The sequence below is a fragment of the Felis catus genome, chromosome B3 (genome assembly GCF_018350175.1).
Source record: "Felis catus isolate Fca126 chromosome B3, F.catus_Fca126_mat1.0, whole genome shotgun sequence".
NCBI lineage: Eukaryota > Metazoa > Chordata > Mammalia > Carnivora > Felidae > Felis > Felis catus.
In genome coordinates this window covers 31,538,844-31,666,615 of record NC_058373.1, presented here as the reverse complement: position 1 = coordinate 31,666,615, position 127,772 = coordinate 31,538,844, and the positions used below count along the sequence as shown (strand labels likewise).

The following is a 127,772-nucleotide window of genomic DNA, read 5'->3' as shown; positions in this document are numbered from 1 at the left end:
GCAAACCACAGGGTCTGGAAGGGCCTAACATTGCAGGCAGGGACCCCTCTGCTTTTCTGACATGTTATGTGGGAGATTTTCAGAAAGTCTGTCAGTCTGTTTTCAGGCTGAAGTCCACATTCCTTATGGCTGTTGCCCTACCCATCCTACCCATCTTTAGATATAACTCCTCAGAAATCCTGCCTAACTAGCCAGCTCTCTTTAGGCTCCTACCTCTCCTGTCTACTAAGGTATTTGTACCTGAACCACATATTTTAGTGTTTTATTAAGTTTTGTTCGCTACTATGTTGTAACTGCCTGCAGAAGACAGGGACCCTGTCTTCATTTTGTTTTCCTCACAGTGGAGCTGAATATACTAGGTGCTCAAGAATTTGTTTTGATTGATTTCATGATAATTTCCATAGAGAAATGAACAATGTCTTACCCACACTTTATCTTCAGCAGTGGACCAAGGCCTGGCACATAGTAGGTGATAACAAATAGATACTGAATGAGTAATTCAGGCCAAAGCTATTTACCAAATGTGGTTGTCTTGCTGTGGCTTGTTCCTCCCAGTAAAGGAGATCATCTGCTCTGAGTTCTGAATCATTACAATGTTCAGAAACACTGTAGTGATAAATTATTTAAAAAAAAATTTTTTTTAATGTTTATTCATTTTTGAGAGACAGAGACAGAGTGAGCAGGGGAGGGGCAGAGAAAGAGGGAGACATAGAATTGAAGGAGGCCCCAGGCTCTGAGCTGTCAGCACGGAGCCCGATGCAAGGCTCGAACTCACAAACTATGAGATAGTGACCTGAGCCGAAGTCAGACACTTAACCGACTGAGCCATCCAGGCACCCCTGTAATGATAAATTATTAAATGAACAAATGAAGGAAGGAATAACCTAGGACCAAACAGGTTCTTTGGGAGCCCGTTTAGCAGGTAGATGCTGTGCTCAGAAGTAAGGGTCAGATTCTAGATAAAATTAGAAGCCTGGACATGAGATAAAGATGGAAGACCAGACACGTAGTAAAAAGGAAAGTGTCCTGACCCAGTCCTTCAGCCAACCCATAGTTGAAGACATTAATACCCTCGCTAGTTTTCTCTGAGAAAGTAGTGGACGAGTGTTCGTTAAGCCTTCAGGAAATTATTTGGCCCAAACGTTAACTATTGGAAAACAAATTATGAGTATGCACCTTTGCGTTTTTTAAATTAATTAATTTTTTAAGAGAGAGAGGGAGAGAGAATCTTAAGCTCCACACCTAGCACAGAGCCTGATATGGGGATCATGACCTGAGCTGAAGTCAAGAGTTGGACACTTGACTGATTGAGCCATCCAGGCACCCCACATGTGCAATTTTTGTATTTATTTTGAGAGAGAAAGTGTGAGCCGGGGAGGGACAGAGAGAGAGAGAGAGAGAATCCCAAGCAGGCTCCATGCTTAACGTGGAGCCCCACATGGGGCTGCATTTTTAAAATAACTTTTCTGTTTGTAATATTCATATGGGGATTTCTGGCAAGATAACAAATGAAATCATCTGTAAATACTCCCACTACAAATCAATGTGTAAAATAGTACACTTACTAAAAATCACATAGCTGTGATCACAGGAGAAGTAGGAAATCCTCAGACACCAGAAATGAAGGGGCAACTGGAAACAAGGCAATGAACTTGAAAGCTGATGAGCAGCTCTCCAAAGAGAGTGGTGGTCCTGGGAACCTTGCTTGGAGAGTTTTAACACCGAAAGACTGAGCCCCTCAGAGATAGAAACTGACACCACGGCATGAAATTGAAACCTTTAAAAATTTTGCACCCTATGTCAAAGGGCAAACTAAAAAACAAAACAAAAAACCATGCATCAGCACTAAGAAAAGACAGGAAAAGTTCTCTCTGCTTGGCTCTGAGGGCAGGATAGTGAAAGACAAGCTGATGTGTGAAAGAATAGTCTTACCTTAGAATTTGAAACCCCAAGTCTATAATTTGTGCACGTTTGTGGTCAGCCTTTCCCAGAAACATCCAAAATGGGTGGTAGGGTCTGCATTTTAACCTACAGTAACAGTAGTATATGATGTCCAGTGAATATAAGATATATAGTATATAATGCCTCAGAAACTGAGGCACTATTAAGAGACTCAAGATTCTGGTGGCAAAGAGAAACTTTGTAGCTGGGTGGCTGACCTAAGTTGATGAGGCTGAGCTCTACTATTTAATGAGGAGGGGAAAGGTAAATAACATGTCATTTGAGTATCTACAACTAAAAAATTTTAATCTAGTTTATTCTTTTATAAAAAGTAGCAAAGTCCAGATCTATAGGAATAAAAAACATAAAGACTACAGAAATGGAGGCGCCTGGGTGGCTTAGTCGGTTGGGTGTCCAACTTTGGGCTCAGGTCATGATCTTGCAGGTCGTGAGTTGGAGCCCCGCATTGGGCTCTGTGCTGACAGCTTGGAGCCTGGAGCCTGCTTCAGATTCTGTGTCTCCCTCTCTCTGCCCCTCTCCCACTCATGCTCTCTCTCTCACTCTCTCTCTCTCTCTCTCTCAAAAGTAAGTAAACATTAAAAAAAAAATTTTTTAAAGACTACAGAAATGAAAATAAAATCAGGTTGCTCAAAGTGTTATCTTGATTAAGTATTACCTCAAGTTTTGTTAAGTCCACTTTATTTAGAAAGAATTTGTATACAATAAAACCTACCCTTAAAACAAATGGTCCTGGGGCTGTTGGTAAAGCAAATATAAATCCTCCTCGGAGCAACGCTACCAAAACCCATGCCATCCAACAAGAAAGAAGAAAGCTAAACTGAAGATTTCACACAAAGAATTAGCAGATATTCATGGAAATGAGCCATTGTAAGAAAGAGCAGAAGAACAAAAAGGAGTCACAACAACAAAAACTTCAGATATTAGGAAGTCAATCTTAGAAAGGGACATAAGAGGTGCTTGGGTGGCTCAGCTGGTTGACTGTTAGTTTTGGCTCAAGTCATGATCTCAGGGTCGTGGGATCAAACCCCACGTCAAGCTCTGCACTAAGCACAGAGTCTGCTTGGGATTTCTTTCTCTCTTCCTCCCTCCCTCTGCCCCCTTCCCTGCTTGCTCTCTATTTCAAAAAATAAAAAGGGAAATAAAATAAGCAAAATAACCCACAGCTACATGGTCAACTAACTTCCGACAAAGCAGGAAAGAATTTCCGATGGAAAAAAGACAGTCTCTTCAACAAATAGTGTTGGGAAAACTGGGCAGCAACATGCAGAAGAATGAAACTGGACCACTTTCTTACACCATACACAAAAATAAATTCAAAACGGATGAAAGACCTAAATGTGAGACCGGAAACCATCAAAATCCTGGAGGAGAACACAGGCAGCAACCTCTTGGACCTCAGCCGTAGCAACTTTTTGCTAGACTCATCATCAGAAGTAAACAAGCAAAAATGAACTGTTGAGACTTCAAGATAAAAAGCTTCTGCACAGCAAAGGAACCAACCAACAAAACTAAAGGTCAGCCTACAGAATGGGAGAAGATAATTGCAGATGACATATGAGATAAAAGGTTAGAATCCAAAATCTGTAAAGAACTTATCAAATTCAACACCCAAAAAACAAATAATCCATTTAAGAAATGGGCAGAGGACATAAAATAAGCAAGATAAAATTTATTAAAGACATTAAAGAAGATATCAAGGCTTTAAGAAAGAGTAAGACATGATGAAGAAAGAACAGACATATTTGAGAAGAACTTTGAGAAATAACTATTGTCACTGAAATTAATTCCTTGTCAAGAATGTGTATTGTGCAGGGTACCTCAGGGGCTCAGTCAGTTAAGCATTAGACTCATGATTTCAGCTCATAGTCTCAAGATTCATGAGCTCAAGCCCCAAGTTGGGCTCTGTGCTGACAGCACGGAGCCTCTGTGGGATTCTCTTCTTCCTCTCTCTCTCTGCCCCTCCTGTTCATTCTTGCTCTCTCTCAAAATAAATAAATACACTTTAAAAAAGAATGTGCATTGCGAATATCCTTCCATTCGGTGGCTTGCTTTTTTACACACTTAAGGGTGTTTTTAAGAACTTTTTAAAAGTCCAATTTATGGGGGCTCCTGGGTGGCTCAGTTGGTTAAGCATCTGACTCTAGGTTTCAGCTCAGGTAATGATCCCATTGTTTCATGAGTTCGAGCCCCACGTAAGGCTCTGTGCTGACAATGCAAAGCCTTCTTGGGATTCTCTCTCTCCCTCTCTGCCCTTCCCTGCTCACACTGTCTCTCCTCAAATATAAATAAATAAACTTAAAAAAAAATCTTTTTAAAAATCCAATTTATGGAATTTTATTTTGTTGGAGAGTGCTTTTTATGTCCCATTTAAGAAATCTTAGCCCTAATTTTGAAGCTATTTTCCTTTTATCTTCTGTAACTTTTATCTTTCATATTAAGTCTGTGATTAATTTCAAATTAGTTTTTAGGTGGGAAGTGAGATAGGAATCAAGGTTTTTATTTTACATATGAGTATCAATTGACCTAGCATTACTCTTTTTTTTTTTAATCCTGTCCCCACTGAATTTCAGTGGCAGCTTTGTCATAAATAAGGTGACTGTTTTGTATGGGTCAATTTCTGACTGTATTCCGTCTCACTGATGTGTTTTCCTCTCCCTGTGCCAATACCACATGACTTGATTTCTGCAGTTTCTGAATAGGTCTTGATATCTGGTAGCATACATCCTCGAGATTTGTATTTGCTTTGTCTTAAGATGGATCTATTATTAACTTGAATAGTTCCCTGTATGCTCAAGTTGTCTTTGAGAAGATGACTTTTTTTTTTTTTTTTTTTTTTTTTTTTTAGAGACTGAGCGAGAGGGAGGGGCAGAAGGAATGGGAAACAGAGAATCTTAAGTAGGCTTGGTGCCCAGCATGGAGCCCAATGCAGGACTTGATCTCCCACAACTGTGATGAGATCATGACCTGAGACCAAATCAAGAATCAGATGCTTAGGGGCGCCTGGGTGGCGCAGTCGGTTAAGCGTCCGACTTCAGCCAGGTCACGATCTCGCGGTCCGTGAGTTCGAGCCCCGCATCAGGCTGTGGGCTGATGGCTCGGAGCCTGGAGCCTGTTTCCGATTCTGTGTCTCCCTCTCTCTCTGCCCCTCCCCCGTTCATGCTCTGTCTCTCTCTGTCCCAAAAATAAAATAAAAAAACGTTGAAAAAAAATTAAAAAAAAAAAAAAAGAATCAGATGCTTAACTGACAGAGCCACCCAGGTGCCCCAACTTTTTCATTTTTACTTAAAAGTTTTTCTTAAGTAGGCTTCACACCCAGTGTGGAGCCCAGTGTGGGACTTGAACTCAGGATCATGAGTGAGATCAGGACCTGAGCTGAGATCAGGAGTTGGATGCCTAACTGACTGAGCCATCCAGTTGCTCATTTTTATTTTAAAACAATTTGAAGTTTACAATAAAGTTGCAAAAATAATACAAAATAACTTGCTTTCAACCTTCACCTAAAGCCCCAATTGTTAACATTTTACATTTACCTTTTCATTCTTTTTCATCCTCTCTAGATATATATTCTCCCACCTACATCCCAAGCCATTTGAAGGCAAGTTGCAGATATGATGCCCCATTACTCTTAAATGTTTCAGAGGGTATTTCCAGAAAACAAAGACATGCTTTCCTACATAGCCACAATACAACCCATCAGAATCAAGAAATTAATACAGTACTACCATCTACAATTAATCCACAGACGTAATTCAAATTTCAACTGCTCCAGGTAGATGGAGGTTGATCACCTCATTGCTGTTTTCATAAATTATGTGGGAAATGTTGACAGTGTGTCCTGTCAGTCATTAATCCAAACAGCCTTGGTTTATTTTAGTAGAGAATTGTATTTAGAATCCAAGTTTAGATGCTAGGTGTGTTTATTGCCACTGGGATGTCATTATTTCTAGTCCCTCTCAGGGGACATATATGAATATTTACACATGCAAACCTACTCGTCTATATTTCTATTTCATATATGTATATGTGTGTGTGTACTATATGTAAATAAAAATTATATGGGTTTTTTTTCATCACTTTTTAAAATTAATTATTTTTTAAATTTACATCCAAGTTAGTTAGCATATAGTACAATAATGATTTCAGGAGTGGTTTCCAGTGATTCATCCCCTATGAATAATAACCAGTGCTCATCCCTCTTACCCATTTAGCCCATCCCCCCTCCCACAACCCCTTCAGTGACCCTCTGTTCTCCATACTTACGAGTCTCTTCTGTTTTGTCCCCCTCCCTGTTTTTACATTATTTTTGTTTCCCTTCCCTTATGTTCATCTGTTGTGTCCCTTAAAGTCCTCATATGAGTGAAGTCATATGATGTTTGTCTTTCTCTAATTTCACTTAGCGTAATGCCCTCCAGTTCCATCCACATAGTTGCAAATAGCAAGATTTCATTCTTTTTGATTGCCGAGTAATACTCCATTGCATATATATATACCACATCTTCTTTATCCATTCATCCGTGGATGGACATTTGGGCTCTTTCCATACTTTGGCTACTGTTGATAGTGCTGCTATAAACATTGGGGTGCATGTGTCCCTTTCGAAACAGCACACCTGTATCCCTTGGATAAATACCTAGTAGTGCAATTGCTGGGTCATAGGGTAGTTCTATTTTTAATTTTTTGAAGAACTTCCATACTGTTTTCCAGAGTGGCTGTACCAGGTTGCATTCCCACCAGCAGTGCAAAAGATACCGTCTTTCTCCACATCCTTGCCAACATCTATTATTGCCTGAGTTATTAATTTTAGTCATTCTGACTGGTGTGAGGTGGTATCTCATTGTGGTTTCAATTTGTATTTCCCTGATGGTGAGTGATGCTGAGCATTTTTTCATGTGTCTGTTAGCCATCTGGATGTCTTCTTTGGAGAAGTGTCTATTCATGTCTTTTGCCCATTTCTTCACTGGATTATTTGTTTTTTGGGTGTTGAGTTTGATAAGTTCTTTATAGATTTTGGATACCAACCCTTTATCTGATGTTGTTTGCAAATATCTTCTCCCATTCCATCGAGTGCCTTTTAGTTTTGCTGATTGTTTCCTTCACTAGGCAGAAGATTTTTATTTTGATGAGGTCCCAGTAGTTCATTTTTGCTTGTCTCCCTTGCTTCCGGAGGCGTGTTGAGTAAGAAGTTGCTGTGGCCGAGGTCAAAGAGGTTTTTGCCTGCTTTCTCCTCGAGGATTTTGATGGCTTCCTGTCTTACATTTAGGTCTTTCATCCATTTTGAATTTTTTTGTGTGTATGGTGTAAGAAAGTGGTCCAAGTTCAATTTTCTGCATGTCGCTGTCCAGTTTTCCCAGCACCATTTGCTGAGGAGACTGTCTATTCCATTGGATATTCTTTCCTGCTTTGTCGAAGATTAGTTGGCCATACGTTTGTGGGTCCATTTCTGGGTTCTCTATTCTGTTCCATTGATCTGAGTGTCTGTTTTTGTGCCAGTACCTTGCTGTCTTGATGATTACAGCTTTGTAATACAGCTTGAAGTCCTGGATTATGATGCCTCCAGCTTTGGTTTTCTTTTTCAGGATTGCTTGGCTGTTTGGGGTCTTTACTGGTTCCATACAAATTTTAGGATTGTTTGTTCTAGCTCTGTGAAGAATGCTGGTGTTATTTTGATAGGGATTGCATTGAATATGTAGATTGCTTTGGGTAGTATCGACATTTTAACAATATTTGTTCTTCCACTCCAGGAACATGGAATATTTTCTTTTTTTGTGTGTCTTCTTCAATTTCTTTCATAAGCTTTCTATAGTTTTCAATGTATAGATTTTTCATCTCTTTGGTTAGGTTTATTCTTAGGCATTTTATGGGTTTTGGTGCAATTGTAAATGGGATAGATTTCTTGATTTCTCTTTCTGTTGTTTCATTATTGGTGTATAGGAATGCAACTGATTTCTGTGCATTGGTTTTATATCCTGCGACTTTGCTGAATTCATGAATCAGTTCTAGCAGTTTTTTGGTGGAATCTTTTGGGTTTTCCCAAAAGAGTATCATGTCATCTGCAAAGAGTGAAAGTTTGACCTCTTCTTGGCTGATCTGGATGTGTTTTACTACTTTGTATTGTCTGACTGCTGAGGCTAGGACTCCCAATACTATGTTGAATAACAGTGGCAAAAGTGGACATCCCTGTCTGTTCCTGACCTTAGGGGGAAAGCTGTCAGTTTTTCCCCATTGAGGATGATATTAGTGGTGGGTCTTTCATACATGGCTTTTATGATCTTCAAGTATGATCCTTCTATCCCTACTTTCTTGAGGGTTTTTATCAAGAAAGGGTGCTTTATTTTGTCAAATGCTTTCTCTGCATCTATTGAGAGGATCATGTGGTTCTTGTTCTTTCTTTTACTGATGTGATGTATCACATTGTTTTGCAGATAGTGAACCAGCCCTGCATCCCAGGTATAAATCCCACTTGGTTGTGGTGAAGAATTATTTTAATGTATTGTTGGACCCAGTTCGCTAGTATCTTGTTGAGGATTTTTACATCTATGTTCATCAGGGAAATTGGTCTGTAGTTCTCCTTTTTAGTGATCTTTGTCTGGTTTTAGAATCAAGGTAATGCTGGCTTCATAGAATGAGTTTGGAAGTTTTCCTTCCATTTCTGGTTTTTTTTTGTTTTTTTGTTGTTTTTTTTTTTTTTTTTTTTTTTGGAACAGCTTCAAAAGAATAGTTGTTAACTCTTCTTTAAGTGTTTGGTAAAATTCCCCTGGAAAGCCATCCAGCCCTGGACTCTGGTTTTTTTGGGAGATTTTTGATTACTAATTCGATTTCTTTACTAGTTATGGGTCTGTTCAAATTTTCTATTTCTTCTTGTTTCAGTTGTGGTAGTTTATGTTTCTAGGAATTTGTCCATTTCTTCCATATTGCCCATTTTATTGGCATATAATTACTCAATATTCTCTTATTATTGTTTGTATTTCTGCTGTGTTGATTGTGATCTCTTTCATTCTTGATTTTATTTATTTGGGTCCTTTCCTTTTTCCTTTTGATCAAACTGGCTAGGGGGTTATCAGTTTTCTTTAATTCTTTCAATGAACCAGCTCCTGGTTTCATTGATCTTTTCTACAGTTTTTGTTTGTTTGTTTTGGAATTTTTTGTTGTTTTTTTGTTTGGTTGGTTTTGATAGCATTGATTTCTGCTCTAATCTTTATTATTTCTTGTCTTCTGGTGGTTTGGGGTTTTATTTGCTGTTCTTTTTCCAGTTTAAGGTGTAAGGTTAGGTTGTGTATCTGAGACCTTTCTTCTTTAGGAAGGCCTGGATTGCTATAGACTTCCCTCTTATGATTGCTTTTGCTGTGTCCCTGAGGTTTTGGGCTGTGGTGTTATCATTTTCATTGGCTTCCAGGTACTTTTTAATTCCTCTTTAACTTCTTGGTTAGCCCATTCATTCTTTAGTAGGATGTTCTTTAGTCTCCAAGTATTTGTTATCTTTCCACATGTTTTTCTTGTGGTTGATTTCGAGTTTCATAGTGTTGTGGGTATGCACGGTATGATACCGATCTTTTTGTACTTGCTGTAGGCTGATTTATGTCCCAGTATGTGATCTATTCTGGAGAATGTTCCATGTGCACTCAAGAAGAATGTGTATTCTGGGGCGCCTGGGTGGCGCAGTCGGTTAAGCGTCCGACTTCAGCCAGGTCACGATCTCGCGGTCTGTGGGTTCGAGCCCTGCGTCGGGCTCTGGGCTGATGGTTCAGAGCCTGGAGCCTGTTTCCGATTCTGTGTCTCCCTCTCTCTCTGCCCCTCCCCCGTTCATGCTCTGTCTCTCTCTGTCCCAAAAATAAATAAAAAACGTTGAAAAAAAATTAAAAAAAAAACGAAGAATGTGTATTCTGCTGCTTTAGCATGTAATGTTCTGTATATATCTCTTAAGTCCATCATGTCCAGCGTGTCATTCAAAGCCATTGTTTCCTTGTTGATTTTCTGTTTAGATCTGTCCATTGCTGCAAGTGGGGTGTTGAAGTCTGCTATTTTATGGTATTATTATCAATGAGTTTCTATATGTTTGTGATTAATTGACTTATGTATTTGGGTGCTTTCAGGTTGGGAGCATAAATGTTTACAATTGTTAGATCTTTTTGGTGGATAGACCCCTTAATTATGATATAATGCCCTTCTTCATCTCTTGTTAAAGTCTTTATTTTAAAATCTAGACTGTCTGATATAAGTATGGCTACTCCAGCTTTCTTTTGGTGACCATTAGCATGATAGATGGTTCTGCATCCCCTTACTTTCAATCTGAAGGTACCCTTAGGTCTAAAGTGGGTCTCTTGTAAATAGCATATAGATGGATTTTGTTTTCTTATCCATTCTGTTACCTTGTGTCTTTTTTTTTTTTAATTTTTTTTTCAACGTTTATTTATTTTTGGGACAGAGAGAGACAGAGCATGAACGGGGGAGGGGCAGAGAGAGAGGGAGACACAGAATCGGAAACAGGCTCCAGGCTCTGAGCCATCAGCCCAGAGCCTGACGCGGGGCTCGAACTCACGGACCGCGAGATCGTGACCTGGCTGAAGTCGGACGCTCAACCGACTGCGCCACCCAGGCGCCCCTACCCTGTGTCTTTTGATTGGAGCATTTAGTCCATTGACGTTTAGAGTGAGTACTGAAAGATATGAATTTATTGCCATTATGTTTCCTGTAGAGTTGGAGTTTCTGGTGGTGTTCTCTGGTCCTTTCTAGTCTTTGTTGCTTTTGGTCTTTTGGTTTCAGTTTTGGGTTTTGTTGTTGTTGTTGTTGTTGTTGTTGTTTGTTTCATCTTTACTCCCCTCAGAGAGTCCCCCTTAAAATTTCTTGCAGGGCTGGTTTAGTGGTCACAAACTCCTTTAGTTTTTGTTTGTCTAGGAAACTTTTTATCTCTCCTATCTTGAATGACAGTCTTGCTGGATAAAGAATTCTTGGCTGCATGTTTTTCTGATTCAGTACATTGAATATATCCTGTCACTTCTTTCTGGCCTGCAAGTTTCTGTGGATAGATAGGTCTGCTGCAAGCCTGATCTGTCTTCCCTTGTAGGTTAAGGACTTTTTTCCCTTGTTGCTTTCGTGATTCTTTCCTTACCTGAGTATTTTGTGAATTTGACTGTGATAGGCCTTCTTGATGGTCAGTTTTTGTTGAATCTAATGGGAGTTCTCTGTGCTTCCTGAATTTTGATGTCTGTGTCTTTCCCCAGGTTAGGAAAGTTTTCCACTGTGATTTACTCACATAAACCTTCTACCCCTTTTTCTTCTCTTCATCTCCTGGGACCCTATGATTCTGATGTTTATTCCCTTTTAATGAGTCACTAAGTTTTCTAATTCTTATATCATGCTCTTTTGCCTTAGTCTCTCTCTTTTTTTTTCTGCCTTATTATTCTCCATATGTTTGTCCTCTATAGAGCTGATTCGCTGCTCTGCTTCATCTATCCTTGCCTCCATGTCATCCATTCGAGATTGCAGTTCAGTTATAGCATTTTTTATTTCATCCTGACCAGTTTTTACTTCTTTTATCTCCACAGAAAGGAATTCTAATCTGTTTTCAACCCCAGCTAGTATTATTATCGTGATTCTAAATTCTGGTTCAGACACCTTGCTTGTATCTATGTTGATTAAATCCCTGGCTGTCATTTCTTCCTGTTCTTTCTTTTGGGGTGAATTAATTTCGTTTCATCATTTTGAAGGAAGAAAAGGAACTAATAAAGTATAAAAACATTAAAAACTAAGAACAACACAGAAAAATCAAATAAAGGATGCTAAATCCTAGGTGAATTTTGGTCTGGTTGTTGAAAGAAACTTGATAGAATAGAGAAAAAAGGGAAAGAAAAGAAAAAAAAAAGAAAAATGTTTAAAAATTTGAAAAAATGAATACAATAGAATAAAATGAAATGATGAAAGTAGAATAGAATTTAAAAATTTTACAAAATGAAAAATATAGTAGAAAAAATTAAGGAAAAATCTTTTTTATAAAAACGAAAAATAAAAATAATTTTTTTCTCTTTCTGTACTCAAGAATAAGAAAAGAAAAAGGAAAAAAAATTGAATAGATGGACCAGTGAACAGAATGAAATACGATTGAAATTGCATCCAGTTTCCCCTAGAAGTCAAACTATTAAGCACTTTATAGTCCATAAGCTAAGCAGACAGAGAGATTTGTGGTATTCCTCAAGAGCGCCATTCGCCCAGTTGAGCGGGGCTTATTGTAACAGCTCTGTTCACCACTAGATGGCGCTGGTTAGCTTACTGGGGAGGATTGTTGTGGCATGTGTAGGTGTGTATGTGCATTTGCGGGAGGGGGTGAAAATGGCATCACCCAGCTACCCAGTCTCTAGTTTCAGAACTCTGTGTTCTCCCCAACCAGCAATCAAGCACTCTTCCTTTGTCTCCATCTTCTGTCCACTCCCTACTTTTACACTGTCCATGACCAAGCTGTCAGGCTGCCAGGCAGCACCTCCCTCCCAAATTTTACCTCAGATGGGTCTGTGTTTCCCAACTCCTCACTTCTGAGGGAATACAGCTTTGACCCGCTCAGACCCTCTGGGAGAGGGTCTCATGGAACAATGGCCAGGAGCCGGCCTGCCCCCAGGAACATTCGCCTGACCATGCTGCTGCCAATGTCCAGAGACTAAGGCCAGGTGCAGTCTGCCCCAGAAAAAGTTCACACAATCATGTAGCATCAGCGGTTCAGAGATTATGGTAAATCACAACACACATCTGGCACCAGGCTTCACGCTTAATGTCCTTGTTCCAGCACCAGCGAATGTGGTTGATCTCTGGGGTCCATTGGGACCTTTGCCTATGGCGAGGCCACACAACTTCTACCAAATGTCCTCTGAGCAGGGGAACCGCCTCTTCCTGTGTGGCCCCAGGACCCGCGGACCTCTCTCTGCTCCTTGGGATTCACCCTTCCCACAATAGCACTGCCAGGTATCAAGCTATGGAGTTTCAGACTCTGCGCTCCCCCTGTTTATACAGTCTTAAACGAATTTAAACCCCCTCCTTTCTCCTTTCTCCCTCTTTTGTTCAGTCCCTTGCGGCTGTTTCTACTCTTCCTCTTTCTCTCCAGCTGCTTTTGGGGGCGGTGCTTTTCCCGTACTCTCTCCTCATCTCCATCCTCTCTCCACAAGCAAAAATAGCTCCCTGTGCTCCGTGGCTTCTCTCTCCCCCAGTTCACCTCTCCACACCACATACCTGCCAAGTTCTGTGGGTCAAGTTGTGTAAATTGTTGTGTTAATCCTCCAATCAGTTTTCTAGGTGTGCAAGATGGTTTGGTGTTGATCTGGCTGCGTTTCAGGAATGAGAAATGCAAAAAAAAAAAAAAAAATCCATGCTGTTTTGCCGTCTTGGCCCCCTCCCCGAGAAAAGTGTTCAAATTATTACTTATTGTATAACAAACACACCCCAAAGTTAAAACTATTTTTTGTCTCACACACTCTTGTGAGCTGACTAGGCTCCGCTGGGCAATTTTAGCTGTGGTTGGATGGATCAAAAAACTTGATTGGCTGAATATTCAAAGTGGCTCATTCACATCACTGGGGGCTGATGCTAGCTGTAGGCTAGGAATTTAGTTGGGGCTGTCAACTGGAGCAACTACATGTGCCCTTTCCATGTGGCCTGAACTTACTATAATGGCTGGGCTCTAAGAGGGAGTGGTCCAAGTTGCTCAGGTAAAAGCTGTCTAAATTATATATGTTTTAACACCAATACTTCTGGAGCACCTGGGTGGCTCAGTAGGTTAAACATCCAGCTTTGGGTCAGGTCATGATCTCAAGGTTCATGAGCCTAAGGCCTGCATCAGGCTCTGGGCTGACAGCTCAGAGCCTGGAGCCTGCTTCAAATTCTGTGTCTCCCTCTCTGCCCCTCCCCTTTCCTCCCTCCCTCTTTCTCTCTCTCCCTCTCTCTCTCCCTCTCTCTCTCTCTGTCTCTCCCTCCCTCAAAATAAATAACATTAAAAAAACTTTTTAAAAATTGTTTTAATAAAAAAAGATTATCGACAGATTTCTCATCAGAAATTTTGGAGGGCAGAAGGCTGATATATTCAAAGTGCTAAAAGATGGGAATGCAAGCTGATGCAGCCACTCTGGAAAACAGTATGGAGGTTCCTCAAAAAACTAAAAATAGAACTACCCTATGACTTAACAATTGCACTACTAGGCATTTATCCAAGGGATACAGGTGTGCTGTTTCGAAGGGACACATGCACCCCAATGTTTATAGCAGCACTATCAACAGTAGCCAAAGTATGGAAAAAGCCCAAACGTCCATCCACAGATGAATGGATAAAGAAGATGTGGTATATATATACAATGGAGTATTACTCGGCAATCAAAAAGAATGAAATCTTGCCATTTGCAACTACGTGGATGGAACTGGAGGGTATTACGCTAAGTGAAATTAGTCAGTTAAAGACAAACATCATATGACTTCACTCATATGAGGACTTTAAGGGACACAACAGATGAACATAAGGGAAGGGAAACAAAAATAATGTAAAAACAGGGAGGGGGGCAAAACAGAAGAGACTCATAAATATGGAGAACAAACTGAGGGTTGCTGGAGGGCTTGTGGGAGGGGGGATGGGCTAAATGGGTAAGGGGCATTAAGGAATCTACTCCTGAAATCATTGTTGCACTATATGCTAACTAATTTGGATGTAAATAAAAAATAAAAATTAAAAATAAAACAAGTTAAAAATTTTTTAGAAAGATTTCCTATCTGGGAGCTTAAGTGCAAAAATAAAAATAAAAAAAACCAAAGTGCTAAAAGAAAAAAACACCATCAGTCAAGAATCTTATATCCACAATTGCTTCTCAGCCTTTTGGCTAAGATCAAGTGAAGAATCTTATATCCAGTAAAAACTATCCTTCAAAGGTGAGGGGAAACTTAAAACATTCCCAGATTTAAAAAAAAGCTGAAGGAGTTCATTACCACTAGACCTGCTGTTTAAGAAATGCTCAAGGGAGTCTTGCATGGTGGAATGAAGGGACACTAGACAGTAATATGAAGCTATATGAAAAAATAAAGATCTCAATAAAGGTTAATACGAAGGCAAATATAAAAGCCAATACTGTAGTAACAATGGTTTGTAAGTCTACTTTTTGTTTTATACCTGATTTAAGAGAGTAAATTTTATTTTATTCTATTCTATTTGAGAGAGAGAGAGAGAGAGAGAGGAAGTGCAAGCAGGGAGAGGGGCCAAGAGAGAGAATCCCAAGCAGGCTCCACACTCAGCCTAGAGCCCAACTTGGGGCTTGATCCCACAACCCCAGGATCTTGACCTGAGCTGAAATCAGAATCAGACCGATTGAGCCACCCAGGTGCCCCAAAAGTAATTTTTTTAACTATGACACTAAAAGATGTATTATAACTTTGGTTTGTAACTCTACTTGTTTTCTACATAATTTAAAATGCACTAGTCTTTAAAAGAACTGTTAATTTAGTTTTAGGGCACAGAATAGATAAAGATACATGTAACACCAATAAGAGGTAGGGATAGAGCTATAAAAGAGTAATGTTTTTTATGTTGTTGAAGTTAAGCTGGGTTAAATTCAAATTAGAAGTTTATAACTTTAGGATATTAAAGGTAATCCCTGTGGGGTTCACACACACACACACACACACACACACACACACACACACACAAGCTATAGAATATTTAAAAAAGAAATGAGAAAGAAATTTAAACATTCCATTGCAAAAAATCAACTACACTCAAAGGAGTAAAGCAATAGATAAAGGGGAAAAACAGGGCACCTGGGTGGCTCAGATGGTTGAGCATCTAACTTCAGCTCAGGTCATGATCTTGCAGTTTGGGAGTTTAAGCCCCATATCAGATTTGCTGCTGTCCGTGCAGAGCCCACTTCGGATCCTCTGTCCCCCCTCTTTCTGCCCCTCCCCGGCCTGCACTCTCTCTCTTCTCAAAAATAAATAAACATTTTTTTATATAAAGGGGAAAAAGTAGTAAAGCATACAGAAAACAAATAGTAAAATGACAGAAGTAAGCCCCTCTTAATCAGTAATTACTTTAAATGTAAATGGGTTCAATTCGCCAATCAAAAGACAGAGACTGGCAGAATGGATAAAAATACATGATCAAACTATATTCTGTCTACAAGAGATTCACTTGAGATCCAAAGACAAACTGGTTGAAAGTGAAAGAGAGCGGGGGTGGCTCTAATTAACATCAGACAAAATAGACTTTAAATCAAAAACAGGTATAAGAGACAGAGAGGGACATTACATAGTAATAAAACATTCAATACAGCAAGAAGATACAAAAGTTACAAACACTTAGCACCTAATGACAGTCCATCAAAATATATGAAGCAAAACCCAACAAATTCAAAGGGAGAAATAGCTCCATATTAGTAATTGGAGATTTCAATACCTGACTCACCACAATGGATAGAACAACAAACAGAAAATGAGTAAAGAAATAGAGGACTTAACACAATAAACCAACTAGAGCTAATAGACATACACAGAAAGCTCCACCCAACAGCAGCAGCATACATTTTTCTCAAGTGCACATGGGACATTTTCAGGATAGACCATATGTTAGGCCACAAATTAAGTTTCAATAAAGTTACAAAGATAGATACCATACAAAGCAGCATTTCTGATCACAACAGGATGAAGTTAGAAATTAATAACATAAAGAAAACTAGAAAATATACAAAATTATGGAAACTAAACACATTTTTTAAACAACCAATGGATCAAAGAAGAAATCACAAAGGAAATTAGAAAACACTCAGGAATGAATGAAAATTTAAAAACATACCAAAACTTAAGGGACACAGCAAAAGTAGTGCCAGCGGGGAAATTTATAGCTATGAATGCTTATGTTAAAAAACAAAGATCTCAGATCAGCAATCTACTTTGCAAATTAAGGGACTCGAAAAAGAAGAACAAACTAAATCCAAAGCTAACAGAAGGAAGGAAATAATAAAGATTAGAGCAGAGATAAATGAAATATAGAAAAGTCAATGAAACCAGAAGTTGGTTCTTTGAAAAATCAACAAAATTGACAAACCTTTAGCTAGATGGACTAAGAAAAAAAGAGAAGACAAATTACTCAAATCAGAAATGAGTGAGGAGGGGTGCCTGGTGGCTCAGTCAGTTAAGCATCGGATTTTGGCTCAGGTCATTATCTCACATTTGTGAGTTCAAGCCCTGCATTGGGCTCTTTGCTGTCAGCACAGAACCTGCTTTAAATCTTCTGTTTCCCTCTCACTCTGCCCTTCCCTACTTGCTCTCTCTCTTTCTGTCCCAAAATTAATAAACATTAAAAAAAAAAAAACATTTAGAGGAAGCATCTGACTTCAGCTCAGGTCATGATGTCATGGTTCATGGGTTCAAGCCCTGCTTCAGATTCTGCTTTGGATTCTGTGTATGTCTCTCTGCCCCTCCCCTGCTCACATTCTGTCTCTCTCTCCTCAAAAATAAATAAACATTAAAAAAATTTAAAACATTTAGAAATGAAAGTGGGCACATTATCACTGATTCTACAGAAATAAAAAACTGTAAGAGAGTACTGTAAGCCATGTATGCTAAAAATTGGGTAACATTGATGAAATGGACAAAATCGACCAAAACTAAATCATGAAGACATAGGATATCCGAAGAGACTTATAACTAGTAAGGGGATTGAATCAATAATCAAAAATCTCCCAATATCTGACAACTTATTGGTGCTGTGAAGTTTTCAATAGCACACTTTGCTTTAAAAACAAAAAAAAAACAAAAAACAAAAAACAAAAAACAAACAAAAAAAAACTACCAACAAAGAAAAGCCCTAAACTTAATGGCCTCAGTAGTGAATTCCACAAAACATTGAAAGAACTAATACTAATCCTCAAACTTTTCCAGAAAACTGAAGAGGAGGGAACACTTCCTAACTCAGTTTACAAGGGCAGCTTTATCCTGTTACCAAAACCAGACAAAGACACTACAAGAAAACTGTAGACCAATATGCTTTATGAGCACTGATGTGAAAATCCTCAACAAAATACTAGCAAACAATTCAGTAGTATATTAAAAGGATTATACACCATGACCAAGTGCGATTTATTCCTGGAACGCAAAGATAGTTCAACATACAAAAAAATTATTAATATAATTTATACCACATCAACAAAAGGAAGGGGGAGAAACACATTAGCATTTCAGTATAGAAGTTGAAATGACAATTGACAATATTTTACACTCTTTCAAGATAAAAACACTTAGCAAACTAGCAATAGAGGGAAACTACCTCAACAAAATAAAAGAGGCCTTTTGGGGGGGGTAGAGGTGATAGGCATTAAGGAAGGTACTTGTTGGAATGAGCACTGGGTGTTATATGTAAGTCATGAATCACTGGGTTCTACTCCTGAAGCCAAGACTACACTGTATGTTAACTAACTGGAGAATGAATGAATGAATGAATGAATGAATGAATGAATGAATGAATACCAGGCCTTTTAATTATGTCCCCCTCCACTCACATTGAAATGAGTTTGGATTTTCTGAGCCTACATCAGCTGGCTGGGGGGAGGCAGCCCAGAAAGCTGCTGGTTTGGAAAGGGAAGCAGAGAGGGACAGAATGAGGTGGAGATGAAAATTTTGTGTTCTCCCAGCAGAGCAATGATAGGGTGCTGAGTGCTGAGTGAGGATCATGGACCCTCTGTCCCTCTCGTCAAGCGAAAGCATCTTGCCCTTGCTTATAGGCCCAGAAGCCATGTCCCCTTAAGCCAGCCTGTCCTCTGAGAACCACAGCTTTCAGGGTCCAAATCACTTAGCTGGCCATTAGTGAGTTGCCTGGTACTAGACTTGTCTGTGCCCTGGGAGAGGTCCTCCTCTACTTCTAGGCCAAACCTTTCACGGGGTGGAGAGGAGTGGATCTGAGGCCAGAGAGGGGACAGGGCCTGCCACCACTCACAGAAGTCCAGTCTGTCTTGTACCCCTCCACCGGGGGTTCTCTTCGTGGAGTTGCAGGTGAGCGGGCGCTCAAGGTTCCCCGGAGACTGGCACCGCTCGCCCGTTTAGGGTGAAAAAGGCTGCGAGGGGCGTGGTGGGGTCAGGCGTTTGACTCTACCTCCTCGCGCGATGACCAGCCTGCGTGGGACACCGGTTTGTCCTGGCTGCTGTTGCTCCAAGTACCCGGGATAACACCACCTCTGCTCAGATGCGCATCGCCCAGACTCTGCTCCCTTGCCTCCCCGCCAGCGGTCTAGGTCCCGGCCTCTGCTGCGGCTGCTGCTGTTCAGGTCGGCCGACGCCGCTCAAGGCCACCCGAGGAGCGGCCCCCGCATCTCCGCTCTCTGGAAAGGTAGGTGGCCCCGCGCGGCTGGTGGGGCTCCGGATCAGACGCGGCGCGGGGCAGGTGTGGAGAGTGCGGCAGCGGAGGGAGTGCGCGCGCGGCTCTGCGGGTCCCGGGCTGTCCCCGCGGGGAGCGTGTGGGTCTAGCGGAGTGTGTGAGTGTGCGCGCTGGCACGCTGGAGCGGCTGTAAATGGCTCCAAGTCAGCCCCCCGCAGGGAACCGCAGGGTCGCCGGGGCGCAGGGGAGAGAGGGCCCCTCTCTCCACCGAGAGAGACGTTTTATTGCCCGTCTCGGTGCTTGAGCTGTCTTCACTGTTTCCTGTGCTCCTCACAGTGAGCCTGGAGGCTGAGTGTCATTTCTGGAACTTGTCATAAAGCCAGTAAGTGGGAAGGACAGGGTTCAAGCTTCTGTGGTTCTCTATAAACCTTGTGGCCATGGTGCACAGTGAGGAGAACAGGAGCAGGACCCGTGGACAGCTTGTCTTTTCCCTTCCATCTTCTCCAGCTAGAAGCCTTTCTTTCCCTCTGCTCTCCAGCTCAAGAGCTTTCACTGGCTCCAGCTGGCCTGTAAAGAGTCCGCGTGGGTTTGGGTGGTTTTTGAAAAACCCTGCACACCTCACCCTTGCCTGCCGGCCTCTCTGAATTTGTGTTTCATCCCCACTGCCTTCTCCTTCCCATGTGCGAGGCCCTACTCTGGAAGGAAGCCTTGAAATGTCAGTTTTAGAGTCCATACTGACTAGACTGCGATAGGTCCCTTCAGACCTAAAGGTGGACCCCTTGCCTTTAGCCACTGTTGGAATGGGTGGGAGAGAGTCTCCCAGTTTCAGCTGCTGTTCTGAAAATGGCCAGGGCTTTCCAGTGAATACCTCTTGACTATTTATACAAATTCCTATTCTCAGGTCTATTAGATGTTATTACCATGCAAGTCTTGTGATTACCAATAGTTTGTCCTCACCAACTTGTATTTTGGAGTTGATGGGAATACTGTTATCTCGTATATTATTCTTGTAATGATGCCATGAAAAAATACCACAGATTGAGTAGCTTAAACAATAGAAATTTATTTCTCCCAGTTCTCAAGCCTGGAAAGTCCAAGATCAAGGTCCAGCAGGGTTTGGTTTCTAGTGAGTACTCACTTTCTGGTTTATAGATGGCTTCTGTGTCCTCACCTGGCCTTTCATTGGTGTGTGTTCATCTCTCTCTCTTTTCCTCTTATAAGGCCACCCATCCTATTGTATTAGGGACTCCTGACTTCATTTAAAGTTATTTACCTCCTAAAAGCTCTATCTCCAGATAATGTCATATTGGAGTTTAGGATTTGATGTATAAATTTAGGGGGCAAACAGTTCATAGCATTTAGTATTGTTATAAATATTGTCTTTGGGGAAATTTTTAAAAAGTTGGGGGGAGGGGGCACCTGGATGGCTCAGCCGGTTGAGTATCCAACTTCAGCTCAGGTCACGATCTCATGGTTCATGGGTTCGAGCCCCACGTTGGACTCTGGGCTGACAGCTCAGAGCCTGGAGTCTGCTTCATATTCTGTGTCTCCCTCTCTCTCTGCCCCCCCCCCATTCATGGTCTGTCTCTCTCTGCCTCTCAAAAATAAACGTAATAAAAAAAACTTATAAATATTGTCTTTGGGTTTTGGGGTTTGACCCTAGTTACTCTGGTGTTTATTCTATTCTATTCTATTCTATTCTATTCTATTCTATTCTATTCTATTTCATTTCATTTCATTTCATTTATTTTTTGAGAGAGAACATGCATGCACATGCAAGGAGGGACGGATAGAAAGAGAGGGAGAGAGAGAATCTTAAGCGGGTTCCATACCCAGCTAAGAGCCCAATGCAGGGCTCAATCTCATGACCCTGGGATCATGACCTGAGCAGAAATCAAGAGTCAGATGCTCAACTGTCTGAGCCACCCAGGCAACCCAGTTGTTCTGTTTTTAATTGGGGATCTAGAGAGATTAAAAAGCCTGTCACCCATTATGCTAAGTGAAATAAGCCAGTCACAACAAGACAAATATATGATTTCACTTATATGATGTGCCTAGAGTAGTTAAAATCATAGAGACAGAGAGTATAAGGGTGCAAGCTAGTTAGTGTGTTTACAAAGTACTGGTTCCCATACCTAGGTAGAATTTATTTTGCATGGCTAGTCACTTTATAATAGTCAAAAGGTAAAGCAACCCAAGTGTCCATCAATAGGTGAATGGCTAAACAAAATGTGGTATGTACATATAATGGAATATTATTCAGCCTTAACAAGGAAGGAAATTCTGACATATACTACAACATGGATGAACCTTGAGGACACTATGCTATTGAAATAATCCAGTCACAAAAAGACTGTCTCATTCCCTTTACGTGAGGTACCTAAAATAGCCACATTCATGAAGACAGAAAGTACACTCTGGAAAACAGTGTGGAGGTTCCTCAAAAAATTAGAAATAGAGCTACCCTATGACCCAGCAATAGCACTGCTAGGAATTTACCCAAGGGATACAAGAGTGTTGATGCATAGGGGCATTTGTACCCCAATGTTCATAGCAGCGCTTTCAACAATAGCCAAATTATGCAAAGAGCCTAAATGTCTATCAACTGATGAATGGATAAAGAATATGTGGTTTATATATTCAGTGGAATACTACTTGGCAGTGAGAAAGAATGAAATCATGCCATTTGCAGCAATATGGATAGAACTGGAAGGTATTATGCTGAGTGAAATAAGTCAGTCAGAGAAGGACAGATATCATATGTTTTCACTCATATGTGGATCTTGAGAAACTGAACAGAAGACCATGGGGGAAAGGAAGGGGAAAAAATAGTTACAAACGGAGAGGGAGGGCGGCAAACCACAAGAGACTATTAAATACAGAAAACAAACTAAGGATAGATGAGGGGGTGTGGGAGAGGGAAAATGGGTGATGGGCATCGAGGAGGGCACTTGTTGGGATGAGCACTGGGTACGATATGTAAGGCAATTTGACAATAAATTATATTCATTAAAAAAATAAATACATAAATAAATAAAAATAAATAAATAAAAGACAGAAAGTAAAATGGTGGCTGCCAGGGCCTGGGGAGGGCAGGGAGAATGGAGAGTTATTGGTTTTTTTAATTTTTATTATTTTTTAATGTTTGTATTTCTTTTTGAGATGGAGAGACAGAGCATGAGTGGGGGAGGGGCAAAGAGAGGGAGAGACACAGAATCCAAGGCGGACTCCAGGCTCTGAATGTCAGCACAGAGCCCGACGCGGGGCTCAAACTCACAGAGTGTGAGATCATGACCTGAGCTGAAGTCGGACGCTTAACCGACTGAGCCACCCAGGCGCCCCAAGTTATTGTTTAATGTGTACAGAGTTTCAGTTTGGGAAGGTTACATTCTAGAGATGGAGGGTGGTGGTAGTTGCACAATAATATGAATGGACTTGATGTCACTGACTGCACCCTTAAAAAAAGTTAAAATGGTAAATTGCATGTTATATATATTTTACCACAATTTTAAAAAACAAAGAAGACCCCCATCACCACCACCCCACCCAAAACAGGAACGCATCAAAATTTGAACGATCCCACCCATCAGTCATTGGGTTGGAACTCCTCCACCCCTGCACTTGACAGGAGACTAGTCTATGAATTGAGATTATGAGCTCACTGAAATGACTATAAAATATAAAAACAAGTATTACCGGATATGTGGGGCTCTTTCTTCCTGTGGAGCCTGAAATAAATAAGACTATGGCTTAGTCTTAACGTTTATGGCTGAACGTTAATTTCACAAATGTTCAAGGGCCTGTTTTATGCAAGGCATTATGCCAGGAGCTGTGGTGAATGTGCAAATGAAGCATATTCAAGAAATGCATAGTCTGGAAAGGATATATCCATGTATAAATTTTTTCATGAGTAATTCAAATATGAGATAAAACATGACGCATTCCCCTTTCTGTGCCCTTAAAGTACCCTGTACTTCTCTCAATTATTGTTTGTGTTTCCCGGTATTGTCATTAACGTCAAGCTTTTTTTTTCTTGCACTGTGGGAGATCGTGTTCATGGCCCAATTCTCCACCCCTGTATCCATGCTCTTTACCATGCAACCGTGCAATTCCTGCCTACCATCAGTAGAGTGACCTGCCTGCCCTTTGATTCTAGTTTCCACCATTTGACTTGCTTTGGCCAGTGGCATGCTAGCAGCTCTGATGGAAGCAAAGGCTTTATGTGGACTTGAACATTGGGAGCTACCCTTTTTACACCTCTGCCATCACCATGAGAACATGCCTGGTCTGGCCTAAGGAGGATGATAAGCACATGTTGCAGAGAGCTGAATCTCCTGAACTGCCCTAGCAGAGACCTAACAGACAGCCTAGGTGGCTGTTAGATGAACCTCCAGATATGTGAGTGAGCCCAGCCAAGAAAAGTGTACAAATTATAGTTGTACAACTTGATGAATTTTCACTAAGTGAACACATCCATATAATCACCACCCAGATCAAAACCCAGAACATTAACAACCCCTTGGAAGCACCTTGCCTGCCCCTTTTTAGTCATTACTCACCTCTTCCCCCAAAGATAACCATTAGCTTGACTTCTAACACCGTAGATTAGTTTTCGCCTGCTCTTGAACTTCTTCTAAATGGAATCATACCATATATGGTCTTTTGTGTCTGGCTTCTTTCATTCAACCACATGTTAACAAGATTTTCTCCTGTTGTTGTGAATAGAAGTAGTTTCTTCATTTGCAGTGCTCAATCGTATAGATGGTATGAATGTAACACAATGTATTTATTAATTCTACTATTTGGGGTATTTCTTAGAACTATTAAGAATGGTACTGCAGTGAATGTTCTTATGCATGTCTTTGGATGAGCATATGTATGCATTTCTCTTGTACACATAGTTACGATAAGTATATATAGGATATATAGGATAAGTGAATATAGGATATAGGATAAGTGTATGTTCAGCTTCATACATGTTGCCAAACAGACTTTCCAAGTAGATGTACCAGTTTACATTCCCAGGAGAAATGTATGAGTCCCACTTTCTCTACTTTCTCGCAAACACTTGGTATTGTCAGTCTTTTTCATTTTAGTCATTCCAGTGGGTATGTAGTAGTAGCTCATTTTGGCCTTGTAAAAAAATTTTTAATATTTGTTTATTTTTGAGAGAGAGAGAGGGAGACAGAGTGTGAGCGGGGTAAGGGCAGAGAGAGAGGGAGACACAGAATCAGAAGCAGGCTTCAGGCTCTGAGCTGTCAAAACAGAGTCCAACACGGGGCTCAAACTCACGAACTGTGAAATCATGACTTGAGCTGAAGTCAGATGCTTAACTGACTGAGCCACCCAGGCGCCCCACATTTTGGCTTTAATTTACATATCCCTCACGACTCATGAACATGAATACATTTTCCTATGAATGCTTGAATATCCTCTTTTCTGAAGTGTCTGTTCATGTAAGATTTAAGTTTGTGCCTCATAGGCTTCTGCTATAGGGCAGCTAGGCAGGTCACGAAGCTCCCAGCAAGAGATCCTGAAGATAAAAAAGAATTTTGCATCAGCTCAAACCCAGCCTTATCAACATCAGGAATAATATGGTAGGATTCCAGCATAAGACACTGAATGCAATGAAGCTTCAAATAAATACCCTGAGCAGGTGAAGGGTTGGACACATGACACATGACAATGGCTGGTTGCTGATAGACTCACACATTTTCAGATATCTTGGAAACACCAGGACTTCAGGGTCTGATTCTCAGCCACACAGGCTCAGAAAGAAGCTTTTGCAGACACAGTGAGTAAAAAATTAATACAAAACTCAGAATGCTGATGTGTTAGTTCACACTGTGAGCCAGAATTGCCATGCATTCTAGTCTCTGATTACGGTTCTCTCTCCCTATAAGAAAATAATTTGGGAAGTCAAATACAATCAGAAGCCTGCATGGCGAGCTAGAATTAGAACTCCAGGATGAGAGATGGGGGCTGGTAATGACAAGAATGTGCTTCCAAGACTTTCACAGTAAAGAATGGATCTGCCATTGGAACTGGACAAGATATGACCTTGGGCCAGGCCTCCCTCTTCCCCACCAGTACTTGGATAAATGAATGCTGTCATTGTTCCTTCAGAGACTTGCTAAATTTTTTTGTCCCATGCAGCTCCTGGGATGATTCCACCCCAAATCTAGATTTGGAGCTTGCCACCTAGGCGGAGCAATCAGCACATTCCATCCTCTGAGCCCAGGGATGGGTTTAGCATGTTAGTTGCAAATGCCGAGATCCTGATACTCTCCATTTCCTAGTGGGCATGAATGAGAAAGCCTGTAGCCCTGGGAGCCATCTGAGGACCACAAGGGGAGTCAACCTCAGATTATTCTGAGATGGAAGAAGACAGACTGGAGATAGAGCAAACACAGACTCTGGACTTTTAGTTACTTGAGCCAAGATATTCCTTTTCTTGTACAAACAGTTTGCATTGGGCTGGCAGACTCAGTTGACTATCCAATATCTATTCTCCTCTTCTTCCTTACTTACAGAACCTCCAGTTTACTCATAGTTTAAAAATATCCATCTCCCCATATTCCCCTGGAGCTAAGGGTGGCAATGTGGCCAATAAGATGCAAGTGAAACTCACTGAGAATATTGATTCTGGAAAAGTGATTGATTTTCTGATTAAAAAAAAAAAGAGGGCAGACTCAACTGGCACATACATTCTGCCTTCCTCTACCCTTCTCTTCTTGCCTGCAGAGCAGATAAAATATCTAGAAGAATGACAGCCAACTTGTGATTACAAAGCCAAAAGATACTAAGGATAGCAAAAGAAGATAGAAGATGCCTGGGTGGCTCAGTCGGTCTGACTCTTGATTTCAGCTCAGGTCATGATCCCAGGGTCATGAGATTGAGCCCCACATTGAGCTCTGTGCTAAGTATGGAGCCTGCTTGGGATTCTCTCTCTCTCTCTCTCTCTCTCTCTCTCTCTCTGTCCCCCTACCTCTCTTCCCAATCTCTCTCTCTCTCAATCTCTGAAATTTAAAAAAAATAATGATAAAATAAAAAAAGAAGATAGAAGGATCCTGATTCCTTAAACAGTTGCACCAGCCCTGGACTACATATCCCAGACTCCTCATAACGTGAAAAAACTAAACCCCTTATTGGGTTAGCCACTATGTTAGTTTTCTGTGAAATGCAGTCAAATGCAATCACTTAGAGGATTCAGTCCATGAAACATGGACTCAATAGAGTGGTAGAGATGGGGCCTTGGGCTGTGAGGGTACAGATATTGCAGACTGGAATGCCCATGACCTCATTATGCAGTGGTGAAACATTGCTTTTCTATGGAAGATACCCCACATGCCAACCAAGTGTGTTGTGTTAGGGAAAAATAGAATGTTGGCACTTGCAGGTGACTTCATTCCACTTTCAACAAAGTCCTGAAAGAGACCAGTGTACTAGAGTTTTCCAGGCTGACGGAAAAAGGGAAGGAAATTCTTGTTTACAGAGCTCCTTCACTAAGGAAAAACACTCTGCCTAAGGCCTGCAAATCTTTGAAGGAGCCTCTCGGAATTTGGAGATTTTCAGGGCTGAACAACATTGTTCTTTCTGTTCTCTAAATAGGTAGGCTGCCAAGCAATAGTCTAGAAGATGAGACTGGTGTCCTGGATCTTTCCTAAGTACCTTCCTTTAAGAAAAACCATTCAACAGAGGAAATGAGGGCTGACACTTTGTTTTGTTGTTTTCAAAACAGTTGTTTTGTTTTGCTTTGTGTTCAGTTGTCTCAAATCAGTAAACATCAAGTTGAAGGCTAGAGGGATAGGGTAGAACACAGAGGCCAGATGGTTATAGAGGAGGAGTTTCATATTTAAAAACTGTGGCTATAATGAAGATAAAGAAGATGTGGTATGTATATACAGTGGAATATTACTCGGCTATCAAAAAGAATGAAATCTTGCCATTTGCAACAACATGGATGGAACTAGAGGGTATTATGCTAAGAAAAATTTGCCAGTCAGAGAAAGATAAATATGATTTCATTCATATGTGGAATTTAAGATACAAAACAGATGAACATAAGGGAAGGGAAGCAAAAATAATACAAAAACAGGGAGGGGGACAAAACATAAGAGACTCTTAAATACAAAGAACAAACTGAGGGCTGCTGGAGGAGTTTGGGGTGAGGGGGGATGGGATAAATGGGCAAGGGGCATTAAGGAGGACACTTGTTGAGATGAGTACTGGGTGTTATATGTAGGGGATGAATCACTGGAATCTACTCCTGAAAGCATTATTGCACTATATGCTAACTAACTTGGATGTAACTAGATAGATAGATAGATAGATAGATAGATAGATAGATAGATAGATAGATAGATAGATAAATGCCATGGCTATATAGGTGTTTTGGCTGTGGCTAATCTCACACATAGGACTGAATAAGAGATAAATAGACTGGAACCTTACAACATTTTTGAGGGGATCATATCACCAAAAATGAGACTCTAAGAATCTGGCTAGCAACACCTTATCATTTTTCAGCCCAGGCCCCTGAACACACATAATAGAACAGGCCTCCTCCCCAAAGTTCACTTCAGATATGACTGAGAGGATACTGAACGAGAAGTCCTCTGCAAAGAAGATGGAACTTGGACCATGGAGCACAATCAACGAGGGATATCTTCTCAGAGAGTTGGTTGGCTAAGGAAATTACTGTCAGGGAGGGAGTCCTGGCGACTCCTCTCTAGTAGCATCTGGCATTTGCTGTAGATGTACTTCCCATTCTTCCCTTTCCTGTGTGGGAGTTGTATTTCATTCCTTCTCCACTATTATATATGGAATATGTTGGGGAAAGATAACTTGCCTTTTAGTTTATTGGACTCTCAGGATTCACATCAGGGTTACATGGAGAAAACTATTGATTGACTTGCGATCTGGGCTTGTGAGATGGATGCAATGTCTGGATGAGACCTTGGCACTGTCCCCATTAGGGAGGGTGTATATTCTACCTATGGGAGGATGGATAGCCAACAGGGTGGACTGTAGTATTGACTGCTTTTTCCTATCCAATGACTCTTCTCCTTTTCTTCTTTACTAGCAGAACCTTGAATTTGTTCGGGAAAGCAACATGCCCCGCTAAAAACAACACCAAAGTTTTCTGACCACTGAGACATAAGGAGAATTCTGCCAAGGATATCTGGAAAAGCTTTGCTTTCTGGCTGCAGGTATCACTCTTTTTCTCCTTTTCTTTTCCCCTTTTCTTGCCTGGAACCAGATGGAAACTTGAATCTTCAGAGCATCGGAAACGGTAAATACGTCAATAAATGTCAAAGTCTCTTTATTCCTCTTGGTTTCTTTACATGCATGTGGCTACTTAAATATAATGTGGGAGTTTCCCTTTTCCACATTCTGGAACATTCTAAGTAGCTTGGAAGGTTTAGGAAATTCTCCTATGAACTGATTTGGGTCTTGTGTCTTTTGAAGAGTAATCCTTTCATTTATTTAAATTCTTTATGTTTACTAGGGTCAATTTGGGTGAATGATATTCTCCTAGGAAATCATCATTGGTTTTCAAGTGTGTTGGTCTAGACTTGGGAAAAGTAGTATCTTAAGATTTTTAATGTTTCTTCTGTTTCAATGGTTATTTCCTCCCTGTCATTTCTTATCTTCTATATGTATGCCTTTTCTTTTCTTTTTTTTCCTAATTAGGTTAGCTAATGCTTTGTCTATTTGATTGATTGGATTGATTAGGTTTTTTAAGGACCGGAGGTTGGATTTATTTATTCTTTTTACATATTTTTCTGTTTTCTAACTCATTAATCTCTGCTTATATCCTTAATAATCCCTTCATCCTGCTTTATTTCAGTTTACTTTTTCATTTTTAGCCTTTTTTAAACGTTTATTTATTTTTGAGAGGTGGGGAGGGAGGGAGGAGCAGAGAGAGAGGGAGACAGAGGAATCAAAGCACGCTCTGTGCTTAGGACAGAGCCCGATGTGGGGCTCCATGCAGGGCTTGATATAAGACTCCATGTGGGTCTTGAACTCACCAGTCATGAGATCGTGACCTGAGCCTAAGTCAGATGCTAAACTGACTGAGCCACCCAGGAGCCCCTTTAACTGATGTTCAATTTTGCTGATACAGGTATTTCATGTAATATATTTCCTTCTAACAACTATTTTTGCAGTATCTTATAGCTTCAGATAAACTATGTTTTCATTATTACTATTTCATAAAATTCTGCAATTTTGGCTTGTATTGCCTCATTGGCCCATGAGTGGCTTAATAGACAGTGCTTTAAATTGGCGGGTCTTTTTGCCTTTTAAAAATAATTGTTTTGGGGCGCCTGGGTGGCGCAGTCGGTTAAGCGTCCGACTTCAGCCAGGTCACGATCTCGCAGTCCGTGAGTTCGAGCCCCGCGTCGGGCTCTGGGCTGATGGCTTGGAGCCTGGAGCCTGTTTCCTATTCTGTGTCTCCCTCTCTCTCTGCCCCTCCCTCGTTCATGCTCTGTCTCTCTCTGTCCCAAAAATAAATAAAGTTGAAAAAAAATAAATAAATAAAAATAAAAAAATAAAAATAATTGTTTTTAGGCGCGCCTGGGTGGCTCAGTCTGTTAAGTGTCTGACTTCAGCTCAGGTCATGACCTTGCAGTTTGTGAGTTTGATCCCCACATCGGGCTCCGTGCTAACAGCTCAGAGCCTGGAGCCTGCTTTGGATTCTGTGTCTCCCTCTCTCTGCCCCTTCCCCATTTACATGCCAGCTCTCTCTCTCTCTCTCTCTCTCTCTCTCTCTCTCTCTCAAAAATAAATAAAATCAAAAAATTAAAGCATTCTTTAAAAATAATTATAAGTAGGCTTCACGCCTGGTGCAGAGTCCAACTCAGGGCTTGAACTCATGGCCCTGAGACCAAGACCTGAGCTGAGATCGAGAGCCAGCCGCTTGGCAGGGCACCTGGGTGGCTCAGTCAAGTTAAGCATCTGACTTCAGCTCAGGTCATGATCTCATGGTTCATGAGTTCAAGCCCCTAATCACGGCTCATGGGTTCGAGCCCCACATTGGGCTCTGTGCTGACAGGGAGGAGCCTGGAGCCTGCTTTGGATTCTGTGTCTCCTCTTCCTCCCCCTCCTCTGCTTAAGCCCTCTCTGTCTCTCTGTCTCTCTCTCAAAACTAAATAAACATTAAAAAAAAAAGACAGTTGGATGCTTAACTGACTGAGCCACCCAGGAGCCCACTTTTTGCTTTTAATTTGTTATTAATTTATAATTTTATTGATTTGTGATCAAAGAATGTTGCTCATGCTATTGCTAGTTTTAAAGTTACTGAAATTTTTTTGTGTGACCCAATGACTCATCCATTTAATGACTGTTCCTTTCAATCGCCCACTAGCCCGTGTTCTGATCCACCAGGTGTCAGACCTGTCCTCAGTATCTCCCCTCACAGGATGGAACCCTCTCCTAGTTGTTGGCATTGGCCTCCTCTAGGACCAGCTGGACTCTTCTCTTCCACATACCATTCCTGCCCCCCATACCTCATTGCTGATGTGAGCTCTGGAGCTGGCTTCTTGAGTTCCAGATGGTTATCTGCCCATTTACATGTAAATTGGAATTTGAGGTATTCTCTGTCTCCTAGAATGCTGTAGGTGAGAGCTGAGGTGATTTAATTTGCTTTCATTGTGGATTTGTGTGGTTTCCGGAGGACTGTGAAAGGGTTTAGGAATCTACCATTATTGTACAGGAGTCAGGGAGCTCTGTGCTTTCCTTTTATCATATTTACTCCGCTGTTTTTTCTTCAATCCTGCCTTCCACTGGCTTAAATATTCTCTTTTGCCCATCCTTCTTCCCTCAACATTGAAGTCACATTTCTTTTTCTTTTTCTTTTTTAAGATTTATTTGTTTTTGAGAGAGAGAGCGTGAGTGGGGGAGGGACAGAGAGAGAAGGGGACAGAAGATCTGAAGCAGGCTCCACACTGACAGCAACCGGCCGATGAGGGGCTCGAACTCACAAGCCATGAGATCATGACCTGAGCTGAAGTCGGACGCTCAACCAGTTGAGCCATCCAAGCTCCCCTTGAAATCACAGTTCTACTTCCATTCTCTTAATGGTAACCGTGAAAACGGTAGCATGCACATAGCAAAGTCTAATGTTAACATCACTGCCTTCCTTCCCAACAAGGTAAGGGACTTAGGACGTGTTGACTCCTGTCGTCTCCCTCTCATGTTGCTGTTCATTCACCAAACAATTTTGAGTTACCATGTGCCAGGTTGATAGAATAATGAACAAAAGTTTGGAGGGGGAAGAGGGTAGAATCCCTGTTTTAAAGGATTTACACCTTAGAGGGGGAGAGAAAGGAGATACAAATTTAAAATATGTAACATGTTACATAATAATAAGTACTAAGGAGCAAGAAAAAAATTAAGCAAGGTAGGGAATGTGAAATCTCCCCTGTGTGTGTGTGTGTGTGTGTGTGTGTGTGTGTGTGTGTGTGTCTAGCTAGCTATGCAGGTATCTTGGGGAAGAACATTCTAGCCAAAGAGAATATCAGGTGCAAAAGCCTTAAAGGACTTCTTGACAAGGAGGTCTGTGAAGCTGAGTGAAGTGAAAGGGGGAAGAATGGTAGGGTTTGAGGTCACAGAGCGAACAAGGAGACCAGAGTAGGACCTCACAAGGACTACAGTCTGGACGACAGTCCACATTGGGGATTTTGGCTTTTGTTCCAAGATGGGCAGAGGAATGACATGGTCTGACATATGTTGTAGCAGGACCACTCTGGTTATTGAGAACAGACTGCTGAGGCTGAGCCAGTTAGGAGGTTACTGCTCCACGTGAGAGAAGATGATGGCTAGCCCCAGATAGGACACTGGGAGGTGAGGAGAAGTGGTTGTACTCTATGTGTATTTTGAAAGGTGAGCTGACAGAATTTGATAACTGACCAGTGTTAAAAGCAAGGCAACAGGCCCAAAATGGAGTCGCTTATGCTAAGCCCCAAGTCACCAAACTGAGACTTAATTGTGGGTTTGGCCCCTCCCAGAAGTAGAATCTTAAGTCAATTGATCAGGAATCACCTGGTCGGCACTAGCAAGGTAATCTGCCTGCTAGACCCCTGTCATCCCCTAAAGGAAAGTGACCTTGTCACAGCACTCCACTTTTTGTTGGTTCCTTGTTCCCTTCTGCCTGTAACAGTTTTTCATTTTGTGCAGCAACTTAGAGCTCCTTTCTCCCTGCTAGATGGGATGCTGCCTGATTTATGAATCATTGAATAAAGCCAATAAGATCTATAAGATTTACTCAGTTGAATTTTTTTTATTTTTTTAACGTTTATTATATTATTGAGAGAGAGACACAGAGCATGAGTGCGGGAGGGGTAGAGAAAGAGGGAGACACAGAACCAGAAGCAGGCTCCAGGCTCTGAGCTGTCAGCACAGAGCCCAACACGGGGCTCGAACTCACAAACCGGAAGACCGTGACCTGAGCCGAAGTCAGACGCTTAATTGACTGAGCCACCCAGGTGCCCCTTGAATTTTCTTAATGGCAGTGAGGTGTGAGGGAAAGCAAGAGGACAAGGATGACACCCAAAACGTTGCCCTGAGCAACTGAAGGATACAGTTGTCATTAGCTTCCTATTGCCTGGCATTTAGTCACATGCTGTAGGAAGCTGAGTTCTAAGAATGCCCTCAATGCCCCGTGAAGTCCCTACCCTTTGAGTGCGGGTGTGATCTCATCCTGTGATCATATTTTGTTACATGGCAAAAGGAAGGCTCTCCAGGTGGGCCTACTCTAATCCCAGGCCCTTTAAAAGCCCAGCTTCCTCCTGCTGGTGGGCAGAAGAGGAAGTCAGAGATTCAAAGCCTGAGAAGGACTTGCTGTACTGATGCCGTTTTAGAAACGGAGAGGGCCACACGAGGAGGGGTCCAGGCACCCTGGAGGAACAGACAGCAGGAAATGGGACCTCAGATCCATGGCCACAAGGATCTGGCTTCTGCCAACAGCCTGAGTGAGTTCGGAAGAAGGTTCTTCCCCAGAGCCTCTGGACAAGAGCCCCGCCCAACTGACACCTTGATTTTGGCCTTGTGGGACCCTGAGCAGAAAACAGCCAAGCCCAGACTTCTGACCTACAGAACTCTGAGACAGTAAGTCTGGTATAAGCTGCTAAGTTTGTGGTAGCTTTTTACACTGCAAGAGAAAATGAATCCTCATGGCCACACACAACTCTTAGGGGGGCTGGAAGATGGTGTCCCCAGCTGGGCAATCACGTGCGTTGTTAAACTTGAGGGTGGGGGTGTGTGTCTATAATAAAAGAAAGAGAAGAATGAGCGCTAGGGGGATGATACGATGTTCTTGCAGGGACTATAAACCTGCAGGGCCCAGTACAGCAGACACTGACCACAGGTGGACATTGAGCACCTGAAATGTGGCCGGTCCAAACTGAGACGGGCCATACGTGTAGAATATCCACTAGATTTTGAAAAAAAAAAGGGGGGGGGGAATGTAAAATATCTCGTTAAGTATATTTTATATCAATTATATTTTGAAATGATAATATTTTTCATATATTTGATTACATAAAATACATTATTAAACTTAATTTCAACCTGTTTCTGTTTACTTTAAGAAAATTGGGGGGACAGGCACCTGAGTGGCTCAGTCGGTTAAGCATTGGACTCTTGGTTTCTGCTCAGGTCATGATCTCATAGTTTCATGAGTTCGAGCCCCGCATCAGGCTCTGCACTGATAGTGTGGAGCCTGCTTGGGATTCCCTCTCACTCTCTCTCTCTCTCTCTCTCTCTCTGCCCCTCCCCTACTCATGCTGTCTGTGTCTCTCTAAAAAAAAATTTTTTTTTAATTTGGTCACATGTGTAGCTGAAAATTTTAAATTATATCTGTGGCTCCCATTGTAGTTTTATTGGGCAGTAAACATCTCCTTCATTTTCGTCACATGCCCGTGAATTTAATTTTTTAAACATTGGGTTTTTTTCAACATTACAGATTTAAAAAGGCGATGTTCCCATAAGAAATAATGGCAAAGAGAGGAGTTCCTAGTCACATTCAGCAAACCTGTTTTCCCAGACTACACAAATACACTAGTTGATGCTTGTACATATATGTAGGAGGTGGGATTGATGAAGGTCACGATGTTCAGTGGCTGCCATCATGGAGACGGAAATATTGCTTATACCATCATGATTCATCCCTTAAGGCTGGGCACACACAGCCCCCAAATAAAATGTAAGTTCTAGCAGCAAAAGCGGAGGGGTGGTTGTTACGTAGGTAGGTAATCACAACCTACCATAATGGGAGGGAAAGGAAAGGACTGTCACGGCTTTGTCTCTTCAAGACACATGTTTACAGCCCCCTGGTGGACTATGGCGGCACTTCAGTCAGGCCAATCAGATTCCCCTACTTCTTAACCGCCTCCACCCTTGTCCAAACCATCACCTCAGGCAAGCATTATCCTAAGAGATTCCTAATGGGTCTCCCTCCTTCCCCTCCTGTCCACCAGAATGAGTTTTAAAAACCTCATCAGGTCATGTTACTCTTCTGCTCAGAACTCAGGAGCAACTTTCCTTCTAGTCAGAGTTAAAGCTAATGTCTTCACTTCCCCTCTTACCCATCCACCCCTCACTCCATGCTAGCTGTGCAGGCTGCCTGTGCTTCCTCTGTCAGTGTAACACATCGCGCGTGCACCTGTCCTGGCAGTTGCTATCAACATCACCGTATCACCTTATCACCCTAAATAAATAAATTGAAAAAAACAAAACATTAGTCCACCATTCTATCCCATTCTATATACCCCCCTTAGCTGGATTCTTTTTTTTTTTTTTTTTTTTTTTTTGGCCGTAGCGTGTAACAACAAGTGACCTATTGCGTATTTAGTTGTTATATTTATTATGCATTTGTTTATTACCTGTCTCCCCCACTGGAATGTACCCTTCAAAAAGGCAGGAAATTTGTCTGTTTTGTTCACGGTTGTATCCCTCCCCAGCATTTAGAATAAGGCTTAGCATGTAGTAGGTGCTCAAAAATATTTGTTAGATAAATCAATGAAACAAGATCTGAACAACGAATAAGCATTGTATGGCCTTCATTGTTTTATCCTAGGATATGTGACTTAATGTCACTTAATGTCACAAAAAAGTCAATTCCATATATTTATATATGACTTAATTATAAATGGCTATATTTATATATGACTTAATGTGACTTAATGTCACAAAAAAGTCAATTCCATATATTTATATAACATTAATAAAATTCCAGGGGCACCTCACTGGCTCAGTTAGAAGAGTATGTGAGTCTTGATCTTGGGGTCATGAGTTCGAACCCCATATTGGGTGTAGAAATTACTTAAATAAAAAACCTAAAAAATTTTTTAATAAAAATAAATTAATAAAATTCCAGTTAGAATCTCCACAGAGTTATTTTTTATTGGATTAAATTATCTTAAAATTCATTTGGAAAGAATAAATGACCTATGATAGCCAATAAATGTAGGAAGAAGTACACTAAGGGTAACTTGGCTTACCAGCTATTGGAAGACCCTGTAAAGCTACCATAAGAAAACCCATATTATATTGGCATAAGAATAGACAAATGAGCCAGTGTAACTGACTAGAAAATCCAGGAACAGATAATCTGTTTATAAGAACAAATTAAAGGCGAAATTCAGTGATAAAAGGATGACTATCTAATAAATGGTGTTGATGTTATCTACCAGGGAAAAAACTAGACCCCCATTTTATACATTTACAAAAACAAGTGCCCAGTAGATTAAATGCTGAAATGTAGTTGGTACTTAAGGAGCTCTAACATAAATACAGAATTGTGTTAATTTTGTCCTCATGCCAAACGAAGACATATGGCCGATTTCATCACAGTCAGAATTTATAGTGCATATTCTTAATCCCTTTGCTTTAATAAAAAAAAATCCTGTTTCATGACTGGGCTCAGGGTATCAAAGCCCAAGCAGAGTGAGGAGGGAGTCTGTGGTGGGGAGAGGTGGGTTGGTGATGGCCAAGGACAAAGACGGGGACATGGCAGTAGCCATCCAGTTGGACATGTCAGAGTCTAAGCCAGGTAAGGAGAGGGCCCATGGAGGGGCAGGACAGTGGTGACATGGAAGATACAAAGGGATTTATCAAACAAGTAAATATTTCAAGGATAATTGGGTAATGGGAACCACATTTCTCACTATCAAAAACAAAAGGTCAGGGATGTCTGTGTGGCTCAGTCAGTTAAGTGTCCGACTCTCAGTTTCGGCTCAGGCCATGATCTCACGGTTTTGTGAATTCGAGCCCCACATTGGGCTCTATGCTGACAGTGCAGAGCCTGCTTGGGATTCTCTCTCTCTTCCTCTCTCTCTGTACCTTCCCAACTCATGTGGTCTCTGTCTCTCTCAAAATAATAAATAAAACTTAAAAAAAAAAAAGGACAAACATAATAATGGAGAAACCAGAAAAAGCCTGTGGTGCTGGATGGGAATTGGAATGGTTTCCATTTCATATAGATAGGTTATAACAATGTATGTATCTTGTATGGATGTATATCTAAAACATAAATTCTCTTGATCTGTCCACTGAGAAAGACTGGGAACAACAACATCCTGAAGCAAGGAGTCTTCTTAGCACTGAGATCTTTGATTCTGAGTGCTAAGAAGCCTGGAAGAGACCATCTTAACCAAGTAAATCAAGGAATCAGAACTAACATCACAATTAATGCACCAAATTGAAATTGCATACCCCTGATAAAATGCAATGGGAGTATATTCCTGCCAAAGTGCACAACTTGAATCTAGACATGACAAAACATCAAACAAACTCAGATCAAGGGACAGTCTACAACATACCTGGCCTGTTACCATCAAAAATGGTCATACATGTCGAGGAAAGACTGAGAAAATGTTCCAGACTAAAGGAAACGAAAGAGAAGTGAAAACCAAAAGCAGGGTGTGATCCTGAGTTGGATTATTTTGCAAGGACATTTTGGGGGCCATTGGTGAAATGTGAATGTGCTCTGGGGTTAGATTGTAGTAACATATCGTCATCAGCATCCTGGCTGTGATGGTTGTGTTGTGCTTATTTAAGAGAATGTTGTTGTTTGTAGGAAATATGCACAGTAAGGTCCTTGTGTGGGTAAAAGGGCATGTTGCTGGCAACATGCTCTTAAATAGCTCAGGGCAAGAAGTGTTCTTTGCACTAGTCTTGCAATTCTTCAAGTTTGAAGTTATTTCAAGATAAAAAGAAGGGGAAAATCTTACTTTAACCACTGATCCAATAGAGGGGGGAAAGGCAACATAAAGCTGCACAGGTACAACTCAAGTTTACAATTTTAGGTGCCTGTGTGCATACTTCGCTACAAAATAATTGGCAACTTCTAGAAATAACGATTTGATGTATTTCTAGAAAGAAAGGAGTAATTGGCATGGAAAGCCAATCTATGGTTACCCATAGTAGTAGTCCTTATTACCCATTCTAGCATGATTCCAAATACCTGTGGCACACCACTGCTGCTATACTGATTCAATGAATTCTCTTTTTTTTTTTTTTTTTAAATTTTTTTTTTCAACGTTTTTTATTTATTTTTGGGACAGAGAGAGACAGAGCATGAATGGGGGAGGGGCAGAGAGAGAGGGAGACACAGAATCTGAAGCAGGCTCCAGGCTCTGAGCCATCAGCCCAGAGCCCGACGCGGGGCTCGAACTCACGGACCGCGAGATCGTGACCTGGCTGAAGTCGGACGCTTAACCGACTGCGCCACCCAGGCGCCCCTGATTCAATGAATTCTCTATGTCCTGGAGAATGGCACCTTAATCTTTGCAGAGTATTGCCTCTGCCTTCAGCAGACTGCCCCAACACTCTATTGGACAAGCGTCTCCTCGCATCAGGTACAGCACAGGACATGAGCATAAATACCATGGCCGTGGGCCTATTCCACAACACTTTTGCTGCAAAGTGGGCCCCCGACCTGATACAGTTCTGTGGGATTCTATGATAATGGATCAAATATTTCATAAGCCCTCAGTGAGTGGTGCTGGCCAAGACCTTGTGGGGAGGACAGGCAAACCCATACCTGGAATATGTCTGTTCCTGTGACAATGAACTGTTGACACTTCTGGGATGGGAGGGATCCACTGTGCTCTGGGCCTGCTTCAGGCAGCACTCAAAGCTGTCAGCTTCTCCCACTGTAGACTGGAGCAGTATCCCTAGGTGTACAATATGTTCACTCTGGAACCCACCAGGTGGTGTGCTTCTTTCTTTGTGGTAGATGTAAGATGGCAATAATTTGTCCTTTAAATTGGAAGGGAGTCATCATGCCCTGATGACTGGACTCATCAAAATTTTATGCATGTAGAAGGCCCTGAATTTCACAGAGCTCCCTCCGGAGAGTATGTATCTTACTAAGGCCTCCAGTGTATTGTCCACTCTTGTTCATCTGGCCCATGAATGTGATGCCATCGATGTGGTGTATCAATGTGGTACTCTGCAGTATGTCCAGATATCTGAACCTCTTCAGACTATATTATGACATAGCATAGGAGACATAACCTGGGGGGGAGCTTGAAGTGTATATTGTTGTCCGTTCAATGTAAATGCAAGTTTTGTCTGCCCTTTTTATCTGATTGGGATTTGCCAAATCAATGGTTGCATAGCACGCACCTGAGGCCAGAGCAATTGCTCTAGCTAATATGCCACATCAGGCACAGCAGCTGCAGTCAGGGCTACGGTACCTGGTTGAACTCATCGGAGTCTACAGTCACCATCCAGGGTTCTGGGTTCTGCAGGGGTGAGAATCATGAATTAAACAGAGACGTGATGGAAACCAGCATCCCTGCATCCTTTCTATCCTTAAGGATGGAACTAATCTCTGTTATCCTTATGCCCAGCACTCTTTTTTGTTGACCCCCAGGAACAAACCAACCCCTATTATATACTCAGGCACTGGGAAATGACCACTGAGTGCGTCCAAGAACCCAGTGGACCCACTGTAAGCCAAACCTAAGACAGGATTCTGCTTATTACCTGGCTCCATGTGCCTCCCCAGCTGTAACTGGGAGCAGGCAGCTGCTACTTCAGGTATTCAGTATCAATGTCAACACACACCCTGTCTTAAACAGACCTTGATATGTCAGGGTATTCTTCCTTTCACAGTGCAGTTGCCCAGGTAAATGGCCATAGATCTCTTTGGGAGAGGGCTGGGGGAATCATTAGCATATATTCTTGCTATAGTGTTGAGGGTCCTTCCTCCTACGGACCCAGCCACTTCTTCAGTCATGGTTTGAAAATTGCCTCAAGTCTGGACTCTGGGAAGGGATTGTGACTTTTGAGGGGAGCTAGTGCCTTCTGTCTTCCAGTCACCTACACAATTTTTTCTGCTGGTCAAGCTAAGTAGTACCCATGACAGTTACCCATCTATTTTGCCTCTAGGGATGCTTTGCTCTATTAACCATCTCCATAACTCCCTGCGGGCCAAGTCCCCCTCGCTGCCACTCCAGGTTTACCAGCCATTATGATAATTGTCATTCCCTCGCTTCTGGAAGTTAAGCACTGCCACTTGGCCTTTGTTGTTTCAGGGTCCAGTTGTCCCCATTGCTGTCAGTGAGTCAAATTCTGTAACAGTCTCTTCCATCGTCAGCCCTGGTCTTTGGAGGAGAGCCATGATTTAACCTTTTTAGAGATTCTGGTGGTCTCTCACCAGTAGATTTTTATGGTCTTGAAAAAGTGTGTCTTTTGGTTCTTTCCATGGATCATAATTGTCTGGTGGGCCTTCTGGTTATCCTTAGTCTATTCTGGCATACCCACTTCCCTGAGTGTTGTAATCACACTGCATCATCTTCCACAGCAATTCTGATTCTTAAGCTCTTTAGCATGGATCATCACTTTTTCCAGGCTTTTTCCACCCTGGTGGTGAGTTTGCACCATCTTCTGGTTCTTGCCAGGATATTGAATTGTGTAACTCAAGAGAGGGATCTCAAATTTATTCCTGGGTTGCAATATTTGCAAATCAATCAATGTGTTACATCGCATTAATAAAAAATGATAACAACCATATGATCATTTCAATAGATGCAGAGAAAGAATTTGACAAAGTACAACATCCATTCATGGTAAAAACTCTCAACAACGTAGGTTTAAAAGGAACATATCTCAACATGATAAAGGCCATATGTGAAAAGCCCACAGCTAATATCATCCTAAATGAGGAAAAAAACTGACAGCTTTTCCTCTACGGTTAGGAACAAGACAGAGATGTCCACTGTCACCAATTTTATTCAACATAGTCCTAGCCACAGCAATCAGACAATGACAAAAAAAAAAAGGCATCCAAATTGACAAGGAAGAAGTAAAACTTTTACTATTTGCAGATGACGTGATACTATGTACAGAAAACCCGAAAGACTCCACCGAAAAACTGCTAGAACTGATAAACGAATTCAGTAAAGTTGCAGGAGACAAAACCAACATACAGAAATCTGTTCCATCTTATACACCAATAATGAAGCAGTAAAAAGAGAAATTAAGGAATCAATCCCTTTTACAATTACACCAAAAGTAATAAGATACCTAGAAATAAACCCAAGAGGTATTAATAAACCTAAGAAAGACCTGTACTTTGAAAACTATAAAACACTGATGAAAGAAATTGAAGATGACACAAATAAAGGAAAGAGATTCCATGCTCATTGATTGGAAGAGCAAATATTGTTAAAATGTCTATACTACCCAGAGCAATCTACACATTTAATGCAATCCCTATCAAAATACCAACAGCCTTTTTCACAGAGCTAGAACAAACAATCCTAAAATTTGTATGGAACCACAAAAGACCCCAAATAGCCAAAGCAATCTTGAAAAAGAGAAGCAAAACTGGAGGCATCACAATTCCAGACTTCAGGTTATATTGCAAAGCCGTAGAACTCAAAACAGTATGGCTCTGGCACAACATAGACATAAAGATCAATGGAACAGATAGAAAACCCAGAAATGAACCCACAACTATATGGTCAATTAATCTTCAGTAAAGGAGGCAAGAATATCGAATGGGAAAGAGACAGTCTCTTCAACAAATGGTGTTGGGAGAACTGGACAGCAACATGCAAAAGAATGAACCTGGACCACTTTCTTACACCATTCACAAACATAAACTCCAAATGGATTAAAGACCTAAATGTGAGACCTGAAACCATAAAAATCCTAGAAGAGAACACAGGCAGTAACTTCTTTGATATTGGCCATAGCAACTTCTTTCTAGATATGGTTCCTGAAGCAAGGGAAACAAAAGCAAAAATAAACTATTGGGACTACATCAGAACAAAAAGTTCCTGCACAGTGAGGAAAACAATCAACAAAACTAAAAGGCAACCTATGGAATGAGAGAAGAGACTTGCAAATGACATATCTGATAAATGGTTCGTATCTGAAATATATAAAGAACTCATAAAACTCAACACCCAAAAAATGAATAATCTAATTAAAAATAGTCAGAAAACATGAATAGACGTTTTTCCAAAGAAGACATCCAGATGACCAACAGATACATGAAAAGATGCTCAATATCACTCATCATCGGAGAAACGCACATCAAAACTAAGAGTTATCACCTCACACCTGTCAGAATGGCTAGAATCAATAAAGAAACAACAGGTGTTGGCAAGAACGTGGAGAAAAAAGAACACTTTTGCACTGTTGGCAGGAATGCAAACTGGTGCAGCCACTGTAGGAGACAGTATGGAGTTCCTCAGAAAGTTAAAAACAGGGGCACCTGGGTGGCTCAGTTGGTTAAGCATCCAACTTCGTCTCAGGTCATGATTTCATAGTCCGTGAGTTTGAGCCCCACATCAGGCTCTGTGCTGATAGCTCGGAACCTGGAGCCTGCTTCAAATTCGTTTCCCTCTCTCTGACCTTCGCCTATTCATGCTCTGTCTCTGTCTGTCTCAAAAATAAATAAACATTAAAAACAATTTTTTTTAAGGAAGTTAAAAACAGGGGCACCTGGGTGGCTCAGTTGGTTAAGCATCTGACTCTGGATCTCAGCTCAGGTCTTGATTTCAAGGTTGTGCAAGCCCTGGGTTGGCCTCCATGCTGAGTGTGGAGCCTACTTAAAAAAAAAAAAAGAAAGAAAGTTAAAAATAGAACTACCCTATTATCCAGCAATTGCACTACTAGGTATTTATCCAAAGAATATAAAAATACTAATTCAAAGGAATACATGCATCCCGATGTTTATAGCAGCATTATCTACAATAGCCAAATTATGAAGACAGTCCAAGTATCCCTCTATTGATGAAGGGGATAAAAAAGATGTAGTATATACATATAGTAGTTATATATATATATATATATATATATATATATGTGTGTGTGTGTGTGTAGTATATATATAGTATATATATGTAGTATATATATACACACACACACACACACACACACACATACATACACAATGGAACATTACTCAGCCACAAAAAAGAAGGAAATCTTGCCATTTGCAATGACCTGGATGGAGCCAGAGAGTATAGTGCTAAGCGAAGTAAGCCAGTCAGAGAAAGACAGATACCATATGATTTCACTCGTATGTGGAATTTAAGAAAGAAATGAGCAAAGGGAAAAAGAGAGAGAGAAACCAAGAAACAGACTCTATAGAGACTATAGAGAAACTATAGAGAACTGAGGGTTACTGGAAGGGAGGTGGGTGGAGAGATAGTTTAAATGGGTGATGGGGATTAAAGAGTGCACTTGTGATGAGCACCAGGTGGTGTATGGAAGTGTTGAATCACTATATCGTACACCTGAAACTAATATTACACTGTATGTTACCTAACTGGAATTTAAATTAAAAATTTCCCCAAAAAATTAAGTAGTTGATCCAAAATTGGGTACATATGAAAACAAAGCGGGGTGGGGGGGAGAAAAAGAGAGAGAGAAATCCCAAGTCAATAAACCCTTCCTTTCCTGATTTTATGTTCCTTCCCCCTCCAACAAGCACCCTCAGAATCCCGTTCCACATATATCCCCTCTGGCTCCTCCAGTTCATACTGGCTAGGCCTTGCCGCTCCTATGGGCAGAGTCCCTTTCCTCTCTTATCAGGCCCAACACTGGAATGCTGGGTTATGCTGCAGCTAACCTGGTATAGGCCTAGTGGCTAGGAGGAGAAGTGGGCGTAGATCCTGAAGGGGTACCTGTTGCTTTATGAGGGAGAGCTGCCTGCACTGCCTCCCAGCGGAGAGGGAGTGCTGGCTCTCACTAGGGAAGGGTGGGCTACTTCTGCAGGCTCAGAAGATTCAGAGGAATTTGTGGAGTTAAAATCTTCAGAAGCATCCACCCAGATATCTCCATTCCATGTGTCAGAATCTCAGGTTTTTCCAACTAGGACCCTGACTTTAGCCTAAGAGATCTGCCTTATTTGGCGATTTAACTGCCTTTGAAATCAGTCACTCAAACTATTGAGTCCTGGGCTTAGTCCTCAACTTCCCTGCTCTTCCACTGCAGGAGATGTGGGCTTTGTTCTATGGGCCAAAAGGGCCCTTTGGGTTTCATACCCGACTTTTCCTGGCTAACTGTTCACTATCCTGCGGCACGTCCATGGCACTTAGCAATAGCCATCCAATTCCATCATCCTTACGGCTACTATTTCCTCCGTACATCTCAAGCATCTGCTACCTTGTGCCCTCTAGAGCATTCCATTCTATTCGTTCACTCTCCCAATTCACCACTGGGTGTGCTCCACCTACTTCCAGTAACGGGGTCCTCTTTGTAAGATGGGTGGTGACCCAGTTCCAAAACCCATCTTCTCTAAACCCACTTTCTCGTCCGCTTCTGATACCAACTGTCGGAAGGTCAGGTTCTCAAGAGTTGAGGCTGAGTTGGAGTTTGGGATGTAAAATGCTTGTTAGAGATCCACAGCTATGAAAGGAGGGGAACAAAAGCAGGATTGGGCTGAAGGAAGTCTGTGCTGTGGAGTCACCAAAGTGTCAGCTAAATAGCAGTTAACCCTGGAGTGAGAAGTCCCATCAGCGTCAAGTCTAAATGGCTAGACCTTTATACCCCTGCTGTGTTCAGTCACCAGATGCAGCCTGCACCAGGAAGGGCATGACCTTAGACAAGACAGCCCCCTGCAGGCTCTGAAGGAACGGACACTGGAAACTGTCCGCTAACCACTATCCTTGCAGCTGGGCAGCTGGCCCTTCCTTGAAACGGGATCTGGGCAATACATCGCCATGTATCCCACAGTAACATGAAAGTACATAGGTCCTGCGTGTACAGCTTGGTGAACTCACCCAGGTACAATCAGCCAGCTCAAGAAACAGAATTTGCCCGAACCCCAAAAAAGACATTTATCCCTCTTAGTGTTTCTCCCTCAAGGTAACTATCTTTCTTCCATCACCATAGACTCATTTACCCGTGAGGTTTTTTTTTTTAACTGTGGTCAAATACACATCACATAAAGTTTACCATTTCAACTACTTTTTAATGTTTATTTCTTTATTTGAAAGAGAGAGAGAGCGAGAGAGAACGCAAGCAGGGGAGGGGGAGAGAGAGAATCCCAAGCAGCTTTTGCACTGTCAGCCCAGAGCCCGACTGGGGGTTCAATCTCACAAGCTGCGAGACCATGACCTGAGCCAAAATCAAGAGTTGGTCACTTAACCAACCGAGCCACCCAGGCGTCCCTTAAATATTTTTAAGGGCACAATTCAGTAGTGTTAAATATATTCGCATTGCTGTGCAACCAATCTCCAGAACTCTTTTCTTCTTGCAAAACTGACCGTCTATCTATATGTGTATGTACCCATTAAACAACTTCCTGTTCTTTCCTTTTCTCACGCCCTGGCAGCCACCATTCTACTTTCTGTTTCTGTAATTTTGACCACTCTAGATACCTCATATAAATAGGATCATACAGTATTTGTCTATTTGTGCCTGGTTCGTTTTACTCAGCATAATGTCCTCAAGTTTCGATGTTTTAGCATATGTCAAATCTCCATCCTTTTAAAGGCTGAATGATATTCCGTTGTATGGGTATCCATTCATCCATCAACAGACACTTAGGTTACTTTCACCTTTTGACTACTGTGAATAATACTGCTATGAATGAGTGTACTCCTTTACCTGCTTTTGAACTTTATACAAGATCATGGGTATTCTTTTGTGGTAAGTTTCTTTCCTCCAATATTAATGTTTGTGAAATTCATCCATCTTATTGCATATAACAATATTCTTTCTCATTGATGTATATTATTCCATTATATGATCACACCCTAATTCGCTCATCGATTCACCCATTGATGGATATTGAGATGGTTCCCAGGCTTTAGGATTTATTTATGAATAGTACTACTATGCATATTCTTGCTCATGTCTTCTAGTAATACACATGTATGCATTTCTGAGGGTATATACCTAGGAGTTAAACTGCTGAGTCATAGGTTATATATGTTCAGTGTTAACTACATTCTGCCTCATAGTTGTCCAGTGGGCTGAACTAATCTCCCCTCTCAGGAGCACTGAATGAGAATTCCAGTTATTTCACATCCTTAGCAGCACTTGCTCTCATTGTAATTTTAGCCATTCTCATTAGTATAAAGTATAGCTCATTGTGGTTTTAATTTGTCTTTCCTGATGACTAATGAGGTTGAAACACTTTTCACGTTTATCAGTCAATTGCATATCCTCGTTTGTGAAGTGCTTGTTCATGTCTTTTACCCTTTTCTTAACTGAGTTGTCTTTTTTCTCACCGATTTTTAGCTTCGTAGGATTTGTATATATTTGCCAAAACGTGTTTAATTCTCCATTGCAGATGGCGCGGTCTTGTTCCAGAACCTCAGGGATCTCTCTGGAGCTTGTCACAAATTATGCACACCATCTTCTCCCATCTCCCACCACTCTGTGTGTGTGTTCTTGATAAGTGCCTATTGTTGGATATCGCAAATATATTCTCCCTCTTTGTGGCTTACCTTTTTGCTCTCTTCATGGTGTCTTTGATGAACAGTGGTTCTTCATCTTAATAAGTTTGAATTATCAATCTTTTTCCTTATGGTTAGTACTTTTTGTGTTCCACTTACCAGTTATTTTTTTAAGTTTATTTTTATTTATTTTGGAGAATGAGAGAGAGCAAGTGGGGGAGGGGCAAAGAGAGAGGAAGAGAGAGAATCCCAAGCAGGGTCAGCCATGTCAGTGCACAGCCTGATGTGGGGCTCCATCCCACCAACCGTGAGATCACGACCTGAGCCAAAATCAAGAGTCGGATGCTTGGGGCACCTGGGTAGCTCAGTTGGTTACGCATCAGCTCAGGTCGTAATCTCATGGTTCATGAGTTTGAGCCCCGCATTGAGCCCTGCTGACAGTATGGAGCCTGCTTGGGATTCTCTGTCTCCCTCTCTCTCTGCCCCTCCCTCGCTCGCTCACTCTCTCTCTCTCTCAAAACAAATAAATAAACATTAAAAAAAAAAGTCAGTGGCTTAGCCAACTGAACCACCCAGGCACCCCTAATTATTTTAAACTATGCGTAAGAATAAATATGTACCTATTGAAATAAGAATCTCCTTTTGTGGCCTGCCTAAGGTTATGTTGTGTGACACCAGTCGTCCTCAGCGGCCCACTGGATGAAACCCAGATTGGCTAGCATGAATCACATTATCCCAGCCCTGGCCAGGCTTCCCAGGCTCCTCTCAGTGCTCCTTTCTCTGCACTTCCCCCTTCAGCTATTTGCTAACCAACCACCCTGCACTTGTATCAGCAATTCTGGAAATGATGTGTCAGGAACTGTAGCAAACGCTCTTTCTCTTTCCCAACAGGACACTGACTTTTTATTTATTTATCGTATTTTTAAAGTAATCTCTACACCCAATGTGGGGCTCAAACTCACAACCCCGAGACCAAGAGTTTCATGCTCCACTGCCTGAGCCAGCCAGCAACCCCCCCCACCAATATGCTGATTTTGTTCAGGCATCCACCCTCCTCCAGGTGGCCCTGTGCATCAGGGGCCCTGAGCTACAGGAGGGGGCATCCCGATTGCATAATCCAATCATGGCTCTACATTCCCCCTGCTATGGACAATGGGACCCGATTCTGGTTAAGGAAATGTGCACAGCTCCTGGGAAAGTCATCTTTGCTCCTGTCAAAGAGAACAGGAAGAGGTGCCTTATTTCTTACTTTGGAAGTTATGGGGACTCAGAGCAAGTTCCACGGGCCTTTGATGATATTGGGCACCTGTGACCAGCATGTGCCTGAAGAACAAGCTTCTGCCAGTCTGCATTTCCTTCTGATTTAAGCCAGTTTGCATCAGGGTTTCAGTCCTTTCAACAGAAAGCACCCTGCAACATTGAGTGAATGTGGACATCCTTGGTGGATTGTGATGTGCAGGGCCAGCTTCACTGGTGTGTGACTAGCTGTCACACGAGGCCTCGTGCTTGGTAGTCCCCCTCCCCCCCCCAACCCCGCTTGGTTTACTGTTCTGTTGTTACTGTTCTGAAATTCTTAATAACTTATGATCAAGGGGTCCTGCATTTTCATTTTGTGCTAGGCCCCCCAAATCGTGTAGCTGGTCCTAGCGATGCCTTGCCTGTAAAACCCACCAGCTTCACTGTAAAATGAAGAGGTTGAACCCTCATCAGCTCATCCTTCTGGATACTCTCCAGCACTGTTAAGAATTCAGCTTTCCCCCAACCCATTTTGGTGAGTAATGACTTTTCAGCACCCCCAAAGTGTCCCGTACAGGCAAAATCCAAGCCCCCTGGCCTAGCACTCACCATCTGATTCGGTAAGTTGTTCATGTCTCTGTTTCTTTTTAAAAAAAATTTTTTTTAATGTTTATTTACTTTTTGAGAGTGAGAGAGACAGAGCACGAGTGGGGGAGGAGCGGAGAGAGAGGGAGACAGAGAATCCGAAGCAGGGTCCAGGCTCTGAGCTGTCAGCATAGAGCCTGACACAGGGCTCAAACTCAGGAGCCATAAGATCATGACCTGAGCCAAAGTCAGATGCTTAACCGACTGAGCCACCCAGGTGCCCCATGTGTCACTAGTTCATCCTCAACTTCCATTACTCTCCAATGGGAATCATCTACTTCAGTCAAAATGAAAACAACAGAGGGTGCCTGGCTGGCTCAGTCAGAGGATCGTGTGACTCTTGATCTCAGGTCGTGAGTTTGAGCCCCATGTTGGGTGTAGAGATTACTAAAAAATAAATAAATAAATAAATAAATAAATAAATAAATAAATAAAACTTTTAAAAAAAGGAAAACAACAACAATAATGAAAACAAGGCATGTGATAGTGGTTTACAGACTACATTAACACATATTGTAACATTTGGTCCTTGCAATAATTCTGTGAAACATAATTTTAAAATTACCCTGTACCTTCATTCTATTACAACTAGAATCTGCTGATCAGCTTATGTGTAGTGCAAAAGTCCTCAAATTTAATTAGTATAGTTAGTTACTAGTCACTTTTTTTTAACTTTAAAAAAAATTTTGGGCGCGCCTGTGTGGCTCAGTCGGTTAAGCGACCATCTTCAGCTAAGATCATGATCTCACGGTTCACCAGTTCGAGCCCCGTGTCGGGCTCTGCGCTGACAGCTCAGAACCTAGAGCTTCAGATTCTGTGTCTCCCTCTCTCTCTGCCCCTTCCTCTGCTCATGCTCTGTCTGTCTGTCTCTCTTTCTCTCGAAAATAAATAAAAAACATTTTAAAAATTTATTTTTGAGAGAGAGAGAGAGCACACACTCGAGTGGGAGAGAGGGAAAGAGGGAGAGAGAGACAGAAAGAGAGAAAGAAAGAGAGAATCCCAAGCAGGCTCCATCCCAGCACTGAGCCCACCACAGGGCTCAATCCCACGACTCTGGGATCATGACCTGAGCTGAAATATAGAGTCAGATGTTCACTGAGCCACCCAGACACCCCAGTTACTCATCACTTTTAATGACTTTTTATTTTGAGAGAATTTCAGACTTATAGAATGGTTTCGTGAAGACTACAAAGACCTACCATATACCTTTTATTCAGATTCCCAAAATATCAACATTTTATCACATTTGCTTTATCATTCTTCATATATATATATATATATATATATATATATATATATATACTCATACACATATATATTCATTTAGGGGTAAAAAGGCTATCTGTAGTTTACTCTCAAATGGTCAAATGGTTCAGGAAATAATTATATAATTACATATATTATTAGTTATATTTTTGTATGTTTAAAGCTATATATATATTATACATTAGTATGTTAATATATAAAAATGTATTCGTTTCATTATCTATATGTTTCCTGAACCATCTGAGAGTAAATCGCAGGCATGATGCCTTTTTACCCCTAAATACTTGAATATTTCCTGAAACAAGGTCATTCTTGGCATAACAATAGAGCAATCATAAAATTCAAAACCTAACATTGATACAATAATATCATCTAACCTACAGATCTTATTCAGATATTATCAGTTGTCTCAGTGATGTCCTTTAGAGCAAAGAGGGAACAAAGGATTTTTCTGGTTCAGGACGCGATCCAGGATTCCATGTTGTGTTTAATCGACAAATCTCTTCAGTTTCCCTCAATCTAGAATAACTCCTCCGTCTCTCTTTGCCTGCCGTTAGCTTGTCACTTGCAGAATACAGGCCAGATATTTTGGACAAAAATCATTCCATTAGGTTTTTTTCCTCGTGATTAAGTTCAGGCTATTCATTTTTGGCAGGAATACCACACACAAAAAAATGATGCTGTGTTCTTCTCAGTTAATCAGGAGGCATATGATGTCTATTTGTCCTATTACTGGTGGTGTTAATTACCTCTGATCCCTTGGTTAAGATGGTCAGGTTTCCCACCGTAAAGTTATTATCATTCCATTTGTAATTAATTAATAAGTATCATGTGAGGAGGTATTTTTATCCTTTGTCCTATCCCTCATAAAGCTTTCACCCATTAATTTTAGTATCCATTGATGCTAAAGTTTCTAATTCTATTTTTGTAGGATTTTATTTTTAAATGGTCACACCCCACACAGGGTTCAAACCCACAATCCCGAGATCGGGAGTCACATGCTGCACCAGCTAAGTCCCAGTCACCAACCAGGCGCCCCGAGTTCCTAATTCTTTTAACGGGAAAAGTATCCATGACCCAATGGTTCAAAAGCTCCAAATAGCATATGAACATCATGAACAGTACAGTGAAAAGTAAGTCTTCTGAGATCAGATTTCAAATTTAATATGTGGCGACAACATGATTTAGTTTATCCTGGTAAAAATTTTCTTAAAATGTCCCTCGTGGATTAAAAATACGTATTTATGCATCATTTTATTGCCTGTAAGTCGGTATATTATGAAATATTCTATATCTCCCTCTTCTTACCTAACAACATCTTTGAGATTTTTCTACATCAGAATCTATAGCTCACTCTTTTGACGAGTTAGGGAGTGCTCTTTTCTGTGAATGTACTTAAATATATTTGCAAGGTCCCTTTCTTCAATTTAAATTTCTGAAATAGTTACTGCATACATATCATTTGAAAGCAGTTCAAAGAGTATACGTGAAAAATTCTCCCTCCCACGGCTTCCCTGAGCCAACACATTTCCCACAAGAGGTAACCAGTATTTCCTGTTCCACATGTATGCTTCCAAAGATACGTCACACATAGGTTGTGTAAATGAAGCTCACGTAAGTCTCCGGTTTGTCTCAGATCCCAAAACAATAAGGTCACATTCAAAGTTAACCTGCAAATCCACCACCACAGGATTTACGGCGGAAGATTGTAGAAAACCAGTTTTTCACTCTCGGTCCCCCCCCCCCCCCCACCTCCACCCTATAAAAGATGTTGGAGAGAGTGAATCAAATAGCAGATTCAAGGTCTTTAGAGAAAGCTGTTGGGGTCCTGACTCACCGCCACACCCCTAACCTCATCATAAGGAACACGTGCCCATCACCTCACACTAATGGAAGGAGTTTTGCTGGAAGCACCCGGCAATATATCATATGTGTGTTCCTTCCAATCTGAGAGACACAGTGGCCAGTGTCTGAGTTATGCCTGGAGTATGTGAAAGGTGAAGGGCTGACTCAGGCATCCTGTGGGGTAGAGATGAGACTATGGTTGGGGGTGACCCAACAATGGGTCAAATGAACATGTTTTGTCTAGTGTAGATATGGTGGCTACATGCAAGGGGTCCAGAGATGCACTGTCTTGGATCCTGTTCAAAAAATGCTGCCCAGAGGGGCGCCCGGGTGGCTCAGTCGGTTGAGCGTCCGACTTCGGCTCAGGTCGTGATCTCGCGGTTCCTGAGTTCGAGCCCCGTGTTGGGCTCTGTGCTGACAGCTCGGAGCCTGGAGCCTGCTTCGGCTTCTGTGTCTCCCTCTCTGCTCCTCCCCCACTCATGCTCTGTCTCTCTCTGTCTCAGAAATAAATAAACATTTAAAACAAAAAACAACGCTGCCCAGAGAAGTGACTGGATCTCAGCGGGAGGAAGGTGGAGACACATCACCGGAGGCCCAGAGCCTTGAGAAATAATTAAACAAACACCTGTAAAAGCAATACACTCATCTCCATGAGAGAAACTGCAGAGGTGAGATCCCCATTGATGGAATGAGGGAGCTCTCAAGAACTACGGAATACAGTCCCTTCCCCAGAAAGAGCAACCTTAAGTGTCTGCGAACTCCAGAGAATGCCGATGCCACTCGAGACAACGCTAGTCAAAGACAAACTTGACTGTCTGGCCTATTACTTCCTCCACATGCTCCAACTTCAATAGACCTTATGGTTGTGCAAGTTCAAAGGGGTACGAACCGGGGGGCCGCAATCCAGCCTGCTTTCCGTGCTCCAAACCATACGCCCTGGCAGGGGGCGTGTCTTCGGGGAGGAAGAATTGCCTTTTTCTTCTTTACGCAGAGGCACGGTACTCTCCCCACAGGGTTGCACCCATCCACAAGGGGAACCACTTTCTGATCTGCACCGAGACCACACTTGAACCGGCAGCCACCCAGCTTGGAGGGCTCAGAGGCAATTGCTAGGGAGACGAAGAAGGGGATGGAAGCATTGACTGAGGAAGGACTGGTCACACAGTCCTTTTCCATGGGAGGCGACCCACCTCACAGAGGCCCAAGCTGGAAGGGAGGGAGAGGCCTCAGTTTTAAATCGTCTTTTAGAAAAATGTATTTATTTATTTTGAGAGAGAGAGAGAGCATGCACATGATGTGGGGAGGGACAGAGAGAGAGGAGAGAGAGAGAATCCCAAGCAGGCTCTGCACTGTCAGCACACGGAGCCCGATGCAGGGCTGGATCCCACCAACTGTGAGATCATGACCTGAGCCGAACCCAAGAGTCAGATGCTCAACTGAGTGAGCCACCCAGGCGCCCCCAAATCAGTTTTTGAGTGATGACTATCACAGGGAGCTTGGCATTTTTCTTGCTTAACTGATGCTGTTTGGGAGGACTTGTGACACGTAAGAGTGACCAGCAAAGTTGAGGGACCTGACCAAGAGTTTATCAAAAGGGACAGTAGAAAACTAGAACCCCAGGGAATAGATTAAAGGGCCGGTGGAAAAGTTGCACCCTGTAGTGGAGACCTCTAGCTCCTTACCAGTACACATTATCTCCTTCGGGCACAAAGCGAGGCGATACCTCCCAGGGTCCCTTGCAATCAGGTAGACTCTTTAGACGAAATTCTCTCCAATGGAATGTGGACAGGTGAGGGTTAATCTGATGGGCACCACCTCCAGCACTGGCTTAGCAACAACCCCTTCCGACTCCCTGCCATGAAACTCTTTTCTTTCCTCTTCTGCTAACTGGATACAGATGGTGACAAGGACACCAAGGGTGATGGACAGAAGGACCTTGGGTCTGTATAAAATACTTACTAATTACAAAGGGACAAAGAATGACTTCACAGTGGAGAGAACTGGCAGACAACCACCTTAGCCAAGTGGTCAAAGTTAACATCGCCATACTCTGTGTCTGCTGATATAATGCACTGAAAACCAACAACACCACCTCTGCGGTGTTCCTTCCAGAAATGCATATCCTCACATCTGATCAGGCAAACCCAAACTGAGGACAATGAACAAATCAATGGGCCTGTACTCTTCAAAAATGTCGAAGTCATCAAAGACAAAGACTGTAGATTAATTATTTAAAGGGAAATAAAGAGACTTGACGATTTTATTTTATTTTATTTTAATTTTTTTTCAACGTTTATTTATTTTGGGGACAGAGAGAGACAGAGCATGAACGGGCGAGGAGCAGAGAGAGAGGGAGACACAGAATCGGAAACAGGCTCCAGGCTCTGAGCCATCAGCCCAGAGCCCGACGCGGGGCTCGAACTCACGGACCGCGAGATCGTGACCTGGCTGAAGTCGGACGCTTAACCGACTGCGCCACCCAGGCGCCCCGAGACTTGACGATTTTAAATGCAATGTTTGACCCTGAACCAGAAAAACAAGTTTTTTGTTTTATTTGGTTATAAAGCCTATTTGGGGGATATTTAGAAAACTAGGAGTATGATCTGTAAGTTAGATAACAGTATGGCGTCAAAGTTAATTTCCAGATTTTGGGAATCATACAATGGTTATGTAGGAGAATGTACTTGTATTTATGAAACACACACCAAAATATTTAGGCATAAAGGGATGTTGTGTCTGCAAATTACTCTCAAATGGCTCATAGAATATAGTAATAATATGCATACAGAGAGGGAAAGACTGGTAAGGCAAATGTGGGGAAATGTTAACCTTTGCAGAGCCTGGGGCAGAGTATATGGAAACTCTTTGTACTAATTTTGCAGCTTTTTTATAAGTCTGAAATTATCACCAAATAGCTTTTTAAAGTTTTTTTAAGTTTATTTATTTTGAAAGAGAGAGGTTGGGGGAGAGAGGGGGGGTGGGAAGGGCAGAAAGAAAGGGCTCTGTCGGGGCAGAGCCCTACTTGGGGCTTGAACTCGCAAACCATGAGACCATGACCTGAGTCAGAATCAATCAAAAGTTGGACGCGTAACTGACTGGGCCACCCAGACACCAAATAACTTTAAATTATATAAACCTGAACACCTAGAATGGAAAATTATGGCCTCTAGGATAGAGAACAAAAGCATGGAAAGCGGGGCATGTCAGTGAGCGGTTCTCGGGTAGAGGCTTAGCACTTCATACAGTCATCAGCTTGCTGCAGGGTTCTTGTGTTCAGTAGCAACTTCTAAGGGTCATCTGCTTTCTGGCAGCTCTCTAGGAACTTGAGTTTAAAATTTCCAGTAAGTGCAATTTTCTGATTTTTACTGCTGTATAACAGATAATGTCATCTTAGCTGAGTAACATGAATCCAAAGATCAATCCTTTGGAGTTTGACTGCTGTGATAAGGCCCTCTTTTCAAGCAAGGTTTAAGTTTCTCGGATTTTTCCAAAACGCCCAATCACCTGGTCTAGTAAGGGCATTTAGAAGAGGGTCAGTGGCTGGCAAGGGCATGTGGCATGTGCCTGTTTACTGATCAGACTAAGTTGATTCGGTTAATCCTTTACAACATGCAGCCAGCTCTGCCTGTCAGAGGTTGGAATCCACTATAGGTAGAGAGATTCCTAGTCACATGGGCCTGCCTACCAGGTACCACTTCGTAGGAAGGCAATCTGTGAGTTCCTGAATGGGAAGGACATGGAGTCTTAAGAACCAAGGACAGTACTTAAGGCCAGGGGAAGTCAAGCGTGTCCACTAATTCAACTCATTGAAGTATCAATATTCCTTTTGTTCTCTCTTCTTGTCTAGCTGATTAAGAGTGATAAGGGCAGTGAGACTTCTACATGAGAGGTGATACTTGACAAAACTCAAGAATAATTGCCCCAGTGAAATATGTTCCTGTGTCATTAAACACCAAGCTGGAATATCTTAAGGAGTGACTGCAAAGTGCAGTCAAAGCGCAGAACTGTGAGCGCTGTGGCTTTTTGACAGGGGCAGGCTTCAACTCACCCAGAAAAGAAACACATGATTACCATAAGTGTCCATAACTCATACAGGGAGGTAATTGGGTGGAGTCTCTTTGGAAATATTCCAAGGATCTCTCAGGGCAGGGTCCCAATATATGCCTCACTTTTATAAGGTTTCCTGGGTTACCTTGTTCACAGGTGAGGCGTGCATTGGCCATGTCTTCTCCTGTCTCAGGTAAGTTTCCCCATCCATGTTTAATATCACGGCCACTCTGTCCCCTCTGTGTTGTCCAGTGTCCATCTGAGGTGTTCTGGTGTTATTGGAGGCTGGCTCCCTGGATCCTGCAACCAACCTTTTTCATGTAAGATGGCATTCTTGAACCTCTCCGTAGGCTCCTCATCCTGTTTTTAAAAGAAATCACCGTGTAAAGACTTCAGTTAGAGCAGCTTGTGAGCATAATGATTTATAAAGCATTTCCTCTAATTTGTGTATGTGTGAGCCTCTACTTAATGGAAGTAATTTCCAAGACGTCAAGAAACTCACTTATTTGGTGTCCATTTTTAACAAGCACACCTGAGGAGGTAAAAAGAAAAAATACTCTCTTTCTTTCCATGGTGTTCTGAAATCATGGGCCGTGAGTCAGAATGTCAGAATGTACTGCTTGTTCCTTGCTGTGTTTAACAAGGTATTGTGAGAGGTAAGCTCAGGCTAGAAGGTCCTGGTTTGCAAGCAGAAGTGAAAAGGAATCGACAGAGCCCAGAAGTAGGGCCTTACGCCCGACCAGCAGGAAAAAAGACAGAAAAGGTTTTGAGAAACAAAGGTCCACGAAGATATTTCAGTTAAACAGAGGAATTTTTCAGCACTAGTGCGAAGAACAGCTTCAAGGCTTTCCTCCCACCTAAGCCTCTCATTTCATATGGCTTCACTGTAACTGCCATTAAGTTGGGAAAGAGGCATGGAGTAAAGAAATAAATGAAAGTTGATACTTCTATCTTGAAAAAAAAATCTCTTGGCCATGATTTCTGGCACAAGAAGCTGCTTAGAAGCAAATAGATCTGAATTTTCTGAGGGAGCTGTCTTGCCAAAAACCCACAAGCCTGGCCTGAATAAGCAAAGCCAGAAAACAACCCTTGGATCTCCAGACTTGCACCAGCAGGAAGCAGACTGTTAAGGCTGTAATGTCCCCAAGGAGGGCATGCTCCCTGCTTCCTATGTAGCCAGGGAGAGCGATGGCTGAGGGCAGAACCAGGGTACAAAGAAAACAAGGACAAGAGAATTTTCCCTAAAGAGAAAAATTGGGTCTAATCTAGGAACTTCTTTCACTGCCAGGAAAGGGAGTCTTCACTATGTACATCTAGCAGGATTCCACGATTGCTCTGCATGTGACTTCGTGTTTCCCATTCTCCCTTTTCCAAATAGTTTTTATTGCAGTTTTCCTGCCCCCTCTGTCACTGTGCAGTGGGGTAGTGATGAAGCGGCAATAACTTGGCTTTTATTTTGCTTTTTTTTTTTAAAGTAGGCTTCACACCCAATGCAGACCCAGCGCGGGGCTTGAACTCATGACCTTGAGATCAAGACCTGAGCCGGGATCAAGAGTTGGATGCCTAACCAACCGAGTCACCCAGGCACCCCCAACAACTTGGTTTTTAGTTCATACGTTGTTAGACCATGAGGAAATTAATCCAGGTCAACTAGAGAAGACTGCAATCCAGATTTTGATATGAATGCCATAATTGGATGGGACTTTCTGTCATCGCCCTTAGGGGAAGGGTGAGTCTATTTGGTGATCAGAAAGACGGACTATAACAGAGACCTCTTGCTGTCTAACAAAAGCCATTATTCTGCAGGCATACGGCTAGACTCTTTCTCACATCCCCTTCCAATATGGGAGTGGCCATATGACAAAGTGTTCTCCAGTGTAACACGAGCGGAAGCAATGAGCACCACTCTGTGACCTAGGGGACGGTAGAGCACAAGATGGAAGGGGCCTAGGGTCCAGAATGATAGCAATGAAGGAGCCACCTCCCTGACCTGAGTATCTGCCCAGGACTGTTAGGGTGAGCAAGAAATAAGCTGTTTTGCTGAGTCATGTTTGGGATGTAGTTGTTGCAGAAGTTTAGTGACCTACCCCATGAGTCATGCTTGTTCAACATAATGACCACACACAGACACCATTTGTAAACACAATTATTAATGGTAACATACTAAACACCCTGTAACGAACCTTGCTTTTTTTCATTTAGTGTCCTGGAAAGCGTTCCATATCAGTACATCAAAGACTTCCTCATTTTTCTCTTTCTTCTTTTTTGCTTTTTGATAGCTCAGGTACAACACTATTTAACCAGTTCCCTGCTGGTAGATATTTGGGCTGTTTCTGATCTTTTGCTAGTGTCACACGCTCAAGTTCTTTCCATTGGTACTCTGCAAACACAAGATACAGATCAGCCTCATGTCCAGCATGATCTAGTTTCACTCTCTGATGCACGACGTTCCTTAGTTTCTTTTCTCCAAATTGCAGAGCTAATTATGTGACAATGTTGATTGTCTGTGGTACACTTATAAACTGTGCATTGAAAAATACACTCTGGGCACCTGGGTGGCTCAGTCGTTTAAGCGTCCAACTCTGGATCTCGGCTCAGGTCTTGATCTCCGGCTTATGAGTTCAAGCCCCCTGTTGGACTCCACACTGGCATGAAGCCAACTTAAAAGAAAGAAAGAAAAAGAAGCTCAAATGGTTACAAGTCAAATACTGACACCGCTGGGAGGAATATGGCATGGTGGTTACCAGCATGAATTATAGTCAGACAGCCCTGGGTTTTAAATCCCAGCTCTGCTCTCTATAACATGTAACTTAACTTCGGGCAAGTTACTTAACTCCTGTGAGCATGTTACCTCACTTGTAAAATGGGGCTTATTATGAGGATTAAGTGAGAAGGTAAGTGAAGTGCTTCGTTTACAATAACTAGCGGTAAATAAATACTGTAGATTTTTTCTTAATACAGCATTTTTCTAATTCCCAAGGAAAGCAAAAATTAAACTTGAATCTAAGGTTAGGACATGCATCCTAAGTGTCTTTCTTCTTCTTTTTTTAAAAAAAAAATTATTTATTTATTTATTTATTCAGAGAGAGAGAGAGAGGGATAGAGAGCATGTGAGCACCAGGAGAAGGGCAGAGAGAGAGAGAGAGAGAGAGAGAGAGAGAGAGAGAGAGAGAATCTCAAGCAGGTTCCACGTTCAGCACCGAGTCCAATGCAGGGCTTGATCTCAAGACCGTGAGATCATGACCTGAGCCTAACTCGAGTTGGATGCTTAACTGACTGAGTCACCCAGGCACCCCATTAAGTATCTTTATTCTTCTTTTTTTTGAATGTTTATTTTTGAGAAAGAGAGAGAGTGGGGGAGGGGCATAGAGAGAAGGAGACACAGATCTAAAGCAGGCTCCAGGCTCTGAGCTGTCAGCATGGAGCCCGACGCAGGGCTCAAACCCACAAACTGCGAGATCATGACCTGGGCTGAAGCCAGACACTTAACTGACTAAGCCATCCTGGCACCCCATGAGTATCTTTAGTCTTAAGGTGGGAATCAGTTTTCGAAAGATTAAATCATCATTCGATTTTTTTTTCAAACTGATTTTCTTTTACATACTTTCCTGCAACTTGGTAGTTTCTTTTTACATTCTACCCTGACATCTTCCCATGTCAGTAGAAAGTATTGACTTCATTGTTTTTAGTGGCCATAACCATTTTTTTGATAGCTATTCATTTTTTCATAAGGAGAAAGCCCTCAAATCTTGTGACCACTTATTTGAGTTTTCTATCTAACTATTAGAGTTCAATTACATTGGGTCAAGGCTTATACTGCAGGTTCAGGAAATTCACTTGTTACCATGTCATAATTAACGTTAAAACAAACAACGCAGAGGCCTCATTGCTTTGGGGAGTGAGAAAGAGAATGGTAGAAAATGCATGCAAGTGTAAATGCCATTCTCCTAGCACTTGAATTCCAGAAGTGAAACTGGAGGGCTGAACTGTCCATATTAGGAAATGACTGGTTGCTTGATGGCCAAACAGTTAAGCTAAGTATTTTGCTTTTGGGGGGTGGGTGATATGGAAGAGAATTGGTCGGGAGGATATCAGATCAGTTAGCTTCATAACCGCCCTATTCTCTTTCAGCATAATCTCAGTGGTTAGAAGCATTATAAAATCAAGCTTTCGCTTTAATTGGAGAGACTTGAAAACCCAGCTCATTTTTTAAAGATGACGTTTCTGCATCAGTTTCCCAAATGAGGTTATGTGTTATTGGCTGAAATTGCAGCAGGTTAAAAGCCCAGGTTTGAATCGGGGCACCTGGGTGGCTCAGTCAGTTGAGCGTCCTACCCTTGATTTGGCTTGGGTCATGGTTCCAGGGTCATGGAATTGAGCCCTGTGTTGGGCTCTGAGCTGAGTGTGGAGCCTGCTTGGGATTCTCTCTCCCTCTGCCCCTCTTCCCTCTCCCCCACTTGCTCTTTCTTTCTCTCTCTCTCTCTCTTTCAAAAAAAAAAAAAAAAGACAGGTTTGAATCAAAGCATTCAACATGTGCTTTTGCTATGAAGTCGTAAATGAAGGCCTGGGACACAGACAATCCTTTCAACCTCTCTGGCATTGAATGTATTTCACCCTGATAAAATATCAGGAATCCCCATTATATTATACTCAGTTTTCTTTAGCTAAGAGTCAGGGATAAAAGGGCTGTAAACTGGCAATGGGAACATGGCTGTGTCATGTGCTTTGTGGGGGCAATAAAGACATGATGAGACCCAAACACCTCAAACCTAATAAAACAAGTGCTCTCCACGGTCTGCTTGAGAAACTCCTTTTCTCCACCTATATTTAGGAAACTTCTTTTCCACTGAAGTTTCTCTAGGATACCTTGCATCCTCTGAGCCCGTGTTTCCAAAATACTTACCTCCATAAATTCTCTATACTTACGTCCTGAAATTGACTTTTTTTTTTTTTCAATTCAGAGAGGACAAGAGTCCTGGTCGACCTTAACAATAGGAAAATGCACGTTACTGTTCTTGATAATTCAACATTCAGTGTTGGTGCTTGGAAATAAAGATTATTTTGATGGATGGAAAGCCCCTGGGCATGTGTAGGTGTCTGTGGACACATTTACAGCAACTGGTTGGCTCCATGATTCTCCCAGCCGACCAACTTCAGTTCAGGCGCCCTCTCCTCTTAGACTCGCCAGCACTTGACAGTGTCTGGCTTATCACAGCTCTGTCGGGTGGAGGGCCAGATGGCTCCCACAAAGCCCCGACCAGAGGCACAGACCTGTGACCAGATATCTCGTTCTGGGACGGATGGCTTGAACTGCCTCTTGCAGCCTTTTGCTCTACCAGTCTGTGGGACTGCCGAGGGCTAGAGCCACCAAAGAAATCTGGATGGAGTTTGCAAAGACAGCTTTCAATTAAGTATCAAGGAGAGTGAGATGATCTAATGTTTTCAAAGGTGAGTGAGTCACTTAGGGATTGGCCTTTTTATTTGCTTTAGAGGTCTGACTTGTTCCATTCCCAGGTGAGGGAAAGAACAAGATAGTCAAGGCAGTTTATCAGAATGTTGGCAAAACCCAGAGCCACCAGATTGGAAAGGACTTTTGCAGTGGAAGCAGGTCGAAAGGGAATGTGGCAAGACAGCAGCTACCAGCAGGAGCCCTGATTACTTTGAAGACTGTTCTCAAAGTTCAGCTTTGGGCCTCAGTAATTAGGTGCGGCCAGTCCCCCAGGCTTGACTGGCTTATGGAAGCTGACACATCACGTAACCCAAGTCATCAGACACCAAATAACCATTTTCTGATTCAAACTATAGAACTATAGAAACAGTTCTGTAAAAGAAAAGCCTGAAGAGTCGGCCTGATGGGCATCCCCCCACCTCCCATAGGAAAACCCAGTGGACAATGAAAGCCCCATCAGGCTGCAGAAAACATCACTGGTGCCTCCACCTCCGTGATGAGGTCCCCTCAGGAATGCATGGACTTGATCCACCTCCTTTCACACCCTCTTGGCCAGTCACACTCTTTCTTTACACACGTTAATAACATTTACTCAGCAGAGGCTGTACACGTGCTCATATATAGCTCCTGAGGCTATACCTTGATCTCAGGACAAGAGGAAGCCTTAATCATCTGGTTACATTTTAGTTGTCCATGGCATTAAAGGTACAGTCACTGCAGAACAGTCCCCTCCTGCCTTACTAGTATCATTGTGTCCCCCCCTCTTGTGGGGCCAATGCAAATTGGAAATGTAATCACTGGTAATTTCAATGGGAAAGCATTTTATGTTTCTTGAGTCCCCAGACTGACACCCACTCATGCTAAAATACCAAATCTCATTAAGAGAGACACAATTACGTCAGTCTCATTAATATTGGCTATCAGAAACACAAACTGAAGCCATTCTTCCCTTTACCAGTCATGACTAATTACATTATTATTCTATAATATGACCATTTCTCTGTTGTTTCTTAGTTTTTATGCCCTGTACATTTAAGATTAAATTTCTAACAACATATACATACAAATGATACCCAATATTTATACAATTCAACCTTTATTTAAAAAAAAAAGAGTAATAAAATCAACGAAAACCAGGCAAATGTTATTAGTTTTACCGAATGAGTTGAAATACAACAGACAGGATGCGTAAGATCACCCCTGCTGTAAATAAGCAAAACAATGAGAAATTAGATGGGAGAACATAAGGTAACATAGACTAACTAGGTGATGATGATGCATGATGGCTACCTTCTGCAGGTGCTAAGCAGCTCCAAGAAGTACACCCAAACAAATCCAGCCCAACAGATACAAAGAAATGCCCTGTTATCTTTTACTGCAAAACAAACCACTTCACAACTGATTGCTTTTAACTCTAAAACAATAAACATTATTTTTCACTGGTCTCTGGGTTCACTGGAAGTTTCTCCTGGTCTAGGCCAGCACAGCTGGACTTAGATAGTCTACAATGGCCCAGCTCACATGTCTGGTGGTTGGCAGGTTAGCCGATCCAATGAGCCACACTCGTATGTTTGGCAATTGGTTAGACGTCAGACAAGGTGTTGATCTCGTGTTTCTCATCACCCACCCATCAGGTTAGCCAAGAGTTTTTCACAAGGTGGTGGAGTTCCCAGCACTGAGAGAGCAAACCGCAATCGGAAGCACTTTTTAAGTATCTCCTTGTATCAAAAAAAAAAAAAAAAGAAGAAGAAGAAGAAGAAGAATCTCCTTGTATCAGATTTGCTAATGTCCCATAGAACAAAGCAAGCCTTGAATGAGAGACTAGGGAGAGACTATACCTGTTGATGGGAGAAGCTGAAAAATACCAAGGCTATTCGCTTCAATCTACTATACCTTGGAAGCCAAGATAGAGAGATTGAATGATATTCTTTATAACCAGAATGGATGGTTATCTCAGGGTTGAAACGTATATCTATGGGGAGGAGGACTTTTCTGTTTTAACTACTGAGGTCATCTAGGAAGGCTGCCCTCTTGGGTCTGCTACTACACCTGAGGCGAAGAGATGAAACCAAAGAGGTAGGCAGAGGTTAGGGCTCTGTAGGCCACATGAAGGAATTTCGGTCTTGATCCCAAGAGCAATGGGACCATAGAGCACTTTAAGGAGAGATAAGATCACTTGGGCTGCAGTGAGGACAGTAATTCTAGAAGCTTTTCCAGGAAGGGGAATAGTGAGATAAGCCATTAGTCATAGAATATGGGGTCAAGAGAAAGATTTTTTTTTGTGTTTTGTTTTTTCTGTTTTGTTTTGTTTTGTTTTGTTTTAAGCAAAAGATGTTTGAAACTAGAGCTTGCTTGAATATTGTTAGACGGATCCAGTATTCAAGAGGTTAGAGGGAGAGCCCTGAGAATTTAGAAAGGAAACTCGAGCACACATGCAATCTTTGGCTTTTAAAAAATCATATAATAAAATTGACTGTATTTTTCTATATACAGTTTCTATTTTCTATTGTATAGTTCTGTGGACATTAACACCTTCACATAACTGCCACCACAATCAGGATAGAGGAGTTCCATCTCCCCAAACCCAAACCCTCCTTTTTGCTGTCCCTGTATTATTTTATTTGAGAGAAAGAGAAAGAGAGACAAAGAGAGCTGGAAAGAGGGGAGAGAGAGGGAGAGAATCTTAAGCAGGCCCCATGCTGAGTGTGGAGCCCAACTTGGGGCTTGACCCCACGTCCCTGGGATCATAACCTGAGCCGAAACCAAGAATTGGATGCTCAACCAACTAAGACACCCAGGCACTCTTTGTTGTCCCTTTATAATTACTCCTCCACCTCGAATTCCTGGCAACCACTGACTTATTCTCCACCACTACGTGTTTATCTTTCAAGAGTGTCATTTTGAGACTAGCTTCTTTCATTCAACGTAATGCCTTTATCATTATGTTATAATACCAAGTTGTTGGGTAGATCAACACTTCACCCTTTTTTGTTGCTGAGTAATATAATACCCCATTGGGGTCAGCTTCTGATAGCATTCCCCGGGTCAGTAAATGGTTTCACCATTCTACCAGTTATTGGGCCAAAAACCTTGGCTTCATCCTTGATTCTCTTCTCCAACCTACACGTCCAATCCATCAGTAAATCCTGGTGGCTTTACTTTCAGAATAGACCTGGAATCTGACTACTTACCAGCTTCTTTGCTGTCATCTAGTTCAGGCCACCATCATGCTCTGGAGGACAAGTGCTTCCACTCTTACCCCTCCACCCTCAGTCTACTCTCCACACAACAGCTAGAATGAGCCTTTTAGAGGCTTAAATCTGATCAAGCCACTCTTCTGCTCCACTCGCCAGTGGTTTCAATGTTAACAATCCAAATTTGTCACCATGGCCTAAGGCCCTGCATGATTGGGCCCCTGGCTGCCTCTCAGATCTCTTTTCCTGCTGCTTTCCCCCTCATTAATTGTGTCAGTTATAGGAGTCTCTTTGCCATTCTGTTAGCAAGTCAGGCATGCTCCTGCCTCAGAGCATTTGAATTTTCTGTCTCCTCGGGAACACTCCTTCCCTAGATATCCACAAGTCAATTCCAGTTTCTGCTGATCAGTCCTTCTCTGACTGACATGTAAAATAGCAGCTACAGGGGCGCCTGGGTGGCTCAGTCGGTTAAGCGTCCGACTTCAGCTCAGGTCACGATGATCTCGCGGTTCGTGAGTTCGAGCCCCGCGTCGGGCTCTGGGCTGATGGCTCAGAGCCTGGAGCCTGTTTCCGATTCTGTGTCTCCCTCTCTCTCTGCCCCTCCCCTGTTCATGCTCTGTCTTTCTCTGTCCCAAAAATAAATAAACGTTAAAAAAATTTTTTTAATAAAAAAATAAATAATAAATTTAAAAAAATAGCAGCTACATGACACCACTGTCTAACCCTTAACTCTGCTTTGTTCTTCATATAGCACATATATATTTGTTTTTCTGTCTTTCAACACTAGAAAAATCTTTTAGGACAAGGAATTTTTTTGTTTGCCACTTAACAAGCACCTAGAGGGGTGCCTTGCCCGGCAGAGAGTGGAAGTTCAACGAATATGTATTTTTAAATGTTTATTTATTTTTGAGACAATGCGAGAGACAGAGTGCAAGCAGCGGAGGGGCAGACAGAGGGAGACACAGAATCTGAACCAGGCTCCAGGCTCTGAGCTGTCAGCCCAGAGCCCGAGGCAGGGCTTGAACTCACAAACTGGAGATCATGATCTGAGCCGAAGCAGGACACTTAACCAACGGAGCCACTCAGGTGCCCCCTCAACGAGTATTTTTTATTTAATAAGTCATAGGTGGAAAAGACAGAACGGAAACACCTGTAGATTTCTAGATTTTAGGACATTCTACATTTATTTCATTTTAATTCCAATATAATTAAAATACAGTATTAGGTTTGTTTCAGGTGTACAGTACAGTGATTGAACAATTCCATACATCACCCAGTGCACATCATGACACATGCACTCCTTAATCCTCATCATCTATATCATCCACTCCCCCACCCACCTCTCCTCTGGTAGGCATCAGTTTGTTCTCCATAGTTAAAAGTTTGTTTCTTGGTTTGTCTCTTTTTTTCCCCTTTACTCCTTTGTTTTGTTTCTTAAATTCCACATATGACTGAAATCATGTTGTATGTTTTTCTTTGCTTGACTTATTTCATTTAGCATTATACTCTCTAGTTTCATCTGCGTTGTTGCAAAGGTTTTTTCTTTTTCGTGGCTGAATAATATTCCATCGTGTGTGTGTGTGTGTACACATACCATACCGTATCTTCTTTAGCCATTCATCTATCAATGGACACTTGGCTGTTTTCATAATTTGGCTATTATAAATAATGCTGCAACAAACATAGAGGTGCATGTATCCCTTTTAATGTTTCTGTATTTTGGGGGTATAGGGCATTCTACACTTTGTGACTTATACAGTAAGATAATCAGGGGAAGGTGTATGGGAAGTGTAGGGTTACAGATTTGCAGAGCTAGTGGATAGCAAATTAACTAGAAAAATATTATAATGAAATTTCCAGGCACTAAAAAATTTCAGAGCCAATTTATGGTTGAAATTAATAAGCTAGTGATGGCAGTCTGTTCAGCAGGACAATTTTCTATGACCAGCTACAGGAATAGAGAGGCATGTTGGTCCACCTAGGGTGGAGGACTTAGTTGGAGAAAAAGGGCATGGCAGGCAGGTTTAGTACTAAGAGCCAGATTGTAATGGTACACCCTTGTATCTAAGACGCATAAGAAGGGAAGTGAAGAATGCAGACTAAGTGGAGGCTTTCAACGGGTTAGAGGTACTGATAAAGTGAAAAAAAAGTTCTGAACAAGTTCTTCAGCAGTCCAACTGAAAGGACATCAGGTTGCAATTGGACAGAAGGATGTTCCAATTACTAATTTGTGACACAACAATGTTTCTGGTGACAAGGTCCAGGCTTTTGCCTAAGATTGGGAGGCTGATGTCAGGGTCGCTAAAGATGAGGCCCAAGATGGTTCAGGGGCAGTTTCACTTTAATTATCAAGATGGAAGATAGAGGAGAGAAAATTAAAACACGGAGCTGGATGCACAAATAAACAGATGGTTTCTAAGAGGCGGTTACATAGGTGGCAAAGTCTTAAGAAGTGTCTGAGAAGCAAGGGTGTTTACAAGAGGTGACCGGATTCGGCACATAGCCCCCCACCTTTTGAACTTCGGAAGTGAGAATACTAATTCATGGGAGGGGGTTCCAGAGGATGCAGCATCCTCGGAACACAACCAGGTCCCAGTTCAAGAGGTTCCGAGAAAACTGGTCTGGAAGAGGGCATCTCAGAGGAAAATCGGTTTGAAAGGTGGTTGGGAAGGGGACGGAAGGAGAAAAAAACACGGACACCTCTCGTCCTTTATTTACCTTCCTACCAACCTGACGCCGCGCCACACCTGCACAAACAGAAAACAGAGAAGACTGAACGCAGCCCATCTCTTTTCAACTCCGCGCGGAAGCCCTCACACCGGAACGCCGCGGAGTCCACGCTCCCCATTGGCGGAAGCTTCCGCCAGCTTCCATCCGCTTCCGCCAACGACTCGGTCGGGCGGAGCCGTCCCTAGAAGTCACTTCCGCTTGACCCCGCCCCCTCGTTCCCATTTTGGCTGCTTCCGGCCTCAGGCCCCGCCCCACCCAGTGTGGCCCCGCCCCGGCCCCGCCCCGGGCTCGCGGTCCCGGCCCCGCGGCGCCGCTTCCGGTGCGGGCCCCGCCCCGGCTGTGGCCCCCGACTGCGGAGGAGTCCGAGACGCAGCTGCTGCGGCGGGGCCTGAGTGGCTGCTTTCAGCCCCCCGGCCGGACCCGGAGAGCTGCGCACAGGTAAGCCGCGTGGGGCCCGGCTCCCTCAGTCGCGCGGGAGAGGGGGCTGTGGCAGGTGGAGGTACGCGAGGGGAGGCAGGTGTGTGGGGGGGAGACGCGAAGGCGCGGGCCGGCTGAGCGCGGGGCCGCGGGGGAAAAGTGAGAGCGTCGGGAGGAGACCCGAGGCGCCCTGCAACCAGTAGGGTGATTTGAGATAAAGAGATGGGAAGAGTAAGGGGCCCCCGGGAACTGAGGGCGAGGATAGGTGGGGTTGGGGCGATCGAAGAAGAGCCAGCGGATTGGCTGAGAGGGCTTGGTGGAGGTAAAAGTGATAGGGCTGCGATTGGGGGTATAATGAAGGGGGGGGGGGTGCTGGCGTAACCAGGGAAGGAGGTGTGGGGCTTGAAGGGAACCGGGGCCAGAGGGATCCGGCAGCGAAGGTAGCGGGAATGGTAGGGGAGGCCGGGTTCAAAGCTACAAGCGGTCCGTTGCGCCGGGCATGGTGGTCCGGGAACTTTAGTGGAAATGGGGGAGGGGGCCGTGTGAAGGGATGAACTGGCTTAGATTTCTGAGACACAAGTTTTCTAAATACAGGCAGGTGGCATTATTGTTTGGATCTTTCTGCTTAAGGACAGTTGGTTGATGGGCTCTTGGGGGAGGGTGTGTGTATTGAGTTGTGGAACTGAGTCATTTCAATCTTACTAAAGAGGCTGTGAGACACCTCCCCCTCTGCTGGGGACAGCATACTAAGAAGATGGTGCCACAGGACAAGAAGCAGTTGTTCAATGGCTGGCAGGACTCAGTCGAAAAATTATTCCTCTTGTAACTGATTGACTGCAATGATTGTAAGGAAAATTAAAATGACCACCGAATTATTTGCTTTATTCTTTTGTTTAATTTTTTTTTTACGCCAGTTTTTATCCTAAATGCATACTTTTGCCAACTGGATTTAATGTGGGTGTAAGTCTTTTCATGTTCTGTTACACTATAAAAAGGGCTAAAGCTGCAGGCGTAACTCACACTTTCTCAAGTGCCAAGAGAGGAAGTAAAGGCAGTAAGAGGCAAATTGGAATTTGAATCTTCCACCAAATTCAAAAGGCAAAAGCAGTGCTTCTTGGATAAACCGAAAATGAGAATTCTTATCTCTGCTTTTTTGCCTAGCTTTAAAAATTGTACCTTTTTCCTCTAACCCATTAAAAAATTAATAAAACCACACAGTTTTTATTGCTAGGGATGTGATTACTTCCCCATGAATTTTTGAAAACACTGAAGGCATTTAGTTTTTTTTTTTTTTTTAATCTTTATACTCCGTTCTAAAACAGTGAAACAATGCAAATATCAAGTCCCAACCTGTGCGAAGCAGCTTCTTCTTTTATGTGATGACAACATTGTACGCCATGTTGCGAGTCCTGTTACCTAAAATTTGCCCGTGCGTAGTAATCCAATCAGTTATGGGGAAACATAACTCAAGTGAGGTTTGTTGGGGGTGGAGATCTGGAGAGGAGGACAGGAAAGAGGGAGGGAAAGAGGGAGCTAGCGGAGAAGAGGGTGTGAAAGGGGGATGTGTTTGGAGACCGATTGGTAAGAATGCTGATAAACCTGTCCCTAGAGTACTTTTGGCCTGAAAGCCTTTTCTTTTTGGTATTTGTCTTAGAATATCATAGTAGAAGTGAATCAGAAAGAAAAGAGATGTGAAGAGATTTACTTGGTGGTTTATAAAAAAGAAGCATTGCCTTGTTGTTGAGACAATATTAATATCTGTTTCAATTTAATTAACTTTAAAATCTCCAGAGGAATTCCCCCACTGTTTGTTTTTTGAGTGACGATTGCAATTTGAAACTCTTGCCTCCTTGTGTATTTCTTTCATGTTGTTGAAATTGGATTCTTTTTGAGGCCATAATGTACAGTTAACATGGCTCAGCCCACTTGAAGAGCAGGCTGGCAATTTGATCTGGGAAATTTGAAAAGTTTAAACCTAAAAGCCGTTTGCTAGGTTCTGTTTTGGTATGAGAGAAATCATTCTGTCTTCCTGATTGCTCTGCGTCTGGCTTGGATGGTACTTCTTTCTCTGATGGGCCTGGGAACGTAAACAGTGTTCCCTCTTTTGTAGGCAGGACCTTCTTTCCTTTATTCTTGAGGTTTTCATACTCACCACCTTTGTACAGTGCAAACCCAGTTGCCTTTTCAGTAATAAACTGGCTAATGTTCGATAATGTTGAGAGAGAGAGATCAGAACACAGAAGTTCACAGTAATAAACTGGCTAATGTTTGATAATGTTGAGAGAGAAAGGTCAGAACACAGAAGTTCACAGGCTAGGTATTGTCTGGATTTACTTCTTTTTAAACCCACGGTAGTCCACCTCTGCTGAGACTCATCCTGTCTTCACACCGTTCGCTACGTCCCCTCCAACCTCCCTCCCCCCAAGGCCGCTCATTCCTCTTAAAACCCAGGCTTGGGAGTGTATGTTTAGTGTTCAGAACTCACCCCCTTTAGTGGAAAAAAGAAAGTCTTTTAATACCTGTTTTACATTTCCCCCCCTTGTTTCTCCTTCTTTGTGGTTTCTGTTGATCACTTAAGGTTCAGACCCAGTGTGCCCACTGGGCTGTGCCCAGGTTCAGAGCCATGCCAATCGGTGGGTGAAACTCGAGGCAGTGATGGAGCCACTGCAGCAACAGAAGCAACCGCCACCACCACCGCCACCGCCACCACACCTGGCTCCTCTGCAGATGGATGCCAGGGAGAAGCAGGGACAACAGATGAGGGAAGCCCCATTCTTATATGCCCAGAAGTTGGTCGCGCAGCAGACTCTCCTTTCCGCCACCCCTGGGAGGTCTTCTGGCAGCCCTGCCCTGGGGCCCTTAGCCAGAGTTCCACCAGCCACAGCAGTGGCCCGAGTGTTTGAACGGAGCAACGTGAACTCAGAGCCTGAGGAAGAGGAAGGAGGTCTGGAAGATGAGGATGGGGATGACGAAGTTGCAGAGGTGGCTGAGAAAGAGGCCCAGGCTCCTTCAAAGTATTTTCATGTGCAGAAAGTGGTTCGCCAGGACCCCAGAGCAGCACCCGTGTCCGGTCTGCTTCCAGCGCCGGGGCTCCCGCCGCGGGGACAGCAAGCTAAAGAAGACCATACCAAAGATGCTTCCAAGGCCCCACCTTCCGTCTCCACAGCTGGGCAGCCGAGCTGGAATCTGGATGAGCAGCTCAAGCAGGTCAGTCTTTGTGGTGCAGGGGGTCATTTGTCCTTCCTAAAGGCTGGCTGCGAGGGGTACTGCCAGGGCCGGGGTCTCCCCCAGTGTGTGCCTTCTCACCCCGCTTCAGTGACCCAACGGTCTCACCGTAAATAGACTTTGAGTTTTTTTTCCCCATACTCGTTTCTTGATTACAGCAATGAAGTGTGTCCTCCTAATATAGTTTCAAATTGGATGTGAAAGAATGTCAGTACAGTCTCTTTTTTTAAAAAGGAAGGATGAGGTTGCAACAGTGTTATGAAGGATATCTAAATATATGCGACACACGCGACTCTAATTACAGTTTTTGTACATTAGTAAGAGAACAGTCTTGCCTAAGACCATTTCATAGCCCCAGGCTAACCCAGGATCGTACTCTTTAAGGACAGTTTTGTTGTTTTGCAGTTAAGTGTAGCTGACAAGAAGCACCTGTGTTGTGTATGTTTTCCAACGAAGAGCATTGTAGACAGGATTTCATTTCACCCTTATACCGCCCCCTTTGAAACAGGAAAAGGTAGACCTCAAAATTCCAATTTTAGCCAAGGTAAGCTGAAGTGATTTTCAAGTGGCGTTTGTTTGTCTGTCTGTCTGTCTGTGACAGGGGTAGGGGCAGAGAGGGAGAGAGAGAATCCCAAGTAGGCTCCACACTCAGCACAGAGCCCCACATGGGACTTGATCTCACAAACGTGAGATTGTTACCTGAGCCAAACTCGAGGGCTGGACACTTAAACGTCTGAACCACCCAGGTGCCCCACACGCAGGTGATTTTCAAACGTGGCTGAGCATCACAGTTATCCTGTAAGCTTTAAAAAATACAGATCCCAGGGTCTTAAAGAATTATATTTTGGGGGGCGCCTGGGTGGCTCAGTCAGTTAAGTGTCTGACTCTTGCTTTTGGCTCAGGTCATGGTTTGTGAATGCCAGCCTGGCATTGGGCTCTGTGCTGACAGTGCAGAGCCCGCTTGGGATTCTCTGTCTCCCTCTCTCTCCTCTTTCTCTGCCCCTGTCCCTGCTTGCATGCACTCCCTCTTTCTTTCAAAATAAATAAACATTAAAAATAAAAATGAATTCTATTTGGGTGGAGCCCAAGGAATCTGTGTTGTCAGCCAAGCCTTTGGCTTCTGATTCCTCTTCCCTTTCTGACCTGCCATGCAGTTTTTCCTCACCAACAGAATGGGAGTGTTGGTGGATTGTTCCAGGTTAAGTGACTTGCTGGTGCTTAGGGAGTTCGTGATAAAGCTGGTAGTATCTGGGTACTCCCCACAAGTACATGCTCTTCATGCGGCCCAGTGGTGCTTTGCTCTTTGGAAATAAGTTGTAAAGAGCTGTGGGTGTTCACAGGGCAACTGAGAAGTCCTGTAAGAAAGGTCCTTTGGAACCTGAAAAGTCAGCAGCTTTGAATACAGGAGCTCTGTGTAATTGATCTGCGTTTGACCACAGCAGTGTTTGCAGTAGATTCCAGAGCTAGCAAAGTGGGGGGTTCAGTTCCCATTTCTTCCATTTATTACCCTTGTGATCCTTTAGTAGGGCTCTCAGTCTGTGAGCCTGCATCCTTTCGTCTGTGGAGTGAAAACAGGCGTACCTCCCGAGGGTGTTGTGAGGATTGACTGAGCTAGCACGGTAGGTAGGAGTGCTCCAGGCGCTCTTTTATGCACCGTCCTCCACCTCCTCCACCTCCTCCACTGCAGCCACACAGGCCCCGGAGCAGGCAAGATGCCGAGGTGCACCCAGGTTTTCCCTCAGATCACCAGGAGGTAGTGGCAGAGCTGGGACTTGGATCAGAGAGTCCCCGCTTCCACGACAGCGGCAGCCTGGCCGCCAGCCCAGACCCGCCTCCTGGCTGATTGCTTTGGTTTAGCAAAACATCTGTGAGTTGCCTGCATCCCCCGCGCTGCCTTGTGGCTGGCAGAGTTCCATGCCGGCCGCTGAGTCAGCTCATAGCGGGATCCCGCCCTGACAGCACTGGGAAAGTTCAGGCCCGAGGCGGCTGGGCTGCCCCCGCCTTGGCAGCTGGCCAGCCTCTGCGTGTGTGCGGTCGTTCCTAGAAAGTGCAGCCGCGTGCGAGGAACAAGTGGAGCTCCAGAGCCTGTCTGTCTTCAGGAAGTGTAGCAGGTGTTGAGGTCAAGCCATGAGAGCTTTGAAAAAAGAGACTCTCCCCAGCCGGCGTGTGCATGCACACACGGATGCACGGTAGCGGGCACCCAGCGCCGTGTTCTGGGCGGAGTGGCCCCAGGACTACACAGCTCAGTGCTCAGGGGCTGGCTGATGGTTTCTGAAACCCTTTGAGTTCGTTTTAAGTTTCTGAGGCACACTCACTAATTATAGACTGCCTGGCAGAGCACCTGCCAGGACGTTTTATAAATGCCTGCGTAGCTGAGGCCTAATCTCACGTCCCAAATTTCCCTTCCCCTTGGATTCAGAGACCAAGGACTGGGTTGGGGAAAACCTCAGATGCACACCTTTTCCTTTTGAGTTTAATTTTAGAAAATTGCTTTGGTCTGTGCCCTCCTCCTTTGTCTAATCCTGCCTTAAAAATTTTTTTTCTTAATGTTTAGTTTTGAGAGAGGCAGAAACAAGAGTGTGAGTGGGGGAGAAAGAGAGAGAGAGGGAGAGAGAGAATCTGAACCAGGCTCCAGGCTCTGAGCTGTCAGCACAGAGGTGGATGCGGGCCTTGAACTCAAACTATGAGATCATGACCTGAGCTGAAGTTGGATGTTTAACCGACCAAGTCACCCAGGTACCCTTAATCTTTTAAAGAAGTAAATAATGTGCTTGGGATAAAAAACAAAACAAAAAACAACAAAAAAAAAACAACAACTTTTAAAAAGCTGTGCTTAGGAAAGGGGTGCTGAAAAACTATACTTGGGGAGAGCCTATAGGAACCATCACAGAGCATGAAATTAGCTTTTTTATTGTTCACAGTCTTCTATTTCTGATGCAGTTGACTTGTAGAGAGCAGGAACGGGGTATCCTTTGCTCCAGCAATAGTTACAGAGATCTTCTACAGGGAACACAAAATGATCTCATTGTTAATGTGTTGCAGTATCCATTTTGGTCTTTTACACAACAGACTTTGTAAAAGTCTTCTTTGTAAAAAGCTTCTTTGCAGGGAGGGACTGAGCTCCATGGACTAACTGTGGGCTTCCCTCTCAAGATGCTCACCGTCTAAGCAGAGGCCGTGTGGAAACCTCCAGGAGGACTGGGTCTTGGGTGGCAGTAATTTCACTCTGTCCTAAGTCAGCCGAAGCCCAGCTGCCCAGTCATAGCAATCCTGCAGATATTTTAAAACGAGGTTTTGTTTCGGACATTCACACACCAAGGTAAAAAAGTTAATTTTGACAACAGCATGGCTAGCACAGCTTGGGAAACCAGCAGGAATACTCAAGTTATTTTACAAGACTTTGGGGACTTGGGTCAGCAGGCATCTGCCAAGCAAAAAGCAAAATTTAAAAAGCCTAAGGATTCCACAGATTATCTTTTGTTCTATAGCCCTTTTCTTAGAACATGGGAAGTCAAGATAATTTTATGGATTCTCTTTAAAGAAACTCTTAGAAAAGAATTGCCTCTTAAGGCCTGGATCGTTAGACAGAATGTAGTATTCTCTGACACCAGAGTGATGGGAAAATAGATAATGCCATTGAACCAAGCATTCTAAAGCCCATCAGATTTCGATAGGCAGAGTAAATAATTGTAAAACAAGGCAACAGACAAAGAGCTGAGTGTCCCTTCTCTCAAGGGAGATCAGTAGAGCCCTGTCAGCATACAACCAAATGGGGGGTGTTACTGGCCTATTAGAGGTGGTCTTCTGCCCTCCTGGGAAGAGGGTAGTTCAGGCAATACAGGCTTTGTCTGTCTTGAGCCTGTTAGTGGAGCCAGAAGGTTTCCAGAAGGGTGTAGACTCCCTGCCAGAGAATAGAAAGATGAGGAACACCTTGGTAGGCATGGGGGAGCCGAGTGTATGTGTCTGATTTTCGGCCTGCTTTGCTGGTCACCAAGTGTGGGAAGGAGGAAGGATGGCTGACTGCTTGGTCTGTAAAACCTATTACTAAGAGTTCCTCTAAGTAGTAAGGTGCCGTTTCTTGGACTAGGCCTACTTTTCTCGGTACATGCTACCTGTCCTTGGACCATTTGATGCTTTTTGTAAAGACTGTGCAAACTGGTGCCTGAAAAAAATAAGGTCATAAGCTTTCCTCGCTTTCTTTGTAGGTCTGTCTTGCGTGCCCTTAGCTTCTGCCATCACAGTGGAACCAGCCAGTGGTTGGTTCTGAATTGAGGTCAGTCTCCCCCCACCCTGCTCCCAGAGGTTGTTTGACAACGTCAGGAGACATGTTTGGTTGTCGTGACTGGGGTGTGGGAGATGTGCTACTGGCATATAGTGAGTAGAGGCCCTACTACTAAACATCCTGTACTGCACAGGACAGTCCCCCACGACAAAGAATTTCCTGGTGCAAAATGTCACTACTACCGTGTTGAGAAACCCTGCTCTACGTTGTGTAATTGGAAACAGAACGTACGCCGTGCCTTCCTCGACGCCGCCCTAGACTCTGTTTCTTTGCGTTTTGGTCTTGGTCTCTGAAGAGTTTGTCAAACTTAAAGTTTTTGTCACTTCTACTTTCAATGTCTGTGTTGAGTTCATGTCTTTCCCCACAGTTACCTGGGAGACCAAACTGTCACTGAGGAGAGGATGGAGACCTAGAACTTGTACTGTCTCATTTATTTCTACCAGTGGTGCTTCCAGCCTGGCATTCCGTGATGTCTAAAAATGTCTGTGGTGATTTTTAGACTTGGTTGCCCTTTTATACATTAACCCTGAAAGGTTAAGGCATAAATACTCAGCAAACTTGTTAATTGGTAACAGATTTAATTAGTAAATCGGCATTGGTTTTGGAGCCAAAAATGTGGCTTTAGATCCTAGCTTCACTGCTTGCTTGGGACAGGTGTCCTAGCCTGCCATTCTGAACCCATGCATCCATCTATCCCACAGGATGGTAATCCTCTCCTGCTGTGTTCAGTGAGCAATTGTAAAGATATTACCAAGGTGGGCAAAGAACAGAAGTGAGAGACCTTTGTACAATTTATACCGTCATACAAGGGTTGGGTCAGATTGTCATTAGCACTGAGATACTTTTTTTTTTATGTTTTTTTTTTTTAATGTTTATTTATTTTTGACAGAGAGAGAGACAGAGCATGAGCGGGGGAGGGGCAGAGAAAGAGGGAGACACAGAATCCGAAGCAGGCTCCAGGCTCTGAGCTGTCAGCACAGAGCCCGACGCGGGGCTCGAACTCACAGACCACCAGATCATGACCTGAGCCAAAGTCGGACACTCAACCGACTGAGCCACCCAGGTGCCCCTGCACTGAGATACTTTTTGAAGCTGTAATCCTTTAGTCTTTACTACCCGTATAAGTAAGATGCTCCATAAATTTTAGATACTGCTCTAAAACAATTTCTTTTCAAGTTTCCTAGAGCTGTAACCAAACTCTAGTATTCTGGAGTTCTCTGAAACATTTCAGGTTTATGTCAGCTGAAACCATTGCACTTTTTTTTTAGTCCGCACCTTTAAAAAAATTTTTATTTTCTCCTTGTTGAGAAACGATTGCACTTTTGAAGCTGCTTCTTTCCACATTAAAATAGGGATATGTGGGGGGGAGGGGGGGCGCCTAGGTAGCTCAGAGCTGGTTAAACATCCAGCTCTTGATCTCAGCTCAGGTCTTGATCTCAGGATCGTGAGTTTGGGCCCTGCGTTGGGCTCCACATTGGGCAGGGACCTTACTTAAAAAAAAAAAAAAAAAAAATAGGGATATGTGCATATTTCTTTAGGTGGAACTAAGCCTTATTTACATTGAATTCTTATAAAGGCATGGTCACGACTTAAGCTAGCTCTTTACAGTTCTTACCAAACATTGATCCCTCTACATGTGTCTGAGATCCCATCCCCTCCTAATTCTCAGGGACTTGCTCCATCAGAGAAAGGACTATTTCTTGGGACCCACTGGCTTCTGAAGCTTTTTTCCACATTCACGCGCGTTCTGCTATCTCCCAAATTTAAAAACAACAACAGCAAAAAGCTCCTTTAATCAGTAAGTCTGTCTGATTCATTTGTTACAAGGGAATGAGAAGTCACTTTTTAAAAACCTTCCCTTGACTGGCCATCTCTCCTTCCTGCTTGGTCCTCATTGTCTCCCCTACCCACAACAGAGCTGCTCAGAGGAATTGTTTGCACTCCCCACCTCCACTTTGTCATCTCCTGCTTACTCCTCAGCACACTTCAGTCTGGGCTCTGTCTCTTCCGTGTCCCTGAAGTTCCTCTTGGTGAGGCCTCCCAGTGACCGCCATGTTGCTAAGCCCAACCTACCCTCACCTCACTTGATTTCTCAGTGGTTCCAAATACAGTGGACCCTTCTCCTTGAAGCATTCTCTTCCTTTGCTTTCCATAGCCCCTCCATTGGCTTATTTTCCTTTCTCTTCTGTGCGACTGCTAGAACCCCAAGTTACCCAGGGCTTGGGCTTAAACCTTCTCTATATAGGCTCCCCTGAGCAATTTTCTTTCACTCTCATGGTTTTAAATACTGCCCACAAGCCATGGACTCCAGTATGCATTGTTTGAGCCCATTTTTCCATTCTGAGCTCAATTGCTGTATCCCCAGCTACATTCCTGAAATGTCCACCTAGGTATTTTACTGGCATCTCTTGCTTTCCAACCTACTCCCCTATAATTACTTCCTCCTTTATTTTTCCTTCTCTGAAGTGACATTTCTCTCCACTTGGTCTTCATGTCAGAAACCTCAGAGTTGACCATCTCTCATACCTCCTACTCTCACTCCATTTGATATCCATCCAGTCCAGCACCAAGTCTTACCAATTCTCCCATTGAAATGTCTAGAATTGTGCCACTTTTCTCCTTCTCCACTATCACCTACCTAATCCAGGTAGCCTACCTACTGCTGGAGCTATCCACAAGTTTCTGTCTTCCCTCCCCCATTCTAATCCATTGTCTACACAGCAACTAGAATGATCTTCTAAAAAATAAATCCGATTATGTTACTCCGTTAATGCCATCCAAGTGTGGTGTCAGTTGCTCCAGTTGCAAAAGCCAAAATCTTTATAATCTGATCCCTGCCTGTTTGTCCAGCCTTATTTTTGTGAATCTCCTGATCTATCATTCTACTCCAACCACGCTGGCCTTTTTATATGCTAGTCTTTCTGCCTAGAACATTCCTCTAGGCTCTTATCCCGCCTTCAGTTCTCACCTTAAACATCTCTTTCTCAGAGGCACTGTCTTCACCTTTGCTGTAAATCAGGTTATATGCTGTTATTGAACATTATATTTTTATATTTGTGTGGTTGCTTTGTTTGTTTGCTATCTGATTCCTATACTAGGTGTAAGCTATAAGAGGACAGGGACCATATCTGTTTTGCTTATCATTGTATCTCTGTACCTAGCAGAGTGATAGCAGATAATAGGTGCTGAATAAATATTTGTGTCTTCCACTGTCTTTTAGTTTGCCCTGTTTTTGTTTTTCTTTTTTTTAATGTCAATGGCGTTATTTCTTTTCTTTTTTTTTTTTTTTTTTTAGAGCAGTCTTAGGTTCGCAGCAAAGCTGAGTAGAAGGTACAGTGATTTCTCGTATAGTCCCTGCCCCAACCTACACACAGCCTCTCCCACTGTCAAAATTCCCCACTAGAGGGGTACATCTCCTGCAATCGATGAACCTATATTGACACATCATTATCACCCAAAGTCTGGTTACATAGGGTCCACTCTTAGTGCTGTGCATTCTGTGGGTTTTGACAAATGTATTCCACTGTGGTATCATACAGAGTAGTTTCACTGCCCTAAAAATCCTCTGTATTCCACCTGTTCATCCCTCCTTCCCTGGCAACCACTGATTTTTTTTTTTTTTTTAATTGTCTCCATAGTTTTACCTTCTTTAGAATATCATATAGTTGGGAGAGCCTGGGTAGCTCAGTAAGTTAAGTGTCTGACTTGGGCCTAGGTCATGATCTCACGGTTCGTGAGTTTGAGCCCGAGTCGGGCCCTGTGCCGACAGTTTGGAGCCTGGAGCCTGCTTCAGATTCTGTGTCTCCCTCTGTCTCTGCCCCTCCCCTGCTCACACTCTGTCTCTCTCTCTGAAAAATAAATGAACACTTTAAAAAGTTCAGAATATCATATAGTTGGAATCGTACAGTATATAGCCTTTTCAGATTGGCTTCTTTCACTTAATAATATGCATTTAATTTTCCTCCATGTCTTTACATGGCTTGATAGCTCATTTCTTTTTAGCACTGAGTAATATTCCATTGTCTGGATGTACCACAGTTTATCCATTCACCTATTGAAGGATATCTTGGTTGCTTTGGCAAGTATGAATAAAGATGCTGTAAACATCTGTGTACAGGTTTTTGTATAAACGTAAGTTTTCAACTCATTTGGGTAAATACCAAAGAGTGCAACTGCTGGATTGTAGGTTAAGAATATGATTGGTTTTGTAGGAAACTGCCAAACTGTCTTCCAGAGTGTCTGGATCATTTTGCATTCCCACCAACAACGAATGAAAGTTCCTGTTACTCCACATCCTTGCCAGCGTTTCGTGGTGGTAGTGTTTGATATTTCGGCCTTTTTTTTTTTTTTTTTTTAATTGAAATTTTCATTGAGATAATTGCAGATTCACAGGCCAATATAAAAAATAATTTAGAGAGGGCCGCCTGGGTGGCTCAGTCGGTTGAGCGTCTGACTTCGGCTCAGGTCATCATGATCTTGCAGTTCTGAGTTCAAGCTCCATGTCAGGCTCTGTGCTGACAGCTCAGAGTCTGGAGCCTGCTTTGGATCCTGTCTCCCTCTCTCTGCCCCTTCCCTGCTCATGCTCTGTCTCTCTCTGTCTCTGAAAAATGAATAAATGTTTAAAAAAAATTTCTTTTTAATAATTTAGAGAGATCTCTGTACATTTTGCCCAATTTCCTTCAGTGGTAATATTTTATAAAACTGTAGTATACTCTCACAACCTAAGTATTGACAAAGACTTTATCCACTGATGTTAGATTTTCTAAATTTTACTTGTACACTGTATGTGTCTATTTCATTTTTTTAATAAGTTTATTTTTGAGAGACAGAGAGCAAGTAAGGGAGGGGCAGAGAGAGAGGGAGACAGAGAATCCCAAGCAGGCTCCACGCTGTCAGCGCAGAGTTCCATGTGGGGCTTGATCTCACAAACTGTGAGATCATGACCTGAGCCAAAATCAAGAGTCAGGACACTTACCCGACGGAGCCTCCCAGGTGCCCCTGTGTCTATTTTGTTTTTAAGGCTAATTGATTTTATGTTTAATATAGCTTCTGAAATTCTTGTTAATAAATGCATTTGAAGCTGTAGATTTCTCCCAGGGTTGCACTTTTGCTGTATTCCACAAATGTTGATATGTAATGTTCTCATTGGTTAGTACTAAACATTTCATTATTTCAGTTGTAATTGCTTCTTTAACCCATGGGTTGTTCAGAAGAATTTTTTAGTTTCCAAGTATGTGGGTTTTTAAAAAATGTGTAGGTTTTTAAAAAATACTAATTATAGCTTAAGTATGCCACACATCCAGTGTGGGGCTTAAACTCACAACCCTGAAATCAAGAGTTGCATGCTCTACTGACTGAGCCAGCCAGCCACCCTCTCATTTAGCTCATAATTAAGTTCTAGCCATTGTGGTTAGAGAACTGGCATGATACTCATTTTCTGGAATTTTTTATGATGTCCTTTGGGTTGGCCTTATGTATGGTCAGTTTCTATATATTCTCCATGTGCTTGGAAGGAATGCCAGTTTTGTTTTTGATAGATGTAGGGTTGTGTATCTAGTGGATCAAGCTTATTAATTGTGTTATTCAGATCTTCCTTATCCTTACTAAGTTTTGTGTGTGTAATCAGTTTCAGAGAGGTAAATTAAAGTATTCCAGTGTAGGACTGGCTTTCTTTGGACTAGTGTTAGTATGTTTTTTCCTCACACAGTCCACAATCTTAATTTTATTTATTTATTTTGTAAATGTTTTATTATTTATTTTTGAAAGAGAGCTGGGGAAGGGGCAAGAGAGAGAGGGAGGAGAGGATCCCAAGCAGGCTTTGTGCTATCAGCACAGAGCCTGATGTGGGGCTTGAACTCATGAACTGTGAGATCATGACCTGAGCTGAAGTCAGATGCTTAACCAACTGAGCCACCCAGGCACTCCCTGAGCTGAAATCAAGAGCTGGACGCTTAACCAAATGAACCACCAGGTGCCCTTGACACATTCCAATCTTTACATCTTAAGACCACATATAAACAGGGCGTCTTAAGTGCCTCAGTCGGTTAAGCATCTGATTTTCTATTTTGGCTCAGGTCATGATCTCACAGTCATGAGATCAAGCCCCAAGTTGAACTTCACTCTGAGCTTGGCATGGAGCCTGCTTAAGATTTTCTTTGTCTCATGTGCCTGCGTGGCTCAGTCGGTTAAGCATCCTACTTTGGCTGGGGTCATGATCTCACAGTTTGTGAGTTCAAGCCCCGCTTCCCTCCCTCCTTCTCTCTCTCTCCAACCCTCCCTCCCTCTCTGTCTGCTCCTCCCTTGTGCATGCTTGTTTTCTCTCTCACAAATAAAATAAATTCTTTTGAAAAGACCTATAATCTCTGCCTTTTTATTAGCTTTATTTGATCCATGTAGTTACTAGGATCGGTGATACACTTGGATCTATTTCTACCCTCTATCCTTGGGTCTTCAGTTCGACCATAGTTTTTCTTTGGCTTGTTATTTTTTTCTCTCCTGTCTTTTGTTATTTGATTGGGGTTGTTTTTCTTTTAATATTTTTTTAATGTTTATTTATTCTTGAGAGACAGAGCATGAGCAGGGGAAGGGCAGAGAGACAGACAGACAGACAGACAGAGAGACAGACAGACACAGAATCTGAAGCAGACTCCAGGCTCCAAGCTGTCAGCACAGAGCCTGACATGGGGCTGGAACTCAGATCATGACCTGATCCAAAGTCAGATGCTTAGCTGACTGAGCCACCCAGGTGCCCCGAGGTTTTTTTTGTTTTTTTGTTTTTTTTTAATTTATGTATTTTCTGAGAGAGAGAGAAAAAAAAAATGAGTGGGGGAGGGGCAGAGAGGGATGGAGAGAATCCAAAGAAGGCGCTATCAGAGCCCTACGTGGGGCTCGATCTCATGAAATGTGAGATCATGACCTGAGCCAAAATCAAGAGTCAGACGCTTAATCAACTTAGCCACCCAGGTGCCCCATGATGGAGTTTTTAAAATTCAGTCTTTGTCTCATCTGCTGGTTTAGAAATTAATTTCTGTTTCTGTTCTTTGTTTGGTTATGTTTAGCTTTTAACTTGCATTCTTGACTTTTTACACTACTATCAAAACAATTAGCAACTTCAGGATTCTAGTTTTAACATTTATTCTGCTCCCATCTTCCAGTTTATTGTGGCTAGTATTTTAGTTGCAGTTTGTTCTAACCCCTCCCCTAAATTAATTTTTTCCCATAATGATAAGTATTTATTTAGACTTCCCCACAAGCCTATCCTTTTCTTTCCTCTCCATGACTTCTTTTTAAAAAAAAAATTTTTTTTTAGCGTTTTTATTTATTTTTGGGACAGAGAGAGACAGAGCGAGACAGAGCATGAACGGGGGAGGGGCAGAGAGAGAGGGAGACACAGAATCGGAAACAGGCTCCAGGCTCCGAGCCATCAGCCCAGAGCCTGACACGGGGCTCGAACTCCCAGACCGCAAGATCGTGACCTGGCTGAAGTCGGACGCTTAACCGACTGCGCCACCCAGGTGCCCCATCCTCTCCATGACTTCTTACAGCCCACTCTTTCCCTTTGGGCTTGGTCTTCTTTTTCCTTTTTTCACTAATTATTTTAGCAGAGATTTGTATGTAGTAAAATCAGCCTTGGTATTTCTGATAAAAAGTTTTTAATTTATATCTTCATTTTTCCCTTACTCTTGTATGATTGTTCATAGTTTTAAATTCTAGATTGACCTTGATTTTCTTTTCTTTAGGCTCCACACCCAGCGTGGAGCTCAACGCAGAGGTCAAACTCAAAACATTAAGACCTGAGCTGAGATCAGGAGTCAGTCACTTAACCAACTGAGCCATCCACGTGTCCCAGACCTTGATTTTTCTTAACACTTTGATGATATGATTCCATTGTCTCCTAGCAGCTATTTTTCCGTTGAGTAGTCTATTGGCGGTCTAATTGTCACTTTTGTGATTCCTTTTTCTCTTTTGTGGCTTTTAAGATTTTTTTTTTTTTTTTTTTGGCTCTGCTATTTTTCACTTGTACTTCAGTATTCTAGTTTGGACTTAATTTTTTTTTTCCACTTGGGCCTTTTTCTGCTCCTTCAACCTGATCTGTCTCCTTTTTTCCTCTGGCTGCTCTTTTTTTTTTTTTCTTCACTACTGTTCTAACAGAAGTATTTGGACCTTCTCAATCAGTATTCTCTGTATCTTTTCTTGTATATAGCCTTATCTCTGTATGTCATTCTCCTGCATTCTGGAACATTTTCACATTCTATTTTCCAATTTTAAATTCTGTCTTCAGCTCTGTCTATTCTACTTAATAACTTAAAAAATTGTTTATCTTACAGGGCACCTGGCTGGCTCAGTCGGTAAAGCATTCAACTCTTGATCTCAGGGTCGTGAGTTCAAGCCCCACAAAGGGCATGGAACCAATTTAAAAAAATTTTTTGTGTGTTTATCTTAATGTTGTTTAATTTCTGTACTTTTTTTGGCTTTTAAAAATCTGCCTGTTTTTACCAATTGGCTTCTATTCCTTCCTTTGAGTTCTTTGAACATCTTGAACTTTTTTTATTAATGTTTCTTTTTTTAATGTTTGTTTATTTTTGAGAGAGAGAATGCATGCCCAAGTGGGGAAGGGGCAGAGAAAGAGGAAGATAGAAACCCAAGCAGGCTCCACCTTGTCTGCGCAGAGTTCAGTGCGGGGCTTGAACCCACAAACTGTGAGATCGTGACCTGAGCGAAAATCAAGAGTGGGACTCTTAACCGACTAAGTCACCCAGGTGCCCCAGACATCGTTAACTTTTTAAAAAACTTTACATTATGGGGGCACCTGGGTGGCGCAGTCGGTTAAGCGTCCGACTTCAGCCAGGTCACGATCTCGCGGTCCGTGAGTTCGAGCCCCGCGTCGGGCTCTGGGCTGATGGCTCAGAGCCTGGAGCCTGTTTCTGATTCTGTGTCTCCCTCTCTCTCTGCCCCTCCCCCGTTCATGCTCTGTCTCTCTCTGTCCCAAAAATAAATAAACGTTGAAAAAAAAAATTAAAAAAAAAAAAAACTTTACATTATGGAATTTTAAAGAATTTTTATTATGGAAATTTCCAACATGTAAAAGAAAAGAAAATGGTAATGAACTGCCTGTGTCCTTTACCCAGCTTTCACCAATTACTAACATTCCGCCATTCTTTAAACATGCTTATTTTAAAGATGCTTTTAGATTATTCTGTTATTATCTCATCGTTGGAGTACAAGTTCTTTTGTTACTCTCCCATATGATGGTTTATTTCCTCTTATGGTGTTTTTGTTTTCCCAGTGGAAGCTCATTTTGAGTTGGGATTTGTTTCCATGGGAGTCCCATGTGCTCTGGATTATGGAGGCATTCCTAAGGGGAGTTTTGTTTTCTCCTCTGCTGGGGCCCTGCGAGTTTAGCTAGTTGTCATTACTTTGGAGTAATGTGTATTTGGAGTCTCCATCTGTGTCTGGTGAGAGTCTGGGCTTCTGTTTCTTATGGACTCTATTTTTCCATGAGGGCCCTGACAAAAGGCTAGTTCCCAGGCTGGTGTGCAATTTTTTAAGCCCCACCTAATGAGGGGTGGAAATGTATTCCTTCATGGCCTCTGGCTTTATGCATATATCTCAGTTCTGGTTCCTGTCATGCAAGGGACCTCAGCCCTGGACTCCTCTCCCTTGGGATTAAATCCCCAGTCCTCAGCCCTTAGATGTTAAGAACTATATCCAGGTTCCTTTTCCCTTGAGTCCTACAGCTTTGGCACCTGCTCACTGTTGGTTGATTCCTTTTTGTTCCTTGCACTGCAGGCTCGGCTTTCTCTCTTGGTTTCAGCTTAGCTATATGTGTAAGGAGTGGAGGGTGCTGACTTTTATCTAGCATTTCTAGGTGAGGTTTCTTGGCAAAGGAGGGAGGTAGCAGAGTTCATATCAGACTGTCCTCAATCATGGTTTGTTTGCTGCTTTTGTTTTTTCTTAAAGTTTTTGATTTTTTTTTTTTTCAACGTTTATTTATTTTTGGGACAGAGAGAGACAGAGCATGAATGGGGGAGGGGCAGAGAGAGAGGGAGACACAGAATCAGAAACAGGCTCCAGGCTCTGAGCCATCAGCCCAGAGCCCGACACAGGGCTCGAACTCACGGACCGCGAGATCGTGACCTGGTTGAAGTCGGACACTTAACCGACTGCACCACCCAGGCGCCCCAAAAGTTTTTGATTTTTAATAGCTCAGACTTTTTGATTTCTTGTATGCCAGGTGCTTGCCTTATTTCACTGAGTTGTGTGAGGCAGGCCCTGATATCATCACCCTTTATGTGTTTGTTTTATAGATGAAGAAAGAATTGTGGAGTGGGCGCCTTGTAGTCTCACAGTTGGGAAGCTGGGCTGGGGGTTCTGACTTCAGCCTCCATGCTTTACCTCTTCCCGTGCTCCCTCTCACTCCTTTCCAGATGGAGCAGGGCAAGGATAATCTTCCTTCAGTGCTCCATTACTTTGAAAGTAACTTTGATTTATTTCTTCTGATTGTCACAGGGATTCGCACTCATTTTAGAAAACATCGAAAATATAAACATTTGTAAAGGAGAAAATAAAGTCACCATAACCACATAACATAGATGTAACTGTAAACATTTTCCTGTGTAGTTGGCCCTTGAACAACACAGTTTTGAACTGGATGAGTCCACTTATATGTGGACTTCTCCCCCATAAAAACAGTACAGTACTACAAGTGTTATTTTTTCTTCCTTGTGATTTTCTTAACAGTTTATTTTTATTTGAGAAAGAGAGAGAGAGACCGACCAAGTGTGAGTGGGGGAGGGGCAGAGAGAGAGGGAGACAGAATCTGAAAGCAGGCTCCAGGCTCTGATATGTCAGCACAGAGTCCAATGCGGGGCTCAAAATCATGACCTGAGCTGAAGACGGACAAACAGTTTCTATTCTCTAGCTCACTTTGTGTAAGAATACGGTATATAATACATATAACATGCATGATATGTGTTAATCAACTGCATGTTATCAGTAAGGCTTCTTTTGAGAATCAAAAATTATACTCAGATTTGTATGCGGAGTTGGCATCCCTGACCCCTGTGTTGTTCAAGGTTCAACTGTATTTCCTTTGTGGGTTTTTTAAATAATTTTTTTAATGTTTGTTTATTTTTGAGGGAGTGCAAGACAGAGTGCAAGCAAGGGAGGGGCAAAGAGAGAGGGAGACACAGAACACGAAGCAGGCTCCAGGCTCTGAGCTGCAGCACAGTGCCTGACGAGGGGCTCAAACTCACAAACTGCGAGATCGTGACCCAAGCCAAAGTCAGAGGCTTAACTGCCTGAGCCACCCAGGCGCACTATTTCCTCTGTGTTTTAAAAATAATGCCTGCGATAGGTATCTTATATGTAATTTTGTGCCCACCTTTTGTCACCTAGTAGACTATGAGCAATTTGTATCATTAAAATTTATTTTAAAGGATAATTTTAAAATGGCCTAAAATTTTAAAAACGTATTACAGAAGTGCTATTGACTAAAATAATTTTAGAAATATAAAAATGTATAAAATAAAAGCCTGACTTTCAGTTCGTCTTTGTTAACAGTTTGGTGCTCTATACTTTTTCAGAACTTTTTTTTCTTTTTAGAAACATTTTGCTTGTTTTTAACAAAAAATAGGTACTCTACACATTATTCTGCAATGTATTTTTTTAATGTTTATTTATTTTGAGAGAGAGAGGGAGAGAGCGCACGCACGTGAGCAGGGAAGGGGCAGAGAGAGAGAGAGAGGTTGAGAGAATCCCAAGCAGGCTCTGTCAGCGCAGAGCCTGGCTAGGGGCTCAATCCCATGAACCGCAAGATCAAGATTTGGGTGGAAATCAAGAGTCAGATGTTTAACCAACTGAGCCACCCAGGCACCCCTGCAACATATTTTTTTACTCAGTGTTGTGGCTTTCTTTCCATGTGTGTTCATAATGATCTATTTTATAATCATTTATCTCAGAATTACACCAGCAGTATGAAGAGATGCTCAGGAAAATTAAAACCACCTAGGAAAATACAGAATAAAAATTTTATAGTTTAAAAAAATACAGTGTTGTGTTGCCTATGCTGCACCCACCCACCCATCCCACCTCGCAGGAGGCCACATTTGGCATGAATCAGCTTGTAGGGCTGTTTCTGTATATTTACCTACTTAACTGTGTAGTTACAGAATGTATTAGAGAGTGTATGTATGTGTGTGTGTTTAGTATAAATGTAAACTATCTTTGTAGATGCTCTATAACCCCTTGTCCTTGTGTCTGTATTTCTATGGCAGGTTACAGTATCCGAGAGTTTGAATTTCTTGTATCAGAGGGTATATGTCTATTATTATCTTTTCATATGTTTGCCTTTTGTATTTGTTCTTATCCTGCTTATAGCCTTTGTCCATTTTTCTTTTTTTTTTTTAAATTGTGAAAAACATATGAGATTCCCTCCTAAGAAAATTGTAAGTGTATAATGCATATTGTTAACTACAAACACAATATTGTACAGAAGATCTCTAGAACTTTTTCATCTTGCATGACTGAAACTTAAACCCATTGAGCAGCCATTCCATTTCCTTCCCATCCCCTGAGGCTCCTGGTAATCATCATTCTGTTTCTGTTTTGATGAGTTTGACTACTCTAGATACCTTATAGAAGTGAAATCATGAAGCATTTGCCCTTATGTGACTAGTTTATTTCACTTTAATTACATTTATTTGACTTTTTATTGAAATGTATACAATCAATATTTAACATCTTGCTCACCAGGTTCATCTACGTTATCACATATTACAGAGTTTTCTTCTTTTTAATGACTGAATAATATTCCACAATTGAGTATAGTTGAGCCACAGAGTTCCATTAGTTTCAGGTGTACCACATGGTGCTTGAATGAGTCTGTACTTCATGCTGTGTTCACTATAAGTGTAGCTGCCGTCTGTCACCATGCAACAATATAATATCATTGACTCTGTTCCCTCTACTGCACCTTTTATCCCCATGACTTATTCATTCCATAACTGGAAACCTGTATCTCCCACTCCCCTTCACCAATTGTGCACATCCTACTGCCTCCCTCCCCTGTGGCAACCATCAGTTTGTTCTTTATATTCGTGGGCCTGTTTCTGCTTTTTCTGTGTGTGTATTCATTTGGTTTTTTTAGATTCTGCATATAAGTGAAATCATATGGGTTTTGTCTTTCTCTAACTTATTTTGCTTAGCATAATACCCTCTATCTAGGTCCATCCATGTTGTTGCAAATGGCAAGACCTCATTCTTTTTTATGGCTGAATAATAGTCCGTCATATATGAATACCACATCTTCTTTATCCATTCATCTATCAGTGGACCCTTAGGTTGCTTCCATATCTTGGCTATTGTATTTTTTTTTAAGTTTATTTATTTATTTTGAGAGAGAAAGAAAGAGAGCATGAAGTGGGGGTGGGGGGTGGAGAGAATATCCCAAGCAGGCTCCAGCTGCCAGCACAGAGAGCGGCACGGGGCTCGATCCCACAAACTGTGAGATCATGACCTGAGCCAAGGTCAAGAGTTGGGCCCTTAACCAACTGAGCCAGCCAGGTGCCACCGTATCTTGGCTATTGTAAATAATGCTGCGGTAAACATAGGAGTGCACATATCTTTTCGAATTGGTGTTTTTATTTTCTTTCAGTAAATACCCACTAGTAGAATTATCAGATTCGTATCATATTTCTATCTTTAATTTTTTGAGAAACCTCCTCACTAAGAGTGGCTGCATCAGTTTACATTCCCACAAACAGCGCAGCAGGGTTCCTTTTTCTCTACTTTCTCGCCAACACTTGTTATTTCTTGTCTTTTTTTTTTTTTTTTTTTTTTTTAAGGTTTTTATTTTTTAAGAAATCTCTGCACCCAATATGGGGCTTGAATTCACAACCTGAGATCAGGAGTCACATGCTCCACTGGCTGAGCCAACCAGGCACCCCTTGTCTTTTTGAGTCTAGCCATTTTAACAGGTGTCAGGTGATACCTCATTGTGATTTTGATTTGCATTTCTCTGATGATTAGTGATGTTGAACATCTTTTCTTGTGTCTGTTGGCTATCTATGTCTTTGGGAAAATGTCTATTCAGGTCTTCTGCCCATTTTTGAATCAGATTATTTTTGTTTTTGGTTTTTTTGGTGGTGAATTGTATAAGTTCTTTATATGTTTTGGATATTCCTTATTGAATGTATATCATTTGCATATATCTTCTCTCATTCAGCAGGTTGCCTTTTCATTTTGTTGATGGTTTCCTGTGCTGTGCAAAAGGTTTTTATTTTGGTGTGATCCCAATAATTCATTTTTTCCTTTTGTTTCCCTTGCCTGTTGAGACATCTGAAAAAATGTTGCTAAGGCTGATGTGAAAGAGTTCTGCTTGTGTTCTCTTCTAGGAGTTTTATGGTTTCAGGTCTCACATTTAGATCTTTAGTCCATTTTGAGTTTATTTTTGTGTGTGGTGTAAAAAGTGGTCCAGTTTCATTCTTTTGCATGTAGCTGTCCAATTTTCCCAGCGCCATTTATTGAAGATACTATCTTTTCCCCATTGTATATGCTTGCCTCCTTTGTTGTAGATTAATTGAGCATATAAGTTTGGGTTTATTTCTAGTATACCACATTTTCATTATTCATTCATCCATCGATGGACGCTTAGGGTTGATTCCGTATCTTGCTTATTGTAAGCAATGCTGCAGTGAGCATGAGAATGTGGATACCTCTTCAAGATCCTGATTCTAATTTTTTTTTCCTTAGTTGTGACAGATGACTTTTTATTCAGTATTTAAGCCATGTACACTTGTAGATGGTAGGATACGAAGGCTATAACAGCATTCTCCTTAAGATGTAAAGTTTAGTGTAAACATTGGAAGTTTTACACGCAGCACTGAGCACAATACTTGAATTTTTTTTTTTTTTTTAGTTTAAATTCAAGTTAGTTAACATACAGCATAGTATTGGTTTCAAGAGTAGAACCTAGTGACTCATCACTTTCGTTAACACCCAGTGCTCATCCCAACAAGTGCCCTCCTTAATGCCCATCACCCATTTAGCCTACCCCTCATCCAGCAACCCTCAGTTTGTTCTCTGTATTTTAGAGTCTCTTATGGTTTGCCTCCAGCTCTGTTTTTATCTTCCTTCCCTTCCCCTATGTTCATCTTTTGTGTTTCTTAAATTCTATCTGTGAGTGAAATCATGAGATATTTGTCTTTCTCTAACTGTTTTACTTTGCTTAGCATAATACACTGTAGTTCCATCTACATTGTTGCAGATGACGAGATTTCATTCTTTTTGATTGCCGAGTAATATTCCATTGTATATATGTATATATACCACACCTTCTTTATCCATTCATCAGTCAATGGACATTTGGCTTTTTCCTTAATTTGGCTATTGTTGATAGTGCTGCTATAAACATTGAGGTGCATGTGCCCCTTTGCTAATTCTAATTCTTTTGGATAAATACCCAGAACTGGGATTGCTGTATTATATGGTAGTTCTGTTTTTATTTCTTCAGAAACCTCCATACTGTTCTCCATATTGGCTGTACTGTTTTACATTCCCACCAACAGTGCACAAAGATTCCAGTTTCTCCAGATCCTCTCTGATACTTGTTATTTTCTCTTTGTTTTTATAATAGCCATCCTAACAGATGTGAGGTGATCTTCATTTCCCTATAATGATTAATGTTGTTGAGCATCTTTTCATAGATGTCCTGGCCATTTGTATGCCTTTGGAGAAGTGTCTGTTCTAGTCTTTGCCCCTCTTGTAATCAGGTTGTTTGTTTCTTTTTGCCGTTAAGTTGTAGGAGTTTCCTGTATCTTTTGGATATAACCACTTGTCAGATATATGGTTTGCAAATATTTTCTTCCATTTGTATGTTGCCTTTTGCTCTGTTGATTGTTTTCTTGACTGTGCGAAAACTTTGTTGTTGTTGTTGTTGTAGTTCATTTGTCTATTTTTACTGTTGTTGCCTGTGCCATTGGTGTCCTATCCAAGAAATCGTTGCCAAGAGTAATGCCACAAAGTTTTCATCCTATATTTTCTTATAGGAACTTTATAGTTTCAAGTCTATTTTTAAGTCTTTTATGTATGGTATAAGCTAAGGGTCAGTTTTCATTCTGTGCATGTGGATATTCAGTTTTCCCAACACCATTTGTTGAAGAGACTATCTTTTCCCCATTGTTTATTTTGGTACCCTGACAAAGATCAGTTGCCCATATGTGTGTGGGTTTATTTCTGGACTCTGTATTCTATTCCATTGGTATATAATATCTGTCTTTATGCCCATATTGTTTTGATCACTGTAGCTTTGTGATATGTTTTGAAATCGGGAAGTATGAAGCCTCAGCTTTGTTCTTTCTCAAGACTGATTCAGCTGTTCAGAGTCCTTTGTGGTTCCACATGAATTCTAGAATTGTTTTTTTCTTTTTCTGTTAAAAAAATGCCACTGGGATTTTGGTTGGGAGATGCACTGAATCTGTAAATCTCTTTGGGTAGTATGGACATTCTAACAACGGTAAGTCTTCCAGTCCATGACCACGGGTTGTCTTTCCATTTTTCTGTATCTTCTTTAACTTCTTTCAGCAGTATTTTGTATTTTTAAGTGTACCAGTCTTTTGCCTCCTTGATTAGATTTATTTTATTTTATTTTATTCTGTTTGATGCCATTTATGGGATTGTTTTTTCTTAATTTCCTTCTTGGATTGTTTATTGCTAGTGTATAGAGACACAACGGATTATTTTTTATTTTTTATTTTATTTTTTATTTTTTTAAACATATTCATTTTTTGTCTCTCAGAGAGAGACAAAGCATGAGTGGGGGAGGGGCAGAGAGAGAGGGAGACACAGAATCCAAAGCAGGCTCCAGGCTCTGAGCTGTCAGCACAGAGGCTGATGCGGGGCTCAGACCCACAGGCTGTGAGATCATGACCTGAGCTGAAGTCAGACGCTTAAGCAACTGAGCCCCACAACTGATTTTTGTATGTTCATTTTGTATCCTGCAACTTTCTAGAATTCACTTACCAGTTCTAACAGGGTTTTTGTGTGTGTATGTGTGGAATCTTTAGAGTTTTCTACATACAAGATCTTGTCATCAGCAAACAGAGATAATTTTACTTCTCCCTTTCCAATGTGGATGCTTTTTAAATTTTTTTCTTACCTGCTTGCTCTAGCTAGGACTTACAGTACTGTGTTGAATAGAAATGTTAAGAGTAGGCATCCTTGACTTGTTCCTCACCTTAGAGGAAAAGCTTTTAGTTTTTCACCATTGAGTATGGTGTTAGCCGTGGGCTTTTCATTCATGGCATTTAAAAAAAATTTTTTTTAATGTTTTTATTTTATTTTTGAGAGAGTGTGAGCGGGGGAGGGGCAGAGAGAAAAGGAGACACAGAACCCTAAGCAGGCTCCAGGCTCCAAGCTGTCAGCACAGAGCCCCACATGGGGCTCACACCCACAAACTGTGAGATCATGACCTGAGCTGAAGTCAGACACTTAACTGACTGAGCCACCCAGGCACCCCTCATTCATGGCCTCTAAAATATTGAGGTAATTTACTTGTATTCCTAGTTTATTGCGCATCTTTATCATGAAAGGATGTTAAATTTTGTCAGATGTTTTTTTCTGCGTCTATTGAGATAATCATGTGATTTTTACCTTCTATCTGTTAACGTGGTATATCACATTGGTTGATATTTGTGTGTTGAATCATCCTTGCATCCCATGGAATCAATCCCATTTGGTCGTGGTAGATGATCCTTTCAATGTGCTGTTGATTGTGGTTTGCCAGTATTTTATTGATTTTGCATTGTATTCATCAGGTAGCTGTCTTGTAGTGTCTTTTTCTGTCTTCGTTACCAGGGTGATGCTGGGCTCAAAACATGAATTTGGAAGTGGTCCTTCCTCTTTAAGTTTTTAGATGAGTTGGGGAAGGGTTGGTGTTAATTCTTAGTTAAATGTTTGGTAGAATTTACTTGTGAAGCCATCTGGTTCTGGGCTTTTCTTTGTTGGAAGGTTTGATTCTGATTTAATCTTACTAGTTATAGGGCTGTTCAGATTTTCTATTTCTTCATGATTCAGTCTTGGTAGGTGTAAGTTTCTAAGAATTTGTCCTTTTCCGATTTGTTTACATATAATTATTCAGAGTAGCCTCTTATAATCTTTTTTATTTCTGTGGCACTGATTGTAATGTCTCCTCTTTCATTTCTGAATTTAAATAAATTTAAGTGTTCTCTTTTTTCTTAGTTTAGCTGAACGTTTGTCAATTTTGTTATCGTTTCCAAAAACCATCTGTTAGTTTAGTTCATGTTTTTCTCTTGTTTTTCTAGTGCCTGTTTTGTTTGTTTCTGCTCTGATCTTGATTATTTCCTTCCTTCAGCTAACTTTGGGCTTAGTTTGTTCTTTTTCTAGTTCTTTGATGTGTACAGTTAGGTTGTTTGACATTTTCTTTTTTAACGTAGGCGTTTATTGCTATAAACGTCCCTCTTAGTACTGCTTTTGTTACATTCCATGAGTTTGGGTATGTTGTGTTTTGTTGCCTTAACCCATTTTTTATTCTGTTATCTCTGTCACATTGAGCTGTACTAGCTCTTATGCATAGGTCCTTGTCTTTATGTTGCAAGCATTTTTCAGTTGTTGGTCTTTCATCTTGTAGTCCTTTCATCAGGTAGGAGTTTAAATTTTGATGTAGCCATATCAGTTGATCTTTCCCTGTATGGTTTCTCTGTTTAAAAAGACCCTCCTCTCCGCAGAATTATAAATATATATGTATATAATTATTATTTTATGATTATATTTTTATTTGTAGGAAATATATACCACATCTTCTTTATCCATTCATCAGTTGATGGACATTTGGGCTCTTTCCTTAATTTGGAATTAATGGGAAGGATATGAAGTGGGAATTGAATGTTTTAATTGCACGATGTCTGTCACATGGATAGCACCTTCACGAGTTGCCTGTAAATGTCAGATATCTAGGCTATTTCCAATTTTTTGCTATTATAAATAAAACTGACTGTATTTCTGGTTATTTAGGGTAGAATTGGAGAACAGAATTCTAAGATCAGGAGGAGACTAGATAGTGAAGCAGTTAAAAGCAGAGACTTAAAGATGTGTTGCCTGCATTTGATTCTCGACTCCTCTGTTCCATTGCTTTGCAACCTTCTACAAGGTGTTTCCTATACCTTCCTTATGCCTTGGTTTTCTCATCTGAAAAATGGAAGTAATAATAGTACCCCCACCCCCTCAGAATTCTACTGAGGCTTAAATGTTTAATACACATGAAATACCGGAACAGGGCCTGGCACGTGGTGAGTACTCAATTACTGTTAGCGTTAGGGTTTAAGTTTATTTATTTTAAGAGAGAGAGAGTGCGTGCATGTGCACTTGAATGGGGAAAGGGCAGAGAGACAGAGAATCCCAAGCAGGCTCTGCCACTGTCAGCACAGAGCCTGATGCAGGACTCATACTCATCAACTGTGAGATCACAGCCTGAGCTGAAATCAAGAGTCAGACGCTTAATGGACTGAGCCACCCAGGCACCCCGTGATGGCATTTTAAGACAAGTGACTTTCTAGAAAAGTCCTGTTGTTTTTATATTTCCATTATGGGAATAAAGGAGATCCCATTGCCCCAACCCCTTGTTATCATTGAGTTTTATCATTAAAAATTTTTTTTTCAATGTTTATTTATTTTTGAGAGTGAAAATGTAGGAGAGAGACAGAGAGGGAGACAGAGGATCTGAAGCAGGCTCTGCGCCATCAACACAGAGCCCGATGTGGGGCATGAACTCACCAACTGTGGAATCATGACCTAAGCCAAAGTTGGATGCTTAACCGACTGAGCCACCCAGGTGCCCCAGATCTTATCATTTTTTAAAGTTTTGCTAATTTGTAAAATTGAATATGTATAATGGGCTCTTATTATTTTTTTTAATGTATACACTTCTGTTTTCCTCTTGAACCTTAAAATTAAACTGCTGACTTTAGGAAATGGTTTCTATTGCCTTCTAGGTCCCTTTTTTAGAATTGTATTTTTAGAACTTGAAGCCCACCTTCTTTTAAGTATTTGTTTTCCCCCAGTTCCTCACTTAGCCTGTGGGTATCCTCCTAAGTCTATGCCTGTGGCTTGTTCTTCGGGCACTGACATTCATTTGAGCCCCTGCCACCTGCCGGGCCCTGTGCTGGTGCCCTGGCCTCACAGAGGAGCAAGTTGCTATATATGAGAGAAGACAGCTAGGAGAGGTGGCAGGCAGCACGGGGCAGCAGGCATCAGAGTCAGGACGTGTACACATCGTGGTACCACCCCCCCAAGATGGGGCTGTGGGTTTGGGAGAACCTTAGGAGATGTTTTCAAAACTATACGTGGGGCCGACTTTTGAACACAAAGTGCAGCTGCCTTTGGTGTGAGGAAACCCTCTCCGTGAAATACCAAGCTTGAAATGAAAGAAGTTTTCTTTTTTTTTTTTTTAACTTTATAAAATAATTTGTCATAGCATTTTTTAAAAATGTGTTCTTTCTATATATTTAAAATATGTTGCTTGGAGGCACCAGGCTGGCTCGGTTGGAGCGTGCGACTCTTGATCTCAGGGTTGTGAGTTCGAGCCCTGCGTTGGGTGTAGAGATGACTTAAAAACAAAATCTTTTTTTTTTTTTTTTTTTTTTAATGTAGCTTTAGAGGCTCCTGGGTGGCTCAGTCAGTTAAGCATTCGACTCTTGATATCAGCTCAGGTCATGATGTCACAGTGTCATGAGTTCAAGCCCTGCGTCAGGCTCTGTGCTGATAGTGCCAAACCTGCTTGGGATTCTCCCTCTTCCTCTCTCTTTGCCCCTCCCCTGCTCATACTCTCTCTGCTCTCTCAAAATAAATAAACTTAAATAAAATAATAAAATTAAATTTAAAATGTAACTTGAAAAAAGTTTCATTTAAAAAAGCATTTCTGAAAGCACTGATCTTGGGCATGTTTCCTAACATCTTCAGATCTCAATTTTCCCTTCTGTTAGGAAGGTCAGATGAGGTGTTTTCCTCCGTTCACAACACTGCTGGCTGGCTGAGCTCTGTGGTTTAAATGGATGGCAGGAGCCAGTATGGAAGTTCAGGGGGCAGATAGCTTACAGGGCGGAATAAGCATGCGGAACTCTGCTGAGAAAAGGAGCTGGCAGTTGGCTCTGTGGCAGACTTAGACTTGGCAGGGCCGGTCCACTCTTTGGCATAGGGGTATCCTCATCGCCAGCACCGCACTTCCGAGTTTCTTCCTCATTTTGTAGGAACACCCCATTTCTGGGCACTCTTAAGTATTGCCTGGAGGGATGGTGTGCCTAGATGGCAAGGTAGGACTGCTGCCCTCTCCCCTCCTCCCCTCCTCCCCTCCTCCTCCTTTCTACTGCTTAATCAAGAAAGTGTCCCTTAGCTCTTTTTCCAAGCCACCGACTTTCAATTGATCTTTGCTGCTAGTAAGAGGAGGGGAGGTGCTTTCTGGTTCCTGCTAAAGTTACCTGACAGCGGAAGGTGTGCATCTGATAATTATAACTCTGGTGTTTCCAAGGCCTGAGCGATTTAGCTAAGAGCAGTAATCCTGATCTTATCAGGAGGGTTTTGTAGTCCAACAGTGTTGCTTATAACAATATCTGTTTTACTTCCTGGGGCTTCAATCTCCTTTTAGGATTCTCCTATAATCCTGCCCATTACCCCCTTGTGCATGTCTCATTACCTCCTGGAACCAGTTAAAACTGGTGCGAGGGCAAAGATGTTTTTCTTTTCTTCCTACCAAGATCTGGGAATTGAGCTTTTAACATTCCAGCAACATCAACCTGGCCAGCAGTAGAGCAGTCACAGTGAGCATAGATGATACCTGCAGAGCCAAGGTCTAGCCAGTGAAAAGGTAAGTTGCTTATTTAAAAAAAAAAAAAAAAAAAAAAAAATTACAATAGTAACAACAGCAATATTCAGCCCAAGTACTTTAGTTACATTTTATATTTCAAAGCAATTAAATAGTATCCATGAGTTTGAGATCAGCCCCTTTGAAGTCTAGTTATTTTCCTAATGACTACCTTGAGATTCAGCCCCCAGGAATTTGCCCAGATCCTTGACCTTGGGGTTCAGAATCTATTAGATTATAGAGAGTAGACAGAAATGAAACACATTACTGTTCTATGTCTTTAGAGAACACTCAAGAATCTCTGCAAAAGTTATCTGAAGTATGTATGAAGGACGTGACAGTTTCTTGGAGGTTTCAGAATATGGGGAGCACAGATGAAGAGTTGGTAACTTAGCCTCTGCACTTTAAACCTGAAGGAAAGGGTTAACTCTTGCCTTGGGGAGGAGTGAGGAATGGGAACTAAAATTGCTTTGGACATCTGAGCTGTGCTTTAATAAGATATTCCAGGTGGTCAAGGAGTAATCCTAAAATAGCCTAGATACTTAATTGCTTTTAAAGTCAGGCGCTCCTGTCTCTGGGGAGGTACAGCTCTAAGGAATGTAGTGCTGGCTCCTAAGATCTTGGAGGCGTGGTCTGGTTGGGCTTTTTTTTTTTTTTTTTTTTTTTTTTCTCCTTCCAAATCCCAGTAAAAAGAAAGGCCCAAGGTAGCCTTCTTGGGTCAGGAAACACTGGTTGAATTTCTCCCTTTCTCCCCACCAGAAGCTTGGCTCTTGCTGATGCCAGCTGCCATAACCTGGCTTGTCCAGGGTTGTCGAATGTTCTCTGTCTTCTCTCCCCTCCCCCCACCTTTCTTTCCCGCACACTCTTACCACCAGCACCAGAGATAGTGGTCTGTTCCTGTGTGATTACTTGCCCAGCGTCTTTCCATTCCCATTAGAACCTTTCTTAGGATAAGGTTCACATTTATCCTTTCCCTTTTGTCCCGTTAGTCCAGATCCGGTTAATTCTCTGACTTGGCTGCTTCTTCCCAAGACTTTTCTTTTCTCCCTGGTCCTGCTGTCCCCTACCCCTACCCTAGGCTGTCTGCATGGACTACCACACAGCCTGCCACCCCCTGTGCTGGCTTTCCTCTCCGGTCTTCCGTGCATTTTACAAAAGTAGTGTATCTGCATTGCAAAACGTTATGCGGGCCAAAGCATATTTTGTTACGTGAGGAATCATACTGCCCCCTTACTAGAAAGGCTAAATATTGTGAAGGTGTCAGTTCACTGAACTATTCCATAATTTCAGTGCAATCCAGATTTTCTTCATTGGGGTCAAGGGAGAAGGGGGGAGAGCAAGTGATGGGTCTTGCTTGACACATCATTCAAAAGTTAATCTAGAAAAAATAAACAATTGTTTTTTTAATCATCTCTCCCTCTCCATTAGACTGCAAGCTCCAGGAGGTCAGAGGCTCCTGACTGTCTTGCTCTTTTTGCCTCAGAACTTTACACAGTTTCTAGCATATCCTAGGTGATCATATGTTCGTACGGGAATGATATAATGAAAAATTGAAAAGTGAAAATCCCGCATAGTCTCAACCCGATTAGGTGTCTACATACATTTTTAGATTTCTATTTTTTCCCAACCAAAGTAGGCCATTCAAATCTTCTAAAACACTGGTTTAATCATTTATTTTCTGCTCAGAAAACATCACTGCCTCCCTCCTGTTCACAGTTCAGAGTTTAAGTTTCCTCCTGGTATTCAAGGCATTTCACAGCCTGTTCCCACCTCAACTATTCAGACTTGAATCCTCCCTGCCAAAACATGCCTTGTTTATCCCCCCACTCTGTGCTCATTTACACTGTAAATCTCCCCTCAACCCGTTCTTCCATGCCGGCTTTATCTCCACCTCTGAGGAGCTCTCCTTTCTTCCACCTCCTGGGCACTTTGTGTTTTGGTACTTTGACTTGCTCTGTTCAATGCTCTGTGTGTCCAGCTTGTTTTTCCAACTCCATGGTAAAACTCCCAGCAGGGAGAATCACTTTTGGGGGAGTAGGGGTATTCTCAGCAGCTTGCACAATGCTCTCCCTGGGGTGGGTTCTCAGGAAATCAGTGTTGAATGAGTTTGTCATAGGGTCTTTGCTGCTCGGGACAGAAAGGGCCCCTAGAGGCCCTCTCATCCAGCCCTGTCCCATGTTGGATTCCACAGCGTGACGTCCCAGACAGATGGCCATCCCAGGACAGGAAGCTGCCCACCTCCTGAGAAGGCCCCTCCGTTACTGGGCAGTTCTGATTGCTAGAGAAGTCCTTCTTCTGTCGACCTGGGTAATTTCTGCCCCGTAACTCTAGTTCTGCCCTCTGGGGCTTTATGGAAAAAAGGAAAAGAAAAACAACAACAACACCTTGCGTCCTCTTCTCCAAGGCAGCCTTTTAGATTTTCAAAGAGTGAATACATTATCCCTCTGTCTTCTGGATCTTCCAGGTTGAAGTGTTGGGGAAGCACTGTTTTAATTTTGAGGAGCAGTCAGGTTAGACTTTGATTCATTATTATTTGAAGGCCTTTTATGTGCACGTTCACAGTGCTAGGTGCCATATTCTGCCGCCTTCTGAGGCGTAACCTGCTTATCTCTCTTTCTCTTTCCCCTGGTGTCCTGTCCCCTGGGGGAAGATGGGTCCCTTCCTACCCAGGATGTTCTGTTTTGGAGGTAGTGGTGAAAGGTTAGCAGTTCTTATCCCAGTACGCCCAGATAAGTCTCCCGGGCAGGTGATGCCTGAGGGCTAGTTTCCTGGTTGGCTGCACTTACCAGGTGAAACCTAGGAGATAAATCTGGGACTAAAAGGGCCATGACTTGGCAGTGTAGGCATTCTGTGACCAGAGGATTTTCTTCTTCTTCTCCTCCCTCTCTCCTTTCCCGATGTCACACCCGGAACACTCTCTGCTGTTTCTTCCACCCACAAGGCAGGACGGCGTGACAAAGAGAGCCAGACCTGCATGTTGGCACTGCCACTGGGAAGCTCTGAAACCCTGGGCCACTTAAGCAGCTTGCTCTCTTTGAGCCACTGTTTTCCCATCTCTAAAATCACTACCCCTACATCATACAATTCAGTGAGAAAATGCTTGTTAAGCCCCTGGCCCAGTCCTCGCTGCACAGAAGATGCCCAAACATTAGCTTCCCTTCCTTCCCCCAGCCTTCTTCCACTCCCATTTTTGAGGGATTTAAAGGCATGACACTGTGCTTCCCTGGGAAAAATAAACTGAATGTGGATATAGCAACCACAGCTAGCCTTGGATGGGTATTTGGGAACAAACTGTCAGTTTCCTGTGAGCTCCTGGTGAGATCAAAGCTTTTAAGAGAGGTCTTAAGTAGGAGAGGCTGGGAAGGTTGTAAATGGCAGTAAGTGACCACTCACTACTGCCGGCAGCCCTCATGGTAACAGAGCCTGTTCCCCTGGCCGGTTGCCTTGCATGCAGCGGCCCTTCAACTGAAATGCTTTTCTCGGGGACCCCCCTAAACTGTGGAGCTAGCTCCTTTTGGATGTGTGTTCCCCACGCTCACCTCTGCTCCTCCTCACTCTCCTCCTCACCATGCTCAGCATCCAAGACAGAAGTCATCGCTGGGCTTCGAGCAGTCACACCCACAGCCTGGTGAGAGGCCAAGAAACCCACACGTCAGCTTGAAGTAGCTATGTTTTTACAGTAGTTGATCAGAGTGCTGAAGCCTGCGGTCCTCCCCATGAAAGGAGGAGAGAACAGAGGAGTTGTGGGGTTGGAGGTCCCATGGGGGAGCCCATTCCTGCCTTTCAGTAAACGCGCCCATGCTTTCTCTGTACTAGAGGCTGGGGATACCCTGATGGGATGTGCACAGACTCGAGGGGACACACACAGACTGGGGATGTAGGCGGGACACGAGTAACCAGCACATCCGGTGATAGCCCAGAGGAGAAAGGCATCAATTCTGCCTGGTGGGCAGAAGCGAGAGTCTTCGTGGAGGAACAGCATTCAGGCTAGACTGTGAAGGGCGGGCAGAGCCAGGAATTACTCTCACTGCAGCCAGAAAATCTTGTGAAGTAGGGTTTAACTGCCCCAGGACCAAGAGAGTCATGCAAAGAGAGCGGACATTTTCTCATCAGCCCCAACTGAATATTTTAAATTAAGTAATGACCCATCCCAGCCTCGGACAAAAGAAAACAACTCCACTCCCCTGTGTTTTCTTTTTTTTTTTTTTTATGTTTATTTATTGAGAGAGAGAGCACGCACACATGCTTGCACATGAGCGAGCAGAGGAGGGACAGGGAGAGAGAATCCCAAGCAGGCTCCCTGCTGTCAGCGCTGAGCCCAACATGGGACTCCCACAAACCATGAGATCCCACAAACCATGAGATCATGACCTAAGCCAAGAGTCGGATGCTTAACCAACTGAGCCACCCAGGTGCCCTTCCTGTGTTTTCTTTAAATCATAACTAAAATTCCTATCTGTGGAATGGGTCAAATGGTAGCAATGCCCAAAGAGTTGAGTGTCCTCTTTCCGTCCCGTTCCGGCAAATTTCCCTGTCTTCTGTGGTCACTGAGCTAGGGGTGTTAGGCTAAAATCCCATAGCTAAGCAGATTTGCAAGTGTTTCATATTTAGCGAGCCACAGCTAGTGCGAGGTCTGATTCTCCCACCACTTGGGTTCTGATGTCTAAGCAGAGCTGGAGAAAGCCAAGGAAGGGGTCATGACAACCCCCAGCCCCCACCCTTCTCCTCTGTTCCTGAGCTGAGCTCTCGCACTTGGGTGTTTATTTTCACACGTAGTCACACAGTGGTTGTACTGATGTGCTTGTTTTTACACTCCTCTCCTGCTGTGGAAAGCCCTGTCTGAATTCTAGGTTGTGGATTCTGTCCTCCTCACCCAGCTGAGTGTTAAATAGTTTCTGAGTGAGCATTCTGAGTGCCTGGAAGTTATTGTAATTAGCAAAAAACTGTGTTTTCATCTCTCTTGGTGACTGATAGAGAAAAAATCCTCCTGTGCTTCAGATCTCTAGCTGGAGAGAGTTGGGAATTGAGCTGCCACAGTAAACAGCTGACATAACAGAAGCGGCAATGATCCCCCATTAAATGTCTTTCAGCCGATAGGGGCTCCCGGGATAATTGACTTTCCAGCAGGAATTACTGGCTCAAACAAAATCACTGGGCATTAGGGCAACCTACTGCATCTTTTGAAAGGGGGACTGTAACTCTGTCTGGGTTTGCTGACCTGACAGGCATAATTCATCTTGATTATTCATTGTGCTGGTTCCCACCAGATGATACCAGATTTCTGTTGACTGTAATTACAATGTGGGGGTGAATCTTAGCTTTTTTTTTTTTTTAAATAGTGTTTCTCCCACTTGGTTATTGGCTTCGCTGAGCCGAAGAGCTGTAGAGAGATCTCTAACAACGTCTGCCTGGGGAGATGATGAGTGCACAGTCAGATAGCATTTACTGAGCACTTCCTTACACACATCTTTTGTGAGATAAGCAGGGAAACAATTTGGTGTAGCCTGTTTCATTTCAGCTGACAGAGTGTCACTTCTTCTTGGTTATACTTACCTCACGGTGTACTAAATTGCTGCTATCAGGAAGTGGGTCTACCTCTCAGAGCCCTCTTTGAGTAGGGGAGGCAAAGTATGGTCCCAGAATATAACTGAATAAATAATACCTCCTGCTTTCGGGCAAGCTTGATTAGAGGGGAAGATAGAAAAGAAGGGAATTAGACCAGGCTTTTATGTTACTGACAAGGTTTTACAGCGAGATCCCTATGCAGTCCAAAGAATGTCCTCCCAGGAAACCCCTGCTCCCCATCCCCGGATGCCCCTCCCCAACCATTTACACGCCCCAGTGCCTGCGCATGCGCCCGAAGTCCTCGGGGAGAAATGAGAGAGTGACAGGCTTGGTGCATCCAGTCCCATCCACTGGGTCCTCCACTGACCAGTGTAGACTTCTACTGTGACATTTCATATTCCCCACTGGCAGAGGGCCTGTTTGACTCTTCTGTATGGTATGTGTGTATATTTTTTGAAGAGGTGCCTAATTGACTCAAATAGCCAGTTAAGGCCTTTTCGCAGTGATTCTAGTTCATCAGGCATTCGCTGGGGCCTGTTAAGTGCCAGCAATGTGCTCTATGCTGGGGGTACAAAGATGGATGAGAAACTTTTGCTTTCAAGGAGCTTACGATAGGGTGAGGATGATAGATAATTCCAAAGTGTGTTAAATTCTAAGCTCAAAACGTATAGCGATTTCTTCCAGAGTACTTAGTGCAGCCGAGAGTGAAGGGCAGGCTTCCCCCAGAATATGTTGCCTAATCTAAGGAGTAAGAGTTACCCAACTGAATAAAGGCAGGAAGCAGGTTCCAGGAACATAAACAAAGGTGTATTTGCTATTTCCTCCTAATTGGCTGAATGGTGTTGGTTTAACCCAATCAGTTAAATTAGGATTAGGTTTTCATTATTTCTCTAATGGAAATGAATTTCATCCTAGGGGCACAGTCTGTATACCTTGGGAATAACGTCAAACTCTGAAGGCTGTCCTATCGTTAGGGTGTTCTGGTCACTAGACTTCCAGCTTCCAGTGGTGAGGTTTAGTGGAGAGACCAGAACTTCAGGACCTGCCATCTGTGATCCTTTATCCTCCACTTCGAGTGGTCACGTGGCTTTACAGCGTGCTGTGTAGTATACAAACGTGCCATAAAATCATTCAAACACACATGCCGTGTAGAACCTGAAGAAAAGTGGGACAGCTCAGAGTGATGGCTTCGGGAGGATCAGCTAGGGATGAACAGGTTCTCAGAAAGTTGGGCCTTTGTCTCCTCCTCTTCTAGGATTATCAAGGATAAGTAACACCCACCCTCCTCCAACAACTGGACCTGGTTCTTCCACCTGACTCCCTCTTACTTTGGAACCATTACTGAAAGCGAAAGAACAAGAAGATGTCCCTGTAAGAGCAGCAGAGGCGGTTACCTGAGGAGTCTTTTACAGTCTGAGCCAAGATAGCACAATTGCTCAGGGTCTTCATCTTTGCCCTAAAAGATTGCCTTGTCCTCCGTCACTCTCCTATGCCCTTCTGAACTCTGTGCTTTGTTCTCCTTTAGAATGGTGGTTTGGCCTGGAGTGATGATGCGGACGGAGGCCGGGGAAGAGAGATCTCTCGAGATTTTGCCAAGGTCTGTAATGTCTCCTTTGTGGTAATGAATGGGCCAGCTCTGCAGTGGGTTGTTAAATCTGATCCCCAAGGAATAAGGACGGGAATGGCCCGTGAGTCACATTTGTAGTCATACAGATAGATGGTTGTGTATCTCTGGTGGAAATCTGCCTGCATTAGACGGAATTTTTCATTGTGTTTTTTTCTGGGGGACCGGGATTGCAGCTGTATGAACTGGACGGTGATCCGGAAAGGAAAGAGTTCCTGGATGACCTCTTCGTCTTTATGCAGAAGAGGGGTGAGTGTGCAGTCTCCTCAGTTTTTCAACTCAGTGAATATTAATTGAGTGCTTACTGTGTGTAAGTCACTGTTAGCCATTCTCCCTGCAGAGTGCTGGCATCTTAGCCCAGGAGAACAAGAGGCACTTAACTGCTGAGTGGTTCTGACCCTAGCAGAGTAGTCGACAACCAGATCGAAGAGGACAGAGAGGGCCTTGGCAGAAAATAAATGGAATGGTTCATCTAAATTTGGTCCTGCCTTATTTTTGTTGCTCTCTTCTGATTAAGCGGCCTCTCTGGTGTTATTTTAAATTCAAATGTACTTTTTTCTTAGCCTTATAGCAACTTTGGGCATCACTTAAACTAGTATGTCAGGTTTCCTCTTGGTGTTCCTAGTCCTACAGACACTGAGAAAGGCCAGTAAAAGACTAGAGGTCCCTCAGGATTTGTTGAGAGGGTCTGAAATGATCTGTGAAAAGGAAAGGCTAACTCGTTTTTTCTTACCCATTGGCTCTGGTTTTTGCACCCCGTGGCTTGGTTTGGGGCGCTCTGCATGGGCACCTACTTTATAATGCGCCTTCTCACTTCTCTGTCCTTCTCTCCTTCTCACTCCCACTCCCCACCCCAGCCATCTCCACTTTGGACCCTGGTGGGACTGAGTCTTGAGCCCAGTGACTCAACTTCCTGGCTTTATGTCCTGTCATAGCAATGAGTTCACCAGCCAGGTTAGCCCGCAGGAAGCATGGCCAGAAAGCCAGCCTCTCTAGAAGGTCCTCAGCAACCTGTGTAGTTCCACCTTCATCACCCTCAGGACAGAGCCACACAGCACAGCTGTTCCCACCAGCCTCCTGCCTGGGACCCTGCCTATGTCTGGTTGTGTATCTCTTGGTTTCTATGTCTGCTCCTTTATTGAGACCCAGGAATGAAATCTTCCTCTTTATCTTAGGCTGAGCTATAATGGCAGCCCCCAGCAGGTACTGTTCTGCGTTAACTCCTTTCTCTCCCTCTTCTCCCCCGACCCCCCAGCACACCCTTCCCCCTCTCTCCTCCTTCCTCTTCCTTTACCTTGTAAAGCCTCACTGCTGTCCTAGTAGCGTGCATGTTACTGCTGGTTTGCTTACAGAGGTAGTAGGAAGTTTGGTGTCTCCGTGTCCTCCCATCTCCAAGCCTCTCAGAGCCGTCCAGGCAGCCCACAGTTTACTCCTCCAGCTGCTATCTGGAGCTGCATGTGCCAATGCAAAACAAGAATATAATCCCCAAAGATAATGTGACTGGCAGCAGTGAAACTCCCTGGTTGCCCTGAGAGCGAAAAATCCACTTAATACTTTGGTCTCCCTTCCAATTACCTTTTAATTATTTACAAGCTCCACAAGCCCAGCTGGTGCAAACCCAGGAGCTGATCTCGTCTCAGAGGGGCTGCCACAGCAATATAGATTTTAATCAGCAGTGTGGCTCCACTGCTTTCTTTTCTACTTTATTGTCTCCCTTCCCAGAAGGATTTTTAAAGGAAAATGGAAGTTAGATCATCCTCGCCAAGAGTGAATGTCGGAAATTATTTGTTTACTACTCTGTGTCCCCAGTAGACTAGGAGCTCCTTGAGGACAGCCACTTTATCATTTCTTTGTGTCCCCGGTGCTCATACAGGACCAGACAGGGAGGTACTCAAGATGTGTTTGCCGTGCAAGCAGTCCTAACTCAGGTTTTCCGCACTTAGCTGGCCCCACGCAGGAAGGCTGAGCTGCCCCGCTCTGGGTAGCCGCCCTATAATCTGAAGTCAGCAGTAGAAAGCAGCGTGTGCCGAGAAGCCTGCCATGCTGTGGCAGCTGGGGACTGCCACACTGCCATCTAGGATATTTCTCAGGGACCCTGAAACAGGGGACTGCCACACTGCCATCTAGGATATTTCTCAGGGACCCTGAAACAGGGGACTGCCACACTGCCATCTAGGATATTTCTCAGGGACCCCGAAGCAGGAGTGAGTGACTCCCTTTGATCGTGTCAGTTTATGGTTATTCAGGCTGGGCAAATCTTTTTCTTCTTTCTTTCTTTCTTTTTTTAATGTGTATTTTTTGAGAGAGAGAGAGGGAAAGAGACAGAGCATGAGTGCGGAAGGAGCAGGGAGACACAGAATCTGGAGCAGGCTCCAGGCTCCAGGCTCCAAGCTGTCGCACAGAGCCCGACGCAGGCTCTCACAGTCGGGGAGATCATGACCTGAGCTGAAGTCGGGCGCTTAACCGACTGAGCCACCCAGGCGCCCCTGGGCAAATCTTTTTCTGCCCTCACCACTTACGTTAGGTATTTCACTGTTTGCTGGCATCACCCGTAGAAAGGAAACAGTGGAGTCCATGTTGCAATTTGTTAGTTACCCAAATACAAGGTTTCTCAGCCTCAGCATATTTACTTTGGGGACTGGACAGCCCTTTGCTATAGGGGCACCCCCCCCCCAAGTCATGATAACCAAAAATATTTCTAGATATTGTAAATGTCCCCTGGGGAAGAAAACCACGCCTTCCCCATTGAGAACCACTGCTAGAAGGATAGGAAAGAGGGTGAAGTTCTAAAATTGCCTTCACAGAGAAATTCTTCATGGAAATCATCTTCCCTCCACTCAGGTAGCCCTACCTGAGGGTGGTGGGGGCCTGTGCCAGGCAATATCACAGGCACTCCTCCTGTGGCCAAGTGCCAGAAGAGTGCGTGCCGGGCCCCTGTTCTGGGCTGGGGTACAGGGGAGGCCTCTGCACCTCCACCGGATTGGAGGTAACAGGCGGAAGACCCACACAGGTGGAGGCAGAAGCGTGGTGGCACCCGTGGGCCAGGCACAGCTGGAAGAATCCTTCATTGTCTGTGGCCTGGGTGAGTCAACTGGCACCAGATTGTGAAGAGCCGTGGCTGGCCGAGAAGTTAGCACTTTAGTCTGTGGACATAAAACGTGGGGCGCGTCACCAGAGCTGGGCCTTCAGGAAGCTTGCCGTGTGTGGCAAGCAGGGGTGATGGGGGCAGAGAGGGGAGAATGAGGCACAGAGACATTATGGAGGTTGTTCCCTTTAAACTCACAGTGGTCTCCTCTCTGGAAAACTAGCATCTAAGGCTGTAAACTAGATTGTGTGGCTCAAGAGGGCTCGGAGCAGATCACAGTTTTACTCATGTGATGCTTGCCGTCTTCCCTCTTCACACAGTGGTGAGACCAAGGGCCCTTAGACATTTGTGACTGGTTTCGTCACTCCCAAATCGGAGTGTCTGGGGCACTCAGGAGCCAGGTATCCTTAGCTGGGTCGGAGGAAAAGCCTCAGAGATCCCGGCAGCAGGGCAGCGACTCCTCCTCCAGGGCTAAGGGGAAGGACAAACATAGATTTCACAGGAGCCGCTGAAGATGGCCTGGGTTTGAAAGGCTTAGTGACTCCCACCTGGACCGTGAGTGGGGCCGGGCAGCTTTGACACCGCAGGCCGCACCGCAGGGGAAGCAGACAGGGCTGCAAGGGAGGCAGCGCCCAGCAGGCTGCCCAGCGAGTGCAGCTGCAGGTGATAAACGGCTGTCCAGCGGCAGAGGGGCCAGGCCGTAACTGCTGCTTTGTGCAGCGTCTCCTTCGCTTGTTAACGTGTTCGGGTGAATTGACTGCCACAGATGGGCCTTTCAGCTCCGGGCACCTTGGTTTCTGGGCCGATGGTCCCCTCCCCCACCAGCAGAACAAGCTGCCCCAGAAGGAGCCTGAGAAGAGGCCGAGGCAGCGCCGCGTTGTCGGGCTGTCTCCTGCCTGCCTTGGGAAACAGCCGCTGCGGCCCTGTCGGCAGGCACATGGCAGGGGAAAGAGCTGTAGACGGGGTGCGGGTCCAGGCTCGCGCCCCACCCATCTCCATGATCGGGAGCAAAGCATTCTCCTTCTGGGGGCCACAGATTCCTTATGTGTAAAATGTGAGGGTTCAATTCGAGTTAACCTGGAAGCTTCTTCCAAGTTCTGTGTTTTGTATCATGTCCATGATTGTGTCTTTTGCACTACCAACAACAGGTCACCCTCACTGACCAAAAAGATAGCAATTTTCTGTCGAAACAGTTGTGTAAAAACAATACTGAGGAGGTGCCTGGGTGGCTCAGTTGGTTAAGCGTCCGTCTTTGGCTCAGGTCATGATTTTGCTGTCCATAGTACGAGCCCCGCGTCGGGCTCTGTGCTGGCAGCTCGGAGCCTGGAGCCTGCTTTGGATTCAATGTCTCCCTCTCTCTCTGTCTCTCCCCTGCTCACGCTCTGTCTCTCTCTGTCTCTCAAAAAGAAAGAAATGTTAAATTTTTCTTTAAAAGTATTTAAAAAAGAAAACTATACCGAGGACCCCCCAAAAACAAGTACTTCTCCCCTTTCCATGCCCAAGCCAAATTGAATTAAACAAGTTGCTTTTGATCTTGACCCCCACCCGTGTTTCTCTGGAAAGACGGGTTAGATTTCAGAGTTCTGATGCCCCTTCTTGCTTATTACCTTTTGCTGCGTGCACACACACGCGCATGTCTGTGTAGAAAATACACACGCATTTCTTTGCAAACAATAAAGCCAAATCATTGTAAGTAAAATTCTCTGGCTAATTGAACTGACTATGGATGGTTTCTGAGATCTCATTCCGTGTTAGATTTTCCAGGGGGAAGTCTAGGTAGGCTGGAGGGGGACTAATTTGAAAGTCTGATAAGCAAGGGCTTATAAACAGTTCCATTCTCTGACAGTGAGGAAGAAAAGCTTGTTCCCTGGGTAGTGAAACAGAAAGAAATACGTCATCAAAGAGGAGAAAGAGGATGATTTTGCTGTTGTTTTTATTGTCCCATGTGTTTTATAGACCCCTTTCAACCCATTTTCTTATCTGCCGCTCCGCACAGCTCTAGCTCTGAGGGGTAGCGAGAGCAAAGGTTACCAGGTTAAGTGACTTGCCTAAGGTCACAGAGCCGACTTAGCACTTGTCCCCCAACTCCAGGCCAGTGCTCTTTCCCTCTCCTGCAGCGCCTTTGAGAAACAGCCCCTTGTGCCAGCAGCTCCGTCGCTTCCTGTTCAGGCAGTGGGCAGGCTTTGTCTTGCCTTCAGCCTTCTGAGCCCCACAGAGAATGCTGGTCTGCCTCCGCGGGCCAGTGTGTGGTAGGGTCTGACAGCATCTAGCTGATTAACACAGGGGTAGGACTGTTCGCATGAGAAAGGTCTTCATCTCAGGGTAAGGCCCGCCTCTCAAGGAAGGGCAGATGTGACGATTCACAGTAGCACAGAGGCTGCCATCTGTCAAGGCAGGATGGGGGGGTGGGGGGCACGGGAGAGGGAAGCTCTAACGCATCTTACACGCACCCAGAGCACCCCCGAACAAGGCTCTGCTCTCCCTGCCCTAGCCAGGCACACAGGTAAATGAGCTGCTTAGTCACATAGAGGACGAGCTTTGCAAGCCCTCACCCGGAGAACTGCCCTCCTCCCCCCACTAGTTCTGTTCAAGGCTGCAAACTGACCTTGGTTTTCCCAGATGGATTGTTGAATCTGTTTTTGATGTGTATATACAAAGAATTTACTGTGGGAAAAGGGCTTGGTCTGCCTCAAAGTGCGATTTGAGTGTTTTTCCTTCTGTTGTGTGCTTATCTATCCATCTCAGGCAAGGAAATGTTCATGACATATATCGCTCTGCCTTTTGGTGGAAGCAGTTTCTCATATATTCTTTGTAACTTGCAGTAAATGGTCTATGCCATGGACACTCTTCCTGATAGACTAAAATACGTGTCTCTGTCAGATGAAATAGGCTTTGGGGCTTCGTTTTCTAACTTTAGCACCAAATGAAAGTCTAAAATGCAAATATTTGTCTCATGATTGGCCTTTGTTTGAAGCCAAATCTTTTTCTCTCCCCAGGTATTCCAACTATTAATATACTGGGTTTTTCCCCCTTCTTTTCCATTTAAAATAGTCATTTAATATCCTATATCTACTCAGTTATCCCTAATAATAGGAAGGGATCCTGGTTTTTGGAAGGCATGATTAATTTGAAGAGCCCAATTTTGTCATTCGATTCAGCCTCTTCCCCTCCAGATCTTTTACTTATACTTTAGCACTTGGTAAAACTGAGTTGATAGTTTGCCCTTCTTTGTTCCAAGTGAGCTAATATTTAGTACCTCATTCAAGGATTGGTGTAGGAATAGTCTAAAGCAAGGATTTGGTCCACTTACATGGTGAGAAGATCTACTGAGTATTCAGAAGCCAGTGGCATGGTTTGGCAATAGAAGACAGTCATGAACTGCCTAGGCCATAAGGTCCTTGAGTTCTTGTACCTTTCCCCAGCCAACTTTCCACCCCCTCTCCTGGAGACACCAGCTAGGTCTGTTGGTCAGCAGCAGTCAGAGAAAGCAGAGAAGACATGATGATCCACCTCCTTCTAACTCCTTGACCAACTTCTCTGAACATAGTTGTTGTTTTTTTTTAATTTTTTTTTTTACGTTTATTTGTTTTTGAGACAGAGAGAGACAGAGCATGAAGGAGGGGGAGAGTCAGAGAGAGAGGGAGACACAGAATCCGAAACAGGCTCCAGGCTCTGAGCCATCAGCACAGAGCCCGATGCGGGGCTTGAACTCACGGACTGTGAGATCATGACCTGAGCCGAAGTTGGACGACGACTGAGCCACCCAGGCGCCCCTGAACATAGTTTTTAACGAAGGAGACAGCACAGCCCTGACCTTACAAGCCATAGTAGAACACAGCATTGCACATTGAACTTCACCTAAAGCAATTAGTCTGAGCTAGAGTATCAAAAAGGGTGAGGAGTTTGGGGCACCTGGGTGGGTCAGTCGGTTAAGCATCCTGAGTCTTGATTTTGGCCCCAGGTCATGATCTCACGGCTTGCGAGTTCGAGCCCTGAGTCAGGCTCTGCACTGATATAGCTTGTGGAGCCTGCTTGGGATTCTCTCTCCCTCTCTCCCTCCCTCTCTCTCTCTCTCTCTCTCTCTCCCTCTCCCTCTCCCTCTCCCTCTCCCTCTCCCTCTCCCTCTCCCTCTCCCTCTCCCTCTCCCTCTCCCTCTCCCTCTCCCTCTCCCTTTCTCCCTGTCCCTGCCCCCTTGGCCCTCCCCTGCTCCCACATGCATACTCTCTCTTAAAATAAATAAACTTTTTTTTAAGTTGAGGAGTTTAACATTTAACCTCTCAGGTTATGGTCCCTCCAGTACTCCCATGCATTGCTTCTGGCAATATAAATGGCCATAACCACTCTGGAAATTTATTTGGTAGTGTTTACTGTAGCTGAGCATATGCCAAACCCTGTCATTCAGTAATTCAGTAATTCCACTCGTAGGTGTATTCCCAAAGAAATGAATGCTGTGTTCACTGAAAGACATCTCAAGAATATTCAGAGCAGTACCATTTGTTAGAGCCAAACACTGGAAAGAACCCCAATGTCCATCAGCAGTAGAATGGACAGATAAATGGTGCTATAGTCACATAGTGGAATAGTGCGCAGCAATAAAAAGGAATGAACTGCTGTACGCACTGGAGGGATCTCATAGGCCTAATGTTGAGCAAAATAAGCCAGACACACAAGGGTAGATATTACGTGATTACACGTATGTGAAGTTCAAGCCTATCACCTGTGGTGGTGACACACGTCAGGGTGATGGCTACCTCCTGGGAGAGAAGAGGTGGGGAATGCATATTGATTGGGAAAGGGCATGAGAATTTTCTGGGGTGCTGGAAATGTTCTGTATTTAGATCTGAGAAGTGGTTACAGGGGTGTACATGGAAGCAGAAATCCAGTGAGCTGTGTAGTAAGATGCGTGCACTGTGGTGTGTATCTGCTGGACCCACTCGGTGGGAAACCAGAAGTAGAGCTTAAAGATACCTGTCAGTCCAGTACTGGGACGCTTGAGCATCTTGCCTCTGCTCTGTTATGTGGGACAGTCAGCCACACACTGCACCGAACGCCGCCAGACACGGCTGCCCCGTCTCCTGGCGTGAGGTATTTTCTACATAAACAAGTTGGGAGAAAAATCACCCGTCATTTCTTTGCCTGTTCCTGGGCGGCAGGACCAGAGAAGGAATGAATATGCAGAGGAATGGGCAGGAAGCCTGTCTGTCTGCCCAGGCACACTCCCCGCTTAACACGGGCCTTAATTCTTTTAGGCTCTCCAGTCGAACGCCCGGCTCTCTTGACAGGCAGTGGAAATGATTAATGATCATTTTCAAAGCCAGGAAAAAACAGCGAGGGTCCTTGGCAGGGCCACGTCCTGGGTCCTGGGCCCTCACCCCTGATCAGCGGGCGGGAAGGCAGCCATGTGACTGTCTGGGGTCCCCGCCCCTGACTGCGTCTCGTCTTCGTTGGAACAGGCCCATTTTCTGTGGTGGGGTGGATGTGCCACCTCCCATCTTTGTCTCTAGCGCCCAAGGAGACCATCTCCTCCCTCCGCCCTCCCCCCTACCCCTTCCCCCTATCTCCGCAGTCTTGAGTGGCAGGAAGGAGAGCGAAGTACCAGGGAGCAGCTTTTCTTTGGCCCATGTGTCTGGAAGTTCCCAATGACAGCTTTGGCCTTGCTAGTGCCGTGCCCCAGCGGCGTTCCCACCACCCAAGGGTTAAAGCCCCGGGAGCCCCACAGCCTCTCTGGGTCCCTGGCCCTCATAAAAGCCTTTTCTGCGTAGTCCCTTGGGCTGCCTCAGGCTCCCTGGCTGAAATCTGATAAGGGCCCTCTTTGTTGGAACTGTCAGTCTCCTTTATTGAGGAGGGAACTGGAGACCAGCGGCATTTCTTGGGGTACAGATAAGGCCCTGGATTCCTGTCAGAGGGAGCATGATTAATTACCCTCAATCCTAGCTCCTGCTTTGATAGCAGTGACTGACAGTACACAGGCTTCCCCATCAGGTGCTCACGCCCCCTCTGGGAGGCCCGATGGGGGTGGAGATTCAGCCTCCTGCAGGGCCAACGCTAGTGACCCACGAAGCGCTCTTGCAAAGGCCGTTTGCCTCCTTCCTGGTTCTCTGCAGGTTGTTTTTGCTCTTATTGTGGACAGAGATCTGTTACCTTCCAGGTGAAGAGCCTCCTTAGAGGAAGATATAATCCAGCCCAGAGACACCCCTCTTCCCTGCAAGGCTGGGGGAAAAGCATATGGCCGTGGTCCTTAGCCACACAGGGGCCTCCATAGGACAAGTTCCTAAACCATCCACCTAAAGTCACTTGGCAACATTATTCCATAATTCAGGCAAGCTCCTAAAACCAACTCACCCTCCCTTCGGCAATAATCACAACTATCCATTTTTGTTTTCAGTTTTTATTCATAGACTCATAGGACTGAAAGGCATCTAGCCCAAATTCCTCATTTCACAGATGGAGACACTGAGACCCGAGTATGTCAGTCCCTCATCCCCACTCCCCAGTATGATATATTGGTCCTCTTTCTTGTTCAGAAGGTAAACTCCACTACACGGCCTTCCCCCATTTCTCTTCATAGCTGAGTCTCCTTGAGGCAAGGGAGATGGCTGCCGGGTCCGTTAAGCACAGGGCAGCCTGCAGAGACAGACCAGTCTGAGGGTCCTGTTTCTGTCGTTTGTCTTGAAGCCAGCGCAGGTTTTGTGTATGGATTGTCTGGACAGTGTGAGAAAACCGTACCGTCCTCTACAGCTAGCACTCAGAATAGTCTCAGCTTTGTTTCTGACAGTATCGGGGTGCCTCCTACCCTGGGAACTATTTTCAGCAGTTTCACCGAGGGCCAGACTCTGGGAAGATAGCACCCTGCCCCCTTACCCACTCGTCTCTGCACCAGGGTGCCAGCTGTATCCCAGACCTGTGCTTTCTCCCCAGGGGTGCTGGGACGAGGTCACTTTTTGGTTAGATTTATGGCCTATGACTTCACATGCCACTGTGCCCCTTTCTTGTCGCCTCAGCTCCTATACCTACCTCTGTTTCCCCTGCCCTGAGCAGTTCTCAGCCTCATGCAGTCACATTCTGTGTGACTATCAAAACGCTAACTTTTCATGAAATTTCTACATCTGTAATGTTGTTGTCTCTCAAAGAAGCCATGTCAAATGGCTAGACAGTCCAGTGATGACTAGGGAATAGCCTCCAGAGGCCGTGTGAGCTACACCTGAGAACCTTTCATGGTTCATAGCTACACCTCATCTTCAAACAAAATCAGTATAAACAGCTTGGTCACTTTCCATTTTCCTGGCTTGCCTCCATAAATGACCGTGTCCAAAAGTACAATACACTGTTTACGTTTGAAGATTTACCAGCATCGGAGATTGTAATGAAAATCGTGTAAATTATGAAGGCCATTTGCAAATGGATTTCGAAAACCAGATACGTAGCTCCCATCTGTGACGGTTGGAGGACAGCACTCCCATCAGCTGGGCAAGCCCTGCCTCGTGGTTGGTTACACACTCAGCCGCACCCGTCTGTGTATGGCCCAGACCTGGCTGCCCTCCACTCTTTAACACATGCTGCCCCTTCTCTTTGACCCCACTGAGCGTGTTCATGGTCTCTTTACCTTCTCAAAACCACCCCCCCCCCCAACTCTCCATCCATCCTTCTGCTGCCTGTCCACTTTTCATGGGACCTGGACGCAAAGACCTTAACAACCCTGGGCTTCCATTCCCCCAGTTTGTTTACTAAGGGTCGTGACCCTAATGAGCCCGCTGGGACCTGAGAGGAGACAGTGACTTCTGTTCAGGGTTGTCAGCCTCAGACACCTGACTTGATGCTGGTGACTGGTCTGGCGGGCGCACTGCAAGCATTACGGAAATGCATCTGAGATTCCAAGTTGGGTAACCCAGAGCTAGTAGCTATGACTCTGAGGAGCATTTTTTTTTTCCAACCTGCACAGTAGTTTAACTTATTACACACTATAACATTTAAGAGATGGTGAAGGAGAAACAGTCTCTGCCTTCACAGCTGACAGTCGTCCTGGGCTACCCAGTGAACATATGTAAAATGATCAGAGACCAAGTATCGCTGAACTTGTAGGCGTCATAACAGGAATTCGGAGAGAGAAGAAATCCCTGTGAACTAGGATAGCTAGAAGATTCTTCCTGAAGGCCACTATGGAGAGGACTTGAGCAGAGGCAGGTCATGTTAGGCTTGATGAGGGAGAGCACCAAACAAACCATGGAGGAGAAATGGGCCTGGTTTGGGGAGTGTCATGAGGGGACCCAGCTAATGAGTGAGAGTGAGTTGTTGGGATGCTTGAAATACTTTGTAGGTAACCTTTTAAAGGGTGTTGGGGCCCCAGGTGATGAGACTGGGCTTGTGGGGCGGGATGGGCAGGCATAAGAGTCTGTAGGTGTTGAACAAGGATGCCAGGGCCGTGGTGGCAGCCGCGCTCAGGGTGAGCGCATGGGTAAAGAGGCCACCGTGGGCTGGGAAGGCAGATACGTTTGAGAAGTGCCTCTAAGGAAGGATTAGTGGAGCCTCCTAACAACCTCAAGGGGGGTGATAGGGGAGAGAAGAGGAGCCGGTGCTGCCCAAGACCCCAGAAGATGATGGTGGTGCTGGAAGGAAAAGGAAGTGATGGGAGAGGATGGGCTGGCTTGGGGATAAGGGTAAGCTCAGTGTGAACATTCTGACTTGGAAGGGAACGGGTCACTGTGAAGATGTCCAGGAAGCTTCTGCAAATGCGAGGGGGCCTTGGGACTGGTCCTTCCAGAGTCTGGGCGATGCCATGAGGGTGTGAACTCGCCTGGCCATGAGTGTGCTTCGGCAGACAGGCCTCCCGAAGGACGTGGACCTTAGCCCTGTCCTTCCAGGAGACCAGTTCTGCCATACCAGGCTCTCGTGTTTACGTCCGGAATCAGGTTCACTGTCCAGAACACAGGGAGAAAAAGTGAACCAACACAAACTATGTGTCTTGGCAGTGTCCCCACAGTCCTCTGCATATTTTACTTGTGAATCTTTGGATCTTACACTATGACCCCTTTGTTTTGACCCTCTAAGGACCAGCTGATCAAGACAAAAGTTCTTCCAGACCTCCTGCCCCCTCCCCACACTTAGAAAAGAGGCCTGGTGCTGCCATCCAGCTCCACATACATGTTCATGCTCAGGCTGTTTGCTCTTCGTGCCTCTAGCTTGCATTATCCTGTAAAAGAGTTGATGAGGCCAGTGTTTCAGGGCTAGGAAGAAAATGGCATTCCTTGAGGGGAAAGAAGCAGGAAGAGCTGAAATAAACAGCAGTTCTCGAAAATCAAGCTGTCTCACCGTCCACCAGGCAGGCAGTGAGACCTCAGCAAGACTGGGGCAGTGGGAGGGGGCCAAGGCAGAGGAGAGCAGCCTGTGTACAGTAAAAGGAGTTTGCCATCAAAAGGCAACAAGTCTCATACCCTGCCCTGGACGGTGACCCTTCCCTGCGGAATTCTCCCCTCTGACCTCCAGATCATTAATCCTGAGGCTGCCAAATGACAGTCATCCATCACGCCTCCTGACGAGCATCCCAGCCGCCTGTGAAAGGACCCCAGCCCCGCCCTCCCTGCCGTCCCCTGGTGCTCATTAGTGGGCCTTCCTGCCTGGTGCCAGGTTTCCTAATCAAGTCCCTGGCTCCTCTCACTTCCCTTCGGGGCCAGTGGCGGAAGCTGCTCTGACCCTCCCTCTTGCAGAGGCCAGGGAGGGGGTGGAGTGATTAGTGGGGAGAGAACCATTGAGTGGCTTTTTATCCCCCTGGAGACTTGTGTGTCCAGCGGCTCCTTTGACTTGGTGGGGACACAGGAGAGAAAACATTTCTCCATCCTGCCGCAGGAGAGGGGGAAGCAGGCAGTATGCAAATGAAAACACTGTTATAAAGTGCATGTAGAGCTACAAAAGAGACACCCAGGGAGCTGTGCAGGTGGGTGGTGGGACAGCCGAGTGGCTTCTGAAGGCTCGAGAGGAATGTGAGTGGCCACATCATTAGGAAAAAATCTGGACTCATCTTGGTAGCCAAAAAAATAAAAATAAAGGGAAAACATACCCAGAAAGACTAATGTCTTAAGCAAGACCACAAAGCCTGTGAGATGGACCTGTCTGCTCATCCCAAGGAGAGTCTGTCTGATAGCTTCCAGCTTAGGGAGTTGGAGTCCGATTAAAGCAGATTCGTGAACATATTTCTAACTCAGCAAAAGGTGGGCACATGGATATGTCTTCTTTCTCTGCTTGATAACACAACTCTCTGTTTCTCTATTTGGACAATCACAGGGACTCCCATCAACCGAATCCCCATCATGGCCAAGCAGATCCTGGACCTATATATGCTGTATAAGCTGGTGACCGAGAAGGGGGGCCTGGTGGAGATCATCAACAAAAAAATCTGGCGGGAGATCACCAAAGGCCTGAACCTGCCCACATCGATCACCAGCGCCGCCTTTACCCTGAGGACCCAGTGAGTGGCCAGGGCCCTAGGGAAAGGAAGCTGAGGCTGGAGAACAGGGATGTTTTAACCTAGAGGAGAGGAAGGAAGGAAGGAAATTCCACTGTACAGTGAGCAAGATGAGAGGAATTCCCAACGCAGCCAGGAGCTTTCTGAGAGGAGTCCCTCTCTAGACCTAAGTAAGGATGAGAGCCACCATTTCCCAAGAATGTTCCTAGGCTACTTTGCCATTCTCTTTCTTTCGGGCCTCACCATTAACTCCGTGAAGTAGGTGTTATGCCATTTTTCAGAAAACAAAAACTGAGTCTCAGAGATCACAGTTGAGCTGAGATTCACCCCTGGGCTTCTGGCCCTGCATCCACTCCTTCCAGGACATCGTCTCCCCCACACACCCCCACCCTAAGCCTTAGCCCTTCCTGCCTGACATTCTGCGTGCCCGGCCACAGAGGACCGGGATGTGGGACCCGTTTTTGCAACCATGTGAACTGATTCCGAGGGTAACAGGAGCAGGGGAACCAAGAGTAGCCTGAGGGGCATCGATTCTTTGGAGCATGCTGGATGTTGCTTTCTAAAGAATATGGAATGAGCATCTGTGAGTCAGTACGTCATAGCCTTGTTGAGAAGTGGGAAGGCTTTATCTTTGGAACTCTTCCAGCAGGAGTCGGGGACAGCACTGTAACCAGTACAGTGGTCATTCTCTTGAGGCTCTTGGGACATCTGATGCAAGGACGGACAGCACTTCTGGGTCCACGCACAGTGGGACAAATCACTCCTATCCGAGCAGCATGACTCAGAATAGTTAGGACGTCCCAGGAGCCAGGAAGACATTGCAAAACCTTTCTCCCAGGGTACTAACACAGCACCAAAACACACATGAAACATGAGTGGAGATGTGCTTTATTTCCCTGAAAGAATGGTGCCTCTGAGTGGAGCAGAGATCAGGACAGGGTTGAGTAGCAGCTGGCGGGCCCTGGACCTTTCTCTTCTGCCAAGTGACCCTGTGTCCTAGAGGCCTGCCCCACAGAGACCCAGAAACTTACACTGGGCGGCGTCTGGAGCCGTTTTGGATTATTCTCCTCGCTTGCTTCCTCTCCTCCAGGTACATGAAGTATCTCTATGCCTACGAGTGTGAGAAAAAAGCCTTGAGCTCCCCGGCCGAGCTCCAGGCAGCCATCGACGGCAACCGGCGGGAGGGCCGGCGGCCCAGCTACAGCTCCTCCCTCTTTGGCTACTCGCCTGCTGCTGCCACTGCTGCCACCGCCGGGGCCCCCGCCCTGCTCTCCCCACCCAAGATCCGCTTCCCCATCCTCGGGCTGGGCTCCAGCAGTGGCGCCAATGCCAGCAGCCCTCGGATATCCCCAGCAACCACTCTCAGGAAAGGTCTGCAGGGGCCAGGGAGGGGGGGGAGGAGGGGGGCAGGGAGGGAGTGGGAGAGCCCGTCGTCAGGTGCGAGGTCTGTGCAGCTCTGGTGCCTTTGCCAGGTGATGGAGTCCCAGTGACGACGGTGCCTGTGCCAAACCGCCTGGCTGTGCCCGTGACCTTGGCAGGCCAGCAGGCCGGGCCCCGGACGGCCGCGCTGGAGCAGCTGCGGGAGCGGCTGGAGTCAGGGGAGCCCCCGGAGAAGAAGGCCTCCCGGCTGTCAGAGGAGGAGCAGCGCCTGGTGCAGCAGGCCTTCCAGCGCAGCCTGTTGAGCATGGCGCGCCAGCTGCCCATGAAGATCAGGATCAACGGCAGGGGTGAGCGCCTCCTCCGACTCCACTCTCCACTCCCTGCCCTCCTGCTGAGGGCCCTCCTCCTGGCTCCACTCGGGCCCACCACGCCCCAGGACTGGGGTGGGGGCCCCTCCGGGTTCTGCCCTCCAGGTACCCGGAAGGGTCTCAAGGCCAGAAAGCCACACGGGGCTTTACCTTCACCAAGCTGACTAAAAACTGCCGGAGGCAGTGCCCTGTTCTCTGTCAGAAAAGAAAAGCATTTGTTCAAGGGGGAGGAGCCAGAGACCTTTGGGCACAGCTGCTGTGTTTCTCTTCCTCAACAGCCTTTTGATCTGTCTAAATTAAAGGGCTCAGCCTTCACCCTGGTACCTCCCCGGATGTAGATCTGGGCGGAAGATGGCATCTCCATTCGGAGCCTCCGGGAGGGGCCAGGCTGCCTGTGACCCTTACAGAGGAAAGAGGAAATACCAGTTTGGCAGCATAATTGACATCTTTCCCTTCCCTTCCTCATTTTTCAGGTGCCCTACCTTCTGGACTCCTGAATCACACACTCCATGCCCCTTGTTCCTTTCTCCTCTCCCCCCACCCCCCACATTTTCTTGGCCATTCTTGCCCCGATTCTGTCTCAGAACAAACTTCAGCCAGCATGTGGTGGGAAGTCAGGTGTGAAGGGAGCTGTGTGCATTTGAGGGCAGCACTCCCTGCCCCACTGTCCCCAGGTGAGGAGCAGGACGCTGGGGGCGACAGCCCAGACGGCAGGGCTCTGCTCTGTTACCTGCACAAGCCAGACACTAATAGCAAAGCAGCTCACCTGGAAGAAGTACTTGGTTGCGTGATGAAAGGGCAGAGTGTAAGGTGAACCAGGCAGAGCCAGAGCCTACAGTTCTCTACAGACCCCAGGTGGTCAGGTGGAGATGGGTGCCAGGTGCCGGGCCACATGCTGTGCAGGTAGACCCTCTACCTGAGGACCACCCAGCCCGGTTAAGGGCAAGAAGAGGTTAAGGGCAAGTCCTCAGAGGCAGGGACTGGGGCTTGCTGGTCTCTGGTTCCCCAGCCTGATGGATAGTGGATGCTTAGTTAGCATTTGCTGAAACACTGAAAGTGGCAGTGCACAGCTGTGAGCCAAGGTCAGTCTTTGCAGCCTGTGATCCCTTTCGTGGATCACAAAGGGAATGGGGGAAGTGAGTGGCTAAGCAGGGAACAGAGAAAGCCAGCGATAGGGTCTTGGCAAGCCTGGGTTCTCCTGCTGCCTGACCTTACGCTCAGGGGAAGGTTATCCAGATACTTTCTAGAACAGTGGGAGGCCTCACCTGCTCTGGTCAGTCCGGGAGAGTGGGAGAGCCTCGGAGAGGACACTGCAGTGTTGGAAGTCCTAATCAGGCCCGCTGTCTCCCTTGTCCCTAGCAGAAGACAGAACAGAGGCCTCGGCCGCAGCGCTGAACCTGGCCACAGGCAGCATCGGGAGCATCAACATGTCCGTGGACATCGATGGCACCACCTACGCAGGTGAGGCTCTGGGAGCCCCGAGGGAGGCCCACAGCCAGGGCCCCTCCTGTCACCCTCCAATCTGAACAGCTTCCCAGGGGTGGCTCTCTTGTATGTAGTCTCGAGGTTCCAAAGGTTAAGTGGTTTTTCCAGACTGGGAGAGGCTGAGGATTGCCAGCAGGATGACGGATCCCCCCCCCACCTTCAACAGAATGGTGGAGACCCTTCATCTAACCCTTTTGGACCAACGGTTGAGTCGCTAATTGCACCCATCACTTAAGCGCGAAGCATCATAATCCCGTCCATGCCCATGCCTTAAACATCGCGTTTGCCATCATGGACCTGTGGCACACAGGGCTCCTTGGAATGGTTCAGCTCCACTCTCCCTAGACATTGCCTGTCATTCCCTTTCTTTAAAATGGACCAAGGAGTGACACGCAGGCAAAGGAATCTGAGTGCAGCAGAAATCCGCCTGTTTTTACGATTCCACCCAGTCCTTTAAAGTTATTGCTCTCAGTCTACTTGGGCAGTAGTTTGTTGGCTGGTTGGGTTAGCATCTCTACCAAGTCTTTTCAATTGCTGGAAACCAGTCCTTTTCCCGCTCCCATTTCTTTGGTTTAGGGGTGAGTTTGGGAACAAGCCCCACCAAGTCTTACTAGTAAGCACGGCTTGCTGAGTGGGGGCCAGAGAGCCCGAGGGGTCCAGAGGAGGGGCTTTAAAGGTACACATTCCATCAAACTGGGCCTCACGCTCTGGCTCTGCCGGCCACCAGCTGCCAGCATCAGGGTTGCAGCCAGGGAAGGGACGGAGTTCCTGGAAGCAGCCTACAGAGAAGCAGCGATGCCACATCACCTTACCGGTCACCACATGACTGGTGCTTTGGAGGCCACATTGAGAAGTCTCAGCCTGACACAGGGGGCCTCTCGAGACCAGGCGAGACAACAGGCAGGGCCTAGGTGCCCTTTGCCATCTGGTGGTGCTTGATGGTCTAAGAGGATTGGGGGCTGGGGGTGGGTCCATGGAGAAAGCAGGGAAGGACGAGATCAGTGTCTGGAAAGTGGGAGATAACGCCTCCTCACAACATGAGGAGCAGTCAGAAGGGAGGTGAAGGCACCCCAGACCTCACCTGCATCACCCTTGTCCCACCTGTGCCCTTTCTTGGTGGGCGTGCACGTCTCACAGGCCAGGAACTGGGAAGTCGTTCCCAAGAGCCCCTCACCTCTGTCCTCACCACCAGAGCTGACAGACCCCGCTCCTCTGCTCTCTCCCCTTTTCTGCCACCCCACAGCCCCGCTGCCCTGGTTTGGGCCTCTTTCCTTGTGGGCCTCTGTCGCCCCTGTTCCTCCCAGCCCCATGGAGAGCATTTTAAAACCCATATCTTATCGTGTCCTTCCCCTTCCTAAAAGCTCCAGGGCCTCCACGACCCACGCAGGGTAAAACCTGCCTCCTAAGAGGCACACAGGCCTCCCTTCCCTCATCTTCCCATCTGTCCAGCCTCACCTGCCATGCCAGCCTCCAACACATTGCCACCTCCCTGCTCTGGCTCTTCCTTTGGCCGCTCTTTCTGATAGCCCAGGCATGCTCTCCCCCCGAGCCTTTCCTGACCAGCTTGCCCCTGCCTTCCACCACCTTCTCTTTGTTCCCACAAGCCCCCGGAGGAGGGAGCAGTGCTCGCAGAGCACCGGTTACATCTCCTCAAAAATCATGGTTTACGTTTCTGCCCCCTGGCCGGCCTGTCAGCACCTGAGGCCGGATGGTATTCAGGACTCTGGTCAGCGGCCAGCATGGTGTCTGGAACGGAGCCTTATACAGGGCTGGGCACCCGTAGCGGGAACAGAGTGCAGCTGCCCGAGACTCTTTGCTCACGCTCGTTCCTCCCCTCCCCCGCAGGTGTGCTGTTTGCCCAGAAGCCCGTGGTCCACCTCATCGCAGGGTCTGCCGCCCAGAGCATGGGCGGCAGCGGCAGCGGCAGCTCTCACTGCTCAGCCAGTCCTACCTCGTCCCGGGGCACCCCCAGCGCGGAGCCCTCCACCAGCTGGTCCCTCTGAGGGGCAGGACCCAGCTCCCCGTGCCCCGCTCTCCTGTCGAGAGTGAAGGAGGTTGATGCACAGAATTTACCTCATCTCACGGAGCCCACGTCAAACACCATGTGGCCAGATGTTGAGAGTTTGGACATGTCCGTCTGTCCGGGCTCCGTTCGGGTCCTGCTGTACTCTGGGGACAGGGAGAGGCTGCAGGGGCAGGACAGGGCAGCGTTGTCCAATCAGGGATTGTGCTGGAGAACTGGGCGGGGTCTGTGGGCAGCCAGCTTCCTCCGGGGTTCCCAGGCCACCTCCCGTCCCGGGCACAGTGTATCGACAATCTGTAAGCCGGCACAGGGCTGGAGGCCCTCCAGAGCCCTTCCCCTTAATTTATTTCCCTTCCCCTGCTTTCTGCCGTGACCCTGGGGTCACTGGCCTCTTCCCCTGCTCAGCCCTTCAGTCTTTAACTCCCATGTTGGGGCTGCTAGGGGCCAAGACAATGCCTTCATGGCCTTTCTCCGCTGAGCATGGGATGGGGCCCTTCTACCCACCTCACCTACCATGTTTGGTTCCAGGGGTGTGGGTCCCTCATATTCAAGTCTCGAAGCTATCCTCAGGGCCCCATGTTCCTCTTTTAACGGTCCCAAGAAAGGGCACACGAGGGCAGTCCTCAGGCCCCAGAGCTTACTGGGTACCTGCTGAGGGAGAGGCAGAGCCTCAGGGGGCTGCCCAGGCAGGCCCTGGCACCCGCTTTCACACTGACCCTTTTCTGGCCCTCCCAGACCTCACGCTCTGACTCGCCCTTTTGGCCACCTCTCCCAGGAACAGCCCACTTGTCCCTCGGGCCCTCCCTTCTCATGGGGTCACCTCAGCCCCAACATCCCCAAACCTGCTGATGTCGGGTTCATTGAAATACCTCAGATTTGTAATTGTTGATGTTTGATTCTTCAGGAAGTATTTGCATCTCTGATATCTTTTTTATATGTGTTTTGCTGACTTTTTTGTTTTTAATTTTTATTGTTGTTATTGTAGCACCAAAGAAATGAAAGCAGATCACCCCTAAAGCCGAGCAAACCTTTGGTACCCCAGCCCCTCCGGCCCTTCGCTAAGACCCCAGTGACAAGGCGGGGAGGCAGGCAGGGCAGATGACTCAGGGATCACGGTGGCCGGGGAGGCGGTGAAGCGAGAGGCCTTTGCTCATGCAGGTCAGGTCCAGAAACCACACGGTTCTGAAGATGGTTCCTGACCCATTTGCTGCCAGAGCAGGGCTGGTCCCACACCCCTACCCCCAGCTCCCCAGGGTGGGGACAGAATGGCTCCCCTTCACTCAGCATTGCCACCTCAGGGCAGGGGCAGGCCGGGGAGGCCCTGGGCCTTATAGAGGCCTTGTAGAGCCGTCCCAGGGATAAGGGGATGCCATGAGCTCCATCCTCCCTTGGGCCCCTGGGCTGGAGCAGGCCGCTCCCGTATTGGGAAGATGGGGTGATTGTCACACCAGGCTCATCTCTGGTTGAGTCCGCCCTGCAGAGCTCACAGAACACCGCTCACTGTGACGTCATCGGGCTGTGGTGGTGACAGGCCACGCTGGCACGAGCTGTCACACGGCTAGCATTCGGCCCTGTCTGTGAAAGGAAAGGGAAATCAAAAGCTGGAGCACAAAACAGCTCCCTCAGCCTGGTAAGCTGCACTCTGCCAGATGCATCTTCTCACTCCCTCCCCAGCCTTCCACACACTTGCTCACACACACACACACACACACGCACACACACACACACACACACAGCCCCACCCAGCGGGGTCTGACCCTCTTCTGGCCTCAGGAGCCTTCCCGCCTTACCCACCAGGTAAGCGCAGGCGGTGGGCAGAGAAGAGTGTCTGGGATCCGGTGCCAGGAAGGGCCCGGTTGGCTGGCGCTGGGCCCACTTGAAAGTGTCGCAACATTTGGCCAGTGTGTCTTTCTCAGGGGTTTGGTCACGAAGGATGGACTCTTCTAGCCGGAGGACACAGGGACAGTGCACTGTGGCTTTCTGGTCATTGGATCCTCTCCCCTTCCCCAGGCAGCTTGCCCAGCCAGCTTTGCCCTCTCAGCAAACCCTTGCTGCCCTCGAGGACAACAGCAGGGTCTCAGCCCGGAAGCCCAAGAGTCAGGGATGCCAGCAGGCGCCCCAGGAGCGGGGCCCTGGGCAAGAGAAGCTTTCCCTGAAGGCCACAGGGCAGGCGGTGGGCCGGGGCCGCTTCGTCCCCACCCCTCCCTCCCTTCCCCATCTGTGTACTCTGACCAGGAAAATGTGCTAGCACATGGGTAGCCTAGGCAGTGGATAAATACCTCAGACGTCCTCTTGCAGCAAGTGTCTGTATATGTTGTGGTTATTTTCTATCTTACATGTTCTCGAATGTTTATATTTCAATAAACCTCTACCTCTTCACACAAGCAGGTCTCTCGGATGCTTTCAGTGACCCTCCCAGTGGGCAGTGATCGGGATGAGGGAGCGGTGAGAGCCTTGAGAGTAGAAAGGACCCGCTCCTCTGGATCCCTGGGTTTTCCTGAACCTTCTGCCCTTTACTGCTTATCCATTCTCCAGAGTGCTCACTTTCAGCCTGTTTCTGGCTTGGCAGGAAACCCTAGGTATTGCCTGACCACCAGGACCATCTCCAGTGGTTCCGCATCAGTGTCCTGGCAGGCACAGGGCCAGGGGACTGCCTCCATTTAGCAAGGCTTTTTTTGAGGTCCTGCCGAGTAAGTATGGTCCCCGTGCTTATGGAGCTCACGGTCTTGTTGGGGAGGCACACACAATTATCCAATCAAAAATTGAAATGCAATGTGACTGGGACAGTAGGCCATTGATGGCAGATGGATGCTGGGGCAGCTCACTGGGGCATCTCTGGAAAGCCTCCCAGAGGTGGCGATCTTTCAGCTGGAAGAGTGAGGTTGCCAACTGGAGATGTGAGGAGAAGCATTCTCGGCAGAGAAACTGATCTATGGAAACTTGGTGGCCTCAGAGGACCTGCCCTTGGGGAATTGTGGCCAGGACCTGGAGTTGGAGGGGTGAGGAATTGGGGAAAAGTATGGCTGGGTCCAGGATGGATCCCAGGCTAAGGGATTTGGGTGCCATCCTTTGAGCATCAGGGCACTGCTGACACGTTTTAACCAGGACCTAGGCTTAAAAAGAGGCTTTTCTGGAAGTGTGATCTGGAGTCAGGAGACATTCTGGACATTAGACCTCTGGGATGCCACCGCTGGAACTCGGGCCTGGACCCAGAGTGCCCAGACTTTTTTTTCCACCATGATGCACATCCTATGGCTATAACCCAGTTTTGGTGAAACCAGGAGAAGTGGGCAGAGAGGAAAAGCACTGGGGATTTGCAATTGCCCTCCTCCACAACAACAACGCCCCTCCCCAGTCTGTGCAGTCCTCTGAGGCAGGCAAATGCAGACCCCTTTGCCATTCTGAAGTGCTAGCAAACGAGAGTGACCTTGGGACAGGCTTGAGCCTCTCACTGGTCTCTAAACACCTTTTGAAAGAAATGACCAGTCCTTTAGTAATTTTTTTAAGTATTCTCTACACCCAACGTGGGGCTCAAACCCCCCAGTCCGGAGATGAAGAGTCACATGCTCCACTGACAAAGCCAGCCAGGCACCGCTAGCCCTTAGTACTTTAATAACTGGTAACCAGTAGTTGGTGTCACGCCTCACAGCTTCCTGTGACGCAGCAGGAGGCCCACGAGGGTGTCGGGGAGGTGAGGAGAAGCAGGGTCTAGAGACCTCTGAGGCGGAAACGGTGCATCGTGACTGCAGGGGGTGGTGCGAGGAGAAAAGCTCCCGACGGACGTGGAGAATCTAGGAAGAACAAGGCACCAGGCCGCTGCAATTCCTTCCCGTTTCAGTTTAACAAGACCTATAGGAGAATATCTTCCAAGACCTCGAGAAAGGGAAGGATTTCTCCCACTAGACCCTCCAAAAGAGTTTATCAAAAGATCCTGGTATTTTGGGATACCTGGGTGGCTCAGTCAGTTAAGCATCTGACTCGATTTCAGCTCAGGTCATCATCTCACAGGTTCGTGAGTTTGAGCCCCACATCCGGCTGTGTGCTGACAGTGTGAAGCCTGCTTGGGATTCTCTCTCCCCCTCTCTGCCCCTTCCCCCTCAAAATAGGTAGATACAGGTTTTGGGGGCACCTGGGTGGCTCAGTTGGTTAAGCTTCGGACTCTTGATTTCGGCTCAGGTCATGATCACACGGGTTGGTGAGATCGAGCCCTGCATTGGGCTGTGTGCAGACAGCTTGGAGCCTGCTTGGGATTCTCTCTCTCTCTCTCTCTCTCTCTCTCTCTCTCTCTGCCCCTCCCCCGCTCATGTTCTCACATTCTCTCACTCAAAATAAATGAACAGGAAAAAAAAAAGAAGATACTGGTATTTAGAAAGACACACTGGGAGAGTCCCCTGGATGGCTCAATTGGTTATGCATCCACCTCTTGACTTTGGCTCAGGTCATGATCTCACGGTTAGTGAGTTTGAGCCCTGTGTTGGACTCTGCACTGATGGCACGGAGCCTGCTTTGGGTTCTCTCTCCCTCTCTCTCTGCCCCTCCCCTGCTTGTGCTCTCTCTCTCTAAATAAATAAACTTTTTTTTTCAACATTTATTTATTTTTGGGACAGAGAGAGACAGAGCATGAACAGGGGAGGGGCAGAGAGAGAGGGAGACACAGAATCGGAAACAGGCTCCAGGCTCTGAGCCATCAGCCCAGAGCCCAATGCGGGGCTCGAACTCACGGACCGCGAGATCGTGACCTGGCTGAAGTCGGACGCTCAACCGACTGCGCCACCCAGGCGCCCCTAAATAAATAAACTTAAAAAAAAAATAGATGATACTTGCAACATAAAACTAACAGCCAGTGTGTGTGTGTGTGTGTGTGTGTGTGTGTGTGTGTGTTAATGCTTATTGTTAAAAGCAAAAGGGGGGGGGGGTTGAAAGAGGGGGCCAAGTCATGAACAGCTGTTTTGCAGAAGAGGAAATACGAATGGCTGGAACTTGCTGGGGCCAGGGAAATGCACAGAAAACCATTCCACACCATCAGATTGGCACACACTTTGGTCTTACAATACCAGGTCTTGGCAAGGATGGGGAGCAATGGGAACTCTTGGAGACTGCTAGGGGAATGTAAATTAGTCTAACCACTTTGGAAAACACTTGGGCATTACCAAGTGGCACATGCAATTCTCCCAGGTTTGTACCCCAGAGGAACTGCACGTGTGCTCCAGGAGACCTGACAGCACTTAGCTATGAAACTATCGATTTCTGAATACTGGTGTGGGCCAGGTGCTGTTTTAAGTTCTCTGTGTTAATTCCTTGGATTCTCTACACTATGATTCCCATTTTACAGATGAGGAAACCGAGGAACAGAGAAGTTGAGTAACTAGCCTGAGTTCTTATAGCTAGTGAGAAGAGCTGTAGGGGTTCTAATTCGGTAGC

General features: G+C 44.5%; 1 protein-coding gene across 9 annotated transcripts; it reads left to right on the top strand.

Annotated features, from left to right (window-relative positions):
* Nucleotides 1-66,852: 66,852 nt before the first annotated feature.
* On the top strand, nucleotides 66,853-124,735 carry ARID3B (AT-rich interaction domain 3B). Of its 9 annotated transcripts, none has more exons than XM_023255056.2 (9): nucleotides 66,853-67,008; nucleotides 69,566-70,194; nucleotides 103,456-103,527; nucleotides 103,731-103,803; nucleotides 116,915-117,098; nucleotides 118,186-118,466; nucleotides 118,550-118,822; nucleotides 120,203-120,304; nucleotides 122,174-124,735. In XM_023255056.2, the coding sequence occupies exons 2-9, from the start codon at nucleotides 69,643-69,645 to the stop codon at nucleotides 122,329-122,331; spliced, it is 1,695 nt and encodes a 564-aa protein (XP_023110824.2). In that variant the 5' UTR covers nucleotides 66,853-67,008; nucleotides 69,566-69,642; the 3' UTR covers nucleotides 122,332-124,735. The 9 variants fall into 9 exon arrangements, with proteins under 9 accessions (XP_023110824.2, XP_044914962.1, XP_019687608.3 ...); XM_045059027.1 differs by lacking the exon at nucleotides 66,853-67,008 and adding an exon at nucleotides 67,047-67,069; XM_019832049.3 differs by lacking the exon at nucleotides 66,853-67,008 and adding an exon at nucleotides 67,096-67,186.
* The last annotated feature ends 3,037 nt before the right edge of the window (nucleotides 124,736-127,772 follow it).

Coding starts and splice junctions, on each gene's coding strand:
- ARID3B (XM_019832048.3), top strand. CDS start 67,210: ATGGGAAGAGTAAGGGGCCCCCGGGAACTGAGGGCGAGGATAGGTGGG. Junction 118,823..120,202: donor GATCAGGATCAACGGCAGGG/GTGAGCGCCTCC, acceptor CCTTGTCCCTAG/CAGAAGACAGAACAGAGGCC. Junction 120,305..122,173: donor CGATGGCACCACCTACGCAG/GTGAGGCTCTGG, acceptor CCTCCCCCGCAG/GTGTGCTGTTTGCCCAGAAG.